The sequence below is a fragment of the Anastrepha obliqua genome, chromosome 1 (assembly GCF_027943255.1).
Source record: "Anastrepha obliqua isolate idAnaObli1 chromosome 1, idAnaObli1_1.0, whole genome shotgun sequence".
Classification (NCBI taxonomy): domain Eukaryota; kingdom Metazoa; phylum Arthropoda; class Insecta; order Diptera; family Tephritidae; genus Anastrepha; species Anastrepha obliqua.
Window position 1 is genome coordinate 23785259 of NC_072892.1, and position 144179 is coordinate 23929437.

General features: G+C 36.2%; 1 protein-coding gene and 1 non-coding gene across 2 annotated transcripts; one reads left to right on the forward strand and one right to left on the reverse strand.

Annotated features, from left to right (window-relative positions):
* Positions 1–24053: 24053 nt before the first annotated feature.
* LOC129236618 (U4 spliceosomal RNA) lies at positions 24054–24128 on the forward strand. Its single transcript, XR_008581679.1, has one exon. It is a non-coding gene; the product is annotated as a U4 spliceosomal RNA (small nuclear RNA).
* A 2707-nt stretch (positions 24129–26835) lies between these two features.
* Positions 26836–84906, reverse strand: LOC129244111 (uncharacterized). Its single transcript, XM_054881756.1, has 7 exons — positions 83845–84906; positions 80606–81038; positions 79235–79416; positions 31906–32033; positions 31527–31744; positions 31354–31462; positions 26836–26924 (listed from the first exon to the last, which is right to left on the reverse strand). The coding sequence occupies exons 3-7, from the start codon at positions 79303–79305 to the stop codon at positions 26836–26838; spliced, it is 615 nt and encodes a 204-aa protein (XP_054737731.1). The 5' UTR covers positions 79306–79416; positions 80606–81038; positions 83845–84906.
* Between the last annotated feature and the right edge of the window lie 59273 nt (positions 84907–144179).

Consider the following 144179-nt stretch of genomic DNA (forward strand, 5'->3'; position numbering starts at 1 on the left):
ATAATACTTTCTTGAAAAAATGAGAAAAATCATTAAAAATCGCTGATTTTAAAAATTTTCACTTTCGACTGAGATTAAGAAATATCGACATTAAATTTCATTAAATAACACATTTGTATATATATTTTATTTTCACTTCACTATATGTATGTACATTTATGGTTATGACTTTCCTTTCCATTTACAGGCATGCGCAGTATGCATTGGATACCGGCAAAAGCTCCGTTTGCCAAAATAAAACACAGAGTACAGCCTTTGAGCGAAAAAGTGGCTCCACTCACATGCACACAAAAAAAAAAACATAACACTGATTCCCAATGCAGTTGGCAACGTTTCAGTATTTCATGCAGTACAACCAGTTACCGGCATTTTACCTCTTAGCAAATATTTGGCGCGGGAAACCCAGTACTACTACAGTGAATCTGTGAGCAGCGCAAGTACTCTGCAAACACAGCGAAAGTTGCACTGCAAAACTGTGCTGCAAAAATTGCCGATTGCTACATCGTTGCAGTCGTGCCAACAATAACTACACTTTGCTGTTACTGTCGACCCAGTGAACCACTCAGTAACAGTGCAAAAACAGCGCAAACAGCGCTTGTAACATATCGTCCTCCAGACTGTTAAAGTAATTCGGGGCGTATGAGCAACATTTGGTTGAATTCAATTCGCCGCAACTGCGGTGCCGACGAAGGTGTTTCATATCGATTTTCGCGCTCCAGCTCTTGCACACTGAAAGTTCTGAGCCCTTGGATACGCCAATTGCATGCACGTGTAAGTGTGATTGCGTTACTGCAGGCCACACTTCCACTTCTGCCTCCATTGATGACCTTGAAAATCATTGCAACGACCCGTTGCCAGGCAGTAGTGTGGCAGGAATTTTTATGTTTGTATATGTGTGTGTCTGTGTATCTTGCCTTAGTAATGGGAGCTAAGTATTTAGTATAGTTAATCCTGGAAATTGCCATTAGTTGGTAATTCTGGTATATTTTGATTTTCCCAGAGTTCTAGTATATGCATTTCTTGCCCTTTCTTTGGTCTGCCGTTGTTTTTTCAGAATTTTGATGACATTTTATGGGCGTTACTAGCTTTGGTCATACTGCTTTGTTTATTACTTTCTTTTTCGGATTAATGAAGTAGCTCTCTCTTGGCTCTATGCAATAAAGAAGTACACTCTAACCCCCTACTTCAAATAGCGGTTTGTGTTTGTGTTTTTGGTTTTTGTGCGTTAGAGAGTGAAATTTTTCGCTCACATGGTTTGTCCGTTTGCTATGCTCGAGATGAGTTAGGTGTGCTTGGTTTGTTGCTTTTTTCTACTAAAAAATCTACTAATCACTGCTTGCTTGCAATACTAAACAACAGACAATTAATAATTCTACTACAATGACAACTTAGAGTGAATTAGGAGCCAACATTTCATTTTGATATGAAATTCTCGATTATAAGTGGCTATTTTTTTATGATATTTGGCTGTTTGGTTTTTCATTGAATTCACTGTTGGCATTTCGGCATTAATTGCATGTTTTATTCAAATTAATATTTGCATATTTTTGTTAGTGGGTGGCAATAACTCAGCCAACAAGTCAAATATAAAGATCGTCCGTCAGTTTGTCTGTATAATACTTGTGAAAGTAGAAAAGTATAATATTAGTTTGGGAAAAAGAAATCCAATTTTTACTCGGTAGATGGCTGTAGTGATCGATATCTCGTAAAGTATCGATTGAACAATTTAAAAATTATGTTCGTTGTCAAGGTGACATTTCACACTTAAAAAAATCGTTTGCTGTTTCTTGGGTATTGGACCAAATCAATTGTTTTAAGAGATTGTGTCATATGAAAAAAAGTTATTTCTCAGATTTTCGAATTTAGCCGCAAAAATCGAGATATGGGACTTCGAAGTTAGAAATTGTGGATTTAGTAAAAAATTATTTATAATTATTATAATATATGTAAATAACTAAAAAAGTAAAAATATGGTCGATATACGCATATTCTGCCAACTTAAATAGTAATAAATTTTTCGCAAAATTATATTACAGGTGCTATTAGGGCCAATTATTATATGTTCGAAAAATTTTGTACTTAGTATTTTAAAAAATTTATAAAAAATTGATGTTTTTGTTAAACAAATTAAACGCTATTTACTCTAATATACATACAGAACTGTATATTTTCTATGTAAAAAAATTAAAAAAAAAAATTTTTTAAGATAAAAAAATACTTATTTTGTTTGTTTGTTGTTTTTGTAAAACAAATTAAACCCTATATTTTTGATATTCATAACTACATATTTTCTATATAAAAAAATTAACAAAAAAACTTTAAGATTAAAAAATACTTATTTTTATAAAAAAAAAATTTACAAAAAAGAAATTTCTAATTAGTAATATTATTGAATACGTTTTTATATAAAACAGAAAACTACTTTTACTTAAATGAAGGACTTAAAATTAAAAACTACCTATTTTGTATGAAATATAAATTTAACAAAGAAAAAATACTAAGAGGTAATAAAATTTTATGCCTTACTTATAAAAAAAAGAAAATTACGTTTACATAAATATGATATATAACTTACTATGCAAAAAATCATAATACTTAGTCACTATTTTTTTTAAATATAAGAATTTTAATTTTTCGAAGTTGTGTCATAGACGAATCACGACCATGCCTTTACTTTTTAAGTTATTTACCCTTTATTTTAAACCCTTTTTGGGTGTTTGGCCGAGCTCTTCCTCCTATTTGTGGTGGACGTCTTGATGTTGTTCCACAAATGGAGGGACCTACAGTTTCAGACCGACTCCGAACGGCAGATATTTTTTATTGTATAAGGAGCTTTTTCATGGCAGAAATACACTCTGATGTTTGCCATTGCCTGCCGCTGGCGACCTCCATTACAAAAACCTGTTTCTATTATTTGATGTTCATGCACCAAGATTCGAACTTACGTTCTTTCCATACTCCGAATGATAGTCATGCACCAACCCATTCGGCTACGGCGGCCCCCAAGTTAAGTTTTTAAGTTATTTACATACGTTAACTTTAAATATTTTTTTTTACAAAATCCCTAATTTCGATCTTCGAAGGCCCGTTTTTCGATTTCGGCAGCTAACTTTGAAAATCGGACAAACACTTTTTTACTTATGAATCAATCTTTTAAAAAAATTGGTTTGGTCCGATACCCAAAAAAAAGTTGATTTTGCCGTATAGCTCAATAATATGAATAATAATAATAATAAACAGCCAACAAATTAATTTTTATTACCTTCAAACTACTATCAAACTGCATGCATTTTTTTACAATGGCACCCTAAGTGAAAACCTCGGAGCGACTCTATCAAATAATTAATCTTGTTTCACGAATTATACCAATTAATCTATTCCAAATAACTTAACCAGTAATGGGGTAATGGGGGAAAACTTTAATAACATATTTGTTATAATTATTTCCGTAAAATGATATAATTAAAACATTTTCCCTACAACGAATTAGAATTTTCAGCGGAATTGGCGTGCAACTACAAAGCAGCACCTATAACCACAACAACAACAACAACAACAACATTTCGAAAAATTCCCAGTTGTTCTTTTTTTAGCTTGCTTTGGTGAACAAATAAATATGTACGTACGTACGTATGTGTTTCGTCGTTGCCATAGAATTACGCAACACTCAGCGGAAAAGCACCCGTTCAGTCATTGATTCGACCGAGAGATTAATAGTAGATACGGGGTATGTTGGAATATCGCGCTAGCCAAGTTGATCATGACCAGAGCGGAACATTGTAATCATGGCCATGTCGTGCGGCGAGTTATTTGTTTACAATGCCGCTTGGTAGCTTACATCATTCGCAGAGAACGCGGCGAATGCCGGTTGATGGCCAGCGGCTAGCTGCGGTTAGTTAATTTGTTTACATACAAAATTAAAGTGGAATCAGTGGTCAAAAAATGGATAAGAAATACAGAAAAAAAAATTCAAAAAAAAAAGACGAAATTAGGAAAAACATCTCGCAAGCGCATAAACAATGCGAATGCTCGTTTGTCAGCGCCTTTAGACTTGCAAAACAGCATGCAAAGTGTTGTAATATTCAAATGTGAATACATTTATTTACATACGAACGTGTCAGGTGCAGTATGGTAAAATAGAAATTAAAGTTTTTTTTTGTTTTGTGATTGAATGCAGACACTCTCTAGTCGGTGGTTTAGCATGGCATATTTTCCTCTCAATTATGCCTTTGAATGAATATTGTTTTACTATTTATTTTGGCTTGATGTTCAATGGCGGTGCTGAAGGTGAATTTCAACATTATTGCATAGTCCCCTTCAGCGAATTACACGCATCGTTGAACGCTACCAAGGAAAGGGAAGTGTTGTGATATTCAATTCCACTTTACAAGGATGATAGATTACCAAGTTTGCTCGTTAGGTGTGGTGAAAAAAAAACAATTTTGAGGGGAACTTTGGATTCCACGTCACTTGACTTGGCATGTGTGTTGTTGATTTTTATCACTACCACAAGCGAAATTTTGTGAAACACAACCAAAAATCTTTTCGACATTCTTCTTTAGTAGTGGAGTGCATTGGAGTTGGCTATTGGACTTCCCCTCTGCACTAACGGCGACGACCATGGCAGTGATGGCGAAACGATGGTGCGTGTGTGTGTGTGCTGTGAGCGGTTCACACGCGAAAAGCCGTAGAATGAACTGGAAAAACCCGCACAGCAAATCAAAAAATAGAAAAATATTAGATTTGTTTAAAAAATACATTAGTTGGTAAATAGCGTTCGAGCCCATCGCTAAAATACTGCCTATGGCGCTTTTTAGAAAATGCTGCAATGCTTAGAAAAAATAAAGCTTTGCTGGCATTCTAACCCAGTGCTTGTGGCTTATTTGCTTTAGAACGCACTTGGCCGGGCCTGTTGTGACACTATTTTTGCGCAGTAATAGTCAAATCAAAAAACATCCGATACGTTTTTTTGCATTTCAACATCTTTAAACAGCAGCTTCTATTGACCGGAATGGACGTCTGAAAAGGCTGTGTCGAAGAACATAAAGATGCACAAAACAAATAGGAGGCAGAGCTTGAGCTAACACCTAACAGAAGCGTACGCGACAATTATTTATTCATTTTAATGAACGCTTCGGCCTTCAGCGTATTTGTAACGTAATATTATTTGGGCCTCATAAATATTTTGTGAGCTTCTCATAGAAAGCGAAGCGGTGAAAATGCAACGCAAGGTGGCACAAAATGAATCATCCAATCGTGGGCGCGTTCACATTTACAACTCGTATTAAATACCTTCTAGCTTTACCTCACGGGCAGATTCTGCTGCATTAATTGTACATATTGGTTGAATTTGTCATCCAAGGTGGCACAAAATTAATTACCCTAACGGAAGGTTTATTAGTTTTGCAAATGGCGCCGTGCGTAAATCATTTTGAACACATGTGAACTAGACTGCGGCAGCATGCAAATAGACAAGGAGTGGAGCGCGTAAATGTCAAAATAAAGATTTTCATCATTCAAAATTATAATTTCTTGTTTTTTTTTAGTAAAAAAGTTGTTCCAAAACAAAATAGATTATTAATTTTGCGCCACTGCATATGAATTTAACATCTCACACACACACACACACTTACAATTGTGTGACAGCCACACATACATATGTCTCATAATCGGTCCGTGCGTCAAAGTCAACGTCAACGGATTAATTTTTGCGTTTTATGCGTTCGGTGGCTGTACTTCCTGCTGAAACTAGTTTCACTTAAACTTGAGTTTGACATGCACTGCCTTGCTTGCCAATGCAAAACATATAAATTGAGTAATGGAAATGCATATGTATGTGTATGCTTGAATTCGCTTTGGGTTTTATGCAACCCTTTAATTTATAGACAAATGCCGGCGAGCTACCCTGGCACAGTAGAGAGCTTCCTTGAATGCAGGCAAACCATAAAAATAAACGAAATGAAAAAAAAATTACACTAACAAGAACAACAACATTGGGAGCAAAAGTGAAAAAATGCACCAACACATGCAGCTTGCTTTCATAAAACACACACCCACACACACACAAATTTACCCGGTTGCACGCGCATGCAAAACAAGCAACGAAGCGTTGCCGTACACGTGCCATCGATCCTCCCGCCCTTTAGCCCGCCATGCCGCAAATGTTGGGGACGTTAAGTTTGCAAAAAACCAAACAGAAACAAACAAATCTCCCGATTTGCGCTCTCACTTGCATGTTTGGTCATTCGGTCACTCGGTCGCTCATCACTCTCTCGCATTCGTTCAGCTACGCTCAGCTCGCATACTAGTTCTGGCGAGAATAGTTGGCGCCCAGAGATCTAGGCGAAAACGGTAGAAGTTCGCAGAGCTGCGGAGTGTTGGCGCAGCGCAGTTCCTGAATTGGCAATAGTTTTGCGCAACAAATTTTCGCCGGCCGGCCGGCAGTTAACTGGTACATAAATGCCGGCACTTGGTTGGTGTGCGTGTTGGTGTTGGTGCTGGTGCTTGTGCTGGTGTTTGTGTTGTGGACTATGACCCAATGAAAATCAAATACATGCACAATTCAAAAGAACAAAAAAAAAATAAAAATCACAGAAACAGGCAATGCAATGCAATAAAAGCTGTTGCAGTTGCATTTCCCACTTACACACACACACACAGACACAATAAAGCAAGTACACCAAAGCAGGGTAAGCATTACCCTTGAACACCACCTCGTGTTGTGACTGTGCCGCCGCCATTAATTTAAAGCAGCCACAGTTTTACCCAGAAAACCATCTCGCACGCACACCAACTTAAATAGTGTACATATACACGTATCGCTGCATGTGTTTGTGAGTGTTCTTTGCCTTGTTTAGTTCCGTAGTTTTGTGCTAGCGAATGTGTGCGAGTTGCACGCGTGCAATGAATTTAAGTTTATTTCTACTACGCTGCAATGCGCAACGCTCATTTCATTAAAGCTCAACCAGCTTGAATTATTTTGAGAGTCTTGCTTTTATTCGCTTGTTTGTTATTTGCACTTTTCAAAAGTAGTTGGTAATCTGTGCGAAAATACGTTTCTGCTAGAGGGGGATTTTTTATGTAGAAAAGAGATTCATCCATTCGTTGGTTGTAGAGAAAATTTATCGTCATAAAAACTCTACTAAGAAGGGGAAAGCTTGGATTTTCCCTTGAAGAAAAGTGTTTTGTTTTTGGGGGTTTTGTTTTAGAACAGGAGTTATTCGAGGCAATGCACTTATATATGTGCCCATATACTGTAGCTGTTTATTGTGCATGCAGTTAACTAAGTCGTTAGCATTTAAATAATTTGTTTATCTGCTTTTTATACCTCATTGAAAACAATTCCGCAACTAAGGCAAATGCACACTCGGCGCTTTGTATTTCATCTATCGACTGACCTTATTTCAATAAGTGGGTGTAATTAATTTACATATTTGCTTTATGAATAAAATTAAAATATTTAGTGAGAAGTAATTGGCAATAGTCAGCAGCTGTAGTTAATTAACACTTGCGGTATGTATTAATTCTATGTAATTAAGGAAAGACAAAGCCTATATAATATTGCTGAAGGGTATATTTTTGTCAATATCCCATTAGCTGCGCTCAAGCGGAAAGAAATAATACGCAGTGAATTGCATTAACGGGCATGGAGTCTCTTTTTTGTAGTCATATTTTATTAAAAGCAAAATGTTAAAAATGAACGATTTTGAACACACAAAAAGAAAATTTTTACTTTGACTCTATTTCGAATGCCGATTATACCCTTAGACCCTTTAGCTTGGGTACTAGACTGAGCTCCTTCTCCTATTTGCGTTGTGAATCTTGATGTTTTTTCACAAATGGTGCGACGTACATTTTTAAGCCGCCTCCAAATGGCAGATAGTTTTTTATGAGCAGCTTTTTCATGGCAGAAATGCAATCGGAGATTTGTTATTGTCTACCTAGGGGCGATCGCTATTAGAAAAACCTTTTTCGATCAATCGGTGTTTCGTGCACGCAGCGAGTTTCAATTCGATGCTACTACCGAATGGTAGTCACGCCCCAACCCATTTGGCTATGGCGGCGGTGAATGTCGATTGCATTGCTGACAATTATATGGCGCGCATGCATAAATAACACACAGCGACATAGTTTTTTCAAGGTGTTGTTTATTTTGTCTTCCATTGCCATTCTGTGTTTCCCAATCATCATCATCACAATCGTTTTGCGCTACAGCTTCTAGTGAGCTTTGACGTGCTGAACAGTACACCTCCACTGCTGCTCTATCCGTTGCCTCTTACTTCCAGTTCTTTAGGTTAAGCTGTTCGAGGTCTTCTTTCACTTCAGCTCTCCACCTCGATTTTAGTCTTCCGCTTGCTTTATTTGTGTATGCATTTGCCTCCAGAATTTTCCTGTGGGCTCTTGTACTGGCATTCCCGAATCATAGCTCTGCCATTTTCATTGATAAGAATTTTGAAAACTTTGCGATAAAGTTGCAGCGCGCGTGAAATTATGGAACCCAAATATTTTGACCGGTTTTGACAGTTTTTCTTTTTTGTTCAATATTTTTTATTATAAAAGTATAGCTCAAAGTCTGACCAAAACCATATAGATCTAAATTTTCAACTCTATACGAAATTTATAAAACTTCTCAAACTTTTCATCACAATTTCAAGGCGTTGCGCTTTTTCTCCCATACAACAAACGTACCTCATATTTGCTTTTTATGAAGGAAACGCACAGCAGCGTTAAGGAAAATATTTAAAAAAAGCAAAGGGGGTTTTTTGCAGCTACAAAGTAGCGCTTTTTAATACCATAATTTAATAAACTATGAAAGCGCATACCAAAAAAAAAAAAAAAAATTAAAAATTTAATATCCAATGGTCGTTTCACTGAGTAGCTTAAATCCAAATGAAACTTTAGACATTTATTTGGGCTTTTGTCTTACAATTTTCCCAAAACATAAGTAGTTTAAATGTTTGCAAGGGTATGCCGCCTATGTCATTACCTGTGTGTTTATCAGTTAGCTTGTTACCAAGCCTTGCTAGTTCAACGGCCCAGCTGTTCCACTAGACGTCACAATGGCCAGGCACTCATGTCCCCTTTGGGTAAAATGAGAAGCTATGAGATGTGCGACATTTCATGCCTGCCTCAGTGGCTGTCGACTAATTTGTGGAGGATTTTACCATTGCTAGGGTATTAGCAAAAATCTATATATCATCTTCAGGCATTTTACTGTTTTAGTGTCACGGCTTTAATTATTACCATCGGTTCCCACTGAAAAACATTGTCGTAGTCTGGGAGCCGAAATTTGAAGAAAATTTGCAGATGTTCGGTATATTCAGTCATCTCCGCCCAACCTACCCTCGAGTTATGAGCCATTTGTTTACTCATAGATGGACTCGTCCTGTCTTATATCATCCCGTTCTCACTCTTCTCTTGAGGGTAGGAGAATCGTGTTCGTTGTGACGGCAGTTATAGGCGGAAGTTGTAAGCAGGCGTGCAAAGTCTGCTAGTTCGAGCTGCAATTCAACTTGCTTCATTCACAAAAGATGGTGCACTGATCTGGTAGGTAGGTAGGTTAGATGGCAAGAGTAACACAGGTGCACTTTAAGTAGCACTTACGTGCCGTTTTGATACCATAATGTGGACCATTAACTGTGAAAAAATTTAGGGAAGAGAAAAAACAGCCATCCAGTGCTGTTGATGTAGTGGAGGAGAGAAAAGAGATCTAGGCTGGAGAAATTCCTCAAACCATCAAGGTACGATAAGGAATCTCAAGCGCCTAGCCGCCAGAGCCGGACATTTGCAGAGAAAGTGCTTAACAGTCACTGGATCCTCTCAGCTTCTGCAATAGTGGTTGTACGGAATTCCAGGCTTCACCGCATGAGTACCGATCACCCAGTGATCAGTGAACACCACAATGAGTTTGGCAATTGAATGGCGGAGGATTCCCATCACCTTACACGTTCTGTTTCTATCGTATTGAGGCCATAGTGTTTTTGAGATAGCACACGATGAGACATACCATCTGTCTTGCGCTTTTTTAAGAGAGAAATTGTGCAGTTTCCCCTTAACAACGGTCAAGGCGACACCGATGTTTGAGAAGGGGACAACTGAAATAGGTTCTGTCGACCCCTTTCTGGGAAGCTTATCGGCAATTTCATTTCCCTCTATATTCCTGACCTCAGGAACCCAGATAAGGGAAATGTTTCCTACACGTCCGAGAAGTTTGAGTTCCTCCTTACAGGAGTTAACCGGAAGAGAGCTGCAATACGGCGACGACAGGGCCTTGAACGCAGCTTGACCATCGGAAGAAAATATTAACGTCTCCCTTCCAACAGCGATTCCTAAACATTTTGCATGCTTGCAGGATCACGAAGACCTCTGCTTGAAAAACGCTGCTCGTTTCCGGCAGATTAAAGGAGGCCGAAATGCTGGCTGATTTAGAGAAAACCGCCGCTCGCACTTCAGATTCCATATTGGATCCGTCCGTGAAAACAGAGGTACCTGCGTGCCGACTCTCCCCTCTGTTTAATCTTGCCTGCTCTGTAAGATAGCCCTAGCACAACCCTCAAAACTCAGTTTACGTATGGAGAGATCAGTATGAAGTACAGAGAAGGATCTGATCATATTAGCTGATATGATTTTGATAATTACAGATAAAGCATACATTTTTATATATTTTTTTTTACTTACGTACAGCGTAAAAATATCTAAACTTTTTCGATATTTTCGTTTGTGATAGAGGTGGATTTACGCATGAGGCAAATCTGCTGACCACAGCACGGCTTGCTATAAACTTTTTGTGCGATAGATAGTGAAATAAAAGTTAAATTAGCTGCTATACAGGGTGGGCCATATAGCGTTTGTTTTTTGAACCACCTATTTTTTTGAGAATGGTAACACAAATGACATGTCAAATGTGTTCATAATTTACTTAAAGGTTTGACATTTACCAAATGGGACGCTATACGCTTGAACAAAATTGGGAAATATTGAAAACCTATGTATTTCCAAAGTGGTGAGTCTTCTTCTTCTTTTCTGATTTTCACATCGGTGGCTACGTCAATAAGCAAAATTGTCGGATTTGGGGATCAGAAAATCCACACGTTACTGTAGAGAAGCAAATGCATCCACAACGAGTCACTGTTTGGTGCGGTTTTTGGTCTGGCGGCATCATCGGGCCATTTTTTTTCGAAAATGAGCGAGGAGCTGCGGTTACAATAAATGGCGAGCGTTACCGTGACATGCTCAACGAGTTGTTTCCAAAAATTGAAGAGGATGACATGGACGACATTTGGTTTCAACAGGACGGTGCAACTTGTCACACTGCCAAAGTTACACTCGAACTTTTGGCTACCGTTTTTGAAAACCGAATAATCAGTCGAAATTCCGGTATCAATTGGCCGCCTCGGAGCTGTGATTTAAGCCCGTTGGACTATTTTTTGTGGGGAGCCGTTAAGTACAAGTGCTATGCGAACCATACAGAGACGATTGATGCTTTAAAACACGAAATCGAAGTTGCCATTCATGAAATTGGAGCCCAAACAATCGTAAATGTGCTTAAAAATTGGGTTGTTCGAATGGCCTACTGTACAGCCAGTCCTAGCAGTCATTTGAACGATATTATTTTTCATTCATAAATGACAATGTTCAATCTTCAAAATAAAAAAAAAAGTTTGATAAAATATTGATTAGTTTTTTTTTATAGCCGATTCTAAAAGCAAATTTTATATGGCCCACCCTATATTAACGATACTGCAAGCTCAATATGCGTGTAATCGTATTAAGATTCATAAAAGTGTATAATTTAACTCTAAAGGGAAGTTTTCATGCTAAGTGTAATTGCATCTAGTGTCAGGAATTCGGCTTGAATTAGGATTTCCTTTCAAAGAATTATCAGCGTGAAAATTTTTACGTAATACTGAAGAGAATATTTTGAAAATGTTTGCTGGAAGCAAAAGAAATAAGCCATAGATCAAAGAGCGAAAATTCGTAATATGTAAATATTTTCTATTGAAAATAATTGCGTTATAGTTTACAAAGCTCGTTTGATAATTCCACCGATTGCTTGTGAATTTTAATTTTAGTTTGCAAAATCGTTTGAAAATTCGCACACGTAAACGACGTGGAGTCATAAGTTTTATATAAGTGTGCACATATGTGCATACATCTATGTATGTAGATCAATTACCAAGTCGTTTAACATACTTGAAAAATCATGCTTGATTGCATTGGCAATTATCGATTTGTATTACAAAATCAAGACTTGTAGAGTCAGAACCAAAACTGGCGTACGTACATAAATTAATACACATTTATAGACAGTGCTTATAGATACATATTTACATACATATATTTGCATGTATATGTAAGAAATTTATCATGCAGCAGGCCCGCCCTCTGTTTACATCAACTATTACACAAACAATGTATTTCCTTTGACAGTGAAGTGAGTGTGCGCTGATGTGGGCAGCGCACAGCTTGAACGTTGGATTAGTCAAGTCAAAAGTGCACATACATACATACATACTTGCATATATTGTGTGCTTGTTTCTAACATCCATATGTATGTATGTATGCACATGGGCAGGTATTTTTACTATGAAATCGCCACACGCGCGAATAGCACTTCGTTTTTACAATTACCTCCGCAAATAAATCTAAATAAAATGAGCGAAAAAGATACATACTCGTGCATACATACCTACATTCATATGCACGTACAAGTGTGCGATAAAATGAATTTATAAGCGAGTAGGTATCATGCAGTTCATGCGGAAACTTTTAAGATCAGTACAAAAGATGAGCGGTCTTATTTACTGAGATGATCGGTCAGAGCATTGGACCCGCCAATTGTTTTGCGCTGTGAGCTCTTAAGTACCTGGATATAGTATGAGTCCTGATCATAGCAAGGCTTGGCCTCTAGTCAAATAAAAAAAAATTTCTAATAAGCGTTCGCCCCTCGACAGACAATGGCAAACCGCGGAGACGCACGCCACAAATAGGAACAGGAGCTCGGTCAGACAGCCACAAAAGGTGTCAAATACAGTATTGGCTAAATCATTTGCACCAGAGCAATTTTTTTCTAAAAATCTGATGATGGGACTGTAAGAGAGATGCAGAATTTCCACTTAAAAGTGCTCCACAGTTGGTAAAAGAGCTTGAGTTACCAATTTGTTCAAGAACTGCTGCTCGTCGCTTGGCCGAGGGTGATTTACGTAGCTACCGACCCGCAAAGAAGCCGCTGATTAGTAAACATAACCAACAAGAACGGTTGCAGTTCGCTAACGATCACATAAATTGGCCTGTATGCAAGTGGTCAACTGTGCTCTTCAGCGTCGAGTACAAACTTAATTTGCCAGAAAGTGTTGGCATATGCTACGTTCGACGCACCCGACGAAGCAAACGTCTTGAAAAATCATACTGTGTTGAGATAGTAAAACAAAGTGACAATTGTGTAGTAAAGTCCCCTATCGCCAAACAAAACTAACACTCTAACGTATAGGACTCATCTTGTCTGTTCTATCGTATGACCCTGAAGCTTTCACGATGATAATCTTCTTGAAGTGTTTGAGAGAAAAATTTTGCTGAATTTTTTTGGGCCTTTGCACGTTGGAACGCGATGAAATCATTTGGAGAAGGAATCAGGTGGAGAAGGATTTCGCTTCGCTTGGTGCGTCCAACTGACACTGAGAGGCACGAGAAGGAAACAACTGGCGCGCTTTGTTAAACTCGGCCAAAATCACCTAAACGGTTATCGTCGTGCCAATCAAGAAGATGTTGTGGTCTCGGTAGGCTTTTTCTGTTCCGGTTTGGGGCCGCTTCTTCGTACAATGGATCTGAATGTCTACGGAAACGTCATGGAATCCGCCATGCTGCCACATGTCGAGCGAAAAGTGCCACTAAAGCGGCTCTTCAACCAGGACAATGTCCCAAATCATGCAGCATAGCTGCTTAAACCTTCCTTAAACCAATCTTCAGACCTTAACCCTATAGAAAAGTTATGAGAAATTGTAAAAATTGGTCGCAGTAATGTGTCAAAGAGTGCTGGGAGTGAGGATAAATATGCCCTAAGCCATCGTCGACAATTTGAGAGCGTCAATGCTGAGGCGGTGCAAGGCAGTTATTGAGAGCCATGGATTTGCCAAGAGATATTCAGTTTTTATTTTTTTTATCAGTGAGCAGATTGTGACACTTCTCTATCTCAGCCATTTGATACTAGTTTAGAGTTGGTCATGAAGTGTTTAATATATAACTAGTACGTTTATGAGCTTGCGCCAATCTCCACTGCAGGTATATACATACATACATATGCATGTAATTCGAAAAAAAGCGCTTCATAGAAAATCGTGAGAACAAAACTGAAATACGTCGAAATACATATGTATGTATCTATGTTCAAATTGTACAAATAAATCGAACAGAAAGAATTACGACACGGAAAGTGAGCAATTCAGCCAGCACATCAGTGCCACACAACTACAAACACCTACAACTACGTACATACCCACATGCCCATGCACGTACATATGAGCGTATTAAGCGCGAACGTTAGCAATGAGCGCTGCCAAGAAATATGTATGCAACTCGTTAGAACAATTGCCAACTAATGCCAACAACGCAGCAACAATGACAAAAGAAACGACGATGACGGTGACTGACGATGTCAAAGCGCAGCTGATGGCTTGTGGATGCAGCGCGCGTTTCGGGCAGCCGAGCGGGTGGGATGAGCGCGCACACACATTCGTCGTGTTTACAGAATAGAAAAGCATCGCTTAGAAATACCGGCTGTGAAGTGCAGCTCGTGGCGAGCGGGTGTATGGGACAACAGGCGGTGTGCAACTACACGCGCTTCAGTGTCAAGCAGCTGTGTGTATGCATCTGTGTGCAGCGGATATAAGTGGACGGACGATCGACGACGATGCGGTTGCAATACATTTACTACAATAAATTTTTATTTAAACCAAACAACTGACAGGCAGCACGTCACCACACGTCTCCACACCGCTCTCTGCCGCGGGCGCAAAATACTCGCATTAGCGCAGGTTTTTTCTCTGTGTGCGGCTATTTTTTTCGATTTTGTTTTTACTTTGTTGTTTTTGTTTTTTGTTTTTAGTGTGCATGCTCAATGCACAAGCATACGTACGCATTTGCCTTGTTATTTCTTTGTGCTAAATTTTGTCACCTTGAACATGAAAATTGTACACTTGGCATAGATACGTTGAATATTTTATTTTCCGACTTTTCGAATGCGATTCAATAACAACAGAAAAAATGAGTACAACAACACACACACACTTATGTATAAGTGCATGCACTGTTGCCATGTATGCCCCAGTGTGGATGTGAAGGCATGCAGGCGTTCATAGCTGCTCATTTTTATACACACATACATATGCATGTATGTAGTATGTAAATAATTGTAGAAGAATTCGAATCCATTTGAACGATGTTTGACGGCGGCCGCGGCAGCCTTCGCAATGGCGGCCGTCACTTCAATGAAGCTTCACTTAATATGCCATGTAGGGCGATTAGACACTTTAAAGCCAATGCCTGCACTTGCACGCATAAAGTTGGCTATGCTGAATTAACTATTGAGCCGTACTGAATTGCATGGCGGACATGCGCAGCGAATTATTCACACTTGACATACATACACTTGTGCTCACATAATTAAGTCGCTTTATATTTTTATAATAATCGCAATATTTTTCATGCTACTAATATTTTTCCGTGAATTTTTTATCAAAATATAGTTTATTGTATACCAAAACAAAATTTACAAATCTCAAGGACCTGGCATGAAAAATTTTCAATTTATTAATTAGAATTTTTACAAAACTTCTGGGTATATAGTTTTTAGCCTATTCAATATTACTTAACAGAGTATGGGCTAAAAGCTACCTTATGATCAGAAAGTTCCGGAAATGTTTAAATAAAACAAAACAAAGTTAAATTTTAGGCAAATTTATTTTATCTCCTTGAAAATATGACCCGTCTGAAGCAAAACACATGTGTGAACGTCCTCCATCCACCCATGGTAGGCCGACGAACGGATGGCCTTCAGCACCTCCACGAAGTGGTAACTTCAACTTGGGAAACAAAAAGAAGTCGCACGGGGCCATATCAGGTGAATACGGTGCTTGCACGATGGTATTTACTTGGTGTTTGGTCAAATAATCCAGCACAATTTGGGCTCGGTGCGATGGCGCGTTACCATCATGCAAAAACCAAGAATTGTTGCCCACATTTCCGGCCGTTTGCGACGAACAGCATCTCTCAACTGCAACAAAAACGAAAAATAATATTCTGTCTGGCCCGAGGGAAGGTACTCCTGATGCACTACGCCTTGGCAATCGAGGAAGACAGTCAACCCGGTACTTTTTGATCATAGGGTATATGCCCAGAATTTTTATAAACATTTGCGTTGAAAAGTTGAAAATTTCTCATATATACATATATATGCCGCTTACATATTTTCTTGGATATATGCATGAGCTCCTCTTCCTCGTTTGCGCATCTTGATGTTTTGGAGAGACCTACAGTTTTATGCCGCCTCCGAACGGAAGATGGGTTTTTTTATGAGGAGTTTTTTCATAGCAGAAATACTTTTTGGAGCCTGGCATTGCCTGGCGAGGAGCTTTTTCATAGCAGAAATACACTTGGGAGCTTGGCATTGCCTCCTGAGGCGCTTTTTCATGGCAGACACTCACTTGGGAGTTTGCCATTGCCTGTTGAGAGACGATCGCTATCAGATTTTTTTTTTAAGATTTGTTGTTTCCTGCCTGCAGTTTTGCACCTTTCACTATCGAATGGTAGTCACGCACTAAAACTTTAAAAGAACATTTTTTGAAATTTTTGTGAATTTCGTAAAATTTTTCTTGTTATACAAAGAACTGCATTTTTAGAAAAAAAAATACGTAAAAAATTTAGCACGAAAAATATGAAGAAAATTCGTTGTGCTTGACAAAATCGTTGTGCAGGTTAAGTTGCTTGCATGACGAAAGTGGTTCTTAGCGAAAAATGCGGGATAATTGAAAAATAATTTTTTTATATTTTTTTCTAAATTAAAAAAAAAAATTTTGCTTGTTTTTTTAGTTTTTGCATTTGACATGACGGAAGTGGATTTTTAGCAAAAAGTGGGAGATAATTAAAAAAGATTTTTTTTATATTTTGTAAAATTTTTTTTTTCATAAATTGTTTGTTTGTTTAATTTTTTATTTGTTTTTGCATTTGGCGCGCCAAAGTGGTTTTTTAGCAAAAAATGGGAGATAATTAAAAAGATTTTTTTATATTTTTTCCAAAATTTTTTTTTAATTATTTGTTCTTATTAATATATATTTTTTTATTTATTTTTTAGTTTTTGCATTTGTCATGACGAAAGTGGTTTTTTACCAGAAAATGGGAGATAATTAAAAAACATTTTTTTTTATATTTCTTCAAAAATTTGTTTTTATATTTTTTCAAAAAATTTTTTTTAATTATTTCTTTTATTAATTTTTTTTTAATTTGGTTTTTAGTTTTTACATTTGGCATGACGAAATTGGTTTATTAGAAAAAAATGGAAAATCACTCTATTGTTGTTTTTTTTAAATATATTTTTTTTTCCATAAAACATTACACCTGGCGTGAGACAACAAGTAATTAGCTTACAAAGGTATGGAGTGAGAGTGCTATTTAAGTGCCAATGTCCAATGTCCATACAGAGTTGATGAAGTTTAGACAACTTTCTACCAGAAACTACGAATATACAAAACTGTCATAAGACCTACAGTCAGTTACGGGTGCGTAGTATGGGTGCTGAAATCCAATGAAACCGATCACTTGAATTGTTTTGAAAAAAAGATTCTACGAAAAATATATGGACCTGCACGACTAGAAAACGGTGTTTACCGCATTCGGTACAACGACGAGTTAGACACACTTGTCAGGGGCGCAAATGTAATGAGGTACATGAAAGCGCAAAATATTCTATGGTACGGTTACATTTTACGAATGAACAACGATAGAGCTATAAAAAAAAACGAAACAAATCCACAAGGCGACAGAAGACCAGGGCGGCCGAGAAAACGATGGAGGGATGACATTGAAGGCGACTCTGGTGCTATGGGCATATCTGATATCAAACGAAAAGCTGATGAGCGACTGACGTGGAGGCGAATTGTAACGGAAGCAATTGTTCACCACGAACTGTGATGCTATGATGATGCTGATGATACCTGTCATTTAAAACGAGTGACTAACAAGCAATGATAAATGCGCTTAGTTGGCAATTAACTGCATGGATTTTGCAAGATCTGTTAGTGCTGCACGGTTAAGCCGACTTTGGGAAGATTTCCCTTTATTTGTGAGTCTTCTCATCATAGGGTTTTTGTGCGTCTGCCTATGTGTCTTCTGCTAGCGCGCTGCTCGTCAATAGTTTCGATCTCAGGCGTTGAATATCTGCGTTGGATATGTGCCAAGGTGCATTAGTCATGGTCCCCGAGTTTTTTAGACTGGACTCGTTGTAGTATACTTAGATTACTTTTTGCAGCAGACTTCCTCTAAATCTGAATTCCATATTTCTAGATCTTTAGTACAGCAGTGCTTTGTTTTGCAATGATAATTTGGACTGAGCTCCAAGTAGTCAGTACAATTTCTTAAAATCATTTTTAACTTCACTTCATTTTTTTCTTCTACAATTAATCATTATAATAGTAATAAATTGCTATAGCGCCGACTGTTGTGCGCATAGTGCCTTATGGCAAATAATTGATCGGCATTTGTTGTAGAGATCACTTCATGAGTGAAACGTGAAAACAATGAAAAGTATTTTAATACCCCTGAAGTGCACTCTGATCAAATTTTTTTGTTTAATTTTATAGTTTTTGATTTTTTGTATTTCTCCCACCATATGCCTGCTGTTGTGTCACACATGTATGTGTGTATGTATGTAGTTTCAGCGGTATACGAGCGGGTGTGCTCGCTCGATTTCATGCCCACATGCTTCATCTCATTCCCATTGCAACTTATCTAATGAAAAATGCAATAGAGGAATTTATTTGCATAGACACACACATACATACATACGTATGTATGCGTACACGTGCACGCTCTGCCTTTGTTATTTGTATTTGTATTTTGCATTTTGCATTTAATTTCTGTTTACATGCGTCGTTTTTTATTATTTTCCCCCTCCTCATATGCCTATCTCTGACTTCATTGCAGTGTTTGTTGTTTGTTTGCGCCGTAATTGCGTCGTTTCATGGAGCGCATGAAAAGTATTGCACAGTATTGATTTCCTGCCTTATAGCAAAAGCAAACCTGCATAATCTTTGCGAATGCTGACTTGTCACAATGCGTTTGAGTTGCAAGCAAAGCTGAAGCGGTCCAACATAACTAAATATCTCAGTAATTATTTCTTATAAATGTTCACTAATGTGTGTATGTGTCTATGACATTCGTCACATTTGCCTTGTAAACGAATTAAAACACTTGTGTGTGTGTGTAGGCATTTGTAATTTATTTTTTGAAAGTTGATTAAATTCTTGGTCTATTCCGATGGTTGAAATTCACATTTTACACAAATTAATGAAATGCATCGTGGAAACTCACAAATATTTTTATAGAGTAAACGTCTAAAGAAAGTATGCACCATAAATTGACAAGTTTGGACTTTTTATTTTTGTTTAAATTAATCCTGATACTCTTAAAAGCACATTTCATACCACAACAAAGACCAGGAGGTTTCTAACTTTATATATAATTTGTAAGAATCCGGCGAATTTTTAACGAAATTTCAAACTTTTTACTCAGAATTTTTTGAAAAATTTCAGGTATGCAGTTTTATAGACCATTGAACTTTGGTACATATTTTGTAAAAATTCGGCATATTTTCATTAAAATTCAAACTTTTGTAGGAATTCGGCGAATTTTCAACGAAATTTCAAAATTTTTACTCAGAATATTTTGAAAAATTTCGGGTATTAAAATGTAAATTGCAAAAAGTCGGCATATTTTTATAAAAATTCAAACTTTTGTAGGAATTCGGCAAATTTTCAACGAAATTTTAAATTTTTTATTGAGAATTTTTAGAAAAATTTCGGGTATTAAAATGTAAATTGTAAAAATTCGGCATATTTTCATAAAAATTCAAATTTTTGTAAGAATTCGGCAAATTTTCAACGAAATTTAAAATTTTTTACTCAGAATTTTTAGAAAAAATTCAGGTATGCAGTTTTACAGATCATTGAATTTTGGTATATATTTTGTAAAAGTCGGCATATTTTCATAAAAATGCAAAGTTTTTACTTAGAATCTTAAAAAAAATGTAAGTATGCAATTTTATGGCTCATTGAATTTTGGTGTAATAAAGTGCAAGTTTCAAGTAGGTCCAAAATCACACTGATTTTTGAGAATTTTTTTCGGGCGCGATTTTCTGCATTTTCTCCATTCAACGCCTTCATTTCATTTCTTCATTCAACGCCTACTGCACATTTTTTATATATAAGAAAACGCCCATCGTAAGCAGAAAAAATTGGCAAAAGTCAACGGTATTCTGTAGTCATTTGAAACACGCATGCCCGAATTTTTTTAAAAAATTAGAGTAAAAATGTCGAACTCTCCAAAAAAAAAAAAACTGAAAGTTTTACAAACTTTTTACAACGTTCGAAATTTTGCTTTATATGGCTGTTGTTGTAGTATGCACTATATTTTTATAAAAAAAAAATAATAATTGAAAATACAAAATAAATTAATTAATAGTCAAAACTTGCCAATATATGGCGTATAGTTTTTTTCAAACCTACTGTGCTTGCAGATTTGCTGCACCTTTTTTCGCTTAATGCATTTGAATTTATCAGACGCAAGGAGGAGAATTTTGGTTTTTCTTTGAGCTTTAATAATTTTTGCTTTAATAAATCAATTAGTAATGCCAAAAGTTCGCTAGTCTGTGTGAAGAGCACCAACGGTATTTCATTAAACATTTTTTTTTGGCTATTTTCAGTTGTCACCTATGCACATAAATGCAATTTCACTTTTAATTGTGTGACCGAGCATTTGAGTTGTATCGCTTCACACATACATACAAGTACACTGCATATGTATATGTATAAGGTAATTTCAAAATTGCAATGCAATTAAAGTTTGCCAGAAATGCCATCACATAGAAATTAAGTTTAAAATTAGTTTGACTTTGATTTGCCAACAGCAGTTTTGCACATTTTTCCGGCAAACAACTTAGTTTTTTTGTTTTTGTCCCAAGATAATTGATATTTCTCTTGCAAAATGCTAAATGCAAAATGCACTTGTCAATGTTATTTTTCTATGCAGGTTTTGTTGTTTGCTGTGCGCCCCCCGTTCTTGATCGTTGTCGATCCTAAGCATACAGAAATAAGCTGTGTGGTTGCCTGTGTCTAACCTTGAAAATAACATTCACCATAGCGTACAAATACGCGCACATACATACATATGTATGTATACGTAGTGGATGCTGGTGGACAACCACGTCACATCTACACTTACATTCACTTGCTTACTTGTCTGTGTCAAATGTAATTACATTTTACCATATTTAAAAATAAAATAGTAATAGCGAAAAGGTGATCGTCCACAGAGTGAAAATTGACACGAGCTAAACAAAAAAAAGCACAAAAAATAAAAAATAAATTCAAAAAGAAGCTTTGAAATTATTCAGAAAATGAGTTGCTCTGCACAAGTTAACAATGACAAAACGTGCTGTCCATTATTCCACTTTTTGTTTTTGTTTGCGGCGATTGATGCAGAATTAGTTTGGCTTTGTGCTTTGAAGAAAATGGGTAGCTGCTGGCAGATGAGTTTAAGTGTTTCAGCACTGTTTAGGTAAAAATGTGACAGAGGCCAACGTTGAGTAATGCATGTTTTGAAGCATATGGTATTAAAAACGACAAGTAGGGTTGCCATGAGTAATTTTTTTGCTTATATACAAAAAAACTGCTATTTGATTTTAAATTACCAGCCACGGAGGAAAACTAGTTTACACAGGTTTTAAGAAAAATAATATATAAAAGTATATATTTTAGTATATATGTATATAAAAATAGCGGTTGAACTCTTTTTGGGCATTTGGCCGAGCTCCTCCTCCAAATTATGGCGTGCGTCTTGCTGTTTTCCACAAATGGAGGGACTTACAGTAGGCGATCGCTATTAGAAAAAACGTTTTCTGTCATTTTTGTGTTTCATGTTCGGAGATTCGAACTTGTGCATTACCGAATGGTAGTCCCGCACCCATCCATTCAGTTACGGCGCGGCGAAAAAAAAATAAAGGAAGAAAAAAAAATTAAATAATTTTCTAAATTATCATTTTCCAGGTTTATATAAAAAAATTAAAACTTTTTTTAATCTTAACAAAATGGTGCAAAATTAATCATCCATGTTGGGTTTTGAATAACGTTTTTATTAAACTTTTTTTGTGTGTAGGAAACCTTTCGTTTACCTTTACGCGCTCCATTACTTGACTGTTTGTTTACTAGGTGGCGCAAAATTAATCACCCATTTTTGTTTTTGAATAACGTTTTTATTAAAAGAATTTTGTTTGAGTGCTGGAAATCTTTATTTTGATCTTTACGAGCTTCATTACATGTCTGTTTGTACACAGGGTGGCGCAAAATTAATCAGGCATGCATTTTTGCTAAAAAAAAAAAATGATTTACGTACAATTGACTGTACAAAAATTATAAATTTTCCGATGGGCCGATTAATTTTGCGACACCTTGTATACATAAAAAAAAAACACGAAAATTACTAATTTTTATTTTATTTCATTTTTTTTATTTCTACCATTATTTGTTTTTTCGTGGCTATAAACAGCTTTAGTTTTAACTTCGTAATGTACGAATGGTTGTACAACATTCAATATTCTACTACTATACGCTCCTAAAAGAAAAAATCTAGTGCATTCGTTAAATGAAAAAAATTCGCAAATGAAAAATAATCACAAATCAAAGAAAATTTTTCGCTATTTTAAACTTTCATTTTGTTATACAAAAATTCAATGAGCTATAGAACTGCGAACCCAGGGATTTTTTCAAAAATTCAGACATATTTTGTTTTTAATTTTAATGAAAATGATTCGAAATTTTTATAAATTTTGTACTAAGGAAAAACTTGAATTATTATGGTCACTATTATAGAATGAACTACTTTATTTGCAATATTTTCGCAAAAGAATATAAATAAATAATAAATAACTAAAATAATTGCAATTGAAAAATAAATAGGTTAATAATCAAAATTTGTATACATAATTTTGAGGGCTGCATTTTTTCAGTGTATTTTTCCAATTTGATCAACGCCATAATGGCTGGGACTTAACGACAGAGCAATGCTGTGGTAGTCATTTAGTCGTTGAACTGCTCTAAGTTAAGAACGCACAAACATTCAACCAATATTTTACATACACAGACACACAAATATGTACAGATAAATTAAGTTGCATAACAAATGTGAATTTTCCCTTTGTGGTTTGGAGGGCAAAGCTGTGATAATTTGTGCTCGCTCAGAACACTTCAGATGTGAATTGCATTGCTAGTTAAGTGGGGAACTGTTTGTAATGATAAGCGCTAAATAATGGTAAACTGAGTAAACCTGCGAGCACAAGAATCAAAACGACCAAAGGCATGAGAAGAGAGTACATAAGAGACAGTTAACTGAAATTTGGACGAGATCAGTTTGGTTGGGTTGTTAAACTTTTTACAAAAAAGTAAGTTTTGGTTGTCCAAGTACTCAGAAAATTGATTGAATTCTAATTGGAAGAAACTATTTGTCTTAAACCAATAAAAATTTAATAGTTTTAGTTCGTGGCTAAGCTTCGAAGAACCGGTGGGTGCTAGAGTGTCGAGAATGCTGTGGTCGTCATATCATCGGTGTATGCTTCCAATTAAAGTGTTATCGAATGCCCATAGGTGGCACAACAATCAATATTACGTTGTTGTTGTTGTTATAGTAGCATAAACATTTCTCGTTCATATACGAGGAATGCTGCTGAAGTGATAGTCCTTGGCCGGATAACCGGGACGTTCCGGTTACGCAGAACCACCAACTGTCGTGGGAACAGCTTTCTGGAGAGGCGATATTGTAACCAATGAAGTTCTACTGAGGTGCGATTATTGCTAGTTGAAAATCGATATGACGTCTCGGCGGGTGCTGGAGGGCGGTACTACTGGTTCTACCGGTTCAAGAGCTCTACTCACAGACAAGTGATGAAGTTGTGCAATCGGACGAAGACAAAATAAAAAAATATCTTTTGAGGCTATTCCACGTATTGCCATCTGTGAGCATCCGCCCAGTTTTTTGCGCTACTGTACCGCTTTTCAAACACCTTTTCTACGTAATCCCTCAAAACAGAAAAAACACAGTTTTTTACAAGTGTCTTGCCTTTGATCCACATTTTATTCGATATTTTAGAATTTACAGTGTCAGTACTTTACTGATCAAAATATAACCGTATGATTTTTGAAATGTCATTTTTCGATTGGGCATCGAACAAAAAAGGTTTGAAGTTGCTAAAACCTCGCTGATTGTCGAATTTTTTCCACATAATTAAAAAATTTTAAATAGGCTTATTTTTAAAAAAAAATTTAATAGACTACAAAATTGCATTTAAATTTTTTTCAGACGTTTTAGGGTTTTAATGAATATTTTTTGACCTTATTTTTAATTTGTTTTTTTAATTTTGTTTTTTAATTTTTTTTCTTTAATTTTGTTTTTTAATTTTTTTTCTTTAATTGTTTTCTAAATAGTTTCAGAGTTTAATTGATGCCATTTTTGGTATATAGGGAGGTATATATAAAAAAATTAATAAACATTGCGCAAACAAAAACAAAAAATGGGCAAAATGGGGACGTGCTATTAGAGGGGCAATCGTTTTATCTTTTATTTTAAATTTTTTTATACGTATTTAAATGGCCTTTATAGAGGCAAACTACATATTTAAAAAATTGTCCTAGCCAAATTAGCCAAATAGGGACTTCGCCCTAGGGCTTAGTAATCGTCCCGAAAATCTTAAAATTAATATTTTTTATTTAATATTTAATGCCACGTAAATGGAACAAATTTAAACTTTTTAATAAGTGATTTGAAATAAAATAATTACAAAAAAAAAAAAGTATAAAATAATTACAGGCAAACGTCACACAGCACAACTGCAATTTCTATTCTTTCTATTGTTGTGGGGACTTTTTAATTTGTTTCTGCAGCTATATGCACTACTGCCCCCTTTCGCATGTTCTGTGCATATTTCTGACCATGATATTATTTTTATCATGCTTTTACACTCCACTCACTAAAATTTTATAGAATTGTAAGAAAAAGCCTTGAAAAAAAAAAAAAATAAAATGGAACAACAAAAAGCTCAACGATTTAGCGACTTCTTTGAAGTTGAGCTTTATCTTAATTACGCAATTAACTAGAAAACTCGCTTTCTATAATATATTCATATACAAGGGTTGCTATTTACATTTCTAACCTTGGGCATTTCTTATGGTGCAAGGCGCTATGTGACATTTCCATTGGAAAGTTTGACATATTTTCCGACAAACGCGCTCAGAACGTTTTGATTTGTGAGCCATATTTGTGTTGTTTACAATGGCCTTAAAAATTAACACGGCAAAAAACAAAAAATAATAATGAAACTGTGAATTCAATCGTCCGGCCATGTTTTCACAATTTTTGAAGAGGAAATGTTCTTATTTAGTTTTTAGAAACGGTGCACAGTGGCAACGAGCATAATCAGGAATGGAGTGATAGACCATAAAGCAGCGATGCACAAAAATGATTATAGAGCAAGGAAGCACCATCCATTAGAATCGTAAAAAATTGTTTGAATTTTTATTAATTTCCTCATGGAATTCTGGGAAAATCGCCTAAAGACAGTTGTTGTGCCAGAAAATATTGTTGCTGTGCGGCTGAAATTGAAGCATTCTTGGATATTTATACGACGAGCATCAATAAGATTTTGCATGTTCACTTTATGGTAAAAAGTTGTGATCTCACACAGTTAAAAAACACGCATGGGAACGTAACTTGTCAAAGTGCTTCGAAAATTGGTTCAAACGATAGGCAAAATTATGCTGATTATCATGGAGAATATTTTGAAAAACAAAAAAAAAAAAATAAAAAATAGAGAAATAAATAAAATTAAATAAAAACAAATTTAAATAAAAAAAAGTTTAAAAAATAAAAAAATAATAAAACCGTTTTTAACCAAATATAAATAGCTACTCTCATACTTATGCATATGAGATATATATATATAATTGGCGTTTACACCCTTTTTGGGTGTTTGGCCAAGCTCCTAGTCCTATTTGTGGTGTGCGTCTTGATGTTGTTCCCCAAATGGAGGGACCTACAGTTTCAAGCCGACTCCGAACGGCAGGTATTTTTTTCTGAGCAGCTTTTTCATGGTAGAAATCCACTATGAGGTTTGCCATTGACTGCCGAGGGGCGACCGCTATTAGAAAAAACTTTTTCTTCATTTTGGTCTTTCAGCGAGATTCGAACCTACGTTCTCTCTGTGAATTCCGAATGGTAGTCACGCACCAACCCATTCGGCTACGGCGGCCGCCCTCGTAAATATGCTAAGAATTTTTTTATGACTATAGTTCTAACTTTTTCTATGACTGCACGTCATCTATTTGTCAGCCATACAACTTTGGCGTTTTTTGCAAAAGCGATCCCACAAATTAAATTAAAATCAAATGGTGCATTGGACAATCGCGTTTTACCAGAAACTCACTTGCATGCCATATTAGTAGGCTAATTAGAGACAGCCCGCACTTTCATGACTACCAACACTAATGTTAGGAAATTAATTTCCGCGTTCACATTTTTGTGCGCTTAATTGTTGCGCCAATTTACGTCCAGCAAAATGTTGCGCATACGCCACGTGTGCCTTCGCGACCGCCATGACTTCATGGTGCGCACATCTGTTTAGAAAAAGAAGTTTAATGCCGTACATTGTAAAATGACGCGCAATAACTAAAGTGCACGAAACCTTCCTTTGTTCCCTGTCATAATGTCGTATTGCCATAATGTGGCTGCCGCCAGTCGGGCTTGTGCGGTTCGAGCGAGGGGCCATCACAGTCATCATTGCCAACGAAACGTGTCATTATGACAATTTAATGCAGTATAGCCGCAACAAAGTATTTTTATTGTTTTCTTACTACACGTGTGCACGAGCACATTATTTCTGCTTTTTGTTGTAATTTTTTTGGCGTCTGTTTTTAGTTAGTTTTGTTTCTGTTCTTCGAGAGCGTTAGATTTAGGTGCTTTACGGCAGACAGCAGACGTAGGTGAATATTTCAAAAAATATAGTAGCGCATATATACATAGGTATGCATGTATGTGTGCGCATTACAGTGGAGTGGTTGTGAAGTGCATTTTTGCGCTTTGACTCATCTGCATGCACTGCTCGAGATTTTGCCTCAGTTGCATTGCAATGCAACACCAGCTGCGCACTACAACATACGGATTCACATCGGAATTCAAGTACTTGGCTGGCATTTTTATATTTTCGCGTCTATTTGTTTGTTTTATGACTTTGTTAATTGCAAGTGACCCACTAGCGGACCAATATAACGTTTTCTACTTGTTGCCGTTGTGTGGTGTCCGCATTGGTCTCTTATTGTGCCAGGCGAAAAGTGCACCCGCGAAAACTTTAATGTGCCATTTGATGTTTGGCAATTTTTTCGTTATGGGGCCACTTGCAATTTGCAATTATAATAAATGAAAATGTAGTACGAAATTACAAGCAAAACAGCAATAATAATTACACGAAGACAAAACAAAACTGTGTCAAGCACTTGCTTTTGCACCACTTCGCATTTACGACCAGGCGCGAATGCGATACGTTAACACATTTGGATTTATGCAGTTGCTGCTGCTGTGGCAAAATTGTGTTGCAAGTGTGAAAAATCTAAAATCTGCTGTGCAGCACAATTGGTGATTGCATTGGGGTGTGCAGAGTTTTCAGCGTTGGAATTAATAGTAGGTAGTGATTTGAAGAAGGAATATCAATAACACGCTCACTAACTTAATTTGCCGATGAATAAATAAACTGCGCTATTTATATTTATTTTACACTTAAACAACTCGTGCCACTACAATGCGCTATTGGACAACCTCAGTGTAATTAGTGCAAGCAGCCAGAAATGGCTGCGGTGTAACTCATTGCCAAATATTTAAGCGCACGTGCAGGTCTTGCGCAAAAAACTTCCGCAAAGGGCGAGTCTATTGTATATAGTGAAGGCCCTTACATAGAAGCACGCGTACACGTACACACACACACCCAAGCAATAAATAAAAGAGAAACTTAGCACGGCAAGCTAAGCATTAAATTGAAAACCAGTATGAAAAGGCAAAGCCTCTCAGTGGCATTTGATCGCATACGGCGATAGTCGTCAATTTTATTATTTGTATGTACAAAAGCTCGAAAAATGTTGGAAATCAGACTGAGAGAACATAAATAAGCAACATAGCATATCCGTAATCATACAACAATAATAAACACTAATGCCTTAACTGCGCATATCACAAAAGAGATGCGGAAAAGAAAACTTGAAAAACTCACCACTTACAAAAATGGAGTATCAAAAAAAAAAAATTAAAAAAAAAGGAATTTTCAAGGCTGATTAATTCACATTCGTTAACGGCAATGAAATTGTTGTTTGTAATATATTGCTTTATTAAGTAAATACCCCAGCCAACACGCGTACAGCTACATAAACAAATCAAACGAAGCTACCCTGCAGGGAAAACCTGTAGTGGTGGTGGAACGTGTTTACGCGCAGAGCAAGTACGGCAAATTGAAAAGTAAACGAGAATATCATTGAAAATCATTGTTAAATATTTAAATTAATAAATTTACTAGCTGAACTACAACTAGTAAGGGAAAATATCCAAAAAAATTAAAAAAAAGAGATGCGAAAAAATTAAAAAATATTTTTTTTTGTTTTTACCAGGAATCGAATGCAGGGTCGCCTTAAGAACACGCCTATTGTTCTCCAATGGATGTTGGAGTTGTGTTTCCTATAGATATAATTTAGCTAATTCAGTACAAGTTCCAAATTGCCATGCAAGGGACACAACAGGTTATAATCGACACTTCTTGACACTCGCAGATAGCAGCAGAAGGTCAATTACTAAGAGAAACCAGTATAAATTTCAATTCCTCGGCAGTAGTATTGAAAGTTGTAGTGGCAGTCAAGCTGCATGGCGAGCCCTTGCTAACCCATGCTGCTCTTCGAAATTAGTCGGTGAATGTAAGACAAAACTGAACAGTGTTGCAAAACACAACAAAGTTTGTCATATTTGGGTGACTGGACATTGTGGTATTGCAGGGAACGAGTTGACTAACAAACTGGCTAATGAAGGCTCTGCAAGCATACCAATAGGCCCTGGCACCCTTTCTAGGTGTCAATACTGCATCGATTCTACTATGGATTGACCACTTCATGAGATCTACCCATAGCAGGCGTTGGTCTGAGTTGGACTCCTGCAGAGTAGCACAGTGCTCTGTGAAAGAACAAAACAGGAGATTAGCAATCTTTCTGCTAAAACTTAGTAGAAAGGACCTGAGAGTACTGGTAGGTGCAATACGTCTGTGGTAGGGCACAACGCCTGTGGTCAGCATATGGCTAGCATGGGAATCAGAGGCGACGCAATATGCCTATTTTCTCCTGAGACACTGCAGAGCATTTCCTCTGTTTCTAGAATCAGTCCGGCGTTTTCTACATAGAATCAGACTTAGGCTGTTTTCATACTCTTCCTTTTCCGGATTTCTTAAGATTCAACAATGAATCCAAAGGATTTGTGGAAGAGCGCCCTCAAAGCAATTTTTCCGTCTTACTATCCATAATGTATCTATACTGTCGCTCTTCTCCTTCCCCTGCAATCCATCCGGGTGAGTACAATGGTGTACAATCTGCACTATATTTCCTCAGAGGAAAAAATAGCATATAAAACGCTTCGAAACTCATCTAGTTGCTTAATACAAATTTAAAAAAAAAAACTAATTGTTTCTGTTAAACTTTTTCTATTATTTCCGTGAAAACAAAAAAGTGAGGAAGCCTCGTTCAATTGTTTTACTAAGAGCAAGCAATCAAATATGTATGTATGTTTGTATGTATGTATGTATGTATGTATGTATGTAAGAGCATATTTATGTTGGCATGCGTTACGTTTCAAAATCGGCGATATGCAAGTAAGTACATGCATACATGTATATGTGTGTTTTCTATTTTTTTTTTTTAGCTTTTTAAACGGTTTGTGGAAGTGCGTAAATTTTATTTACTTTTGACACCGCTTCTGCCACACTTCTTCATTCCTCATCGCCAGCTGTGCCATTTGAAAAATCATCTTTGGTTACTTGAAAATTGTGTTATATACATACATATGTATGTGGATAAACAAACCAAATTCTCCATTGTATTTGGCCTGTTTCGTCCAACATCAAATTAAAATAAATTTTGTGTTCAACTCTTTTTCTTGTAACTTTCACCTTCATTATTGCCACAGTGGTTTCGTTTTGTGTTTTTACACTAGGGAAACTGGTTGCTTTAATTTATCAATGTTGTAATGCGAATAGCGGATGTTGCATACATAAATAAAGTGCCTCTTTGAAGGGCGTCACAATCGCACGGCCACGCAGCTGGCATTGAGCGCCGCGACCAGCCTTACAACCAAATCAACTACAGCAGAACTCTAAGTAATTAGTTTCGGTTGCGTTAGCGTACTACAGCGTAAGTACATATGAACGTAAGTATGTAACGTATGTATGCATGTACGTCACGCTCTGCTGGCGCTGACACTGGCAGTATGGGCGTATACGCAACATACACATCGTCCATCTAAGTGTGTCGATTGCGCATACGCACTGGCGGCTTCAATTGATCATTTACATAAATACCTTTTTTAATTAGCTGCGTTGTTTTGTTGCTCATGCTTTAATTATGCAGATTGACGAAGGCAAGCATTTATTGAGTAGGCGATGGGGGGCGACTGTACGACAAAGGTTTTGGCCTCATGCTTGCACCAAAAACGATTTATTATCGCGTGCGCCATCAAAGATGATAAATCTATGCAGCAACCGTAACAATAACAACAACAAATAAGACGACTACAAACAAAATTGAGCACTAAACGCAATCAAATGTACGCCAAATTTTGCTGTTTCTACATATCTCTATATGTATGTCTGTATGCTTCCATTTCAGCCTCAAAATGCTCCACTTGAGGCACCTTAATGCAGTACATACATACATACATGCGATACAAGTTTGTCTGCCTGCGTGTGTATGTGTGTAGCCAACAATTGGCGCATGCAAAAATTTGGCATTCTAAATTGCGTTTTACTACTTCTACGCAACATAGCCAACTCAATCAAACACTGAGTTAAGTAGGTCAACAGACGGCAGACGGCAGCCGACAATGAAATTTTTGACACAATCACCATTAGACGCTGCTGCTGCGCGCAAATTGGAGCATAAAATAGCATTTATAAACTGTTGGCATCTGAGCCATTTACTCACCCTTTTTTTGCGTGGTGCCTCTTCCTTGAAGTCGACAACAATACCTTCGTCCGAGGTGGAGACCGATGTCGTGCGTATGCGGGCGCTCGCGTCGTTCAATATGGCGCTTGTGTTGAGACCCGCATGACCATCGTCGCTGAGCGGTGGCGATGAGGAACCCGAACTCCAGGAGCTGCCCGATGATGACGAGCTGCCCGGGCTGGAGCCGAACCATTTCTCTGAAAGTGAATAGAAGTCAAGAAGAAATCTTGAGAGTGATATGAGTATATTTCTAAAGATAAACCAGATCATTTTCAGGCAGTCATTATGATGAATTCAAAGTGAAGATTTAGAGAAAACGATTGATTTTCGTGATAATCGTAATAAAATTTTATCTGACCTGCATTTTTCGGTGAATGGGATAATTTCATTAGAATCATCGCTGCATGACATTCCTCCATTTCCTCTTTGTCACCACACTGGCCGCTAAAGCAATCGTGTGTATATGGCTGTGGACGTTTGCGTGAGCTGTAAGTAAAACAGAAAAAGAAATGGAATAAATTAAATTGGCTTCTCAAAAAGTGATGTCATATTGAGGGGGAAAACGAAATATTGATATTGCTTACACATAAAAAAACAACGAAAACTAGTAAAAAAGTAAGTTATGTAATAAAAAATCTATTTAGATTGTAAAAATAAATTGAGCAGTGAGACCAAATGATATTTATTGACTTATAATTAATGTAAAGGCAAGTTTCGGCTTAAAAAATTATTATCTTTATTTTTACTATCAAGTTAGATACAAAAGTAATTACAAGGTGGCACAAAATTAATGAACCTGTCATATCAATCATGTGTGGCACTTGCGAACTAGACAGCTGTAGTATACAAAGAGACAAGGAGTGGAGCACGCAAGGGCCAAAATAGAGACGCCTATAACTTATTTAGTAAAAAACAAATTATTCAAAAACAAAATCAGGTGACTAATTTTGCGCCACCTTGTACTTTTTCCAGTAAGGGTTTTTCAACAGATTATGCATAACTACTGCCAAATTAAATAAATTATTTTTACAGTATTCATTGACATTTCATCCTAGAAAAAATTACGCCACAACAACGTTTACAAATCCTACAATTTTATTGTACGAAAATTTACGCTCTGTGAAAAGTGATTATCGCGCGCTCAGGACAACTTATGATGTACAAAATCATACCATAGAACGCACTATTCGATCGACAAAACTGAGAATAACTTTACATTATTGGATGATACTCGACCGATTAGATCACGTACAGCCCGAAGTGAAGGGAGGGAGGATTGCGGCTGTAAACCAGAGTTTTGCCGAAGATCCGGAAGAATCGATTCGGCGCGATCTCAACAACTTGCCTCATTTTATGACACTGCTTGAGCGATTTTACGCAAAGATCTTGGTTTGAAAGCATATAAAATACAGCTAAGCTAGACGATCTTCCAAAGCGTAATAATTATGTCGTTGGGCACTTAAAAAACTCGCCGAAAATCCGTATTTTTGAGCCGAATTTTGTTTAGCGATGAGACCCGTTTTTGGCTTCATGACCACATCAATAAGCAAAATCGGCGTATTTGTGCTAAAGAACAACCCGAAGCCATTCAAGAAGAACCAGTACATCCATTGAAAATAACTGTTTGCTGCGCTCTATGAGCTGGAGGAATCATCAGCCCATTTTCTTTAAAGACGAGGCTGGCGTCAATGTAACAGTGGATGGCGAACGCTATCGCGGTGTGATAAACAACTTTTTGCTGCCGGGAATTGAAACCCGGATTTCCACAATATTTGGTTCCAATAAGACGGCGCTACCTCGCCATACAGCCCGTGATGCAATGGATTTATTGCGTCGTCGTTTCGGTGAGCAATCTATCTCTCGTCTTGGACCAGTGGATTAGCCACCAAGGCCGTGTGATATCACACCTTGGGACTTCTATTTGTGGGGGTGTGTAAAGCCTAAATACTTTGTGGATGAACCAGCTTCGATTGAGGCATTGGAAGCCAACATTACTAAAGTTATTCACGAGATATCGAGCGAAGTCCTTCAGTGAGGCATTCAAAAGTGGTGTTTAGGGATGAGCGAATTACATCGCAGTTGCGGTCGACATTTCAAAGGGGTATCCTTAAAAAATAAATGCCATGAATGGTTCTATACAAAAATAATAAAGATTGCCCAATCAATTTGAATTCTCATTGTTTTATTTCAATTGAAAGTCCGACACCTCTAAATTGATCACCCTTTATAATATGATAATAAACATAAAACATTTGTTTTACTTTTGATTAGCTGGTTTGCTAATGACTTATAAAATATGTATGTATATTAACATAATTTATGCACGATTAAAAATCACGTGATGTCACTAACTATTTTTCTGTAAGTATTTACGACACAACTTTTGCTTGATGAGCGTATACCTATATCAATTACATTTAAGGTAGTATATAAAAATTACCATATGTATGCGCATGATAAAATAGGTGCACACATACACACACACACACACATATTTATAGATTCACAAACTGGTACAAATGCGTTCAATCAGTGCCCTTACAAACAACCGGATATAATTTTACACACAAAGCAGCAACGTCTCTCTTCCATTAGTGTTATTATTTTAATGTTATTTTTGTAGCCAATAGGTGCCACTCATTATTGGTATAAATGAGTAATCAATCACTTAAACATTTCTTAACCTTCAATGTTTTTTTACGTATATTTTTTAATCCCATTGCAGAAGTTACAGTGAAGCAAATGCAGCCAATAAATGAGTGGCGCATAGAAACCACTTGCGGCACGTGTGACCTCTTCATTGCCACATATATAGCAATCAACTTTAATATACTTTCACCAAATTGCCGCTAGCGATATTTTTTGTGAATATAAATAAACTATACAAATTGCTGCTGCTACATGCACATACCTCAAGCCTCTATGTATATCTGTGTCTGTCTGTATTGACACAGCAAAAACGAAAAATCAATGTCACGCAAAACAAAATAAAAAATATGAAAAAACACTTCTGAGTAGCAGAAATTCCTAATTACTGCTGAAAGTGAAAAATCCGTATTAGCTGCTCACATTCGAATTCGTTGCTGCATCGCGCAGCTAACACCTACATGCGGGGCAGTAAATGACGTGGATGAACATCGAAAATAAAAATATGTTTAGTGTACGCACACAGCTGTATTTGTGTTGTTGCTGTGCACATGAAACACCAAATTATAGAAAACTATTTTTTTAATAGCGTTCGCCACTCCACAGGTAATGACAAATCACTGAGACTATTTTTACCTTGAAAAAGTGCCTGATAAAAATACCATCTGTCGCTCGGAGGTGGCATACAACTGTGGTCATTTCATATTTTTGGAAAAATGGAAAAATGTGATGACAAAGACACCACAAATAGGATGAGCAGCTCGGTCAAAAAAACAGATAAGTATGTAGTATAAATGGTGGTTAAATTTCAAGGGCTGATGTTGAATGTGAACCACACCTAAACGTCAACGACGCCGTTGGAGTTCTTTCTTTGGGGTTATTTGAAAGAAAAGGTATGCGTTGATAAGCCAGCAAGAATTCAAGAGCTAAAGGATGAGATAATTCGGCACATTAACGGCATAGAACCTCAATTATGCCTCAGCGTTATCGAAAATTTGGACCATCGGATGGAGGTGTGCCGTCGAGGCCACGACGGCTATTTGGCCGATATTTGGTTCTATGCGTAATTGAGCCATACCAATATTATCATAAAAAAGATAAATGATAATAATTTCTTAAAAAAAATGTATTTTATTTAAAATCAACACCGGCCCTTGAAACTTAACCACCCTTAATAATTTTCTAGCACACGGGCGACATGCATTTAATGTTGGGCATAACTGAATTTGTTTTTTATAAATTCACAAACTACTCGGCCGGCCTCTTGAACTTGAGACTTCAGTCTAAGCTGTGTTTTGAGAAATTAGTATTAAATCGAGCTGAAACACTTAAAAGATGAACTTTTTCGCCAAGATGAACTTCCCACAAAACAATATCAGACAGAGGTAATAATATTTACAACACCAAAATTACTATATTTCAAAGGCTCCACATATTGACAAACCTTGACTCTAGTATTTCCTTATTTGTTTCTTTATTTCATTTATTTTTTTTTTATAAAAATATTCATTCTGTAACAAATACCATAATTATGCGCGTTTTTAACTTTGTACAAGATTTATGAAAATTCTACAAATTTTCAATAAAATTTAAATTTTTAAAGGGGATGTTTTTTTTAATATTTTTGATAATTTGAGTAAGTCAAGGCTGGTCTGGGAATGTTTCAAAATCCTCAACACCCTAGCATCAAAAAACTTTGTTACCTTGATGTGGGTTCCGAGACATGAGGTGCACGAAGGGGGAATGAAATTGCGGACACTTTAGCGAAAAGGGGGGCAAACACTCCCTTCATAGGTTCTTAACCTTTCTGCGGGGTAAACAACAGCTTCAAAAGTGCCTTTCTACGAGATCAGGAACCACGAGGCCTAATCGATTACTGGAGAGCCCAAACGGGCATGCGGCAATCGAAAAGACTCATAGATCTGGAACGGATAAAGGCAGAAGCAATCCTTAACCTAAGTAGAAAGGACATAAAACTTTACACTGAACTACTAACAGGACAATGTAAGCCTGATTACTACATGAAAAAGATAGGTGTGATAGAAAACGATTCTTCTAGACTCTGCAAAGAGGCACAAGAAATAGCAAAACACGTTCTATGCGACTGCCCAGCAGTGGCACGACGCAGATTAAATTACCTGGGAAATGGGGCTATAATCCAAACTTCCTGGTAGAAATTAAGCCTACAGCAGTTTTAGCATTCATTAATAGCCGAAAACTATTCGGGTAGGCTACATGGCTGCACAATAGATCTATGATATTTAGGTCGCAGTGCACAAATAGCCAATCAATAATAATAAAATCAAATTTTGAGAATTTTTTTTCTTTTTAATTCTGATACACAGTTTTATACCTCAATAAATTTTTATCAAGGCGAATCTATTAAAGGTGGTGTTGATAAATCAGCTGATTTGCTTTTTTTTTCTTTCGCTGTGTTCATGTAGCTGTCAGCACAAAGTAAAACAAGGCGAATTAATTTCTGGTTCTCTACTTCGCCAATACCTTGCCGTGACAATCAGACGTACAAAAGATTGTTGTTGGTCTAGTGCCACCACCTTCAATATAAGCGCCTTGATTTTAAGACAACAAAGTGGCAGTTTGAAGTTACTCAAAATTTTCGTTGATTTTTAATAATTTTCGCATTTTGTCGATATGACAAAATAATGCCGTGCATTCGTTAAATGGACTGTAAAATGACACTAATAAATTAAATTGGTAATTAAAGTAGTTTGAAGCCAAAACAATCCAAGAAGCAGAACATACAGTTAATATAAATTTTTTTGGTCTGACATGCAAAGATATTCATTCAACTGAGCATCAAATTACTAATTTTTGCATTGACCATACTTAACCTTCCGTTGGGCACCTGGGTCTGGCCAGCCTGGCTTCTTCGACTTTGGACGTGAATTGAATATATTTCTATTATAGCTAACGACTTGAGCTTCCAGGTAGCTTCCTAAAATTTAATTTTCTATCGATTTATGGTTTATGATTTTGAAAAAGGATCACCAAGCAGAATAAAAAAAGGCCAGCCAACTGAAGGTTTTAAAAATGCTGTCCATCAGAGCGTTAAGTAAGGTTTAAAAACTGCGCAATTCAGGGTCATTACTATTTTTTTTGGAAATTTGAGTATTTTTTAAACCATCTCAATATCCACGAAATGCTTTATAGATTTACTGTACATTGCCTTACTGAGAATTTAAGACTTCAAAAATCTCTTAGTAGTAAACAGAAATATTTTGTTTTATAATTTCTCGCCCCAATAGCAACTATTTTTTCACATTCGTGCATGCAAGCCCTCTATTAGTATTTGTGTACCAAGAAATCGCGTGTTAAAAAAAGTTTCAATAGCCTGGGGAAGCCCCATTTCTGACCTTTTCAAATATTCCAGCATATTTCTTTCTGCTCAAACCAACAACTCTTTCCAATATCAACACAACTAGTCATCAGACAAAAATTGTGCCTGTTTGCAAACAACAAAAAAAAAAAAGAAATAAAAAATTAAAAATAAACCGAAAAAAAGAAAATAAATAAACGAAATATCGTGAATATTCTTTTAAGTTTTGTTTGTTGTGCTTCTTGCGAATTTCTTATTTTTAATTTTTTGCGAAAAGCAAAGCTATCTAAAAAACGTATGCACATAACAAAGCGTGCGAATGGCACAAAAAAAAAGGCAACCAAAAAGAAGTGAAGACCTCAAAGCACAAATATTTGAAACCAAAAAAAAAATGTTTCACTTTGTTGTTTGCTTCACAACAACTCATCGCCCCCACTCCCATTTGGCACTTCGACCGATTGCGCTCACTGACCTTGCGCAATAATTTCATTTTGAGTCATTTTAGGCACTAAAAATACATAATTATCGCGGCGGCATTCAATGGCCCCTTTTAAAACCGAGCAGCTGAGTGGAAAGTCATATGCGTTAAAGGAGTGAGTGTGTGAGTGGTGAGTGTTCGTTCAAACGGTTGTGTATGTGTGTGCATGATTACACTGCAGTATTGTTGCTGTGCGGCTGCTGGGTTGGGTTAGTGGGTTGCGCAAAATGTGTGACTGTGACTGTGTGCATGTTACTGTGACTGTGTGTCTACGGCTGGGCGATGGTAATGACAGTGACACAATACGTTCGCTTGCAAAGAATGGCAAACAAATGTTCGCGGTGGTTTGTGGTGTTGGTGTGCGACCGACGACGAGTGTGTATTACTGAATAATTTTGTGTGGCTTAGGTGACAGCGGTAGGTCATGCATGGCCATCTAGGGTGTGAGCGGTAGTACGTCATCACCATTGGCATCGAGAACGGTGACTTCACCGCAATTGTTACTTTGCTTTTTTTTGGCAGAAAGCTTATTAATTACTAGTAATTAATTTAGTCAGAGTTGATTTTGTGGAAGAACGGCGCGTAAAAAAAAACAAAAATTGTATTCTCTAAACAAAAAGGTGTGGTGGTAGATATAGGGTGTACCAGAGGAAAAAATTACCATGCCATTGTTTTACTACTTTACCATTTTCCTGGTTCTTCCTCAGCGCCTAACTGATTAGCGAGAGAAAAAATCCATTTTTGCTTCGTACCCATTTCTGAGTCGCCTTTAAAATTACAAATGATTGATTATTATGATCTCCACAATACTTTTTGTCATCAGAACTTTATCGGGAAGGTACCTTTAACGAAAATTGGATATTATTTGACCTCGATTCCAGTAAGCAAACTGTTAGTGCGCTAATAAAATGAAATTCTATTTTGCCGTTGAACTTTTGCAAACGGCTCAACTGACAATGAGAAGTGCGGGAAGAGAGTTTGAATCCGGCATCTGCAACTAAAAGCAGATAGCGCCACCACACACCTTACATTTAAAGCATCACACTTCACTACCAGAGTCATTTCACTTCCGCGGCTAATGTTTTTCATTTGTCGTTTTTTACTTTACAGTTAACCAACAGGCCACTAGCCGTCACTCAGGCAGTCAGTCGGTCAATTGCCAGATGCATCGCGGCATTTCAATAGAATGGCAAACTAACAGGCGATCCGACAAATAGGAATTCGTTTGGTATTGAAGCGCTTTGAAAGGCGCATGAGCAGCAGCCGTATATTGGCGTTGCGTATTTCAAGCTGCCTTGGCAACCTCAGCTTAGCTCAGCTCAGTAACATAGGAGTTTGTAGTACATTGAGTGATGGTAATAAAATTTAATGTTTCGCTTCCAACATTTACAGTTGTCTTTTCCACTACTTTCCTCACCCCTAATTTACGAGCGTGCCTTGTTGGTGTTGAAATTGCACGCCACAGCGTCCACATGCCACTTGAGCTTCGTTGCAAATATCTTCGTCATCGTTTGCGTCGTGTGTTGTTGCTGGTTAATAAAAAATGAAAGAAGTTTTTTGTAGAAGAGTATGTCCTCCCTCCTTAAGTAGCGGAAGAGTACGAATGCCATTGGCCACAGCCAATTTTACTACTGCAAACGTTGTTGCAATAGTTTTGTAGCTGGAAAATTTGGCGTTGGCATCAGGGATATTGGTTGCGGTATTGCGGCCACTAAGGTGCCGTTAGAGCTGCAGTTAGTTATGGCTTAATGCCCGCAATATTTTAATTTGTTTTATTCGGCTTTCTTAATGTTGGTGTTGTGCTACTTGAATGCCTCTACTCCACTGATTTTCTTTGAGTATTTTAATACGATGATAGTCTATACTTATTCACCCATACGTATGCACATACATATAGAGCTGCACACCCTCCTAAGTGAGCGCCGAGCAGTGAGCGCGATGAAGTGAGAATTTATGCTTATGTTGATTTCATCACTTCTTTGTGTGTGTTTTGGATGCACGTATTTTTGATACGTATGGGTTTGTGCTTGCAGTCTAAGCTTTTTCAATTTGTGCTTGAGTTTTGAGATTAGGCGGATTTTATTATTCAATTAAAAAGTTAATTATCACTATAAGAGCGCGGGTTGCACTCTCTGTCGGGATGTTTTGGTAGGTTTGACAACGCAGAATAATTGAGGTTATGGATATTATAAAACAACTCATGGGTGTATTATGCTAAAAAAAAAATTACTTATACCAAAATTACAAAAATAAAAAATAAAAAAATAAAAATTTTTTTTTTAAAACAAAAAATTAGATACTCCAAAACTGAATGCTTTTTATTTTCTTAATTTACAAAACGGTCCTAAAAATCGGAACAAATATATATAATTTATATTGAATAAACTAAAAATCTAATAAATACATTAAAAAATTTTCTTGACAAATTTACTATAAAATGGCTGCTATTTTGTTTGAAAATTTGTATTATATGTATATATAATTGTGTACGCGCTCCTTTTTGGCTGTTGGGCCGAGCTGTGCCTTTGGATATTGTTCCACAAATGGAGGGACCTACAGTTTTAAACCGACTCCGAAAGCAGATATTTTTTTTATGAGGAGCTTTTTCATGTCAGAAATACACTCGGTGGTTTGCTATTGCCTGCCGAGGAAATTTGTATTAGATGCGTGAAATTAAGAATACCTGCTGACACATAGACTGATCGGCAATGCGTTAACAGGACAACCAATTCATTTCTTTTTCCTTGTTCACTTTCGACAAGACTCTTCCCGCGTCTTGTGGCATTCTCGTGATGCTATCTGGTGGATGGGCTCTTCATTCGTTAATCCCCTTAATAGTGCGTCATTGCTGATGGTGTTCGAGCAGAATATTCTACAGATGACGAAATATTGTCTTGCCTCTGTATGATGTTATTAAATACCAGCCATGTTTCGCTTCACTACAACAATACAGATTTCATACATGAGCTGAATATATTCGCAGTTTAGATCGCCTGGAGATTTGTGAACTCACCCATACTGCAGGTATTAGCACGAGCTCCGCCCGTGCTTTGTTGAGCCTACACTTGACATTTTCATTTGCTCCGCCATCTGCCGTGATAGTGCAGTCGAAGTAGCAGAAGCTTTCGACAACTTCCGCCGGGCAACCGTCAACCACTATATGCCTTGCTTTATTGTGGTTGACTCTCATAGCATCAAATAGGAGCAGGAGCTCGTTTAAACACCCAACAAAAGATATAAGTGTCAACTCCAATTGCAAGAATTCGATAGCCAACGGTAAGGAGGTTGAGCTATTCAAAGCTCTTCTTCAGAGTTGGACGCACTATGCGCTCTACTGCATTCCTGCTGATTAAATGGAGCTTGGGTGAGCTCTATCTGATTCCTAAAAAGAGCAATACTACGAATATCACAAATCAGTCGATTATGTCGCCTAAAAAGTGTGGCGTCAGGGCTAGCAACTCCACCAGAGATCAGATATTCGCAGTACATAGAAAACCACAGAAAGTCTATAAAGGCAAATCTGACAAGCATACCTTTTTCCTTAACCTTAAAATCCCACTTAGTTAGATAGTCAGTGCTGCTTATCGTACGAACGTCACTATTGTAGGAAGTAGATCCCTTTCTCTATGACCAAATCAGACATTCAAATGGTCTATCACCAAGCTCGCCCCTTTATTTGGCTGATTTCGAGGAAAGATGGATAATTGGCGCAACCTCACAAAGATTGGCTCTAAGGTAATATATATAACTTCAACTTTAACTCTGTTTGGAGCGTAGAGCTTCCTTGAGGGTTGTCATCTTGTCATGATGAGGGGCGCAGTAAGTGCAATGATCCCTAAAGCGATGCCTCCCAACCCATGTGAGTCATCAAGTCGTTGCTTCAAATTGGTGCTAGTTTTTTTCGCGGTGTGCAATAAACTCATTTGAAAATGAATGAGCAATAAACGCAGAAGGCTTGAATTCATGGTGGCTTAACACTGCTCTTTTTTGTGCGATCGTAGCGTTTTTCAGTTTTTGTAACAGCTTCGCGTCGCTGTTGTTCCTTCTCGTCACTCGGATAGCTCAGAGTTTCAGTGAAAAATTCAAATGGGCTGTGCAGAATTAGTACTTCGGTTAACAGTTGATCTCCAACAATCTTGTATGAAAGAGTATTTTTTCTCTATTCGATGGAGTTGAATGTATTTTGAAGAATAGCGTAATGAGCACTTACTTCACGGATCGCGACGGTTCTTTCTACTGCTTTCAGCGTCCACAGAAAAAAGCTCACATTGTAGCAGTTACTTTCAAATTTTATGGCATCACAGGTGTATTTTTAGTATTTTGTCTTATTTTGGTCCACAGTTACTTGCAGTCATTAGTCACCAGTTCCACACACTCAGCTTCACACAGCTGAGGCTACACTTAAGCGTTTCCTTTAATGCGAGTGGAACCCAAACAGCTGTTGAGGATCACTTGAAGTTTTACATCTTTGTTGTTGTTCGCCATTGTTATTGTGGTTGTGGTTGGCTACAATAAATGCTGTTATTTCGGGACGGTAATACACAATTACAGTCTGTCTGTCCGCTTGCTGCATACCGCACGTTGATTTCCACATGCAACTGGCAGAAAACGATTCAAAAGCCAAATTGCAAGCGGTTGCTGTTGTTATTTGTAGTCGGTCGGTATTAAGTTGTTTTTGCTGTTGCTGTTGATGGCTAGAGCGCATGCGCCAACTACATTTTTTTCGCTTCGTTTTTTTTCTTTGGTTTACTTACATATAAAATTGGTACGCAGTAGCAACTACGTTGCAATTGGGAGCACAGAGTTTGGCTGACTGCGCGCGAGTGTTGTTATTGCGGTTGTTTATGGCGTACGCCGACTGCTGGTGGTGTGCCTACAATGGTGTGCCTGGTGGCTAGCGTTAGCATCGAAATGCGATATTTTCGTGCCAATTGTTTTGCTTTTTCATTTCGGGTTGTATCCATCTAATTTTTCCAGCTGAGTTTTGCTTATAGCTCTTTGCTCAAACAAACATATATACTTTGATTTCCTCAATTGCCGCACTGACAGTGCGCAATTCTCATACCGCTGCAGTGATTCCAATGATTGGCTGGGGTTACGGGTGCACACTCTGTTGTTGGGGCTACTACCATCATTTAGTTGTACGTTTCGTATTATTGTTATTATTGTTGTTGCAGCATTTGAAAATCGTTTGCCACACTGCGAGTGCAATCGCAGTATTCGCACTGCTTGTTGCACGTTGGCAAGCTTTTGATTGCATGCAATTATTGGCGGAACGGCGACGTTGCCGTTTCAAGCGTCACTGCCATCGCACTCAATGCGGGCATGCGGACATGGTGCCGACGCAAAATAAAATTTGCCACAAATTGCAGCCATTTTTTGTGCCGCCTTCCCACAATTTCTTATTACTTATTTTGTTAGTCTTTTTCTTGTTTTGAAGTGCCTGCATTTCAGCGGCTGTGGCAACCCACTGCGCCTGGTGTAGGCAATGGTGGACGTGTTGCCGCACTCAACTGCCGAGTAGCAGCTAATTGTGGCAGGACGTCATGCAGCGGGAGCGCGCGCGCGCGCCTACTCGACCGGCAACTGCACTCCACTATTTTACTCACCAAATATTTATTGCCCGCGTGCGGTAAGCCAACAGCCTTCGCGCGGTCAGTGGAATTAATCGCGCTAATAATTGTTGGCAACTTATAGCCAATTGTTGCTGCGTGATTGATTTTTGGTGGTTTTCTAGCTGCTTCTTGTTTTTGCTTTCTTTTTTGCCCAACAAACGTTAACGGATTTTCAGACCATACGACGCCGGCTGCCTGGCCCGAAAAGTGTTGGCAACACAAATACGTATGCGGCTCGTTGCTATTGCCGCGCACTTGCGCGTGTGTGTGTGTGCATGCGTTACAATTCCATAGACAATAATTCGATAACATCAAGTGCACTTGGCATTTTAATTGAATTCGGGTGAAGCGAATTGTTGCATGTGTGGAATGATGATTTCTTGCAATAACTAACGTGGAATTGGATTAACGCACACCACTGCAAGGCAAGCACTAGATGTGGCACCAGTAGATGTGGCTTTGGTAAGTGCAGAAACACTATTTTGCTTACGGGTGGCAGTGGAAGTGCAGATTAACATAAAAATATTTTTAAGAAATGCAGTAGTCAATTGTACAGTTAATGCGCGTTTTGTGGCAACAAACTATTTTGTTTTGGTAATTGTGTTTTGTGCCGCAAAAGACGACCCAGCCAGTTTGGATATCCTCAATGGAAAGTGCCGTGCTCGAGTGAAATTATAAATTGAGTCACTGCAAATAGTTCGCGAATAATAGCCAAATCACGAATTTTCAAATGCAAAAGTGTGTGCAGCAGCAGCACAGCAATTACGGACATTTTCCGAAGGCGCAACAAATGCTTAATGGAAAAATACGATTTGGCATGCGGCAATGCTTCCCAGGCAACGTGCTGCGCGCGGCGGGGCAAGCGCTGACGAAGTGTTTTGGCTTTTCTCATAGCCATTTTTTGTGGTTGTTTTCATGGGTTTTAGCACTTTAATGCATTTATGGCTTGATTTTACAAAAGCAATTTGCAAGCTACAAAATTAAAGTACCAAATTTATTTGCCATTCATAAAAAAACAAGCAAATAACAGTAAAGGTACTCCTAATTGTTGTTGGCCTAGTTGTCGGCGCCACTAAAAATGCGCAACAATAAGCGACAGCGTAAATTTCTAACGACACAAAAGGCAGCAACAACAATAAATGTGTATGTATGTAAGCAAGGGCCAGTTGAAAAAAAGCAGTGAAAACCTGAAAGAAATCAAAATGCGCAGCTATTGTGTAAAAAGAAAATAAAAACAAATTAAATTAAAGCGCGCGCACAAAAAACGAAAAGTAAACTTTCACTTTTGACGTAAAGAAGCGTCCGCCATAGCTCGCCGGCGCGCTAATTTGGCACCAAAACGCTTGAAGTTTTAGTTTCAGTTTCGCTTTTTCTTGAGCGCGTACTAATTTCTTGTATGTGGTAAATTAGTTGTATCGGGTGTTTTTGCAGAGCTCGATAATTTAAAATGATAATTCAGAAAAACAGAAATGTTGCTGGAATGCATTTTTTTACGATAATCTGGTAGATAATTTCATGGCATATATTTGCATCAAAGCCCAACAGATGAGCTGGATTGGGTACGTGCTGCGCATGCCGAAAGAACAAAATACTAGGACAGCATTAAATGTAAAAAAAAAAAATAAAAATAAAAAATATTAAAGAAGAAATTAAAATTTTTCAGCATACATTTTTTTAAATACTTTTTTTACTGTGTTTAAGCTTTTTTATTATTTTTTATTTAATTTTTATTTTACTTATTTTATTGAAGTTTTTTTTATTATTATTTTATTTAATTTTTAATTTTAACATCTTTCTTTATTAGAGGAAGAACAAGAGAGAGCCCACGAAAGAGATCTTTGGATGACGTCGAATCAGAACTTAAGGAAATGAACGTACAAAACTGGAGAGAAGAAGCCGTGAATGAAATAAATTCGAGAAAAATCGCTGATGAAGCTATGGTCCACCACGGATTGTGAAACTAAGAAGAAGAGAAAATGCCCGGCATATACCCGCCGCTGTTACGAGTTACTTGGCCCATGCGATCAATCTTATTTGACTACTTGACTACTTTATCCAATAAATATGCCCGTCTGGAGACAATGATGGCTTGAATATTTAATTGTTTCAATAATTCGTAACTTTGGCTAAGAGAGGACGGAAACTTATTCCTTACCCAATAAAATTTGCAAATTTTTATGTATGTATGTATGTATGTATTTTTTTATTTCAAATATTTGTTAAATTTTTATGAATTTCGCATAAAGTTTTCTGCTTTGAGTTTTGTTGGTAGGTGGGGTAGCTGTCACAATGACACACTTATACCTTTCATAGGACCATTGTGATACCACTGAAACTTATCCTTACCCTATGGGTTCCTTTTCAAACCATCCGGTAGCAAAGCTTCGTTAGTTTTAGATGCGCTATGTCCGCTACATCAATTAAAAATGCCATGTCAAGAGTGCGGAGCTGCCTTGTCGCACTCACACATAAAATGTGTCTAACTGTTTCCTCTTATTCTGTATAAAGACAGATTCTACAGAAATCGAAGTACGGGTGTGCTAACCTTCTAGCGTGGCTGCCTATTAGACAATGAATGACCAGTTAATACCTCTATAGTTTTTCTTATTGCTTCTCTGTTAAATCTTAAAAAGTTTTTTGATCGACCGCTGTTCCATTTCGGCCATATCTGTCAGCTTAGTTCGCATGTTGTGAGATTTTGCCAACTTGTATTTACCTTATTGATGGTTTCCCTATCTATAAGTAGTTTACAAGTAGCTATAGGCATAGGTCTTAGCGTCTTATCCACTTGAAGGTCGAGTGTTGTAGCGGTTCGAGCAAGTTCATCTGCCTTGCAGTTCTCTGCTATATTTCTGTCGCCTGACACCCAAATAAGGTGTTCCTTGTAGTATTTTGATACGTCATTTAGAAGTTTATAACATTCTAAGACTGTTTTTGGCGAGTGTGTTTTAGATTCTAGCTCTTTTATTGCCGCTTGACTGTCCGAGCATATGAAGACTTCATTTGTGGATAATACTCTCGTTTTTATTACCGTAAGTCCCTCTTTTATGGCAGTCACTTCCGCCTGAAATGCACTGCAATGATCCGGTAGTCGAAAATATTGGCTAACTCCGAGTTTATCGGAGTAAGCCCCTCCACCTACTCTGTTGTCTAGTTTTGAGCCATCTGTATAGATGTTTATATCATATTCCTTAACAATAAGCCCATTATCCCATTCCTCTGAGGAAGTAAATACTGTGACGAAGGATTTATCTAAGTTAAAGAAATTTGAATTTCGGATCATTCCCATGGCTTTTAAACGTTTGGAAATGGTTGATTGATCAACTCCCAAAGTTTTTGCAACCTCTTCTTGCGTTTGAGCCGGATCTTGGTCGAGCAATTCCTCCAATTCGGTATCCATGAACTTTGGCGGCGCGGCCAAAATCACCACTTTTAAAGCGTGCAAACCACTTCTGGCACGTTCGCTCAGCTAGAGCATGCTCACCATAAACTTCCACCAAGATACGATGACTTTCGGCTGCTTTTTTCTTCATATTAAAATAATGAAGAAGAATTCCCCGCAAAAACACATTATTTGGCACGAAATTCGACATTTTCAAGTGTGGTAAAAATATTGTTGTTTACGCTTCAAATAAAAAACTTATACTGACGTTTGTGCCTTACGACAGTAGCTCTCCAATGAATGTTTGGAAATGTGGATCGATGGAATAATAATCAAGTTACGCCATCTGTTGTAAAACCGCACGAACTTATCCATAGATCTATTAGTATCCTTGGTCTTATAGAAATCCATTGTGCAGGAATGCAGGGGAATTTTTCTAAAATTGAAGAGTGTCCTCTCTGGTTCGTTCTGAGTAGACCGATTTCTCTTAATCTGAGAGCTGCATTGGCAACTGTTTGCTTGCCGAAATGCTCTATTGGTAATAGGTTAACGTTTAGCGCCTCTGTGGGTGTGGTCCTCAGGGCCCCGCAGATGCCCTGGAACTATACTTTTATATAAAAAAAAATTAAATACAAAAAAATTAAAAAATAAATTATAAGCAAATTCAAAAAAAAAAAAAAAAAAATTGTTAAAACTTTCTAATTCAGCGCGCTAATCTTTTTTTTTAGAGCACAGGTGCATATAGGTATGTATACATGCGAGTACATATAACTATATACATATGTACATATGCAGTTATGTATGCACGAAACTATGTTCACATATTCACTAAATATTTTCGCTGCGCCCAACTAAGTACTTTGTGGTGTACGCTAATGCGTAATACAACGCACTCCACTCTTAATTTTCGTACAACAGAACCCTAAATGATAAGTTGGTTTAACTCGGCCACAGGAAATCGCACCCACCCCAACTTCCACACTTCAAGTGTGGCTCACAATTAGACAATTATGCACAAGTGTGCGTATATATTTACATGCAGATATACATATGTGTGTGTGTGTGTGCATGTAAATAAGCATATTTACGCAACTCACGCAACTTTGAAGAAAAATACACTAACAACAATAAAAGTAGCGGCAAACAACAACACAAATCAACAAGTAATACTAACCTCATTATAAGTACACAAACAAAAAGACAAAAAAAAAAAAACAACAACAAGAATAACACAAAAACACTCTTAGCAGTAACCAAATAAGCTGGAAATACACGTGACAACCCCAACTAAAGTAGCAATACATGCACGTCTATGTATCTACATACATATTTACATATGTTAGATACATGCAAAAGCACAAGCGTGCTTAGTTGGCTATGATCAACAAGAAGTGTAACAAAATTTTCTCATTTTACATATTAGGATGGGATACTTATACTTATTTGTACACACATACATACATACAAATGCTTAAAAGACCCCCCGTTGCAACGTCCCCGATGCACTTCATAATGCAGCGGCAAGCGACCAAAAGCAAATATTTTACGTGGATATGTTCGTAGGCATGTATGTATGCGTATACATATTTGCACTAAATCGCTGTCTGTTAATAAGTAAATTTGCAAAGTGGGTTAAATCAATATTTAGAATTTTAACACGCGCATGCCTGTGTCAGTCAAGCCAGGCGCCTTGCACAAGGAAATAAATTGGCACAAAGGCACCAACACCAAAAGTAAAATTAAATTAGGATGAGCGCGCGCAAAGTCACATGTTAAGAAACTGCAAATCTGCCAAAATAAGGTACTCAAAATGATGCTACGACTCCCATGGCATTTCTCCACCAGAAAGCTTCATGATGAATCAAAAACTAAGATTTTGTCAGATCAAATACAAAATTTGACTAAAAGATTCAAAATTCGTTCCAGTTTTTCGGACAATCTACTAATAACTGAACTTTCTTAATGTTCAATTAGGCCCTGGTACTTAAATGCGTACAGATTAACCCTAGCTTGTAAGATGTATAGCGGAGGTTTTTCATAGTAGTTTTTTCCTTCGAAAAAAAAAAAAGAAAAAATCGGTTAAAAAACCAAACCTGTGATAAATATACAAATATAATGATGTAGAATTAAGATATATATCATATTCTGTAAATTGTGCGATAACATAAATTTTGTAACGTTTTCTACTTAATAAACTCTTATCTCTATAATTGGGAAAAGCTGTTAAAACTCTTAGTTCATTGTTACACACACATACATACACACGTACCGGGCTGTTATAGCCAAATATTTTTTGTAAATTATCTACCAAGTAAGCAATAAAGTCACAAACTATTTGCAAAAACGTCACACGCCAGGCCACTATTTACCCTCACTTGTCTGTTATCAGCATTTGATAAAAGCCCAAAGCGCAATAAAAGGAAGCTTAAATTGAAAATAAAAAGTGTGAAATGAATAAATAAACGGAAATACGGCATTTGCGTGTTTATCTTAACAACTTTTGATGGCTCACGCCAGACAACTGAGTATTTTTTCAGTTTTCTTGACGCCAAATTTTAGTTTACCAATAAATTAAATGGCTGTGAATCAAATCCAAAAAAATATATACACAAAAAGGGAAATAGGTAATTGATTGATTGCAAAAAATGTTGTTACCAAGAAGCGCGATATATATACATATATATGTATAAATATATACTTCTGCTTTAAAAGCGTAATTTGAAAAAAATACTCAAAAAATTTGAAGGTTGAAGCATGCGGAAATATGACAGATTTTATGAGCAGCTAACGCTTTGACGCGATCAAGTCACGCTATGCGGAAGCGAAAGTTAGCTGAAGCTTATGAAAAGTGTGTATCATAAAAGATGGTCAAAAGACTAAAGCAAGAAATGGAAAACACAAAACCATAACTAAAGCTACTGCGAAACCTTTCCAATTAAGAAGAATTAATGCGGCGAAATGAAGGTCAAAACTTCACATTGCATTTTTTTTTTTTTTTCTTTGTCGGGACAACTAGCAAGTGCAGTACTCAGACATTAATTGAGTCCATTGTACTACACTTGGATTCCCTTTTAATTTTCTTTAAATCTACCCGATCTCCGAAGAAATCTGAGTAGATCTTGTGGTGCCAAGGAGCCAAGATGGTCGCTTCTTAACACATCAGTGCCAAAGACCTCAAACCTGATTCGAGCGAAGGCGGGGCAGACACACAGGAAGTGGTCCGCCGTCTCATCCTCCTCTTCACAAGCTGGGCAGAGTACACTGTCTGAGATGCCCAACCTTTCCATGTGCTTTGCCCACAGAAAGTGGCCAGTCATCAGTCCAACCAGCCGTCTGCACTCCCCTCTGCTTAATGACAGAAGGGTTTGCACATTGCATACTGGGCCTTTAAATGTATGGACTGCCCGCATGATGCTATTATGCATGAGTTGAGTGGTTTGCAGAAAAATAGTGAACGCACAAGGTGGCGCAAAATTAATCATGCTATTGGACGATTTCTAATTTTTGGCAAACGTCGTCGTACGTCAATCATATTTGGCACTTGTGAATTAGACAGATAATCAATGGAACGCGTAAATGTCAAAATAAATATTTCCATCACACAAAATCATTTTCTTATTTATTCGATAAAAAAGTAATTCAAAGAATAAATTGCTGCAGATGGGCAAAACTCATGTTACCTGCCATGTCCGACCGACTGTCGCAGATTCTCCTGCCAAAAAGCAGAAGCGACTGTAGGCAGCTGGTTGGACTGATGACGGGCCACTTTCTATGGGCGAAGCACATGAAAAAGGTGCAGTGCACATTCTGCCCACCATGCAGAGAGGAGGATGAGACGGCGGTCTTCTTTTTGCACATCTACCCGACCTTCGCTCGAATCAGGCTTGAGGTCTTTGGCACTTATGTGCTAAGAAGCGACCATCAAGAAGATCCACTCAGATTTCTTCGGAGGTCGGGTAGACTTAAAAAAAATTAAAAAGGGAACTCGAGTGCAGTACAATGGATTTAATGTTGACTGAGTGCTGTGCTCGCTAGTTTTCAGCCAAAAAAAAAAAATTGGAAACAAAAACTAAAAAATGAAAAGAAATGTTAGTTTTAATTTTCGGGATTCTAAGGTTTTTACCAGCTGCTTACAACTTATATAAGACCTGCTTCTGGTCTCTACGTTCTGCGCTGACTTGAAATGGTCTCCAACTGCCACTTTTATTATTACAGCATACAAGGAAGCGACAAATTTACGTCGACTGCCATGCTTTTCTAGTCTAAAGCTACAAAAAATATTTTGGGCATAAAAACAATGGAAAATGGAGAGAACACAAAAAAAAAGCAAACATAGGTATGTGTATTACCAATAAATAATAAAAAAGAAACCACATCGAATTTTTATGTTTTTCCAATTGCGGGAATTTTTGTGTACAAACCCGCTTCTACGTCTCATATGCCAAGGTAGCGTGAAAGAGATAGCTGGCAAAGTTAGCCACCAAATTGAGGCCTACAAGACAAAGACAATAATAAAAACGTTTTCGGGAACTCATCAACTTGTTTGATGGTGTAAAAAATAACTGTTTAGTAAGGCGGGAATAGCCAACACTACAAACACCGGCAACAGCAGCAAGAGCAGCGTCACGCGTGACACCGAAAATGCGTTGAGTGCCGGCAAAGCGAGGTGTATGTGTTGTTGCTGTTTGACGTGCTGACCGCGTGACACAATTTTTAGCTCAGCAGCGGTGCCGAAGGTATGAAAGCAACAACTAAGTGATAAAAAAATTTAAAACCAAGCCCCATAAAATACAAGGAACAACAAAAGAAAAAGTGAGACGAAGTACATATAAAAATATGTTGTTATTGTATTTTTTTTGCCAAATTGTCAATTGGATTTTTGTGAAGCTCCGGTTTTGAAGAATTAAGATGTTTTTGCAAGCTAATTAGCAAAATAAAATTGGCAATAAAAACTACTTACAAGCACATATTTTTATGTACTTATGTATGCATGTATACATGTATGTATGTATGTATGTATGTATGTATGTATGTCCGTATGTATGTATATGCTATAATGCGTAATAAACGTTTTAGTGCTGCTAGCGGCGGAGGCCAGTCTCTTTTGTGCTACCCAAACGTAAACAAATAAAGCAGTGGCATACGCATACTATATTTTTCACTATAGTATGATTACTGTTATTTTAGTTGTTATTGTTAATAAATTGTCCCACACTAAATATGGAAATATGGCGTACAGATATGTGTGTACGCACAAAAAGGCGGAAGTGCGAAAACGCAATCGTAAAAAAGGGGAATGAAAACAGCAACATAAAAATGTAACACGAGCGTGCTCTTGGCAATAACAAGAACCACAACAACAACAGCACTCGTATTCATGTACTTGTATATTTACCTATATACACACGCACGCAAGTGCGTACGAGTAGCATTGGCGATTTGCAGTGAACAGGTGAACGCGAAAGTGGTTTTCACCATTTTGTTTGTGTGCTACTCAAGTGGAATTTTTTTATACAGTTGTTTGCCTTGTTTTTGCCTTCACATACATATTTTAACAAAGCATTTTTTTTCGCTCTACTATGTTGATATTGCTTGTTGCTGTGTGTGCTTTTTTGCGTTTTTGCGAGGTTTTCGGCATTTGCTTATGATTAACAGTAAATGGTAACCAAAAGATCATAAGCGAGTGCGTGAGTTATCGTGAGAGCGAGATGACTAGAGTATAACGGTTGATAGACTTGCTGATATTCGTCGTGTGTTATTATTGCTCGCACCGCTGCCGGCTCGTTATACTCGTCTATGTATGCATGTATGTATGTATGAGTATCGATATAAAAACATACATACATACAAACTTATGTGCGTATTTAATTATCTAAGATTTTTTGAACTTTTTAACTTCAGCTTTGATTTTTCTTAGAAATAAGCTCATGAGCAAACCACTGTTGTTGTTGGCCCCCGTTGTTTTTTATATTAGGCTGAGATGTTTTTTGTTTTGTTCTCGTTAGCCTCGAAGGCTTACGAAATTATTCCAGCTGCTGTATGGTTTTCTATTTTAGCTGCTGAGGCTTCACACATCTTTGCTTTTTGTTTGGTTTTCTCCCTCGCTTTACTCATATTCTGTTACGCACTTTTTATTTTTCTTGAGTTTCACAAACACAAGTACATATGCATGTATGTATGTACATACGAATGGTGCTTTTGGCAGGTGCAAGAGTATGTGTGCATATTTGCGTTTTCGCCCACACGTGTCGGCTTTTTGATTGCGCTGTTAACTATTTTTGTTTAGTAGCCATATTTTGAGGCACTGCGTTTTTTAATAGATGCGTATTGTACGTGGCGATTAAGTATTTGTGTACGTATTTGCGTGTGTATCTATACAGTAAGGGACAAAACTGCCCATGAATATATGAAATTTTCTTGCGCGTTTTACACTGTGTAACAAAATCAAAAATTGTTCAAAACAACAAGGTGCGGCAATTTATTCTGATAGAGAGTACAATAACAAAAAAAAAAAAATATATAAAAAATAAAAAAAAAATCCTATATTTGTGTTTATCGGCGTAAGTAAGTTTAGGTGCAAAGTTTTTTTTAGGGAGGTAGGGGGACCAAAGTTCTAATTCTTGCATATTCAAATGGTACAGCGGCATAGAAAACCACGAGAATGAACAACGAGTTCTGGTAGCGGATAGTAAAAGAAATATACGTGCATCGGCGGTTTGAAAGTTTATGCCACAATTTTTGTTTAGGGGTAAATAATGCGTGAACCGGCAAGACGAAAAAAATCAGTTTCAACCCTCCGTTGGGTACCCGGCTTTTTCGACTTTGGAAGTGAATTTAACATATTTCTATTACAGCTAACGACTTGAGCTTCCAGGTAGCTTCCTAAAATTTAATTTTCTATCGATTTATGGCAAAGTTAGCCAACAAATTTAGGCCTACAAAACAAAGACAATAATAAAAACGTTTTCGGGAGCTCGTCAATTTGTTTGATGGTTTTAAAAAATAACTGTTTAGTAAGGCGGGAATAGCCAACACTACAAACACCGGCAACAGCAGTGTCTTAAAAAAGATCCACGAACAGAACAAAAAAGGGGCAGACCCGGGTACCGAACCGAAAGTTTTAAAAAATCAGTCCGAAGTTAAAAAAAATTTGCATCTCAAAGATTTTTTTGTACATTCGTGCACACTTTTGCCTTTTACTGTAAATATATGTCCTCCTTTTCTTCGGCCCCCTCACTTACCGGACGTTTTAAGATTAGTCTTTTATAAAATCGCGCGCTTTATGGACGTACATTCTGACCTATATATAAATATGTCTATGCACATATGTATGTACATATGTCGATCGGACCGACCTGTGCGCGCTTTTGCCAATATTTTTTTCGAAGTCTGCTTGTGTATGTATTTGTATTGGTATCTCTAACGATTTTTTGTACTTTTAATGAATAAAAATCGATAATTGCTCACTCATATTGAAGGAGTTATGAGTATATTTTTATAAATTCTATGAGGCATTATTGAATACATGAGAAGTACTTTTGGGTGGGTTTTTATGCATGCAGCTTAAACAAGCGTTCTCATCGAAATGCTTGCCGCACTCAACTGAATAGTAGGTTTCTTGAATATAATGAACAATGAACACTCACTACAATGAATATGTACCGGGAATATTTGAACGCCAGGCTAATGGTTTCTTTGAACATACAATACTTTAGTCTTTTGATAACAACAACGAGTTTGACCGTAACCCGTTTCCTCTCCCCCTTCTTGTGTAAGAAATTCCGCGCCGGAATCCCCACTATCGAGTGGTTCTCCCATAATCATTTTTGTTTTCACCTGCCATTTAATCTGCATCATCAACTGAATTATACTCATCACTATCATCTATTCCGAATTGCTTAAACCGAGTATTTTCCATATTTTATTCTTTTAATTTTTTTATATTTTTTTTATTTATACGCGAACTCAACTGCCGCATCAACGGCTAAGCCGCAACTAATAATAAGCAAGCAGAAATAACGTAAAAGAGAGTTACAGTGGATTAAGCATTATTTCCTTTACAGTGTGAATTTGGCAAAATAGAAATTCGAATTGATGAAGTTTTTTGTACAGCAGTAACGGGACTTTTCAAAATGTCATAAAAAATTTGCATACGATTTTAGCTAATAAGCCGAAATTTCAAGTAGATTTCTCTAAATTTTGGATGCATAACAATGAAATGATATCTAAAACAATGTCAAATTGATACTAAATCCGGATGAAGGCAAAAAAATACGAAAAAAAAATGAAAAAAAAAAAATTAAATTTACATATATTGTATATATAAAATCAAAAAAGCCACAATCTTACGTAACACTGACTAGTGACAATGCCAAATTTACAAAATTTTCAAATTTACAAAATTTTCAAATTTGCAAAATTTTTAAATTTACAAAATTTTCAAATTTGCAAAATTTTTAAATTTACAAAATTTTTAAATTTACAAATTTACAATATTTTCAAATTTATAAAATTTTCAAATTTACAAAATTTTCAAATTTACAAAATTTTCACATTTACAAAATTTTCAAATTTACAAAGTTTTCAAATTTACAAAATTTTCAAGTTTACAAAATTTTCAAAATTTTAAAATTTTCAAATTTACAACATTTTCAAATTTACAATATTTTCAAATTTACAAAATTCTCAAATTTACAAAATTTTCAAATTTACAAAATTTTCAAATATACAAAATTTTCAAATTTTCTACATTTAAAAATTTACCACATTCAAAGTTGTTGTCCTTAATACCATTTGTTGTTGTAAGTGTTGAGTTCAGTACTTAAATATGCAATAATGAAAATAAATATGGGAACTGTCGCATTTGGAGCCGATAGTTGCTAGTTGATTGGCGTAGTGCAAAAGAAATTCATAACCAAATGCTTGCCTTGTTCTAGCCTAGACTACTAACCGCAAGCAAAAATCACATACATACACACATCTCGTACATATTGGTTGTCATTTTCATATGTGATTACCTTCGTGTACATATCTACGCCCATGCGCCGTCCAGCAACTCGGACTTTGCCAAGAAAACACGGTCAGTGCAGAAATTCCGATACGGCCAATAGCAAAAAACAAAAAAAAAAAAAAAACTAAACAAAATACAATAATAAAAACAAATACTAATGAGCAGTGCTAGTGGTGAGCTCACCAAGGAAGAAAACAAAGTAGCGTCCAATCAGCTACTGGACTACACCGACCTTTCAACTAAAAATCTGCCGCCATAGAAATGCAACAACTATAAGAAAACATTGCTGCCGTGTTGTCGGCGTATTGCTGCAACTTGAACTTGAAGAAAGCCTCGTACTATCTGCAGCGGCGGTTTAAAGTATTGGCTATAAGTTGTTTGCAATCGTAGACGGAGAAGGGCAGTCAGCACAAAAGTATGTGTGTGTGTCTCATTTGGCTTGTGTGTGCCGCCACCACCATTTCACCTGTGTTGACAAAGGCTTTTCCATTATGTGTTTTTTTTCGGTTTTGGGCCACTTGCATAGAGTGGCATTGCCTCTCTTTTTCCTTATTTTCGCTGAATTAACTCTAGCAGTAATGGCAAATTGCCATTCGTCTTGTGGTTGGAAATCAAACAAATAAAAATATTCGCAAAGCAATGGCAAGAAAGTTGTGGCATACGAGCAGTAGGTGCAGGCGTTGTCCCTGCTGGCCAAGGTGGAAAGGTGGTGTGCCACATGCGGCAGCCCCGAGCGCATGCATAATTAAGTGACTGGTAATTGCTGGCACAGTTCAACTGCATCTACATTTTGACTGTTCGGCTGGGTGCGGCTACTTGCAACTTGCCACTCGCCACTTGAAATTAGCAGGCAATTAACCACATTTCCTTCTTTAGTGGGCAATAAACTGTAAAGCGTTTTTTTTTGTAATTTTTGTTTAGTATTTTTTTATTCCCAATAAGTCCATATTGAAGAAATGCCATTAAGCATTGCACTCATCTCTGATTCTGCGAGTTTGTTTGTATCCATGAAAAATAAGCAACAACGCGCTTATCCGAAATTTGATTACACAGCTTTCGCTGATTTCCGGTATGGGCAGTACAACCCACTTTACGACTTAACTGTCAAGAGCTACATAATTCACACATTTCGTCGCCTACGAAGATAAGCTTGTGCCTGCAAGTACCCATGCAAATCTGCCAACCTAGCCGCCCTAGTTAACGCCTCAGTTTTCCATTGGCCGCCGCGCCTTGCTGTTGCTCATTGCGTTTCCCCCATTTCCATACAACTGTTGTTCTTCTTACTCTCGTCGAACGAGTATTATTTCGTATGCAACACGCGCACAGCCTGAAAGTGTACCAACCTACAGTGCACCGTGCAACACATAACGGTACTATATGGCACACATACACGCATATACACAGACACACACAAAGGCGCACGCAATCAAAATAGTAATTAGAATCGAAATAGAAGAAGAAGAAAAAAAAACAACACAAAAAACAAAAACAAGCTATGAGAATCACGATTCATTTGCGGCTAATTCAGGGCTGCGACTATCAGTTAGCCACCACCTGCCTACCTGTACGCCACATTCGCCTCTCATTGCCAGTTACCGGTTGCTTGCTACGCTTGTTCGCTTGTTCGCTTATTGTACGCATGCGTATTGTGTTGGCCCACAACTTGGCTGGCTTGCTGGTTGGCACATACGCGCCGTTTTACAGTTAACTAGTCACGTTGACTGAGGCGGTAGCTGACGGCTCAACCGGCTCGCTTGGCGGTTGTCAGGTTTTTCCTTTACGAAACACACACGCAATTCATACAAAAACATGTTTCCACTCGACACGTATAGACGCACGTAATAGCCAGTGTGTAAGTGTGCGTGCCGATTTATGCAGTGTACATACATACATACATACATATATAAATAATAATAGATGTTTACTTTGGACTTGAATGGGCCTTATATGTATGGGGTGGGACTGGAAGTGGAGCGGTGGGCCTTTGCAGTGTATTGATTAAATAAATTGCAGCTGGAATGTTGGTGGAAAACAACGCTTGTGCAAATGCCGTGAGAAAATCGGCGTGTGTGTCCAGTAGTGAATGTGTAGCAATCGGGTAATGCTATAAATTTCGCGTGAACTGTGGTGGAAATGTTTAATTGTGCTTATGCAGGCTTTCAATTAAAGTTAACCTTGCTAAATTTCATTAAGTTTTCATTCATTTATATTAGATAATTTTTATTTTTTTTTTCAATTTATTTGTTTCGGCTTAATTTTTATATTTTTTATTTTATTTCCATTTACTTTACTTTTTTTAGTTTAATTTATTTGAATTTTTGTATTTAATTTTAATTTACGTTACTTTCTTAGTTTAATTTATTTCACTTTATTTTAGTTACTTTTATTTTCTACTTTGATTTTTAAATGAAATTAATTAATTTTTCATTAAATTAGATCAAATAACTTTTATAATTTTTTGTTTTTGTATTTTAAATTGTTTCATTAATATGTTTTCATATTTTTTATTTAAATTTAATGTAGCTTTCCTTTTTTGGCTTCATTTATTTTAATTTCTTTACTTTTTTTAGTTTTGTATTTTATTTTAATTTATTGCAGTTTATTTTAATTTCTTTTATTTTTTACTTCAATTTTTTAGTTACAAATTAAATTATTTTTGTATTAAATTATACCAAATAACTTTTATAATTTTTTGCTTTGTATTTTAATTTGTTTCATTTTATTTTTGTTTTTTATCTATTATTTTAATTTACTTTTCTTTTTTTAGCTTAATTTATTTTGATTTGGTACTTTATTCCAATTTATTTAACTTTAATTTAGTTCCTTTTATTTTTTATTTTAATTTTTAAATTAAATTTAACTAATTTTGTATTTAATTAGATAAAATAATTATAATTTTTTGTTTTTGTATTTTAATTTGTTTCCTTTTAACTTTTATACTTTTTATCTAAATTTATTTTACTTCTCCTTTTTTAGCTGAATTTATTTTAATTTACTTTGCTTTTTTGGTTGAATTTATTTTAATTTTTGTATTTTAATTTAATTTATTTCACTTCAATTTAGTTTCTTTTGCTTTTAACCTTAATTTTTAAATTAAATTAAATTAATTTTTTAATAAATTATATAATTATAATTTTTATATTTTTTATTTAAATTTAATTTACTTTTCCTTTTTAAGTTCAATTTGTTTTAGTTTTGTATTTTATTTTAATTTACTTTACTTATTCAGTTAAATTTACTTTAATATTTAAATTAAATTTTGTTTTAATTAAATTATTGTAGATCAAATAACTTTTATAATTTATTAAAATTTTTGTATTTTAGTTGACTTTATTTTAATTTCCTTATTTGTTTGCTCTAATTTATTTATTTAAATTCATTTTATCATTTTGTTTTTCCTATTTTAAATTCAATTGTTTATTTTTTATTTAATTTAAATTTTTATATTTTTTTTATATTTTGTATTTTATTATAATTTTTTTTATTTGGGCACTTTAATTTATGTTATTCGATTTTATTTTATGTCGTTATTTTATCCATTTCAATTTTAATTTTTATATTTTATATATTATTTAGTTAATATTTATATTTTATTTTAATTGAATTTATTTCCTCTTTACTTTTTTGTTAATTATTTAATATCTAGTTTACATAAATAGTTTAATTTATTTTAATGTTTTTTAGTTTGATTTATTCAAATTTAATTTTTATACTTCATTTAATACTTTTATTTTTTTTAATTTTGTTTTTTATTTATTATTTTAATTTATTTTGTTTTAACTCATTTTATTTTTCTCATTTAAATTTAATGTATTTTATTAAATTTGGCATTATTTTCACTCACTTTGATTTCTACTTCAGTTTTTATGTTGAATTAAATTAATTTTTAGTTAAAATAGAATAATTTGTATAATGTAAAATACTAAATAACAAAATACTAATTTTTATATTTTATGTAAATTTATTTTATTTCATTTTAATTTTTTTATAATTTATTTTAATTTTTTTATTCAAATTTTTTTAATTTCGTTAATTTTAAATTATTTTATTTTAACAAATTTATTTTTGTAATTTATTTATTTTTTATTTTATTTGATTTGTCTTAATTTTTATATTTTATTTTAGTCCATTTTATTTTCTTTCATTTAATTATTTGTTTTATTTCATTGTAATTTTTATATTTTATTTATTTTAATTTATTTTTTTGTTCTGTTTTAATTTATTTTATTCTACTTAACTTTATTTTAATCTATTTTATTGCTTTATTTTATTTTTCATTTCATTGTAATTTATTTTCTTTTGATTTTTTTTTATTTTTATTTTTTTTATTTCATTGAATTCTTAACAAGCAACTATTATTTATTTCATATACTCACACATTCACACATATACATATATTTATTTACGTATGCACGTATCGTTCTCGTCCCTGTCTTTCTACGCATAAATCATTCAGTTCAAACTTTAAAACTCAATTTGCTTTGCTGTCGAGAGTGGCGGCGGCGACACATTACTTGCAAGATGCCAGTCCCCTGTGGCAACTGGCAGATGAGATGCAAATCGCATGCGAGCGTCCATGAAATCGTTATTGGAAGCCATGTGCAGTTACAATTACCAGCTACATGGCTGCCGCTGCCTTTACACATTCGAACGCCCCTTCCGGGCGGCTTCAAATGGGCCAGCGAGGCATAGGCAGTGCAAAGTGTTGGCTCGTGATAAAAGTATTTCCTCGAGGGTTTTGAAAAAGCAACGGTCAAGCAGGTTCGCCTTTCTTTTTAGCCAATTCACATTAAGTCGCAACATTATGCATACATTCATATAATCTCAACACGCATGCTGCATGCAACAAATAAATTTCTATGTCAATTGTAATGCAATTGTAAAGATTTCACCAAATCAGCATAGCAAATTCTTGGAATTCGTCGATTGAATTATTGCAACTGCTTATTGTCAGCGTTAGCATGAGAGTCATCATCGTCTTCACTCTGCCAGCCACACGGGTTGGCCAGCCATAATTGAGACATGCAGCAGTCAACCGAAACGGCAATACCAGCAGCGCAACACTCAATCTTTTGTGATCAATTTTTGCCAACTTTTTTACAATATTTTTTTTTCTTGTTTTTTGTATTCCACAACTGTTTCTAAAAAAGGATTGTGTGACTGAGTTGAGCCGGCGGCAAACATTTCTATACAATAAATAATGTTCTGTGGTTAGAATTTGTTGGTGGAAAGTAGGAAATGGAAAATGTAGGAGAATTACGATAGTGGCAGCAATTCAACAGTTATTCGTAAGCCAGTTGAAGTTTCTCGAGACGAATTATTGTTATGCTGATCTAAGATGTACTTTGGAGTGAAATGCAAAGCAGCAGCGGCAGCACTCATTTTGTAGCCACACAAAGCTCTGTTGCATGCATAATCACATTTGTATCTACTTGTAAGTGCATTAGGGCGGGTCGAATTGTTTTCTACTTCGTTTCGGCGACTAACCTACTTTAGTGGCAATGCTGAATAAAGAAGTGCATGGCAGGAATAGCTCAAAAATGGATTTCGCGCTTCTTTATTTATATTTAATAACTAATGCCCAGTCAGTTCTATTTTTTCTTACATTTTTTTGTTTTCCAATTTGGTTTTTGAATAATTTTTTTACTGAAATAAAAGAAAATATTTGAGAGTGATGAAAATCTGTATTGTAAAGTGTCTAAGTCTGTATTGTAAGGTGTCAAGTGTCTAACATGATTGACGTTCGACGCCATTTCCAAAAATTAGAAATTTTCCCATAGGGTGATTAATTTTGCGCCACTTTGTATGTATATCGCAGAAACAAGAAATTTATTTTTGATGCTTATTTTGTTCCAAATACATATAAATTTATGTTCTTACAAAAAAATATAAAATTAATAAAAAAAAAATTATTAAGGGTAAATAACTAAAACTGAACCAAAAATAAGAAAGCTCGAAATCCACTTTTGAGCCATGCTTGCATGTTTTCATGCTCGAAATAACCTTTAGAATATTTCAGTCACCGTAACAAAGTCGTCCACATTTTTTAAGAACAATTTGGCCCACCCTAATGTGCATGCATAGATGTAATGATGCTGCAGAAGGTGGAAAGACGGTTGCATTCGTCTAAAATGAAACATCTGTGGAAATGGATGATGCTAACTTTGGCCTATTGAATGCATATAAATTAAATGACATCTATATACGCCTCTGTGTGTATACACACACATACATATATGAGTTTTTCTAACTTTTAAGTTCAAACTTTGCTTATTTGCTCAATTAATGTAAATCTTTTTGCTGTTATGGGCACCAGATTTTAATGCAACTTGGTTTTTACTATTTCCCTTTTTGCACTGAGTTGAGTGACGGCCAGCTAACGAACCACATTCCACATACAGCTGCCGCAGCCGACAACTCAACGCAAATGGCTGTGTCACGTTTGTGAATTTCGGTAATTTTCGATAAGAACAAAAATAAAACTGCAAAAAAAAAAAAAAAAAAACATTGACACATTGACACAATGGCAGCTCTGCGCCTATATCGAATGCGCTGAGTGTTTGCTGCGAAATGCGACGATGGCGCGACTCACTGCGGCTGTAAGCCTGTAATCATGTCGACGCTTACTCCTATAGGACCCTTAAGTTTGGCTTTCCAATTTTCTTGCTTTGCCTTATTTACTGTTATTATTATTTGTAATTTTTTGGCTACCCTTTTTTGTTTTTTGTTTTGTGTATGTTTTTGGGTTTTCTAAAGTACCTTTTTTAGGTTTATTTTTTTTTTGTTTTCATGCTTAATCAAATGCGATTTCGCAGCGAGTTTTGTGTTGGACTTTGCGTTTGTTGTCGTCCGCGAGTACGGGTATGCGTGTATGTGTGTATGGTATATTGTTGGAAGTAACTTTGTTGTGAAATACAGTCGAGATTGTTATGGTTGGTGTTGCTGCAATTTAGTCTTTCATTATTTTACCTTGAAGTTGATTTGAGTAAGTTTTGCGGTCGACACAACACACAAACAAAAATATATTTTTTGTGTACATGTATTCGTAAGTGCACGGGCATGTCTGTATGTATGTAGTGTACGTGAGTGTTTAAGCTGCACAATGTTCATTAAATGTAATGAGTGATTGTTTTTAATGTCGTTTGTGTTCGTCCCCCTGAGGTGCTTAAACATTTAAGAAACATTTCAAAAGCTGGCTGCTATTGGCATTAACAATTGATTTTGCATTAGTTGCTCAAAGGCTGCAAATTGCAGCATAAAACTAGCAGAGTGGCAAAAAATATCGAACAAGTGATATGGCACTTAAATTGTCGTAAAGGTATTTCATTTATAATTAAAAAAAAAACAAAATACGGTTGCATAAATGGTGTAGGTACTTAAACATGTAGGTCAGTTGCAAAACTTTAATTGAAAAATTAAAAAATCGAAAGTAAATATAAGTTATTGTAGAGGATTTGTAGCAAAGGTAAGCAGTAAAAAACTTGTTTGGATAATGACAAGAAATATTTTCTTCAAACTCGCTGGAGTGATAGAAATCTAAAGTCATATTTGGTGTCAGTTCATTACCTGCTCATTTACGAAAATCGAGTGTCCAGCTTAAAAGCCAGCTTGAAACTCACAGCAAGGCTAAATGAATGCTTTCAGCTGAAGCTCTGGCCGCACTGAGTTTCATTCAACTTTAACGCCTGGAAACTAATTTTGAAAACTTTTTATGAAAATCTACGCTTTAACTTGCTGTAATTGTTGCTAGTGGTGTACTTGCTGTGGAAGAAACACCGAGGCAAAGTCCTTAAAAGCCCGCTGTGAGGATTCGAAGCCAAATGAAAATGTCGACTAAATGTCTCAAAAAGAGGTTCGCCCAGTGGTGAAGGTTTAAAAGACTTCCTGCACTTGGGAGTCAGATGGTGACCATCAAAACTGCTAGCTCTGATAAGACAAGAACCACATCAAGATGCACGCTACAAATAGGAGGAGGAGCTCGGCTAAATACCAAAAAAAGGGGGGTGTAAACGTCATTTATTTATTATAAGGCAAGAATAAAGTAGTTAATTACTATGCTTCAGTTATTGCCTTTTTGAGAACTAAGGCGTGCTGAGAAATGGTTCCACAATTGAGTGCAAAAAACTCTATAGAAAAAAAATTGCAGAGCACCTGCAGAACAACTGCAGCTTAAGAACCCAGTATACCACATGTCGGTCCGAATTGCGATCTTGTTGCATCGGAAGCAACAGTGAGTTTACTAGAACAAGACTAATGTCGTCATGTCTGCGAAAGGAATTTTGTTTGTAATTTTTTGCCATTTATAGTATGAGTAGTATATTCCGCAGAGTAGCTAATTAACGTAAAACCCAGCCCTCATTGTACAACTTTGTATCGCTTTTGGACTAGTTCGAAGATAAACAGGAAATATTTAGTATGCACTTAGCTCCTTTGAAGAGGAGGTAGGGCCTGCCTGCCTATACAGTGTAAGAATAACCGGCATAAGTTTATTATAAGAAGAGCGTCTGGCATTCGACAATAAAAAATGTCTTTAATCCAAGTAAGAAAGTTTGTACAAGATCTATAAAAATTTAAAAAATTTTTAAACGGAATTAAAAAAAATAAAAAGTAAAATCGGTATGTCCATTAAATTTTGGTTCCACAAAGTGCTAATTCAAATAATTTTTTATGAAAAATAGTTCATTGTGCAATAAAAATCATATTATTCCAAGTTTGAAACTTTGTATAAGATTTACAAAAATTCGTAATAATGTTACGTAAATTTCAAAAAATGAAAAAAAAAAACACAAAAAATGAGTGCGTCCTTTAAATAATAGCCAATTCAATTTTAGTTCAAAAAAAAAGCAAATGCGAAATTTACCTAAAATAATTTTTAATTCACTTTTATTTTTATAAAAATTAAAAAAATTTCGAACAAAATTCTTACATTTTTAATCAGAATTAAAAAAATGGGTATGCACTTTTATGGCCCATCAAATTTTAGTAAAAGTAAATAAAAGTGCCACCCTGAAGTTGCTCATAATTTTCGTTGATTTTTGATAATTCTTTTCGCTGACGCTGTTGCCTATTTTCTCGATATCAAAGAAAATGTTTCGTGGATTTGCTATATGGAGAAAATGTGGAACACCGTCAAGGTGGAAAAATAATAAAGAATCAAAGAAATTTTCTAGTAACTTCAAATCTGCACCCCATTACACCCTACAAGGTGGCGCAAAATTAATCAGCATATGGGAAGATTTACATATAATATTTGCAAATGGGGTCATATGACAATCATTTTTAACACTTGTGAACTAGACAGCTTTAGTACAAACAGATAAGTAATGACGCGCTTAGAGGTCAAAATAAAGATGTCCACCACTCAGAATCATTTTTTAGTAAAAAAGTGTTTATTTGGTCAAAAATTTATTCAAACACAAGGATGATTAATTTTGCACCCCCAAACAGACAAAGAGTGGAACGCGTAAAGGTCAGATTCATGATTTCCACCACTCAAAATACTTTTTTTTAGTAAAAAAGTTGTATTTGGTAAAAAGGTTATTCAAAAACAAAATTGGATGATTCATTTTGCGCCACCTTGTATACAAATAGTATAGAAACAGACAGGCAATGGAGCGCGTGAAGGTCAACATAGAGATTTCCACTACTATTTTTGTTTTAGTAAAAAAGTTGTAGTTGGTAAAAAAGTGGTATTTGGTAATAAAGTTATTCAAAAACAAAATTGGATGATTAATTTTGGACCCCTAAAAAGAGAAGCAGTGCAGTGCGTAAAGGCCAGATTAAATATTTCCAGCACTCAAAATAAGTTTTTTTAGCAAAAAAGTTATTCAAACCCAAAATTGGATGATTTATTTTGCGCCACCTTATATTATATAAAATAGCCTTCCCAATGTTTTTTTTTAATAGTCATCAAAACTTTTGAAATTTTGATGAAAACTTTTCTATTTTTTCTAATTTTTGTATAAAATTTGATATTAGGATTTAAATGATTTTTGTGAATGTTACAAACAAAAAACAAAAAATTGTCGAAACTGTTGAAAATATTGAGGTGCTATAGTTTTTTTTCGCATACACACATACATACATACATACATATGCACGTACCTTCATACGAACAATTTAAAAATACTTATTCACTCAGCCAGCAACACATTTGACTTTGAGATCTATTATGTTTTAATGTTATTATGTGCCATTATGTTTTATTGCAACGACGAACACAACATTACACAAACATGTAATAGCAACAACATAAACTACGGCCTAAATTCAATTTACGATGCATGCAGGTCATAAAAAATATGATGCAATTTGTGGATTTATGTGCAGTGAGTGTGAAAGAGCTTGGTGACGTAGGAAACGAGGCAAATGTGTTGCCACATGACGTCAGAAGTAGTGTGAGCAGCAACAAAATTATCAAGAAGATTTTAAAATGCAAATGCAAATAATTTTTCAAATGACGTTTCGCGATGGCGTGTTGTTTACGCTCTTAAACACGTAAGCTGTTTTACTTTTTCCTTTTTCTACAATACAGACGAAGCTAAGGTGTCACCGCTTAAGCTGTGTGTGTATGTGTACAATTGAGTGTAAACTTGCAATTACAGCTTTGAGTTTATTGAAGTAAGCCATAACTTAGATACTAAATAAAATTCACTGGCAACTTTGAGGCGAATCTCAGGAAATGGGAAATCGGAAGAATGGAAAATTGTGTGTTTTATTGACACATTTCGGGGTAGAGATTTGACTGAATGTAGAGGCTGATAACAAATGAATTTTTCTGGCTTTGCGGGCGAAATTCGAATTTCCAGATCAGCATCATGAATCATTCAGCTCAGCTAAGAATTGCAATCAGACGAGCGATTGCCAGAGAAGAGCAGATTTGTGCGTGAAAATTTGACATTTGTGCGCATAAATTTTTAAAATGATTAATGAGCTTTATTTTCACGCACATATTTGTTGTTGCTAAAAATAAGCTATTATGTTTTCTTATTTAAGCTACTTTGTGATCAATTCGCTTTAAGTTTTCAGCTAAAATTTCCTTCAAAAAATTCAGCCAAGTTGATTAAATATATTTGAATTGCAATTTATTGCCTACACAAGTATATCTACAAGCTTTCGAGCTGTTGTTGTTTGTACATAATTTGTTATTGCGCTTCAATTTCAGCATCACAACAGTGCTTTCTCGATTTTTTCAGGTTCCTAGTGTTTTTGTTGCTGCTTTCGCTTTGTAAATAGTCAAATAGGTGCAGCAGCGCGCGAATTCCGACATCCTCATATATAATTCCTTTTTTATTTATTTAAACTTAGAATCCAATTTTTTTGTGGTTTGCATTGCTGTTTGTTAATTGCTGTGAAGGCAGTTGTTATTGTCATCGATCATTGAGAAGGCAATTACCGATATTTAGCTGGGGTGTGGTATGAGGAAAAATCATTGTCCGCACGACACTGTCGCGCCGACTATCAGTAGAAGGCGTGCGGCGGCGGGGTTGCACGTACATATAAATGAGGCGGTTGCATTATGGAGCGTCATCCCGGCTGATTGTTTACTGCCGGTTAATAGGTAGAACTTTGTAGGTATTAGTCTCCTGATTACGTTGGGCAACGTACAATTACGCTACTAAAAAACTCTTCTGATAATTACTCGATGCTACTACGATGCGAAAGTAGCCAAATTTTTAATCAGAATTAAAAAAAATAAATAAAAATAAAAGTATTGGGTACGCACCTTAAATTTTAGTTCAATAAACAGCAAATAATTCAAACAATTTTCGATTTCAATAATTTGCTTTTATAAAACTATAATTCACTCCTCAATAAGTCCAATTCTAGTCCAGGTTTCAAACTTTGTACAAGATTTAAAAAAATCAGAAAAAATTGCATCGAAACTCTAAAATTTTTATTCAGTATTAAAAATAGCCGCCATAGCCGAATGGGCTGGTGCGTGACTACCATTCGGAATTCACAGAGAGAATGTAGGTTCGAATCTCGGTGAAACACCAAAATTAAGAAAAACATTTTTCTAATAGCGGTCGCCCCTCGGCAGGCAATGGCAAACCTCCGATTGTATTTCTGCCATGAAAAAGCTCCTCATAAAAATATCTGCCGTTCGGAGCCGGCTTGAAACTGTAGGTCCCTCCATTTGTGGAACAACATCAAGACCCACACCACAAATAGGAAAAGGAGCTCGGCCAAAAACTCAAAAAGTGTTTACGCCCCAAGTATATATATATTTATATACCTATATACCTTAAGGAATCTCGGCTCGAAAATTTAGGGCATTTTCAGGAATTTTTTTGCAATAAAAAAATGAGAAACGATATTTAAATTTTTTTAGCTTTTTATTTAACTAATTTTACGTATAAAAAAAAAATTTAATTAAAAAAAAACATTGGAATTAAAGCAAAAATTTATTTTAGATTTTAAAATTTTTAAATTAAAAAAATAAAATTTATTTTATTTAACTTCTTTTACATGCAAAAATGAAAAAAAAAAATTGTAATTTTAAATTAAAGAAAGTTTTTATAGATTTTTAAATTTAAAAAAAAATTTTAAATTCTTTAATTTTTAAATAAAAAAAAATTCCTTTTTATTGAGCTTCTTTTACATACAAAAATTAAAAAAAAAAATTGGAATTAAAGAAAATTTTTTTTATATTTTTAAATTTTTAAATTAAAAAGAAAAATTTCTTTTTTATACAAAAATGAAAAAAAATATTACGTACAAAAATGAAAAAAAAAATTTTAGTTTGTAAATTAAAAAAAAAAAATTGGAATTAAAGAAAAAGATTTTTAAACTTTTACATTAAAAAAAAAAATTTCTTTTTTATTTAACTTCTTTTACATACAAAAATGAAAAAACAAAAATTAATTTTTAAATTAAAAAAAATCGGAATTAAGGAAAAAATTTTTAGATTTTTAAATTAAAAAAAAAGGTTTACTTCCCCATTTGCAGTAAAATATTTGAAGACGTTTATAAATAAACGAACGCAGTGGTAAAACCGAAGTTAACAACTTTTACAACTCACCCGGATGATCTCTTAAGCGGATACCTGAGGGACTAAAAAATTTATCCGCTTATGGAAGGTGTCCCATTATGAGAAAAGTGTAAAAAAAGTTAAAAATATGTTAAAGGAGGGTTGTCCGCTGAAGAGAAAAATTAAAAAAAAAATTTTAAGGATACAAATTCGAAGGCCTGCCGAAGGGCGACCGCTGTTAGCAAAAACTTTTTCTACAATATCATTTAGTGTTTCATGCCGAGGTGCACTATCGAATGGTAGTCATGCACCAATCCTTTCGACACACTTGCACTTTACCTGCCCTGTAGGAAAATAAACTGATTTTCAGTTTCATGAATTTCTATCAAGGTTTAAAGTCCAACTAGCTCATTTTCCATTTGAGTAGATTACACAGCGTTGGAGGAGTCGTCAAGTGACACAATTATGCAGCTAAACTAGAAAATGAAGTAGGTTTTTCTCAACTGCCGCATATGCGCAATGTAACACGAGTTTGTTTTAAGAGTTTGGTTTTGTGTGCGGGGCAATTTAAATTTATTCAGCGAAAATCAAGCATTGAAAGCTGATAATTACGGGTTCATGCCAAACGATTCAACGGACGCCGCCAGCTTTACTTTTTACCTACTCGCGCGTACACTTAAATACAAATAATTGTTGGAGATTTTGTGATTGCGCCTTTTCGCTGCTGCAATCTACTCTAACACTTTGTGCATGCGAGTGTATCCGTAACTGCCGAGTAGTTGGCCTTCGCACGAGCTACAAATGTGCAGATTGAAGTGAAGTGGATTTAGGTGGGTGTTTGAGCGAAGGTTACACATACGTACGTATGTATGTATGTATAAACACTTTTGCATTAGCATAACATTTAAGACTTTGACCGCAGAAAATTCGAAGCAAAAAATAAAAATAAAAATGTAAAGTAATAATAAATTATGATAAAAATTTAAGAGCAAGCAGCTGTAATCAACTTTTTGTTGTTGATTTAAGTCGAGTTACACAAGTTGAGCTGGTTGACGCAACATGCACTAGTATTTGCATTACAAAATCGGCTGTTTACTTTGCGCCGTAAACACAAAAAATAGGGGTAAAAAAAAGTTGCCAGCAAAAAAAAAAAAAAAACAAAGACTTCAACAGCAACAAAAATCTCGCATTTATTAATGCTTATAATTCAAATAATAAACAAGCGCATGAGCAGCGTCAATTAAGCGATAAAAAACAACGAAATAGAGCAACGTCAAACGGTGTAAATTTCTGCGAATTCTGATGATGTTACGTATTTATTTTCCGACGCAGTTTCTAAATGAATATACACACATATGCATGTAGCTATAAATGCACGTGTGTGCGCACTTATTTGTCGTTTGAGCTGCTATCAGTGTATACGTTTCCCATTGGAACTTTACTGTAAACGAAAATACGCGGGAATTCCATTTCTTTTTTTTTGATTGTTTTGTTTTTTGAAAACGAAAAAATCCCATAAAAATATTTACTTCACACTTTTTTCCAACGTGCGGGATAAATACGAAAAGCGGGGCAATAAAGAATCTGTGAGCGCTAATATTACTCATGCGCCCATGCCGTCACAACTACATAGCGGTCGAACTATGATACATTAGCATATACATGTGTGTGTGTGTGTGTATGGATGCATGAGTACCGATTCCTTTTTTGTTTTTTGCAGGCAAATGTTGCCGTTTTCGTTTTTGCGTTTTGTGTGCCCCCCTCCCGCTTGTGACGCCGCGATCAATGGAATTGAGCGTAACGATGAGCAACTGACAGATAAACGCGTATGGCATACATACCTACGTACGCACATACACACATGCCTATGGGAATGGGTTGGTTGTTGCGCATAAGTGCGTGTGTACGAAATCAAGTCAAAGTCAATTGGCAATCTAAAGTGTATTCTTACGTCGTCGTCATTGTTGTTGGCGTTGAAGGCGAGCGAATAAAAAAGATGTGCGCTCCTAACGTAGTGAATCTAGTGCTCTCTCATCAGGCTACGCTCAGAACACACACACATGCACACACTCATTCAACACATACATGTGTTTAAATTAATTTGCTATTTCCGCATTCGCTAGCAAACGTCAGCAAAATTAAAACAAAAACAAAAAAACAACATTTGCACAGCACAGAAATAGTAATAAAAGTGTCTTTCTCAATAAAGTTGTTGTTGTAGTTAGTTTGTTTTGGTATGTATGTATGTATGTATGCTTACATGTATATGTACTTGCACGCTTCATACTCATAAGTGCCCGAAGTGTTTCAGCAGTCATAACATTAATAAAGCACTATCAACAACACAAACAGCAACAAGTTATCTGAGGAAAAAACTAGCAACAATTATGAAAGAGCGAAAGAATGTAAATAACAACCAGAACGGCTGCAAATACTTATAAAATAGTATTTGTTTAAATAAAATAAAATAAAAATACAGCCACCTTTTGAAAAACTATATATGTATAAAAAAAAATGCAAAATACTTTTACAAAACCAAAAGCAAAAAACATCTTTAAATACAGCTTAGGATTTGTAACATACAAAAATAAATTAAAATAAATTTTTCAGAGCATAAATTCCAATAAGGCTAAGACCTCAAAAGGTCTTAGTGATAATGCAAAAGTGGAAATTACAAGTATTTTGTTTTTGCTTTGGGTAGTTGAATTGTCAAAGTCTGCTCATTTCTTCTAGGGCATATTTATTTATAATTAAGGAGTTAGGGGTAGTCGGAATTTTCAAAAAATTTGATTTTTTGCATTTTCTGAAAGTATAACATCTTAAAAAAATTGTGTGAGAAAGTGAAGTGAGTCCAACAAATACTTTTCGAGTTATTCAACAATTACCAAAGGGCGCTCCGGAGCGTTCGAGAGCAAGTAACTGGAAGCTGCACGTATGAAAGTGGCAGATAAGCGCTCTAACGATAACTCTCGAGAAGGTAGAATGCTACGTAGGCAACAGCAAATCAATATTTTGGAAGCTGCTATGTAGCTTACAGGACAATATCCTTTTCATGAAATTTTCCATAACCGAATTGCAAAGTGGCTGCCCTCTGTCTTCGATAGCCTTACGAATTCTATCTTTGAGGTTTTAAATCGACCCTAGGCTGTTGGCGTAGACCTTCTCTTTCACGCGGCCCCAAAGAAAAAAGTCACAAGGTGTTAAATCACAAGATCTCGGTGGCCAATTGTGATCACCTCTTCGAGAGATAATACGGTCCAGAAACTTTCCCGGTAAAAGATCAATGGGTTCGTTACTTGTGGGGCACGTAGCGCCGTCTTGTTGAAAATAAACGTTGTTCAGATCAATACCATCCAATTCCGGCCATAAAAAATTCTTAATCATCTCTCGATAGCGCAATCCATTCACCAATAAAACCTGTTATTGGAAAACCTTTTATAACTACTTTTAATTTTGTGTAGGCACACTTACGCTCATAGCACATTATTATGCTGTTCTTGTTGCTGTTGTTGTTGTTGTTGTAGCAGCATAAACATTACCCATATATGCACGGGGAATGCTGCTGAAGTGACAGTCCTTGATCGGATATAAATTCGGGTCGTTCTGGTAACGTTGAGCTGACTGCCGTGTCCACCTTACAACTCCTTAAAGAATTGCTTACCTAGAATGACGAATCTCTTTCTGGCTGGAGCAGGTGGGTAGCACAGAAGATGCAAAATAGTATTTTCATCTTCTTAATCTGGGCAGGTTCATCAATTCTGCTGGTTGGGCCGGCATCTTTCGTTCGTTCACTATTCTTATAAATTTCTCTCTTTGCATGCTTGTGTACGCCTTAGGAAGTTTGGAGCCACGCCTCGCTAGTCATCGACGCTACATTTCCTTCTAGTTGTTGCAATGCCCTAAAATCCCTGCTACCTTTGAGTGAAACTACTTAGTCGCCTCGTTAAGAGGTTTTCAGATTTCAAGTTCTCGACTGCTTTGAGCGGAGTTTCAGGTTTCAAGTTGTTGTGGCATAGAATGTGAAGACATTCCAAAAAATTATTTGAAAAAACAAAAAAACAAAAAACAAAATTTTATTGACTATTTTATTAGAAAAATTTAGCGCCAGCTGTCACTCACGCTATAATATGCGGAAATTTATGTTTTTTAATAGTTTTTTTGCTAAATAAAAAAAATTATTTTGCGTGATGTAAATCTATATTTAGACCTTTATCCTGCGCCATTGCTTGTCAGTTTGTGTACTGCACCTGTTTAGTTCTCAAGTGTCAAATATGATTGACGTATGACGCCATTTGCAAAAAGTTTAAGTCTTCCAAACTCAAACTCTGCGCCACCTTGCATAGCCAACTAATACTAATGTTAATCCAACTAATTGGAGCAGAAGATTGAAACGCAAAAAACCCAAGGACTTAATGGATTTAACAGAATCACCAGGATTATTTCAGTAGAAATACTCAACCACTTGAACAACAACAACAGAATCACACCTGAAGTGTTGTATGTACCGCATATTATAAATCGCAAAAAAAAAATTGATCGTTCGTTAAAGTTAAAAAAAACTAAAAAAAAATTTTAAATAAACAAAATTTTAATAAAAAAAAAAAATTTAATTAATTAAAAAAAATTTTTTTTGAAAAACAAAATTTTAACTAAAAAAAAACTTTGCATAACCAAAAAGTACATTTCACGTAAGCTCTATTTTTCATTAAAAATGGTAGTTGTGTTAAAAAAAAAACAGCAACAATTTATGATTTTGTTTTAATATATAAAAGCGAAAACTATTTTGAAATACTCTTTACTCCCTCCTTTAAGTCTAAGCATTTAATCTCTGCCTCATATTTTATAAGAAACTCGCGTCTAAATCCTCTTAATGAAATTAGTAATTTGGGAGTAATCTTTGATTCCACCTTTAGGTTAGGTTAGGTTAGGTTAGCCCGGTTGGCAATAAGCCACGAGAGACCTTTTGGTCCTTAGCGATACCAGATGGAGGCCGACCTCTATGAATACTGAAAGTAGACATCATTTAGGATGTCAGCGCTTTTGGCGAATCTAAGCAGAGCTGGGAGATCTGCTTTTGAGACGTGCTCCAGACCCTCAAACAATGGGGCATCCAGGCCTTTTAAATGCGTTTTAAATAATACCACCGTTCAGTTTCTTAAAAAATAAAATAATTGGCTTATACACTTCTGTTATGTATTTGGCTCAGTATCTCTTCTAGTTTGTGGTGGCGTCTTCATGTTTTTTTACAAATGGTTCAGTTTCTTAGTCATTTGAATTTTGTCATCGTCAACACGCATTTTACATCTGCCTTTATTCCGCGTTTGGCTTCCGATTTCAAGGACCCATACATTTTAAAGTCGCCATTTACTTCGCTCATACGGTCTGAGCTGGCCATAGCAGGCAAAAGGTCTAAGTATGCCGTCTTTATTTGAAGGCCATACTGTCAGTGCCACAGGAATAGACTTGAATGCTTTCAAATGAAATTTTTTCTTTTTGCACTCAGTTCTTTAGCCCTTTTGCGGCACCGCTCGAAATGCGCGATGAACTCAAAATACCTTGACAAAACTTTTACTGTTTGTGCAAACGAAAAAAAAAAATGTTACAGGATGACCAAAATTATTTATTTTCCACAAACTTTAACAAATAAAAATTATTTATTGCGGATTATTTTGTTCTTGGTGATACGAAAGAGTTTTTGTTCGGGCGGACTATTCCGCTCTTGGTGATACGAGAGTTTTTGTTCGGGCGGACTATTTCATCGAATGGTGCAAAAGTGTTAAGCTTCACTGTTCCGGTTCCTTCATGCAATGCAAGGTTTGCTTTACTAAATTGAAAATCGTTACAAGGTAGAAAAAGTATAGTTTCGCTCGGCTCTGTTTTCGATAATATAAATGGGACAGTTGACGCGCCTTTAGCCTTTACTCTTAAAGCGCAAACCTCAGAAAAAAAATCCGGAATATTGATTTATTTTTCCTAGACGGAGTTAGAACTCACTATGCGTCGAACGCACCTTTAGTTTGAATATTGAATGAGTGTAAACAGATTCCAAGTTCTTTGGATTTTGCTTGTTCGCTATTTAAATATAATTTCAAATTAGCACTCAATGCATTTTTTTGAATATTTGCAATATATTTTCATACAATTGTTGCTGTTAGATTTGTAGATATACTAAAAAAATAAATGAATGCCACATGCGCGATTTTGTGCTTGCAACAACGATTTGTACTTTAGGTATTCTTTAAAGTTTCCATTTCAAGTAACCGCATCAGAGAACATTCCGCCATTTATCGTGCTATTATTTAACTATTTCCCCTTTAACTGTGTCAAAAGGGCGAAGAACTGAATCCATGCAAAATTTACAGGCTGATCAACAGAAATTTTAGCTTGCCCACCACAGCGCTCACCACCGAATATGCCCCGCTTTATCTGCGGCTAATGGCTGCATACATTTGTGTTTATAACGGGTGTTTTTTTGAGAGCTTGTGAACTTGAAATGATAGTACAAAAGATGAATATTGTTGAAAGGGATTTTTTTTTGTATTACTAATCTGGTATGGCATATGGCCGTCACGCCTAGAGTTACATAGTGCATTCGGTCATTTCAATTTTTGACTAATTTTTCCAATAAATCCGGAAATCTGGCCGTGTGGCGTCAATGGTGGCTTGAATATTGCAATAAATCGATTGCTAAGCGCGCTGTGTGGCAAGTTGCGTCATCTTTTTGGAATCAAATGCCGTCGATGTTTAGCTAATTCTAATTTTTGGAATCACATTTTCAATCAGCAAGACTCGTTAGCATTCGCCATTCACCGTAACGGCAGCTCCTTCCGCATTTCGAAAGAAAGAAGGGCCAAAGATTAATTTTTTTTTTATTAGTTTATTTTTTTTTTTTAATAAATTTCCAAAATTTGGTGTTACACGATTCATGCTACCTTGCCAAAGTTTAGTGAACAGAACTGCCAACACAGTTTGCCATTCTCAGCTGTCAAACCGCAAGTTATCGATATCGATAGTTCTCATGTAGCTAAAAAAAAACACCCTATATGTGTTATAGTCATATGCCATTTCTGCTCCATTTGTATATTTATTTATGCGGCACGGCTGCGAGTTATCAATTTAGAACGTGGCCGGCATTCAAACAATGGCGTCACCCCTCGAGCTTCCTCCAAGCTCTTTCACACCAATCAAGTAGATCTATTAAGTGCATGTGCCTTTTAATGCAGCCAGGCATATATATTTACTTACATATATACATATATATTATCATATACATACATACATATGTATGTATGTATGCATGTAAGCTCGCTATTAATTTATTCACGCCGATATTATTTCCATTATTGTTGTTTGTTTAATTACGAAGCAGTTCACTTAATCAGTTTTCTAACACCATCATACAAGATGTATGTATGTACATATGTATGTATGCATGTATGTATGTATTCATACATAATTGAAATCAGAGTACGCACGTAAATATAAGTATTTGTTTTTGGGCTTCTAAAGTAGGTCCCAAAATATGCGCCTGCTTGTTTATCACACATACAAATGCACATAGAAGCCCACTGGCCCGCTGCTCGTTCTCTTGATTGACTGTCGCCGCCTAATCAGAATCGCACGCGTAATTTTTTTATATTTTTTTCACTATTAAAGTAAAAAATCATCGAATAGCGACGCCACGTCTACTTGAGACGCAGTAAAGAAGCTAATCGAGCGGAAGAAAAAAATACTAAAAAATTAAAACAAAAATGTAAGATGATGAAATAAATTCAGACTTTGCTACTTTACTACTTTGCTACTTAAAGTACACCGCTTCAAGAGCGCATCAACGCTTTATCAAAGCGGAGTGTGACTGCCATTTGACTCGAGAACACCTACATGTGTATTATACATACATATGTATGTATGTATGCATACACACTTCTGTATCTATAAAATATCTTACGCGTTATTCGCGCGTGGCTTTTCACCATTTGTCTGGGCAAATAAATTGAAACATTTTCACAAACAAACTCGCTACGCACGCCACTCGCATTCTCGCACACTCAGATTCTACACATGCACATGCATACGTCGCCGTCAGATTAGATAACAATTTGCGACGTTATAGAAATTTTATTATTATTATTGTAATTACCGAGTACTAGCATTTCTACATAAATATTTTTTACTAAATAGTTAGTTTACGTTGAGTCGAGCGTCTGCTTAGCTTGTGATTACTTTGTGATTGTCGCGGCAGAGCGTGCTTCGAAAACGAGAATGGGAAAAATATGTTAATACATATACAAGGTGGCGCAAAATTAATCATCCAATTTTGTTTTTGACTAACTTTTATTACTTAAAAAAATATGTATATATTTTGAATGATGGAAATCTTTGTTTTGAGCTTTACTCCGCGCCATTGCTTTTCTGTTTGCCACTGTACAAGGTGGCGTAAAATTAATCATCCAATTGTATTATTGAAGAACTTTTTTACTAAGTAAAAAAATTATTTTGAGTGTTGGAATTCCTTATTTTGACCATTACGCATTCCATGGGTTATCTGTTTGTATACAAGGTGGCGCAAATTTAATCATCCATTTTTCTAATAAGTTTTTTTACTAAATAAACAAAAATAATTTTGAATGGTGGACATCTCTATTCTGATCTTTGTGAACTCCATTGCTTGTCTGTTTGTCTGCAGTTTGTATACAAGGTGGCGCAAAATTAATCATCCTATTTTTTTGTTTTGCATATTTTGTTTTATTAATTTTAAGGGAAAACTGATTTTGAGTGACAAAAATCTTTATTTCGACCTTTACGCACTCCACTGGTAGTTTGTTTGTATATAAGGTGGCACAAAATTAATCATCCAAATATGTTTTCGAGTAACTGTTTTACAAGTAAAAACAAAAAAGTGACTTTGAGTGATAAACATCTTTATTTTGATTTTTACCCACTCCATTGGTAGTTTGTTTGTATTTAAGGTGGCGCAAATTTCATCATCTATTTTTTTTAATAAGTTTTTTTACTAAGTAAACAATAATAATTTCGAATAATTTCGGTGGATATCTCTATATTGACCTTTATAATTCAATGTAACTAGATTATCTACTTTTACAAGCTTAACTTTTAAGCCGTAATTAAAAAGCGAGACTACCCATACAAAATTTTCCTCCCGAAATCCGAAACAATAAAATAAACTTATATTTCCGTACAACTTTGTGTTTTCTGTGCTATCGATAATTATTATTACGAATGTTAGGAGAAACGGCAAAGTAAAAACTAAATAAAATGGACGCCGGCAAAGAAAAGCGGTTTCTAATAAAATCTGCTCTTTGCCTTTTCTTCATAATATTCAATAATAATTAGACAAAGCAAAAACTCTAAAATATTTCACTAAACCAATTTCTATGAAACCTTTTAGAGCAGTCTTGACAGCTGATTGCCGATCTTGCAGCGCATCTGCCATATCTTGCAGCGCATCTGCCTAATTTTTGTGGATTTTCTGCTAATCACTGCAAACGCGAACGTACTTTTAAGCGTTTCATTGCTTCTTTGTTGGTTCACAAGTGTCAAATATGACTGGCATACATTGCCAAAAAATTTAAGTTTTCCGACAAGGTGATTAATATTGCGCCACCTTGTATATACATAAGTAGGCATACATAAGTAAGTCTATACAAAATAAAAAGCTAATCGACGACAGCAACAGCAATACGAAGTGCGCATAGTTTGTGCTAATTCGTACGCCTGTATAATAAAGGAGGGGGTTGTAGTAGCTCGTTCAGCCCGTAGCTATGTATGACTGTTTGTATGTTCGCATATATGTATGTATGTACGCGTGTGACTTCATTAGCTCCCATTAAAGTTAGCGTTTGTCTGTACGTCGACTTATGTTTGGGTAACAAGCAAGTGCTTTGAAAATGGATGGAAGGGGCTGCATGTGACCCAATTTCGTTGGCAATGAAGCGCGTAGCATTGCGCCAAATTTTGTTTTTCGGTTTTTAGGTCATATTTTTTTTTGTAAATTTATGTTGAATGATTTTAAAGGCGGCCACTATGATAGGAAACAATTTCCCAAACTCACTTGTTTGCAGTGGAAACATTAATAAAAAATAGTAATAAAAAACAAAAAAAAATGTATTATTTATTTTAAGAAAAAAAATTATTTTATATTATTTATGTTAAATAAATACTTTTTTTCCACGAACTTATTTGCTTTATCTTGTTTTTTTTGTTTTTTTGGATATTTGATACTCACTTGTTTTGTGGCGTTAAGGAAAATGGCACCTCAATGCTGTGTGATGTTGTACGGCGGCGGTCACCACCCATATCGGCGAGACGTGCGAAATCCGTGTCTCGTTCTTGATCGGCCAGTCGAGCGGAGCGTCGTGATTCCAGCAGACGCACTTCTTCCAAACGTTTCTTTAGCTCAATGGGTTCCTGTTTAACGAGAAAAAAAATGTCAAAAATATTAAATTTCATTTAATTAATTTTTAATTTACATTTAATTTAAATTGAATTAATTTTTAATTTACATTTAATTAATAATTTATTAAATTTAAAAATGTACGAATTGCAAGTTTGAGTATTGGAGAGTAAATTTTGTATCTAAATTTTAGAATTGACACTAAATTTTAGAATTTTTCCATATGTGCGAATAATAGTAATACATAAAGTAGTGGCTCAAAATTAATCATCCTATCGGAAAATTTTTATAAATCTCAATTTTTTGCAAATGGCGTTGAACGCTCCAGCTGCGGAATACAAACATACAAGCTATGGATGGTTGGATGATTAATTTTGCGCCACCTTGTATATAAACATTCAAGCAATAGATCGCATAAAAGTCAATATAGAGATTTCCGTCACTCTAAATAATTTTTTTATTAGTGTATAGTAAAAAATTATAAAAAAAACATTGAATGACTAATTTTGCGCCTAGAGCATAACAAATTGCATTTGTATATGTGACCTCGAGGCTGCGAAACCGCAGGGCCAATTTTTATAGAATATAAAAATATTTATAGTAAAAAAACTGTGTTTGCAAAAAAAAAAGGCATTTGCTAGGCGCAGTCAAGATATTTTTAAAAATCGTACTTTGAAAAAATAATATACTAAAAAAATTATAATTTTATTTTGGCGGCAAAGCAAAGCAGGCTGGATTTTTGTTTTTATTGTTGTAGCAGCATAAAAGTTCCCCATACATGTACGGGGAATGTTGCTGAAGTGTTAGTCCCTGGCTGGATGCATAAAAAATCCGGGTCGTTACGTTAACGTAGAATCGACTGCCGTTGGAGTGATCGAACTTTTGCTGCTTAATAATAATTTTGAGATTTCAGCTAAAATTTTATTTATACTTCACATCAAATTCCATACGCCACAGTTACTTTCAACTAGAAATTCAGTTGCTTTCTCATAATTGCAGCCGGGGTATGCAAGTTTCGCTTTCGAAATTTTTTGCCGAAAAGTGGAAAGAAACTTTCTCAAACCACTTTTCGCGTTTGTAAAAATCTAAGACAGCAAATGAGTTAAAAAAGCACTTTAATTGCTATACTATAAATGACGGCACCTTTTTGCTCTTTTGATGGTCAAAGCAGTAATTTTGGCCTTGTAAACAAATTAGACTCACCTTTGAGGCCGACAGTTGACGCGCTGTTTTTATAAAATCACGCGTATATAATTTTGAATGATTCTCAAGTTTTGCGGTTTTGTAGTTGGTTTTTTTTTCGCTCCTTTTCGGAGGGTTTTGAAACGAATGATTTGTTTATTTTGCTTGCTTTAATTTTACTGAATTATAATGCACTTTTTCTTCTACGCTGCATTTAGATTTGGTGCGCGCAGGAGTAACTTTACATTTTCAATTTTTTTTAAGTAATTACAAACAAGTTTTTTCTCAAGGCTTGGAGACTTTTCCTATTGCACTGTTTAATGCACAGTAGCGGAATTTTTAAACACAATTTCACGTTTAGTATATTTTGCTGATTTCTTGCACTAATTTTTTACTTAAATCAATTATGCCGCAATCGTCTTGTTGTTGTTGTCGTTGTTGTAATTTAGCTGGCCTTAACAAAGAATTTATGCTCTACAATGTCGCCTCGCAAAATGTGGCGTAGAAGAATTTCGTTTCTGATCAAAATCAAAATCAGAATCAAAATTCTGTAAAGTATGTGTAAGTGTGCGCGCGTGTGTGTGTGTGTATGCCTGTGTAACCTCACAATTTGCACACATTCGCTCACTTGCAAGCTATTTTGCTAATTTTTGTCGAAAATTTGTGGGTTGTTGTCGCGAATATAGCTACAATTCTTTACATCAGTTTAATTTTAAATTATTTTCACAATTTCTGCTACTTTCTTTGTTTTTGTTTTCTGATTTTCCTTTTGCGTTTTTATAAATTGCGTGCAATTAAATACCATCACAACGCAACACTAACGCACAAATTTAAGTTATTTGCCTTATTTTATGTGAAATCTGCTGCTGTGACTGAGTGAAGCGCATGTAAATGGTGGTGTTGTTGTTGCTGTTGTATATTGCGTATAATTGCTGCACTTGCTGTAGTTGCTGTTGGTAGTGTTGGCTGGCTATTGGCAATGCCAGCCGAGTAGGCAAACGGAACCGTGTCAGCCGAGAAGTGGTACACAGGCGTGCATCAACAGCGCACACGCACACACACACACATGTGCGCACTCACGCATACAAAGAAACCACCACCACCAAAGCTCAGCCCCCAATGCGCATGAAACACCAAGCTGGCCAAGATGTTGCGAAAAAAGTTACTATCACTTGCCTCTAAGCGGCCAAACGGGCAGGCGAACTTAACACACACACACACATACATGCATATACAGGTACATACATACATGCGTATGGCTATGTGAAATTTGAATGTCGTTGCAACTGTTACGCCTGCTCTTGCAGAAATAGTTCATGTTGCTTTTGCCTGTCTGTCTGCCTGTTTGTCCGTCCGTTTGTCGCCTTAGCCTCACAGAATATTGTGTGACTTTTAATTGGCACAAAATGCCGGCCGGTAAATGACAGCGATAAATTGTGGTGCGTTTGCGTGTGTGTGTGTGTGGGCTGCAGGTTGAGCTGTTAGTTAGGTGCGTCAGTTCTGCGTTGAATTTTTTTTTTATATCTTGAATGTCGTGTATTTTTGGGTGTGCGCTAGCAATTTTGGGTGACACGGTCGTGTGTACTGTGTACTGTGCACTGCTTGCTGTTGCTATTGTTGTTGAGTTTTATTTTTATATTGCACTTGTAACCAAAAAATTAGGCTAAGCGGCGCCACCAAGCAATTTCAAGCAATTGGCTATTTCACTTGCATCAAAAATTTTTGGCGAAAAGTAGTTGGCACAGATTTCAGGCAATTTTTTAGGTATATTTTCGGTTGTTTGTGTCACAGCAGAGGATTTCAACAATTTATGTTTTAAAAATTGTGTTTTTGCCTTTTCAACTCAAACTAATTTCACTAGCTTGTTTATTTATTTATAGTATTTCTAGAGTTAATGGCACAGGCAGTAGGAAAAATTACAAAATAGAATTTTTTTGTTTTTGGTTTTTAGTATAATGCGCTTAAAGGTAAATTTCTATTCCGAAATTATAACCAAATACAAATATTTGAATTACTAAATTTTTGCTCAAGCTACTAAATAATTCGATTGTGGGGGTTTTTATGAACTAGGACTAGCTCTTTGTTTTTGTGTTTTTTGCCAGAGTCGTACTGCAAACTTTTTACCTATGCACAAAAAAATTTATTTAAAATTTAATTGCTAGAAATTTTGTACTTGCAACAATTTGCTGGCAATACTACAGGTGGTCGAGTGCAGTTTCAACAAATTTCTTAAGTGCCTTGCAGAATTTTGAAGTTGAAAATATAACAAACAAAAAACAAAAACGTTTTAAATTTATTTATATATTTTTTATTATTTCTATATTATTATTTTTTTATTTAATATTAGGTATAAAATCATTTTTCCAGTAGAAAAACCTCAGAAAAGTTCCAAATGAAAAGTCACTCAAAATAATTTTTTTTATTTAGTATTTATTTTAATTTATTCATTTGCGCCACCTTGTATACAAACAGACAAGCACAAAGTTTTCCTTCACTATTTTTTTATTAGTATATAGTAAAAAAGTTAAAAAAAAGCATGGATGATTAATTTTGCGTCACCTTGCATACAAACGTGCAGGCATAAAGTTTTCCTTCACTATTTTTATATATACTATATACTTCACTATATTAGTATACAGTAAAAAAGTAAAAAAAATGGATGAATAATTTTGCGCCACCTTGTATGCAAACAGACAAGCACAAAGTTTTCCCTCACTATTTTTTTATTAGTATATAGTAAAAAGGAAAAAAAAGAGTGGATGATTAATTTTGCGCCATCTCGTATACAATCTCCATCTTTCTCACTTTTTCCTATCCCACATTTTGAATTTTGCACAGTTATACTGTCTAATTCCCGCCTATAAAGCTTTCATGCTTCTGCAAATTTTACATTTGCCCAAATTTTTTTTTTCAAATTTTCCCCTTTGTGAGCGAATGCTGCCATAATCTCATAAATTTCCTTACTGTAAAGCACGAAAAGAAGATACTAAGCGCATTTATTTATGTACGCTATGTGTGTGTGTATGTGTGTAGGTGCATGCATATTTTAATTTTTAACTCGTTATTAATCTAATTATAGCCTCTGACGTTTTTAGTTTTGTCTTCAAATGGTGAGCACTAAAATATATTCAAAAATTCTTTTAAGTATAGGAAATCAGCTCAGTCGCAAGTTTTGCGTTTTTCGACCAATGAAAATCTCACTTTTGCTAAGAACTACCAAATTCTTGTATTTATGTATGTCACCATATACCTACACATACATACATACGCCTGCATATTTACAGGTCAAGTTTCATGTTCGAGCTGTTCACAACTATTTTCCGCTTTTAATTTTTAATACTTTGGATTTATTGCACATAAATATTAAACATTTTTTGCTCTTCCGTTAATTGATTTATTTTGGTTGCGCTTTGCATTTTTTTGAGTGTGTAATTTGAACTCATTTTTTCCACTTACAATTAATTTTTTCGTAAGTTCTTTACACTTTTGATTATCTTAGTCACAGCTAAGCGTGCATTAACTTTTTGAATTGCCGCAGCAGTTTTTTTAAAGTCTTTTATTTTCAATTTTTGCACATAATATATAATTTTTTAACACCACAAGTGAACTGGCTCAAGTTTGGTTGCACTCTTTTGCGTTAATTGCACTGAATATTTATATTTTTTCTGCACTTTTTGAAATTAGTTTTTCTTCAAGTTTCACCGATGAGTGTTTTGCTCAACAATTTTATTATTATTATTAATAATTTTTTTATATTGCTTTTCTGTTTCTCAAATAACTTTATATTTCTTGGTATTTTTACTATTTCGAAGCACACAAATTTTCAAAATTTGTTAACTGTTCTAATCTTATCGTACCACATTTTGCCTTTAGTCGCTTTAAAACTGATTGAATGTTCAGTGGCTGCGTTGTTGGTATTTTGCAAATGCAGCTGTCATACAAATGTCAATCTGTTCGCAAGATGTGTGACAACACCGAGTATTATAATATTTTGGAAAAAAAGTTATTATTTATTCAAATTTGCTTTGATTTTTTATTTTGAAGCGCTTCGATGCAGCTTTATGAACTCGATTTTTCACTTCGCTTTTTTTTCTAATTAGCGCACTTTGTTTACATTTATGGCTTTACTCGCGTACGGCCAAAGTACTACTACCACAAGTGTTTGCTCGCCAGCACCAAATAACCAGTCAGTCAGCTAGCAGCAGCTAGTCTGTCAGCGGACAAGTAGCCCGTACGAATCGTAAATAGCTTTAACGCTGTTCTTTGCAAAAACACAAAATACACAACGTACGATAGCTTTGAAAGCACACACATACACGTACGCACAACTCTCTCGCACTGAAGACATGTATGTATATATGCACTCACTAACACTTTGCTAAATACGCTCACCCACTTTGGGCTGATACAGAATACATAAATACGTATATATGTACATACTATATGCACTGTTATGTACGGATTGGGGCTATTATGAAAGTATGCTCCGGCCGAGTGTCAAAACGAAAATACACTTTATTGCTTATTTTATTATTTCAATTTTGATGCGTTCCGAGTTTGCTACGTTGTTGCTTTGACGTGTTAACGATTCGCGCGCGCATTTAAGAATGATTCTATGACTGCACAAAAGTCAACTATTAGCTGATGGCTGGTTTCGGGATTAGTTGCTATCGGTATTGGTATCGGCAAGCTGATTGCCGCTCACTCTCTGTGTGCCCAATAGCGGCGACGCTGCGCTCGAATGTTTCGTTTTAAGAGGTTCACTAGGCCGATGCGCTCTGAATCGGCATGTTTCGGCTCTAACCCAACCACATTTGTTAACGTTAATCATTGTCACTACCACCACCACTACCACACCACCGATGAAGCGACGGCATTTGGTGAAGTGAGCAGCTAAAACTACCACCGTCAACAACAGTGCGCGGTGCGCTCTCCGTTGCGTTTGATTGTAAAACACTGCTCGCGCCGACGTTGACGCTGAATGTAGAAACAAAACAGCAGTTGTTATATTGGTGAGAATGCGAGTGTATAGATATTTTCGCGGGTTTGTTTTTATTCCGTCATTTGCACAGCTCAAAGACCAAAGTCATCCTCCCGCTACGTATCGCAGAGCGATGTATCGCGCTCTTCTTCTGTTGCTCCCCATACGTTTTACTTTTTATGCTGTTTGTTTATCTCCTTCTTCGCTTTTCAGATATAAAAATTTGTATCTTCGTATTGTTTTCATGCGTTGATACGTTTGTACTTCATACATACATACAAACGTGTGTATGGTGGGATTTTCTTTGTTTTCACAATCTGAGCAGTTTTTCCTCGATAGCGTACTGTGTCTGCTGGCGTGGCTCTTGCTGCCAAGTGTGCAGACGTCGACGTCGAGACGACGTATTTTCGGTGTCGATGCATGTATGTATGTAATATATGTATGCATGTATTTTGATTTCGGAGTTAGCAATTGGTGCGGGAGCCCCAGGAGTCAATATGTTTGTTTCTGTTTTCGTACATTGCTCGCTCGTTTCCCGCTATGTGCGCACACTCATTAACAGCGGCAACAACATTATGTATATGGAAGACATTTAAGCATGCAAAGGATTCAGATGCATGTGAATGTGTGTGTATGAATTTGAGCTTTTCGTGTGTTTGCTACTTTTTCGCACAGGTAGTTGCGACCCACTGCCGCCCGACATCAACATCCGCTCTCCTTCGTGCCAGGCATTCGCTGTGTATCTGCCAACCAACCAGCAAACAAACACACTCTCTCATGCATTATACCAAAATCGGAAAGCAAACATAGTCGCGGCGGGACCACTTCGTTCATCTAGCACGCTAAGAGAATTTTTAGCTAAACTTTTAAGAGAAATTTTCAGCATACGAAAGTGAAATTTGAGCGTCGAAATAAATGTTGTTCAGCAGCAACAGCAACAACAACGATTGCTCATCCAAAACACTCGAACAACCGGCTAATTATGAAAGAAAATAAAAATAGAAACTCAAGCAAAGTAAATATTACTTAAAGCACAGCAAAATGCCGGGAATAACAAAAGGTGAAATGGCAACAAACCCACAAAGAAGCATTTAAAAATTCACTTGCACTCGCAGTATTGAGCGTTAGATGTTGTTTGTTCATTTGTGCCGAGATGCTGGTAAGGCTAATAAAATAATATAGCTGTATATACTTACACACACATACACACACACACACTCACATGCATATTGCGACGCATCTTCGTGCATATTTGCATGTGTGTATGTATGTATGTGCCTACGAGTGAGGCTTTTAATGTGGCAAAAATTTACGAGGCACTTTCCGCTTTTATTACCTTTTCAAGTCACTGACATAAATATTACATATGCCCGATACATACATACATACATGCATATATACATATGTACATACGTACATATATACGTATACATATGAATGCATATTGCTGCCCACTTAAACGCACACACTTATGTACACACAAATGTAAATGTATGTAGTTTTAGTTTTACAGCGCGCACATAAATTCAGGGTCACGCCCACCCACTCACTGACATTTTCACTTGTAATATTTGGCATGAGTTAAATCATTATTATTTTATGTTTCAAATGTGGGAGCAAACGATTTGTTTTCATTTTCACGTTTCCTTTCGATTTCATTTCTAGCCTATAAATTTAAATGAGTTAAAATTCTTTATGTACGTACGTATGTATGCACACATACGTATATACCTATATTTATGTACATTTCTACACAGTTATTTTTAGAAAAGGCGTGATTCAGTGGAAAGTTATGATTGGTAATATGTTTTATGGTTACCTGTTGCTCTTGCCAAACTCACGAGAATGACCACTTACAAGTGAAGTACCACAATAAGTTAATGAGAAAATCATATGTTATTCCTGGCCAATATAGGTATTTTGATTACAGCGGGAAATATAGAAGAAATATATAAAAAAAAAAGATTTTCAGAAATATTTCGACGCCAGCGCCCCTTGGAGAGTAATATCTTTAACCCTTATGCTGCACTCATAAAAAGAAACGTATTTGTCATTAATGGGTCAATATGACCCAATATATGAGAGAAAAAATATTTTGGTTATAATTCAAGTTTTATAAATTTTTTTTATATTAAAAAATAAAATAAATACATAAAAAAAAAATTATATTTAACACTTATATTTCTTTTATATTATATAATAAATATAAAAAAAATTATTGTATATGTATAAAAAAGTGCATGTATAAAATTTATATTGTTTTTATATTTATAATAAATATAATTATAAATTTATAAAAGTAAAAAAAGGGGTTTCTTATGCTTGTTTTATGTCTGAGCGTTGTCAGACATATTCCAGCTGACACATGTGTTGTTAAAAAGCGTGATCAATTTAGAGGTATCGGATTTTAAATTGTAATAAAACAACGAAAATTCAAACTGATTGGGTAATCTTTATTTTTATTTTATTTATCTTTATCTTTATTTCATTGATGACATTTATTTTTCAAAGGGAATTCTCTTCAAATGTTGACCACAACTGCACCGTAAGTTGGCCATCCGTAAACACCAATTTTAAATTTATCACTGGAGGACTTCGGTCGGTATTTCGTGAATAACTTTAGTAAAGTTGGCTTTCAATGCCTCAATCGAAACTGATTTATCCCCAAAGTATGATACTTAGACTTTATACCCCTCACAAATAAAAGTCCAAAGGTGTGATATCACACGATCTGGGTGGCCAATATGTACACTGCTCTGAGACGAGAGATAAATTGCTCACCGAAACGACGACGCAGTCAATCCATTGTATCACGGGCTGTGTGGCAAGTAGCATCGTCTTGCGGGAACCAAAAGTTGTGGAGATCACGGGCTTCAATTCCCGGCAGCAAAAAGCTGTTAATCACAGCGCGATAGCATTCGCCATTCATTGTTTCATTGGCGCCAGCCTCGTTTTTGAAGAAATATGGGTCGATGTTTCCTCCAGCACATAGGGCGCACCAAACAGTTGTTTTCAATGGATGTACTGTCTGGCTTGAAGGCTACGTCAATAAGCAAAATTTTTGTACCTGGGCTGAAGAGCAAACCGCCGCTAAAGAGCAAACCGCCCAGGTACAAAAATTTTGCTTATTGACGTAGCCTTCAAGCCAAAAACCGGCGCCATCGCGAAACACCATGAGTTGGCCTGAGCGCGCGATAAACACTTTTTCACACTTATGATTTATAAACTTTTTGAGGCGTAAGTAAGACTTTCCATGATGAAGTGTCAATAAATACTTAAAAGGATGAGATATTTATTTTGACGGTAGTCACGCATGATCTGTTAAAAAACCCCTATTGAAAAAAGTACCTTCAATCTGAAAACCCTTTATTTTGTGCCGTTGGATCGATTTGGACATGTTTTCAATTTGTAAGTTGTGAAATTGTTTCAGCAGTTTCTGCGGAATTGTCGTAGATTCTTACAGCGATTTCGATAGGACTGGCACGAGGGAGCTATCGAGCTCTGCACCTTATTTTCTTACACATTTTTCTTGCTAATTTCCGAGCTCTGCTAGACACATGCGACGTTTAAGTTTTTTAGAAATTGCTCCTGAAAACTATAAAACAATATTGTAAAACCAGACTGAAGCTATCGATTTGATATCCGCTTGCAAGTGTAAGCCCTGATAACCTGATCACGTATACTACTGTGGGCAAAAAGTAAGGTGAATTTGGTTGTAAAATGGAAAGTCTTTATTTATTCTTGTAAATCAATTTCATCCCCTTCAAAATAATCCCCTCTCGCTGAAATACACTTAGGCCAACGATTTTCCCAATCCCCGAAACATGCCAAATAGTCCATTTCCGGTATAGCCATCAGCACCTTCTTCGATTCAGCTTTTATCTCCGCAATCGACTCGAAACGCGTTCGCCGGAGTGGTCTCTTGAGTTTTGGGAATAGCCAGAAGTCACACGGAGCCAAATCAGGCGAATACGGTGGTTGCGGAACGATATGCGTGGAATTTTTGGCGAAATGGTCACGAAGAACGAGTGCAGTGTGAGACGGTGCATTGTCGTGATGCAAAATCCAAGAGTTGTTGGCCCATAATTCTGGTCGTTTTAGACGAATTGCTTCACGTAAACGACGCATAACGCTCATATAATATAATATTCCTTATTAACAGTTTGGCCAGGTGGAAGGAATTCATAGTGCACCACACCACGAAAATCGAAAATCGAATCTGGCCTCGCCTTTAGCACGATATTCGCTTGATTGGTCGGTTGTTTCAGGGTCGTAAGCATAAATCCAAGTCTCATCTCACGTAATGATGCATTTGAGCTTGTCCTGTTAGTCTGAAAGCATTGTTTCATACACATCAACGCGACGACTTTTTTCCAAGAAATTGAGAGTTTTCGGTACCAAACGAGATTTGACTTTTCGTAGGCCCAAATGGTCTTTCAAAATGGTTTTCACAGATCCTTCTGATATTCCGATCATATCAGTAAGATCTTTAACAGTCAACCGACGATTTTTGAGCACTAACTCCTTCACTTTATTGACGTGTTGGTCATCTGTTGACGTCGATGGCCGTCCGGAGCGCTCCAAGTCATCAACACGTTCTCGACCCTCTTTGAAGTCTTTGTACCACTTATAAACATTTTTCTGCGACATGGTCGAATCACCAAATGCCTTCTGCAACATGCTAAACGTTTCCGCAGCCGAAATTTCATTCCGCAAACAAAATTTGATGGCACCTCTCTGCTCAATCAAATCAGACATTGTAAAAATCGAAAAATGCACTCTGGGTCGTTTGGTAAACACAAGTGTAAATATATTACTGATAATGACATTCACATAAAAGTTGGCCCAGATGTTATTAACAGTGCTGCCAACTCATGAAAAAAATAACTAGAGCGAAATTTTAATCCCGCGAACTTTGACAAATAAATTCACCTTACTTTTTGCCCACAGTAGTAGGTTACTTTTTGGTTTTGTTATGAAAGTCATTAATTTCGGATTATTTGAGTCGCTTGATTATCAAAAACGAGGCGTACGTTATCTTCCCGTTTCTTAGTAGTTTTCACGCACAAGAATGTTTTGTGCTTTCGGACTGTACCGACGAGGCTGCTTTTACTTTCAATAAGTCAATACTCAAATCGTAAGATGAAAAAAAAATTAACGCATGTGACATTGCAGCGCTGTTTCTATCTTTTACTAGGTTGAGTACAAGACCGACGCTCCTGTTGTTCCTTTTCAGGCTTGCAATTTCACACAACGAGTATCCGCTTACTCGCAAACGCTCATTACCCGAAAAGTTTTGAGCACGAGCTCGGGTATATCGAGCTTTTTCGAGTACTTCGAGCGATACTCTTGATTATTATTTTGACTTTTTTGTCAGCATTTTTTTAAGGTCTTCAAATTATTTCTGCACAATGCAAACGGCGTTGGAAAATTCAAGAAATGCTGGTAAATTCAATTAAAAATTTTTCTTAAAAAAAAGTTTTGCTTACATTGTTCAAAAGCTCGAAAATTTCGATCAAGCATTTGAGGAGTTGCGCAATGAACGATTTTCCTTAGACTTATTGACCATTAAATCTATGGGTATTGTTAATGAATTAAATCATTTCAATTCCATTGGTTGCGCTCCACGTTTTGCATTTTGAATCGCATAAAATGCTTATATTAAAACAAAAAAAAAACAACAGAAAGAAAACTATGAAGACTAATCTATGAGTTTGGGAAAATTTATTTTCTACTTTGTAGCTCGCTTATAGAAACTTAGTATATTAAAAATTTTTTTTTTCTTTTATTTGATTTTTATGTGCAGTGAATCCAGCAATCGATGGCTCTTCCTTTAGCACCCCGTCTCAAATTATAGCACATCAAAGTTTTTACTGATTTTGACAAGTTTTTTGCGCTTATAAAGGGTGGTTAAATTTCCAGGGCCGATCTTGAATGTGAACTACACCTAAAAGTCAAGTTTTTCTCTGCATTTCATTTGACATTTTTCAATTTATGACTAACTCAATTTGAACCATGGAAAGATACACAATCGAGCAACGCGTTAAAGTTATTCAGGCTTATTATGAAAACGGGCGTTCAAATCAAAATGCATATTGCGCACTTCGTGAAGAAAATCATCTTCCGTGATGAGGCACATTTTCACCTCAGTGATTCGTCAATAAGCAGAATTGCCGCATTTGGGCGAATGATAATCCAAGAGTGATTGCCAAAAACCAATGCACCCACAAAGAGTGACTGTTTGGTGCGGTTTATGGGCCGGCGGCATCATTGGGCCAAAATGAGGCCGGTCAGGCAGTTACTGTGAATAGTGTTCGCTATCGTGAGATGATAACGAACTTTTTATGGCCCGAATAGGAAGATATGGATGTAAACGATATGTGGTTTCAACAGGACGGTGCCACTTGTTACACAGCTAACGAAACAATGGCTCTTTTGCGCGAAAAATTTGATGGCCGTCGCGGCGATGTCAATTAGCCGCCAAGGTCATGTGATTTGACACCGTTGGACTTCTTTCTTTGGGTTAATTTTAAAGAAAAGGTGTACGTCGATGAGCCAGCAACAATTCAAGAGCTATAGGGTGAGATAATTCGGCACATTAACGGTATAGAACTTCAATTATGCCTCAGTGTCATCGAAAATTTGGACCATCGGATGGAGGGGGGCCACCGAGCCCGCGGCGTCGATTTGGCCAATATTTTGTTCCATACGTAATTGAGTCATACAAATATTATCATAATAAAGAGAAATGACAATAATTTCCTAAAAAAATTGTATTTTCTTCAAAATCAACACCGGCCTTTGAAACTTAACCACCCTTTATATGAATGACTTAAAAAGTAAGGCCTGATGCCTGAAATATTTTTTTTAATTGAATTAAAAAATTAGGAAAATTCCTAAAATTTTTCATTGGATTTGTACAGCTTTTAATTTTAATTTCTGCAGAGGTTTTTGATATACAGTTTTATAGTTCATTAAATTTTAGTAGGTTTGAAATCGCTGAAAAATCATTTTGATTTTTTTTTTTAATTTTTTTCCTTATCATTTTTTCCATATTACGAGGTATCAAATATTTTTTTATATGGCATAAACGGTAAGCAAAAAAATTATAAAAAATCAAACTGAGTGAAGTGACTTTTTTCTTTATAATTTTTCCCATATTCAGAGGCATCACATATCTTTGTTTTATATGGGAGAAGTTTTGGGTAAAAAATTAAAGGAAAAAATTATAAAAAATCAAACTGAGTGAAGTGATTTTTTTCTTTATAATTTTTTTACATTACGAGGCATCACATATTTTTTGCATGTAGGATAAATTATAAGAAAAAAAAAATATATTAAAAGAATAATTTATCAAGGCCCGATATATTTTTTGTTGTTATATGGAATAATTTATACAGAAAAAAATTATAAAAAATTAAAGTGAGTGAAGTGATTTTTTTCGTTATAATTTTTTCCATATTACGAGGCATCACATTTTTTTGTATGGCATAAATTGTAGATAAATTGCAAGGACAAAAATTATAAAAAATCAAAGTCAGTGGAGTAATTTTTTTATATGGGAAAAATTATAAGAAAAAAAGTTGTAAAAATTCAAAGTGAGTGAAATGAGTTTTTTCGTTATAATTTTTTCCATATTACGAGGCCCCATATATATTTTGTTTTTCTATGGGGAAACATTTTAAGTGAAAAGTTACGAAAAACCGAAGTGAGTGAAGTAATTTTTTTTCCTCATATTTTTTCCATATTACGAGGCATCACATTGTTTTATAAAGGATAAATTATAAAAAAATAATAAAAAAAAAAATTAATCAAAAATAAATTTGATAATTCTGTATACTTTTATACAATAATAATGAACATTCATAAAAATAAAAACAAAATGTCAAAATTGCCCAAATGTTGATGAGGTACCATTTCGTCGCGCGGTGTTGATTATATTTTTAGCCTGTCATGATTATGTGTTAAATTACTTCAATTTATTTGTCAATAGCAATTATCTACATAGGCTTTATTCATATTAATTCGCTTCAATAGACAGTGAATATCATTCACTCAAATGAATTTACATAAATACTAATGAAATATTGTTATTGAAAATGATTTTCGAAAACCACTCCAAATGGAATAGCCAAGTAAAAATTTAGACGTTAGCTCATAGTGGTTTGATTTTTGTTTTTGGTTGGGGAAAACCTTAAAATATCAGTGAATTAAACAAGTATTTGTAGTTGTTTGTGTGTTGAACGTAAACACCTTTTGTATAACTTTCAATCCGCATAGTTTTCTTGAACGTGAATTTAAAGAAAATTACATCTAATTTACATCGAATCTACATAAACCGCAACATTAGCAACGTCGCTCATACTCGCACGTACATTTACGCAATTTTAGAGTGGCTTTCCGTACACACGTACCCACATACATATGTACATACATACGTACGCATGCGTTATGCTAATTTATGGGTCTCAGCGAGTTAACCTTGATTAATGGAATATTTGTATATAAGGATGTATGCATGTATGTATGTATGAATGTATGTGTGGATGTGTGTCTTTAAGTGTGCGCAATCAAATGTCTGCCCTGTAGCTGCTTTAGAATTATGAACGCGGCAGCATAAACGTCGCAAACGTCACTAACGTGTCAACGCAAAGTACCGGTTCGGGCGGGTATTTATTTTAATTAGCCGATGGCCAGTGGTTGGCATTGTGTGAATGTTGTTATTGCGCATAAGGTAATGAATATGAATAATAAATACCGATACACACACACACACAAGTTAAAGCATACTTATCTATGTATTTATGTATGTGTGTGTGTGCAAGCTTAAGTCAAAAAGTATTCCAAATTGTTTTCTTCTGAATGTCTGCAGCTGATTTGAGTCTACAACAGAGGCTACGAAACTATGTGTGTATGAACCACCTTGAAACAAAAGTTCTCGGAACAACAGCCAGGTGACGCTCTACGCCAACTGATTTGAGTTCATTATTTGGGCGTTATGAGACGTTTACGTGAATCTATTTGCCAAAAAAGAAAGGATTTGTGTGATACCAGCTCCTGGACTTTCCACCCTCATAGCGCACCGTCGCACAGTGCCATCACAATTTGTGAATATTTGACGAAGAACGAAACGAATACCATCCAAATACGGAACAGCCATCGAATCCATCTGATTTTTTGTCTGTTTGCTCGGGTGAAAAAACCACTATGGAGAACGCCTTTTCACAGCCGAAAGGAAGTAATGGAAAATTCGAAGACGTCTCTGATGGCTATACCGAAAATAGAAGATGCGAGTTCCAGAAATGATTCGAGAGCTGAACCAAACGCTGACATAAGTGCGTTGCAGTTGATGGGCAGTACTTTGACGGCGATAACATCGCTTTTGAGAAAAATACACTATATTCGCAGAACTTTTTGAACCAGCTCGGCATGCAGCTTTTCAAGTTTGATGTTTTCTTTTTGCTGTTTTGTGGTTGGCAGGTTTCTCAACGAAAAAACATAAATTTTATGTGAGTAAATTTAATTTTCAATAAGCAAATGGAATTCCACAACCAGTCAGCCACATTAACCACTGAGTAGATAAGACTTGCTATTTAGCTGCGCTGCCTGCAACGTGCACAAAAATGCCAAAACTCTTCCAGGCACGTCCGTCTGCAGATAAGAACAGCATTGACAATTGCGGAACAGCATTGACCACGCCAACGAAGCAGCGTTCGCACGCATCTGTCACCTTTACGCTTATGCTTATCAGCGTAAACCGCAAACAGTTTTCGGCGGTGATACAAAACACTGGGAATATTGGAAACAATGGTGAGCCTATGCCACAAAATTTTTTTCTCGTTATCGCAGCGACAACGACGTATCTGGGAATGTTTTATCACTGCTTCGAGCATAAAAAATATCAGACGTCTACCAACTAATCAGTTTTACCACCAAAGTTCAGTACAAACTCACGCGGTTGGAAATTGTAACAAGCGCGGTCGGAAACGAGCCGAAGGCTTGCAACAAATAGAAGGCAAGTGCAAATGAAAATATTTAGTGGTTAGAGCGCTTTCCCTTCTCGTGCGTCTCGTCGCCGCTTTCAACTAAGCACAGGGCAGGCCCTGACACAGTAATTTTCCAAATTCCAACTTCCAACTTCCGAGCTGTGATCATCATCATCATCGTTTCTTTTATCTCCCTTTGGAACGTATGGTATATGGATGTACGGATGGATGCTGCTGAGTGTTCAGCGACGGCGCACAGAGTCGGATGTAGGATACGCCTGGAGGTCAAACTGATGGGGCGATTAGTAACTAAAAGCTACCACAAGACCACTATTGAAGCCGATAGTAGAAGTGGTGGCGCTATTGGCGAGTATCTCATAGCTGAGCTATTCCATGTCGAGTGCTCTACATAAGAAGTAAGTTTTTTGGACATTGCAGTAATTTTTTCTGAAAATTCGTTTATTTGAGGGCTTGAGTATAAATTGAAGCGGAAAAAAATTTTGAAAAAAATAAATAATTTTGATTAATTTTATAATTCGGCAAAATTTTAGAATGGAGTTTTTTCAAGTCAAACATCTGTTCTAATTCTTTATTTTTTTATATTTTTATATTTAGTACATATAAAATAAGCTTAAAAAATTTTTTTTTTTTTAAATATTTATTTTTTTGCTCAACATTTTTTGTCCTTTTCGTTTATTTGTAGGCTTGAGTATAAAATGAAGCGGGAAAAAATTTTGAAAAAATTAATAATTTTGAGATTTATTCCATGCTGGAAATTTTGGTAATGAGTTTTTTTCAAGTCAAACATCTGTTCTCTTTTATTTTTATTTTTTTATTATATATTTTCATAATTTTTATTTTTATTTTTAGTAAATATAAAATAAGCTTAAACAATTTTTTTTTGTAATTTTTAAACTTTTTTTTGAAGAATTAAATTCTTTCGAAAATATTTTTTTTTTGAAAAAAATTTAAATTTTTTGCTCAACATTTTTTTGTCATTTTCGATCATTTGTTGGCTTGGGTATAAAAAGAAGCGGAGAAAATTAAAAAAAAAAATAATAATTTTGAGATTTATTCAAGCTGAAAATTTTGGCATGGAGTTTTTTCAGGTCAAACATCTGCTCTCTTTTTTTAACTTTTTTTTAGCAATTTTATAATTTTTTTTTTATATTTAGTACATATAAAATAAGCTTTAAAAAAAATTTTTATAATTTAATTTTTTTGCTCAGATTTTTTGTCATTTTCCTTTATTTGTAGGCTTGAGTATAAAATGAAGCGGAAAAAAATTTTGAAAAAAAGTATTAATTTTGAGATTTATTCAATGTTGAAAAATTTGGGATGGAGCTTTTTTCAAGTATGTTTTCTTTTCTTTATTTTTATTTTTTTGTTTTTTTACATTTTTTTAATGTTTTTTATTTGTAAAAAAAATAAATAATTTTGATTAATTTTATTATTCGGAAAAATTTTAGAATGGAGTTTTTCAATTCAAACATCTGTTCTCTTTTTGTTTTTTTTAACATTTTTATAATTTTTTTTATTTTTAGTACAAATAAAATAATATTTAAAAAATTTTGTTTTTTTATTTTGAAAAGAATTTAATTTTTTCGTTCAACATTTTTTGTCATTTTGGAAAGTGAATTTTCAGTATAACTTGCAACAATACTTGGATCACTTGAGATGTAATTGCTCAGCTACTTTCAAGTAGCCTCAGCACGGCCCATTTCATCAGATGCCTATCACAACACTTCACCGTTGCTAATTGGTAATACCTCAATTCAGCGCCTCCATATTTCCTAAATTAACCACCGCTTGGCCTTTGCACTCGATATTTATTTATTTATCTTTGGAGTACAATTTTATTCTTACTACTGCACACTACTGTACTTATGAATGAAACGTAAGAGTTTGTGTATGACTTGGGATACATTTTTTCAATGTCGCTCCAAGAAGTGAGAGGTCGATATCTTTCTACACTTTTGAGTTCACCCAAGGTTTGCGCTATATAAATTTTTGAAGAATCTGAAAAATGTGTGCAATAATGCCGCATTAAAGCTCTACGCATTCGGATGTTAGTCACCTCACACATGGGCTGAAAAGTCCCGGGTCTAACACATACATGGCAATAGTTTTATTGCATACACCTCTTAGAAGTGACCTTAAAAATACAGCTTAAAATTTCATGATATTCTATTCATTAGTTCGTGAGTTATTGGGCTGAGAGTGGTGGTACTTTTGTTATTTTCAAAACTATGGATCAAAAAGAAACTCGTGTTTTAATTTCATACTGCTTCTTGATGGGTGTTTGGGAAAAAATACCGTTCAAGCGAGGCAATAGTTTGGACTCCGTTTCTATCAGAAACAACCATAAAACGATGGTTTGCTGACTCCAAACGTGAGCAGAGAACCGATGATGCACAACGTAGTGGACGTCCAAATGAGGCGGTAACACCAGAAAACATCAAAAAATCCACAAAATCGTTTTGAATGATTGAAAAGTGAAGTTGTGTGAGTTAGCTGACATCGTAGAGATATCAAAAGAACACGTTGGCTTTATATTGCATGAGCATTTGACTATGATAAAGCTCCGTCGAAAGTGGGTGCCGCGTTTGCTCACTGTTGACCAAAAACAAGAACGTGTTGATGATTCTGAGCAGTGTTTGGCCGTGTTTAAACGTAATAAAACGGAATTTTCGCATCGATGTGTAACATTGGATGAAACATGGATCCATCACTTCATTCAGGAATCAAAACGATCGTTATCTGAGTGGACAGCTGGTGAACATCGTCCAAAGCGCGCAAAAGCACAACAATCTGATAGAAAAGTTATGGCCTCGGTATTTTGGGATGTGCGTGGTGTAATATTCATCGACTATCTTGAGAAGGGAAATACCATCAATAGTGAGTATTATATTGGGTTATTGAAGCGTTTGAAGATCGAAATTATACATAAAGAAACGTCCACATATGGCAAAGAAAACAATTGTGTTTCATCAAGGCAACGCACAAGGCAATGAAACCAATGGTAAAATTACATGAATTGAACTTCGAATTGCTTCCACATCCACCAGATTTGGCTCCCAGCGACTGCTGGCTGTTTGCAGACATAAAAAAAAATGCTAACGAATTTCACTCGAATGAAGAGGTTAACGCTGAAACTGAGACTTTTTTTGAGGCGAAAGATAAATCGTTCTACAAATGTTGATTAATAAAGCTAAAAAACGTGTTTTTTTTATTAGGCCCGGCACTTTTCAGCCCATGTGTTACATGCTTCTGATTGTGATTGAATATACATATGTATGATAGTTGGCATGGGCACTCCTATTATTCTGAATACAGCTGTATATATCGCCGGAGGGTATGACCCGACGCATGCGATTCAGAGCTTTTTAGTCCACCCAATATTTGCACACCCCTGTGCTTTGTCTTTTGCCTCTGTCTTTGCTGCTGACAGCTGAGCATTAGCGATCCTCCACCAAAAGGTTGCAACAATTGGATTCAGACCCAACTATAGAAACTCTTATGGATACTCGGACATAGAAAACGTGTGAGTTTCATTGAATTTAATGACGCATATTCACTTTATCTTACATTAGGGTTGCACATGTTCCTATTTTACACGTATGAGTGTGTGTGTGTGTACGTATATAAGTAGGTGTATTTTTTCGCTCATATATCCACCAGTAGTTTTTAATCGGCGCACCGCGATCGGGTTGCTAAGCCAAGGCGTGCGCCTTTGCACTTTGGCTCAACGTGCCCTGCTTATGACTCAGCGACTGTCAAATGCATAATGCACACATAACTGTGTGCTGTTTGTATGTACGGATGTAGGTATGAATGCGCTTTTATGCTCTTATTGTTCTATGCTACCAGCAGAATGGTTTTGTTGTCATTTCTTTTTGTTATTTTAATGCGTCACACATGAAAGCGAAAGCGCATGCAGCTGAACGAGCGGCGCACTCTACTTACTCCAATTGCCACTTGTCAGCATTTTTGACTTCTTGGTTGGACCTTGCTTTATAGCTCATTTGTTTGTATTTTGCTCATTTGTACTTTTTTTGTTTGTATTGCATTCGAATGAAATATAATTTTTTATATTAATTTTCCTTTTTTATTTTTTGGCGACTGTATTTCGATGCCATTCAATTGCTGTCTATTTTAAAGAAACAACAACAACAACCGTTTCGAGCTTATCTCATTCGGCTGCCGTGCTGGTCACGTTTCGGGCGCACATCGATCAACCGTTTCGGTGCATGTGCCGATCAGCTGTGTGTTGGACATGAGCTAGCGATCAGACATTCGCCCTGAGTGACGACTAAACATTTGATTGCGCGCTGCTTCACGGCTGCTTGGCTTAGGTGGCTAGGTGGTTAGGTGGAAAGGGCGGCTTATGTCTTGTCGTTAACTCAAAACAATTCGTTCTTGTTTTGCTTTTTATAGACTAATAAGCGTCGTAGATGAGTAATCAGTCCAGGAAGTGCCGCAAAGAAAAGTTGTAAAAATGTACATGCAAACATATGAACGATTATGTGCATGTGTGAGTAGACAAGAGGCACGGGTGGCAAAATCAAAACTCATTTTAAATGAGTGCGATAAAAAATTTATATCCCACATTTCTGAAGTCATGCGATGCAACGCAATAAAACTAAATTCATTTCATATTACCGGCGAACTACGAGCGCTTATGAGTCATAGAAACTTGCTTGCTGAGTAAAAAGTACTTTTATGTATCCGAACACTTTATTGCTGTGTGATGAGATTGTGTTGTTGTAATGCAATTAAAGGTGAAATTAATAAATGGAAAATTAATTATACATCTGCTGTGCAAAGTTCGATGGTAATTAGCTTTAGCTTTAATACAAAATTTACAACGCATGAAATCGACTAAAGACTGGGACCTAGAAATTTGTTGCTATTAAAGGGTCAGCATTTTTGACAATTTTAAGTATGAGCAAACAATTTTTCACTGCAATGCCTCATCAAAGTAAATAAAATAAAGCAGTTAATGGAAGATTATGTTATACATACATACATACACGTGTGGTGGCGCAAAATTAATCATCCAAATCGAATTTGGATAACTTTGATACTAAATAAAAAATAACAAAAAAAAAAATGATTTTGAGTGATGGAAATCTTTATTTTCACCTTTACGCGCCCCATTGATTGTCTGTTTATATATTGCAGCCGTCTTTTTCACAAGCGCCAAATATGATTGTCTTCCGGTAGGGTGATTAATTTTGCGCCACCTTGTTTGTATAGATAACATTAGTGTCAGAAATGCTAGAATATCAGATTTGGCCAACTAGTAAAACTGTGAGTGCAACTTCGACTCACAATGCGTAGAATCTAGAGGAGTGGCCAAGATCAGACCGCTAACCAACTCGCAGAGATTTTGAAGAAATGAGCTGATTTGCTGACGTAATCTCGCATCACTGACTTTGTTTGCTAGGCGACATCTCGACAATAAATTTTTGATTGTTTTCAATGGTAAATTTCAATGAAATTGCCAAGGGAGACAGCAAATGGGATGAATTTCGCAATGCATGTCATGAAATATTTTAAGTCATTATAAAGAAGTCTGTTATCTTATTTAAGACGTTTCGCATTGTCCGATTTGCGTCAAATATGCACCGTTTTGTTGTATAATTTGTTGCCATTTCAAAGATAGCTTCATAATGCCTCTCGCATAAAAGTCTTTGTCCTTATTGGCGAAAAACTCTAATAATCGATTTTCAGCATCTTCTCTTGATACTAATTTCTTATCACTCAGAAAGTTTTGCAATGTGAGAAAGAGGTGGTAATCGCTTAGTGCCAGGTCCGGACTGTATTTGGTGGATGCATTAAAACTGCCCAACCAAGCTCCTGCAGTTTTTAGCGAGTCCGTACAGACGTGTGTGGCCTTACATTGCCCTGGTGGAATACAATACCTCTTCTGTGGGCCAATTCTGGCTGTTTCTGGTCGATCGCTAGCTTCAAACGATCCAGTTGTTGACAGTAGAGATCTGACTTTAGTGCTTGCCCATGCGGAATCAACGCATAATAAATGATTTCTTTCAAGTCACACAAAATACACAGTAGAACCTTCCTGACGGTTAGTTCTGGTTTGGCCACCGTTTGAGCTGCTTCATCACGCTTTGACAACGATTGTGTTCCCACAATATGGACGTATGTGACCCATTTCTCATCCTCAGTCACTATCCGTTTAAGAAATAGATCGATTTCATTGCGTTTGGCCAAGTCTTCGCAGATGGAAATCCGAACCGTTATGTTTTTTTCGGTGTTAATTAGTTTGGCACCCAAACATCGAGCTTCTTTTCGAATCCAGCTTCGCGCAAATCTGGCTGAAACTTGGTATACGTTCTTCCAAGAGATGCTACTAACAAAACATATCTTCGATACGTCATCTTTCTGGCTTTGCATGGACTTTTTCAAATGACCCTCGTACTTAAGTGTCAGCATTCTGAGGAATTCTTCTTTGTATTCATTCATTCCTACCTCTTGGTTGTCCCGCACTTTGCAAACGAAACTACTTTGTAAAAGAAACTGTCTACCGAAATTTAATCTTTTCATACGAAAATTACGAGACACATATACATGTGTGTGTGCATATGTGCGTATATGTATCATACATATACAGAATTGTATAAATATTAAGCCAGCCTTAAGTCATCGACCGGTTAGCGGCAATCTGTCGGTGAGCGACTTCGAAATCCCATTCCATTCCACTTGGCTGCTTAATTAATCAAAGTTCTTTAACTTTTTGACAATTTGGTCAACATACGTACATACACAAACACACACAAACACAGCCAAGTATGCAATGCCACACAGATGCGTTCGAGAGTGACTTTCGAGGCATAATGAAATAGGCGCAGGTGCTGAGTGGCTGAGGCACTGTCACCTAAGCGTCAGCAGTCAATGCACTGCTGATCGATCAGAGCTGCAGAGTTAATCAAAAAGTCCAAACTATTTCTGAAATTGTGAAGTGCGAGCCTCTTTCGAAGTAGAAAACGATCTCAAGTTGATTGCTTTGGCAATTTGAGCTGTGTTTAAAAACGCTCAAAGGGCCGATTTGGGCATGCTGAATTTTTTATATTCACACATTTACTACTGTCTGTTGCTGCTCAACTTTACTACGCAAGACAAAGTGACACTCTAAAGAAAATCTAAGAAACTGACACCAGTAAAGATTCCACTGAAGCAAAAAGTTGGCATTTAAAGCTGACAAAGACAAAATGTGGAATTTCACAAGCAAATTAAATTTGTGTACTCTCTGTTACTACTTATGCTCTTCTTATTCCTTTTTCCACATAACTGTAGGTTATTCTTGACTCAATTCGTTGCCAGGTGGAATTAATATAAAAACTTTCATGTCGCTTTGAATTGCAATCAGCAACTCAGAAGGCGTACATTGAAGGCATTTAGAAACATTCAGAAAAAATAATTTAAACAACTCAGGAAACTAAATTTAGAAAAGTTCGGAAAAATAAGTTGAGAAAAATTGAGAAAAATAAATTTTAAAAATTCAGAAAAAAAATTTAGAAAAGTTTGGAGAAATAAGTTTAGAAAAATTCAGAAAAATAAAATTTAAAAATTGAGACAAATAAATTTATATTAGAAAAATTCGGAAAAATATTAAAAACAAATTCGGAAAAAAAATTTAGAAAAATTCAGTAAAAATTTAGGAAAATTCTGAAAAAAAATTTAGAAAAATTGAGAAAATTCGGGAAAGTAAATTTAGAAAAATGCACAAAAATTAGTTAAGAAAAATTCAGAAAAAAAGTTTAGAAAAATTCAGAAAAAAATAGATTTAGAAAATTTCGGAAAAATAAAATTAGAAAAATTCAGAAAAATAAATTTGGGAAAGTTCGGAAAAATAAAATTAGGAAAATTTGGAAAACTGAATTAAAAAAATTCAAGAAAAGAAATTTGGAAAAATAAGTTTAGAAAAATTAATTTTTTCGATAAAACAAATTTAGAAAAAATCAGAAAAATAAATTTAGAAAAATTCAGGAAAATAAATTTAGGACGACTTGGAAAAATACATTTAATATAGAAAAATTCAGAAAAATAAATTTAGAAAATTCCGAAAAATTAATAATTTAGAGAAATTCTGAAAAAAGGATAAGAAAATCCAAAAAATGAATTAAAAAAAATTCGGGGAAAAAATAAAAAAAATTCCAAAAAAATAAATTTAGAAAAATTTGGAAAAATAAATTTAGAAAAATTCAGAAAAGTAAGTTTAGGAAAATTCGAAAAAAATTCAAAAAAGTAAATTTAGAAAAGTTCGGAAAAATAAATTTAGGAAAATTCGGAAAAATGAATTTAAAAATATCAAGAAAAAAATTTAGAAAAATTTGGAAAAATAAGTTTAGAAAAAAAGGTTAAGAAAATTCGGAAAAATAAATTTAAAAACAATCGGAAAAATAAATTAAAAAAAATTTAAAAAAATTAAATTAGAAAAATTCGGAAAAATAAGATTAGAAAAATTCAGAAAAATAAGTTTAGGAAAATTCAAAAAAATTCAGAAAAATAGATTTAGAAAAATTCAAAAAAATAAGCTTAGAAAAACTCGGAAAAATAAATTTAAGAAAATTCAGTAAATAAATTTAGAAAGATTCGGAAAAATAAGTTTAGAAAAAACAGAAAAATAAATTTAGAAAAATTCTTAAAAATAAATTTAGGAAAATTCTGAAAAATAAAATTAGAAAAATAAATTTAGAAAATTTCCGGAAAAATAAGTTTAGAAAAATAAATTTATAAAATTTCAGAAAAATAAATTTAGGAAAATTCCGAAAGTAAATTTAAAAAAATTCAGAAAAAAATTAGGAAAATTCCAAAAAAAAAATGTAGAAAACTTCAGAAGAGAAGTTTAGGAACATTCGGAAAAAATTAGAAAAATTCAATTTGAATTAAAATTTAATTAAATGTGAATGAAAAAAAAGTTTTATTTAAATTTAAAAATCAAGTCGCAAACACAAGGAGATCAAGGATTTGATCTGTTATTGACTTGCACTTGTTATATGGAGGAAATGCGCAACCCTTGCAGTGGGAAAAATTCTTAAAAATTACCGAGAATGTTTAGCTATGCATTTGAAACTTGCACTTTATGACACTAAAATTTAATGGGCTATAAAACTGCGAACCTGAATTTTTTTGTTTTAAATTCTGAACCAAAATTTTGAAATTTGATGAAAACTTGTTGAAATTCTATAAATTTTGTGGAAAATTTTAAACATTGATTTATGGAAATTTGCAGTAGAATGGACTCTATTTTTATGAAAAATTTAATAAAAAATCGAAGAAAACTATTAATACCGTTTATTATTTTGATCATGAGTGTACATACATATATGTATTTACATACAAACTATATGTATATGTATTTATATAAAGGCATAGAAGCTAAAAAAATTCTGAGTTATTGTCAGTTTATTTACCGCCATTGAGGGAAGTTTAGCCGCGATAGAAACCGACAACGTTATGGCTTAAATACACGCAAATATGCATTTACATCAATACATTAAACACATAAATTAAATACATACACACACGCACACCCAGTCACACAAACACGATACCCACGCAAACTCTTGCGCATGAGACTTCATAGAATGCTCGCGTAATAGGCTCGATTCATACACTCTTCACGTTAGCTTGGAGTCAGGTCCAGAGTGCCGGCCTTTAATTCACGCTGACAAGTGCATTAGCAAGCGAAAAATAAATAGAGAACCAAACGCAAAAAAAAAAAATAATAATAATAAATAAAAGAGGAAAAGCATTGTTATAGAGAAAATCCAAACTTTCCTCTTAACGGTACTTAATGGACACCTTGCCAACTCGTATAACCAACCAACCAACCAACCAACCTACTCGTACCTACCTGCCAATCTGTGTATATATGCATGAGAGTATGTACATATACTTGGCTGTGAAGCTTCCAACCAACCCACCGAATAACGGACCTAAATACACATGCATACGGCAAACATATACATATGTAGGCATCTATTATGTGCACATACATACATACGTATGTATGTATATATGCTTATGCCTGACAGTGATTTTGTATGAGAAGTTTGCTTTCCATTAATGCTGGTCGAGTAAATTTGGGCTTGAGGCTTGCACACACGCACCTGCGCATAGCACATGTATGTATGTATGTACAACTAGTTAAGTTAGCTTGGCCGCAATGATGGAGTAAATGTTTGTAGATGTTTGTGTACATATGTATGTGTGTGTGTGGTTGAACAGCAGATAGAAAAGCAACAGTAATTGTGTATACTTCTATTTTGCAAGGGTGATGGGCCTGATTATTTAAAACCGGTTTTTCATCCAGTGTTCTATGCTGCATACTCTCTACGTTTCCTAATATCAAATAAGCAGTGCTTTAGTAGTTCGTAGTGTAGAAGTTCGGCCTAAATAAGAAAATACCTAAATCAATAAAAAATCACACAAGCTTGTATCGGGTGTTTTTTCAAGAGCTTAAAATGATAATAAAGGGTTTTTCAATAACAGAGGTTATTTGGAATAGCCCGCTATTTCAGAAGATGCCACTTTCGAAGCTGCCATTTTTTAATATCTGACAAGTAGAAACTACGCCTATCATTAAAATGGAACGATACACGCTTAAACAATGCATTCAAATTATTAAAATTCATTATAAAAATGGTGCAAATTTAGCATCGTAAAACTCGAACATTTTTGGGACATCGTGAAGCACCTTATCGGACCGCAATACAGAAATTGGTTTGGACAAGTTGGTGATGTGAAGAATAAAACCCGTGCACGCCGCTCAAGAACAGCCGAAAATATTGCTGTTGTAGCCGAAAGTGTTGAAGAAAACCCAGGCTGTCCATTCCTCGTCAATCTTTGGAATTAGGCATTCCACAAACGTCATTACACCGTATTTTGCATAAAGATTTGGGTCTCAAGGCTTATAAAGTCCAGTTAACACAAGAACTCAAGCCGGCCGATCATCAACAACGTCGTGTCTTTACTGATTGGGTCGTTGAAATGCATGAAAATGATCCGGAATTCCATCGAAAAATCATCTTGATTGATGAGGCCCATTTCCACAACGGTTTATGGTCCGGCGGAGTCATTGGACCTTCTGCTTCTTAAATGGCACGATAACCGCTTACGCGATTTTGGCCGAGTTTAACAAAGCGCGCCAGTCGTTTCTTTCTCGTGCTAACCGGTGCCAATTGGACACACCAAGTGAAGCCAACCGCTTCTCCACTTGATCTTTCCAACGCAGAGGAGGCCTTCCTCTTCCTCTGTTACCACCAGCTGGTACCGCATCGAATACTTTCAAAGCCGGACCGTTTGTATCCATTCGGACGACATTACCCAACCAATGTAGCCGCTGGATCTTTATTCGCTGCGCTATGTCTATGTAGTCGTAAAGCTCATACAGCTCATCGTCTGCGATATTCGCGTTGCCAAAGTGCAAAGTTCCAAAAATCTTCCGCAGATTCTAGTCACTGGACCTTACTTTTTCGAAAATGAAACTGGGGCAACAGTTACGATGAATGGATTGCGCTATCGAGAGATGATTACCGCTTTTTAATGGCCGGAATTGGATGGTATTGATCTGAGCAACATTTATTTTCAACAAGACGGCGCTACGTGCCACACAAGCAACGAAACCATTGATCTTTTATCACAATAACAGCTCTTATTGGAAAACCCTTTACAATATTGTTGGAATGATTTTTGTTTTTATTATATTCTGGTAGATAATTTCATGGCACTTATCCGGCGTCTGCCAAGCGATCAACCGAATCGGCTGGTGAGGGAAAATGATCGTCGGACCTTCCCCTTCCACTAGAAACCGGTCCCAGTTCGCTGGCAACAGCGGTGCAGTCAACATTGCTCCGCGCGTGAAAACTGTTTTAAAAGTGTGTTAGGATTTTGCAGTAGCGAAAATGCAGCTGATCATCTTTTTGGGCTCCTTGGGCTGAACAACCGCGTCGCCCGGGTTCGGCCCGACCTCGTCAACAATTCTACCCTTCATCACGACAATGCGCCGGCGCACACCGCCTTCCTCTGCACCGCTGCATTGGCCAAGATGGGGGTTCCGGTGCTTCACCACGCTCCCTACAGCCCAGACCTGTCCCCTCCGGACTTCTTCTTGTTCCCGCGCCTGAAAAGAAAGCTGAAGGGGAGGCATTTCGACTCCATCGAGGCGATCCAAAAAACTGTGACAGCCGAATTGAACGCGATTCCGGCGGATGAGTTTAAAAAATGTTTCCTGCAGTGGAAGGACCGCTACCAGCGGTGTATTGACGCTCAAGGGTCCTATTTTGAAGGGTATTAGTTGTATAAGCCAAAAGGTTTAATAAAACTGTTTAAAAACAAGGCTTATTACTTTTCAGTCAAACCCTGTATGGCCGCCGCTGCTACGAGTTGTATGTTCCACTCGATCAGTCCAATTTTTGACTACCTTTTCTAATACATCTGGTCGTTGGCGTCAATGCTGGCTTGAATATTGTAATAAATCGATTGTTAGGCGTGCTGTATGGCAAGTTGCAGCTTCCTGTTGGAGCTAAATGTCGTCGATGTTTAGCTGGTTATTTTTTAGAAACAAGGCTCAATAGCGCTCGAAGGACCAATGATGCCCGTCAGTGCTCTGAACTCTGCGAACAGATTTTTTTTTTTTTTCAAAGTAAATTTGCGTAATTTGGAAGCGTTGTTCTGGCAATTCAGCAGCGATTAATGATGAATTGCCAAGCCTTACTGAGCAGGAATATTAAAAATCAAAACATGGCGATTTTACAGTTGGGTTCGCTACGCCATCGTTCACGCGCTTTTCTTAAGGGGTTAGGGGTAGTCAGAGACCCGGAAAATGATGATTTTTAATAATTTTTTTTATAAGTCAGTTGATTTATGTTACAAAAATAAAAACAATTCAAAAAAAAAAATTACAAAAATTAGTTTAGAAAAATTCAGACAAAAAGTTTAGGAAAACTCGGAAAAATAAGTTTAGAAAAATTCCGCAAAATAAGTTTAGAAAAATTCGGAAAAATTAAATTAAAAATTTCAAAAAAATAAATTTAGGAAAATTCGGAACAATAAAATTAGAAAAATTCAGAAAAACAAATTTAGAAAATTTAGAAAAATTCGGAAAAATAAATTTAGAAACATTCAGAAAAATAAGTTCAGAAAAATAAGTTTAGAAAAATCCGGAAAAATAAATTTAGAAACATAAGATTGGAAAATTCGGAAAAATAAATTTAAAAAAACTCAGAAAAATAAATTTTGAAAAGTTGGGAAGAATAAATTTAGGAAAATTCGGAAAAATAAATTTAGGAAAATTCGCAAAAATAAATTTAGAAAAATTCAGAAAAAATTTAGCAAAATTCTGAAAAAAAATTAGAAAAATTCAGAAAATAAAATTTAGGAAAATTCGGAAAAATAAATAATAATTGTAAAAGTTATCGCTGTTTGTGTGGAGCCCGTTTCTCCAGAAGTCCCTTGCGGTGATCATCACAAGTCCTTGGAGATTCATCTAAAATCAATCGGATAAAAGAATTTAGTTTTATTAATAGACAATCTTGTGCCTGATGGATGCTTTTTTTTCAAAATTATCAATACGATAGCCTCAGGAAGTATTTTTCAGATATTTGAGAAAAAACCGACATTTAATTGGTTAAAAAAATCGAAATTTAAAAAAAATCCTTGGATCAGGCACGAGTTTTTTATGTTTTTCAAAAGCAGTATAAATTTTATTGAAATTTACCAAGTGGTTTTTAAGTTAAAGTGATCACCAGTTCAAAAAACATAGTTTTGAGAAAAACGCATTTAAAATTTTGCTATCGAGCTCCGGAGCGACCGAGCGTCCTTTCTTAATTGTTGCATAACTCGAAAAGTATTTGTCGGATTCACTTCAAACTTTCACACAATATTTTAAAGATATTATGCTTTAAAAAAATGTGCAAAAATATGCAATGTTTTGAAAATTCTGACTGCTTCTAACCCCTTAATAATTACATAAAAAAATACAAAATTATCCGTCTCTGACTACTCATTTGAAATTTTGCTGTTTCAGAGTTTTATGGGGTAAAAAAATAAACATTATTTTTAGTTTACCAAGATGTGTTCCAGGTATGGACGACCGATTTTTTGGTATACATATATCGACACCAGTGCAAGCTAGCAGGTCGCGTCTATTTTTGCCAAAAACTTTTCTTTTTTAAATAACTCAGGGTTCATTTATCCAAAAATATTACTTTTAGCTAGTTGACAAATCTTCCGTTAATATTACGATCAAGCGATTTCAAGCTCAAAATATTTGCAACACTTTGTGGCGCATCCAATACTGAACCACAACTTTTGGGAGACTAACAGATATGACTAAGAAAATGTTGAAAATATGTTTAAATGTAAATAATTAACAAATAAAAATATTAAATATGTATTTCTAAATAAAAAAGCAGTTTCTCGTATCAAATATGCACATAAAAGCGACTCTTGTAGAAATTGCCAAAAACTGTAACGGCGAGATATGCATATCTGCAGGTCCAAAAAAAAAAAAAAAAATGTTTGCAAACAATTTATGCCAAAATCTTGTCACGAGTACACAAGTAAATTTGCCTATTAATCACCAAATTTGCCAAGTGGAATTTTTACTCTCGAAATCTGATTTCTTTAAAAGTATTTAAGTTATTTCGCGCACGCACTAAACGAATAATTTCGGACAAAAAAGCAGAGCAAATACTGCCAAACTTACTGACAGCCATGCGCATGCGCACCGAATTTTAAGTAAACAAACAAACGAAAGTGAATAGTTCGCAAATAAATTACTCAAATAAACTGGTGCTGCTGCTGCCGAAAATCAGTGCAAACAAAACAAGTGAATTCGGCAAACGAGAAGGCAAACAGTTGCTGTTATGAAAGCCACCAATTTGAGGCATTGAGACGAATTTCGATAGGTACACACATACATGTACATATGTAGGACACGTGTTTGTACATACGCGCATATTTATTATAACAATCTGTATATACATACATACACGCATACATACATATCTACATACATACATACATACATTCATACCACTTATGTACTTATGCTTTTATATGCTAGTGCGCGCACAATTTTAATTGTTGGCAAAATAGAGTGAAAAAATAGAAATAAAAACAAAACTAGTAAATGCGTTGAAACGCATTTGCATAATATAGCATAAAACAACAATTTTAACGCTATGCGCCAGTGCTGCATACCTGTGCGTGCATTCCAACATCACCGCCCTGCAGGAAAATCCACTGAATCTGCACCGAAGTAGCACCGAAGATATATATGGGATAATGGGCCGGATTTTTGTGACTTTTTCAAAAGTTTATGAAACTTAAGACAAATTAGACATTTTTAACTTTATCGTAACCTCTTCAAAATCATATGAAGATTTTCCTGTTTCAACCAACGATGCCTTCCCGGCAACTTCAGAACTGAATAACAGCCCATCCACCTATCATGATGGTTGCTGCTCCATATTTTTTAAACTCGTCTCCACTTCAATGACGAAACCCATTGAAATTTTCTTAAACAAATGTCCAGACAAATCCATCTTTTGCATCAGATGCTGGGGAAATATGCTCAATCACGCTAATCTACATGTAAATCAGGAGGCCGAAATGCCGCATGCAACTATCGCCCAATAGTTTAACAAAGCACTTTTTCGAAATAATTTTATTCTATCCAAAAAAAAAATAAAAAAAACTGGGTGTAGCGTAGTACACATAACAGAAGTGAAACTTTCAAGGCATACTAAGAAAGAGGGAGAGACCCGAGAGAGAAATAGAGAGAGAGAGAAAGAGAGAGAGGGAGAGAGAGAGAGAGGGAGAGACCCGAGAGAGAGAAAACGAGAGAGAGAGGGAGAGAGAGAGATAGAATATATATCTAAATAAATTCACAATATTTGCAGAGAATAAAAATATACAAAATTTACAAAAAACGGAGAACGCCGGACGCCGTGGCAACAACGCGCACTACTCCGAGCGTTTATCACCCACACAAACGCAGCGCTCCAGGACCGCAGCAACGGCACAAATTACCGCAAGGCAATACCAATAAACCGACGCCGGAATGGACAAGCACTAGCCAGGAAACGGCAAAAACAAAAAAACCAAAAAAATTGGGTCCAAACAACGCTCTAAACAGTAGGCACCAAGGACATATAACGCCAAAAAGTAGGCACCAAAAATATATTTCCTACAAGTTTTCACCAACAAACAAGCACCAAAAATTAGGCAGTGTTATTTCTTACTAGAAATTAGCAACCACAAGGAAAAATAGCCTAAGGTGTATCTAAGATTTATATAAGGTATAGCTCTCTCTCTCTCTCTCTCTTTTTCCTCTACGTTATATCTTTTTTCTCTCTCGCGGAACGAAAATGCCCAAAACGTTGCATAGCCTCGAAATTTTACTCTCCATTCTCGCTCGTCCATTGACGCTTAAGAAGTTTCACTTCAAAAAATATTTGTAACAATGACACAATCTAAATCTTCATTAGTGAATAAAGCTTGATCTGGAATACGTCAAGGGACTCACTGTTGGCCCCTTCTTTTCTTAATTTTCATAAGTGACTTATCGAAAATATTTCCATTTGTAAAATTTCATTTGTAATATTTGCAGATGTCGTTGTTAAGTTTCGCTGTATTGATGATTGTACCAGTCTGCAAAAGAATGTTAAACATTTTCATGAATGGTGTACCTTGAACCACCTGCACTTGAATACCGAGAAATGCTGTGTGGTTTCATACAGGAAAAAACTTAATCCATTTGATTGTGATTATATTTTGCACCATATCAAACGTAGTTGGTAATATTCAGGGCTAATGTTAACGAAAAATATCGATTACATTGTCTCCAATGTTTTTTTTAGAATGGGGTTTATACGGCGTAATAGGGAAGACTGTTCAGATCCCCTGACCTTAAAAGCACTCTATGCCTTCTTAGTTTGCCAATAAAGCCAATCTTGTTATATGGAGTCGTTGTCTGGTGGAACTCACTGGAGAGGATGGTATCAGTTAAAAACCTAGAGAGAGTTCAAAGGTCTGCACTCATTGGCATCAGTGGGGCACTTTGAACTACTCTTACTCTAGCGCTTAATGTAATATTAAATGTGGTACCTGTGGATATCGCAGGCAGAATTGCCGCTGCACGTATCGCAATCAGACTGACGGGTTTGGGCTAAAGGCTCAATCTCACATATGGGCACTCAAGCATCCTTAGAAACTTTGAGTTCATTCCCCTGTCAACGGATCAGTGTGTACCCTCGCTTAGTCCAAGCGGAACTTTCTCCACCCATATTCCCTTAAGGCAGGAGTGGACCGGGGGCAACACCTGGGGACTGGGGCCTGGTTAACCTGTTCACGAATAGCTCGAAGTTGGACGGTAGGGTTGGAGGAGGAGTATTCTGCAAAGAGGTCCCATCAAACGCAAATTCAAGTTATCGGATCACTGCAGTGTGTTCCAAACAATCAAAGAAGCAGCTGACTGGCTACTTACTTTCGTAAAAACTGTTAAGAAGGTAAATATTTACTCCGATAGCCAAGCGGCAATTAGGGCCCTAGGCTCTATTATAGTACACTCGAAACTGGTCTCACTTTCGATTGCAATAGAATTCTGCGACATAAGGATAATCTGGGTACCTGGCCATAGTGACATGGACGGAAACTGCGAAGCCAACGAGCTGGCTAGACAAGGGACCTGTGAGGTAGTGTGCCCGCGAAAGGAGACGATCGGGATCCCCTTGACAACCTGCGGTCTACTCCTGGAAGGATGGGTTTTGCACTAACTCAGCGAGTGCTGGGCAGGAACACGAACGTGTGAGGTCGCGAAATCCTTCTGGCCACGTGCGAGGGATATTCTGAGGATGACAAAATCTCAGCTCTAAAATTTTGTTGCCATCCACACGGGGCACTATCCGCAGGGCATACATGCCGTGAGACTCGGAATTACTTCGAGTCCTTTTTGCGTCAGCGGTATGGAGGATGAGTTGGAATCATCTCAGCACCTGCTTCTTAGCTGCTCCGCTCTCGTGGGACTAAGATTTAAGCATCTTGGTTCTCACTTCTTTTCTGCGCCTGCTGACATAGCAGGTCTTGATATCAAAAATCTGATGAACTTCATCAGTAGCAAAAAACGGCTAACATAGCCGCGAATAAGTCACCGTTCATAGTTCACAAATAGTCAACCCCCCACCCCTCTTCTTTTCGTCCTATCGTTTTCCTTCACCTCTTTTTCCCACTTGCAATGGTATCACAAAGGCTGAATCAAACTTCTTTTGTCCAAGTGGGCTCACTTTCTGGGCTACCATTACAACCTAACCTAACCTTAGTTTGAAGCCAACTAGATTATTGTTCATTAATATGGAACCCATTCTACTAATGGAACAACATCAAGACGCACACGAAAAATATGAGGAAGAGCGAATTCATTAGACTGCAAATCTTTTAGGATAGACGAATCTACTTTTCGATTCTCTTGGTGTATAATTTAAGTTGAATTCAATTTGATGTTTTACAGGTTTGATATCTGACAGGTTACAGGCACAACCAAATTTATCAAAACAACAAAAAAAAAAAAATTACAAATAAAACAAATTACGATGAAAAATCATGAAAAAAAAGAAAAATATGCAATAACAAATTCATATTATTAGTGTTTTCTAAGAATTGTATTCATATGGCAATCTCTCATCTTCGGCTTAGTCAATTGTACTCGTACAATCACGATAAAGCGCGATAAACAGAAAATGTGATCAATTGTACACCACCAAAAATTATCTATTCTCCATGTGCGAACCGAAACCAGAAATGGTTTCTGCTATCTCACTGAACAATAATCATAATCTTTTGTAAAGTTCGATATCAACTGAAACGTTAAAACAATATCTATGCATGTGACCTGCAAATTTTAAAAACATGAAATAGCTGATAACTGTGAAACGAGATAAGAGGTAATCTACAAAAATGCCATCTGCCCGGGCTTTAGCTGCAACTAGTGGTGCCGTACCTTAGTCATAACCGTAACCATAGCAATCAGCTGTTCTGATCAAACATACAGGCATCACTGTAAACGCTTCCCATAGCGCCGTAGCCAAATCCGTAGCCGCATGTATCTTTTGAATTTTGGCCCATAACCATAAACAGTTGTGAAATACCTGACATATGCTCAGATTTTTGCTATAAAAATTTGGACGTTATTAGAAATGCACGACGAAAAATTAATTGACTTAGTGGAAAATTATCCGTGTTTTTATGACAAAATGCAATGTTTATTAATTCTACTTCAATATCAGCTGTTTATGATTACGGCATGACTAATCGACAAATGTTGTAAAGCTGTAATGCTGCGGCTATAGTTATAGTTACGGCTATGGCGTTATGGCTACGGTACCACTAATTGTAGCTTTACTAGTGATACTATAAAAACCAGCATTGGCATTACATATAAAGGATCTTTTAAAAGTGACGCCAAGATGGAGGTAGTGAATAATTCTTAGACGGTACCCTTTTTTGTGTCATCTTTTATATTTGCCTAGTAAAATAGATGCAAAATTTGACACGATAAAACAACGCGTTAAAATTATTGAAACTTAAGAAAGTAGTCGATCTTTAAGAACAACATAACACAAAATTCGTGATTTTTTTCGTGGAAATAATCGTCCGAATAAGTCGACAAGTCAAAAGTTGGTGAAAAAATTTCAAGGACAGAAAAAGAACAGGTAGACCAGTTGGAGGGATTTTGAAAAGTAAAGTCAATGTAAAAAAGCCAAAAACGATTCCAGAGCTGAAAACATACATTCGGAGCGAGATTGCTAACTCAATGCGATAATGTGTGGGGGTCCTTAAAAATTTAACTGTCGTATGACAACCTGTAGATCTGCTAATGATAAACATTTAAATGATGTTACTTTTCACATATATAGTAATTGCTAAGAGTCGTATTTAAGAAAAAAAAATTGTGAAATCTGAAGAAATCGAAATTTTTACAACTTTTATTTTAATACACCATCCAGGCGCGTCTTTCGAAAGGCCGATTATATGTGAGATTTTTCAAAGACTGACATATTTGTTTAAAAATTGTCGCTCTTTGGTGCAACCTCTTAAGCTAATTTTTAACAAATCTTTGGCTGAAGGAATATTTATCGACGATTGGAAGTTGACTTCAGTCACTCCTATTTTCAAAAGCGGTAATAAAAGCGATATTGCTAATTATAGACCAATTTCCAAATTATCTGCTGCATCTAAACTTTTTGAATGTGTTGTCAAATAAAAGTTAGCGTTAAATGTGTAATTAGTCCTAGACAGCATGGTTTTGTAGTTGCAAGATCTACGCTATCTAACTTATCCGTTTTTTCTTCTTTTTTTTGTACTGCACGTAGGCTTCCAGGAGAGTTTCCAAGCTAACGCGATATAAACGTATTTCTCTAAAGCCTTTGATAAAATCTCCTATACGATTTTAGTTACTAAATTGGCTTGTCTCGGTGATAGGATTCGGTCCTATTTAATAAAGAGATGCAGTACTGTAGTTATCGATGGAGTTTCTTCGAAACTGTACACTGCCACCTCTGGTGTACCTCAGGGTAGTATTTTAGGACCTTTGTTATTTGTTTTGTTTATTAATGATATTTGTTCGTATTTTTCCTTCACTAATTTTCTTCTCTATGCCGATGATCTAAAAGTGTGCGCTGAAATAAGAAATTCTAGTGATTCAGCCGCCCTACAGTCCGAGTTGAATAATTTATTTTCCTGGTGCTATATGAATCGTATATTTCTTAATATTGAAAAATGTCATAAAATCTCATTTTCTAAGTTTCAAAACTCCCTTTATACCTCTTATCATATCAACTATACATACTCGTCAATCACATCAGACGAAGCAAAATCGTCTGATGTGATAAAAGATTTAGGGGCTTTCTTCGATTCAAAGCGTAATTTTATCGCGCACCTAAATTGTTAGACGTCACTCATCGCACTTCACTGACCCATATACTCTTAAGATTTTACACTCTGCATTTTTTCGGTCCAAATTAGATTATGTCTCTTTTATTTAGAGACCTTATCATGCAGTCCATATAAATCGAGTGCAGAGGGTTCAAAAAATTTTTGTGCGTTTCGCACTACATTCACTCAATTTCTCAGATCCAAAACCATCATACGACCCACGCTGTCGTTTGATTAGTCTCTTTCCATTAAGTGTCAGAGGTAATTTGCAGGCAGTATCATTTATCTGTGATCTCATTAATGGACAAATTGACTGCCCGGTTCTTCTAGAATGAATACAGTTTAATGTTCCTTGCAGAAATTTTCGTCGTTGCAAAATTTTTCGCGTTGGCTTTAGTAGGTATACGAGTATATTGCCAATGCGTCTCTCGTTAGAACGCTGTCTGACCTTAATTATCTCGCCTAACTTTTGGATTTAGACTTCCCTAGGGCCAAACATGTATTTCAAACACAATTAAAAAATTACTTTCAATGTAAGAAATCTAAATAATACCTAGTAAAGGGTCCGCCATATACCTTTTATACCTTTTATACCTCAATATTTTTCCAAACTGTTTGTTTTATTTTGAAGTACAATCCTTCCGGTTAATAGTGGAACACAACTGGACCAATTTGGACTTTGTACGGCGTCATACCAAGGTCTTTACGCAAAATTCGTCTCAATGATGTCTCCGAAATGTCCAATTGTTGAGAACGACGGTGAACTGATGTTCCTGGTGATTCACGAACACTCTCCACCAGAGCAGCAATATTTTCGGGTGTACGCACGGTTTTTGGTCGGTCACGCGTTGGTTTGTCAATAAGCAACCCAGTCTCTCTTACTTTTTTCGCAAAGTAACGCACATACGCTTCAATCGGTGCTTTTCTTCTTCCCATTGTCGTACTTAATTTTCGTACACATTCTGCAACATTACCATGATTTTCAAAGTAATGTCGCAATATTTCCCAGCGTTCTTTGAGCGCATACACAACCATTTTCGTTCAGCGCAAGAATAAAACTAATTTTCTGTCAAATCAGATGACAGCTAAGTGTTACCATTCTTCAAATAATACCTAGTTCAAATCCGTAACGATAGGTGGCGGGCCCTGTATATATTTGTTATTTTAGTTTCCTAAGTATTAATTAATCTAAGTTTACACCGTTTAATATTAAATATTGTAAATTTGTACAATATTTTAGTTCTGAAATTTATATCTTAAATGTCTGTTCCGAATTTTTGTTTGACATTAAATAAATAAATTAAATTAAATTAAATTAAATTAAATTAAATATTTCCAAAGTACTAAGCATTTTTCTTATTCGTCAAGCCAACAATTTAGTGGCTTTTAGTGAAATATTTACCCTTCCGTTGGGCACCCGTTGGTCTGGCCAGACTGACTTTTTCGACTTTGGACATGAATTGAATATATTTCTACATATTACAGCTAATGACTTGAGCTTCCAGGTAGCTTCTTTAAATTTAATTTCCATCGATCTATAATCCTTTTAAAAAGGATCCTCGAACAGAACGAAGAAAGGCCACACCCGGTTGTCCGCACGCAGGTTTTAAAAAAGGTGTCCAACGGAGGATTAAAGTATTAGACATACACAGTTGTAGGTTAAGAACTTATCTATAACAAATTAGGCAACATTTGAGCTAAAAGTAAAACCCGTTTAAGTCAAATAAGCTGTCGAAAGCCACTAGACATTCGAAATAGTACTAAGTAAGTCCTAAATTAAAAACCTTATTGATGATGAAAATGTAATAAGTTTTATTAAAGCCCAGCAGATTAGATGGATGGGCCACATCATAAGAATGCCCAACGAAAGAATCCAAAAAGGGGTGTTTACTTTGCATCCAATTGGAGGAAGAAAGAGAGACCGACGAAGAAAGAGATGGATTTATGAAATAGAAGCAGACTTAAAAGCGATGAACGTTCGTAATTGGAGAAATGAGGCAAGAGAGAGACTGAATTGGAGGTGGATTATCGATGAAGCTATGGTGCACCACAGACTGTGAAGCTAAGAGAGAGAGAGAGAGAGAGAGGTAGGCAGCAGTGGCAGTCGGTCTTGAAACCAACACACTGACATACACCGTTGCCGATTCATTGTGATCTCACAGAAATAGTGCTAACTGTGTACTAAAATTGCTTTCACCAACTTTGGTTGTTTTTTTCCTACAGGGTTTGTATTTCGCATGTGTTTGTTTGTCAATATCTCTTGATAATGTCGTCGCGTCCGTCGCAGACGAATGTTTGCCAACAATTTATTTACTTTTCAATGTCATTTTATAGTTTGTGTGTCGACGACGTCTATATGCCAATCCTATTGTTATACATTCTATTTTTGTTGTATTGTGTTTTTTTTCGGTTCGCAATTTTCAACTATTATCATCGTTCTTGCTTCACAGCTGAACCACCTTGTTATTTTGTTTTCGCCGTTTGCCTTCCGTGTAGCTATTTTTATACACCTTTATCTTCAATGTTTCATACATCTTTTCCTAATACTCATACTTTTGTATTATATATTTTAGTTTTTTATTACTAATGGTATAAAACTATATTATGAATTCTATAAAGTTTACTAATTTCGTGGTTTTATTTTAATATATACATTTTTTTTAATTAGATTTTTTATTTGCTCCATATTTTTGTTGTTTGAAATAATAGCAATGGTAACCGCAACATAAATTAGCCACGATAATTGTGAACAGGTGAGCCTGGGCCGGAATGACTTCGATTTGGATTGTAAATAAAACATTCCTATGTACAAGGTGGCACAAAAGTATAAATCTTCCGATAGGGTGATTATTTTTGCGCCACCTTGTATATCTAATTAAGCTGCCTTCATGATATCGCATTTCAAGTATCTTCCTAAAATGTTATTGGCTAAACATCTGTAAGTACGAGGGTCGTTTGAGAAGTCCGTGCAAAAATAAAAACTGCTTAATTCTTTGGGGTAAGCCTTTTTTATTTTTGAACATAGTTTCTTTTTAGTGTTATACACTTCGTTCAGCGCTCTTCTAGTTTGTTAATCTCCTCCGACTAATATTATTTGCCCAAGTCTGAAAATTCGTTTCTGCAAACACCTCCTCGCTTAAATGAAATCGTTTTTCAGCCAGCCATTTCTTCAAATTAGGGAACAAGGATCTGTGGAAGCTAAGTCTGGAGAATGGGAGGGATGTAAAGCAACAGGGTGCGCAATATTTTATGTCGGTATGTAAACGCTGAATAACTTTGTCATTTACCAACCGATCGACTTCAACATATGTACATGTTTTCGATACGTCAATTCCGTACAATTTCAATCATGAATCGCTTTACACCGAACAACGCGCTGAAATAGTGACGCTATACATCGAAAATAGTCGTTCTATTGTTCTAACTCTACGCGCATACCGCAAAAAGTATCGCGTCAAACAGGCACTGTCTGACAATACTATTCGCCGTTTGGTGTCGAATTTTTTTGAGCACAGGATCAGTAGGAGATCGTCAACATGTCGCTCATCAACGACCCAGACGTACCAGTGAACTTGTTGAAGCAGTAAAGGAGAGCGTTGCCCAGGAGCCAACAGTGTCGTATCGTCGTCGCGCTCAGCATTTTGGCGTTAGTGAAACTGCAATGCGGCGCATTTCAAAGGATGATTTAAATTTGTTTCCGTATAAAGTGCAATTGACACAAAGAATATTGCCTACAAACCATTCATGTCGCTTGGAAAAGGGCCAAACAGTCGCTCGAATGGTTGATACTGAACCCAATTTTTGGAAGCAAATTTTAATGACTGACGAGACACATTTTAACCTCTCTGGCAGTGTGAATAAACAAACTTGGCTCAGAATCCACACGTAAACCACGAAACGCCATTGCATGACCGGAAAGTAACTGTTTGGGCCGGTATTTGCGCCAAATCATATTTTTACCGAGAAAACGAAACGGTCGTTGGAAACCGATATCGATGGATGTTGGCACATTAAGTCTGCCCGCAAATGCGTGAGAAAGGTTTAGACGGTTACTGGTCACGGTTACAAGACGGTGCGCCATGTCACACTGTAAATGCAACAATTGAATTTCTGCAACGAAAATTCCCGGGAAGTCTAGTGTCAAAAAGAGGCGACATCAACTGGCCCTCCAGATCACCTGACTTTACCTCCCTGGACTTCTTTTTGTGGGGGTTTTTGAAAAATTCAGATTTTTCAAGCGACTCTCGTAGCTCGAGCTACATTCTCTTCCAAGCGAAATGTGGGCATGTAAGTAAGGGTAGACTCGTTAACGCTAAAAATTTAAGTATTCAGGTTTTAGTCGCCAATTATTGAATGAAGGAATTTGTATAAAGAAGGAATTGCGATCTGTCCCAAACACAATGCCTGCTGAAGAGCTGGATCTACTTGCGTATTTAATCGGTAAAAATATAATGTGTTGGAAGTTGAACTGCCGCTTAGAAGTTAATAGAAATAAAAAAAAGACAGCTGACAATAATGAACACAATGAACAAATGTCAACAGGAATCGTTCTATTATTTAACTGACGGAACTATTGTTTAAACAAAGAGACAAATGTATAAAAAATATTGGGATTGGTAATTAAAAATGATGAATACTCTTAAATAAAGGTTCATTGTATTATGAAAATTCTATAAAAGTTGTTCCGCCATGGAAATTACAGGCAACAGATCATGCGGAGTAATGGCACACAGCAGACTGCGCCATTGGAAATCGCCTATGTAAGCGAAAAGGTAAATATTTATTAGAATATAATTTAGATGCTTGAATGACAGAACTAATAAGTTATATTTAATTAAGTAAATGTTTTTCATATGATAATATTTATATAAAACTTGTTTCCGGCGTGGAATCAGTTGTATAAAAAAATATTCAAAGATTAATATCGCTTAATTTCCAAGTCATTACAAGTTTTTTTTGTTCTTTTTGCTGTTGAAATTTGGGCAGTTCCACAACGCGTTCATCATTATGGACTTTGTTAAATAAAACCAGTATTTTTGTAAACTTCAGTTTCACAAAAGACGCACACAACTCATTAAACGAAAATGTAAACAAAAGCTCAATGACACGAATGACGTCACAATCGATCAGCCATTCTTGTTTAATATGACGGATATTGCGTTGAGCCATGTAATTGTGGTAAAACCTTGAACTTTTGGAAAACAAATTTTTTGCGACAAAGACGAAGCACATATTTTATTGTCAGTATGGAAGCCATGCCCCATGCTCTTTATAGTGATTTTTGCTTACAAAAAGCAATGGCTTATAGCCTCCATGTTTGGTGCTCAATTGAAGACAATCAGCGTTCACAACTACCCATTGAGGCGATGCCCTCAAACATTGTTTAACATATCCAAAGACTTGTTCTGGGGAATAAGCGTTGGAAAAAGAATTAAATATAATAAAGCTTAAAAGTATCATCTTCGTTAATTTTGACATTCTCCATGATCATTAAGATGTGTTTATGGTCTGCGCAAGATGGAGCAAGTGATGGGAGCATACTTTAACAGAAATTGCACCTCGAGTATTCGCATTAGTTTTTAAATAATAAGGAGAACAGGGATAAATTTACAAACCTCATTGTAGTGGTAATTTGAGCTCATCACTATAACCACGAATAGCAACGAAAATCTTTGCAATAAAGCAAGAATGAACTTCTTTTTTCGGGATGCTGGAAGGATGATGGATTTGATTTTTTGGAATTAAAAATATATCTTATCAGTCGATTATAGAAAAAAGTATCCGTAAGTATTCGAAAAGAGATTACGCTATACTTAAACAAAAAACATTCAAAAAGTTACGAAGGAAAATATAAGAGGAAATTATGTTCGAGATGTGCATTGCAAGCGGCCGTGCGAAACGGTGAAGTTGGCTGTCGTATATAACTTGGACTTCAAAAAACTTAATCAGCCTCTTTATTGTGCAGATATTGCGGCTAAAGCTTAGTTCCGGGAAAAGAATTTACAGATTTACAGCTATTTCTGCCTATTCCGAGAACCTAAATAAATGATTTTTTTTTCATTGTATTTATAACCCTTAATTGACTTCATGAAAGATCTGAGAAACGTATTATGCTTAAAGGGGAATATATCAAAGAGAAGCTCTGTAGAAGCTCTACGAATATCAGGTCAGTCCATAAGTTCGTGCGTATTTTACCCATAATTTCACTTTTGCATACAAAAAATTATTCGCGGAATATAAAGGAACTATTTATATTTTCTTTGATATATTGTGCATTCAACAAGTAATTTTAATCGCAGATAGAAGCACGTGTTACTAAAAAATAAAATGGAATCTTCGAACGAGTATAAGAGGCATATTTTGTATTTTTTTATAAAAGTGGTAAAAATGCAACTACTGCTGCTGCAGAAATAAACACTGTTCACGGAGAGGATGCTGTGAGTGTAAGGACTGCGCAAAAGTGGTTTTCAAAATTCCGAAGTGGTAATTGCGACGTGGAGGATGCCCGCGCGCTGGTCGTCCTGAAGTCTTCAACTCTGACGCCTTGCTCGAACTCGTGGAAGGTGAGCCAAATTTGACAGTCGATATGATAGCTCAGAGGTTAAATTCATCGCATGGAATAGTTAACAGGCACCTGGTTCAGTTGGGAAAGGTTTCAAAGCTGGGAAATTGGGTTCCGCATAGACTTTCCGTCGCCACCCTTCAGCAGAGAATGAATGTGTGTTCTCAGCTGCTGCAACGGCTTGAAAATGAAAGTTTTTTGAACCGTATCGTTACTGGTGATGAAAAATGGGTCCTTTACAATAATCCTGTTCGCAAACGCCACTGGTTAGATAAAGATGAAACACCAGAACCTTCACCCCAAGAAGATTCTCCTGTCTATTTGGTGGGGTATGGCCGGTAATGTTTATTATGAACTTCTGGAACCAAACCAGACGATAACTGTTGATTACTATTCCCATCAGCTATCAAACCTGAATGAGATACTTAAAAAAAAATCGACCGTCTTTAGTGAATAGACGCAAAGTTTTGTTTCACCACGACAACGCAAAACCTCATACCACAGGAGCTAATGCCGCATCCACCATACTCTTCGGATATTGCACCTTGTGATTATCACCTTTTCCGTGGACTTCAATTCCATATGAGTAACAAGAACTACTCATCAAAAGAAACTATAAAATGGGATATCGAAGCGTTTGTTGGCTCCAAGGACAAAAAAGGAAATACAGAAAGAGACAAATATTCGATTGTGCTTTTAATTAAAGATACCATCAGAAGGATAAAACTATTTACGTATATACTGCAATTTTACAAGAATCTACACATCTTCCCAAAAAGTAGTATTTTTTTTTCAGGAGCAGAAAGACTTCTCCTTTTCAAAAAAAGTATTTATTTTAAATAAAACATTCACATGGCACATCAAATAGAATGACGCATTTAAAGAAAACATGCCTTATACTCACCAAAGTAGTACCAGGTGGCGCAAAAGTAATCATCCTATCAGAATATCTATAATCTTTGCAAAGCAATGAAGTGCGTAAAGCTCAATATAGAGATTTTCAGCACACAAAATAATTTTTTGCATTTAGTAAAAAGTTATTGAAAAACAAAATTGGATATTTAACTTGTATATATACTATAGTCACTATACATACTTATACTTATGTGCAATACTCATGCTGCGTTGGGCACATTGGAAGCAATTAATGTAATACTTATCGTGGAATTCCATAAGGTACGTACCTGTAACGAAAAAAGAAGAAACATTAAATTAATTATTTGCTGGGAGTTAAGTATTCGTAAATTTTAATAAAATAACAAGTTTTCTAACTAATAATTTTTCCCTATATTTTCTTCAATTGAAAAGTGAGTCGCCAAGTGGTTTACTTCTTCTTGCAACCCGAATTTTCTACAGTTTTTAAAATCGCAAAATCGTTTTTTTCAATTTCAAACGTTTGTTAACAAAAAATGGTTACAAATTTAATCAAAATAATAGCCATCGCTAGCGACACATTTTTCCCATCTCTCAGGCAATTTGTGGATGCCGCGCCAAAACAATTGGCCGTCTTTGACCAATCATCGAGCCATTTTTTGGCTTCTTCGTGAGAATTGAAGCGCTGCTCGGAAAGTGCGTGGCCCATCGATGCAAACAAATGATAATCGGAAGGCGCCAAGTCTGGTGAGTAAGCGGTTCCCAATCGTACATCTCCGCCAATTCCCGGGTCGCTCTTGTTCGATGTGGCGGTGCATTGTCATCAAGACAGTTCATGCGACACTCATCTTCCGACCTTTAAAATCATCACCTGAAGCACTGTGCTCTACTTAGACCATGTCCATCATAAGCTTCTATAAGCATTTGATGAGCTTGAGAAGCGTTTTTCTTCAATTGATAACAGAAAATCAACGATGTCCGCAAAACGTAGTTTGAAGCCACGAAATTCGACATTTTTAAGAGCGACAAAAATGCATTGTTGTATGAAACGTAATAAACAATGAACTGAATATTGTTGATAGATGACAGACGAAAAAAACAAGACATTTGGGAAGGTTTAAAAATACTCCTAGCGACATCTATGGACTAATAGCTGAAAGTCTCATTTCATATATAGCTGGTAAAATATAGTCCCAAAATATTTAGTTATGTCTGCACGAAATTGAAAAAACCATTGGACTGGCTGTTAAGTTTTGGAATCAAATAGTCCCATAAAGACCAACCAAGTAAAGTTTTCCTATAAAAAGTTAGGTTCCGACCGGTTCGCAATTATTTACTCGGAGCTTATGGAGCTTAGCATACAGCGAAAATATACAGAAGCACCAATTTTTTGAATTTGCTTTATTTGTTTTACAAATTGTAATACTCGTAGTGATATGAAATAGTTGATAAATTTGATTAACGCAGAGTAATAGTAATCATTTCAAAGTTTTATAAAAAAAAGAAGAAAGATATAAAAAAGCAATGATTTATCGGTTGCGTACTTTTCGATTCCTTGAGGTTCAAAATTAATGTTACGATTTTTAACACATTTTGGCTTGTAGACACACCTCTTTTAAAAATTTTGAGAATTTATGTTGAATTAAAACCTTCCAGGAGAGCACAGCAACTTCAAAATACAAAAAAACCCAGTCCAAATTACATTTTACTAAAATGGTTGGTTTTGCCAAAATTTACATAATTTTCAACCTCATATAAGTGTATTTTGCAAAAATACTTTATTCTTTTTTAAATTTTTATGAGAGGTGGACGTTGTTGTTGACCGACTTCGTCAATTGTAACTAAAGACTTTTCTCCTCCCGAGTTATAGTTTGTAGCAGCTGATTAACAGAAGGCAATTTAGTCTCAACATTAAAAAGGGACTCACTGTGGGCCAATTCTTTTCTTAATATTCATAAACGACTTACCTAAAATATTTCAATATGTAAAATGCTTAATGTTTGCAGATGATGTAAAGCTATTTTTACAAATCAGCTGTATTGAAGATTGTTCCAATCTTCAAAAGGATCTCAAACATCTTCAAGATTGGTGTACCATGAACCACCTACACTTGAATACCGACAAATGCTGCGTGGTTTCATACAGGAAGAAACCCAATCCATTCATCTTTAATTACTTTTTGAACAATATTATACTTAGTAGGAAAGAGGAAATCAAAGACTTGGGCATAATCTTCGATTCAGGACTTACGTTCTCGAAACATATTGATTACATTATCTCTAAAGCTTTTTCTATGATTGGATTTTTACGTCGTAATACGGAAGACTTTTCAGATCCCTTGACTTTGAAAGCACTCTACGTCTCCTTAATTCGAAGCCGACTAGATTATTGTTCTCTAATATGGAACCCATTCTACCAATGTCATATAAATAAGATTGAAAGAGTCCAAAAAGTCTTTACCAAATATGCGTTGTGTAAGCTGCGCTGGCCTAAAGGTCTCCCTAATTATATAGGCAGACGCAAATTGATTGGACTGCAAAGCCTTGAGGACAGACGAATCTACTTTTCGATTCTCTTCGTGTATAATCTTTTAAATTTCAATATAAATTGTCGTGAGTTACAGAGTCTAATTACATTTCAAACAAAGCACCATGATTTAAGGCAGGTTCGTTTATTTTTAGACCAACGGTATTGAACTAACTATGCCCTCAATGAACCAATGGTGAGATGCATTCGATTCTGCAATAATTATCCTAGCCTCGACTTTAGACTAAGTTTATATAATTCTAGGCAACAATTGTTTATAATCTTTAATTAATAATTAAAAATTTGTGTAATATAGTCTGTAAAAATTATTTGTAGACTGAATAAACGAATAAACGAATATTTTTGGAAAAAAGTTGAGCAGCATAATTTTGACTTTTTTGTTTTATAATTTTTGCTAAAAATAAATTTGGAAATTTTTTATTTTTATTTTTTTTTTTAAGTTTAGGATAAAAAATACTTTAAACAGACCTTTCGGAAAAAATTTACCTGCATAACTTGGTAACAGTTTTTTTTAATGTTTGTTAAAAATTAATTTGTAATTTTTTTGTTTTTAGGATAAAAAATACTTTAAAGCAAAATTTTTGAAGAAAAAAATTTACCAGCATATTTGGAAAAAAAAATATTTTTTTGGTAATTACAAAAAAAAAAATACCTTTAGATTTTTTTCTTATTTTTCATTAGTACCTGAGACTATGCTCAGTAACCCCTGAAGTTTTTACAGTGTGATTCCATTAACTTTTTAGATGAAAGATGTCGGTATGTGGTTTCTCAAATTATATATCTTAAGTTCCTTTTATGCCTTCTATTTTTGTTCTTTTTATATTTACTTTCCCCTTGACTTAAAAAAATTTATTTTGTTTTTTATTTTTTCATAATTTTTGCCAAAAAAATACTTTTTTTTGAAAAATATTTTTTTTTATTTTTTTTTTGTTAGTAGTTGAGGCTATGCTGAATAATCCCTGAAAGTTTCATAGTGGAGTTCTATTGACTTTTCGAGTTATATTCAAATACGTATAGCGAACTAGAGAAAAATCAGAGCAAAATACTGCTTCAGCGCAGCGCAAGTCGATCGAGGCGTCGCTACGTACATTAGTAAGTAAGATAAGAGCGCGATCTAGCATTTATGGAGGAGAAAACGCTGAAGAATGTTGGATCACATGCGTTTTTTCTCTCTCTCTCTCTCATTTTTTTTCAAGTTCCCCTAATTTGGTCTAAAGTTTATTTAAATTTTTTCAAAAAACTTTTATAGAACTACATTTACCATTAAAATTGCCAATATGATTCTGTAATAAAATTTGATGGCGTATATTTTTGTGGAACAATTTAGCCCAATACTTTTTACGCAAGTGAGTCATTTTGAACTTTATTAAAATAAACTGGGAAATATTAAATTTGTAGGACCGATGGAGGTTTAAAATGTTCCACGAAAATATTCCCTAAACATTTTCAGTGACCTTCAGTTGAAAACAGTGTGCGATCACGGATAAAAGTATACAAATAATTTGCTTCTCAGTAGGCTTGGAACGTACGAAAGGTTGCTGTTATAGCTAAATGCTAATATTAAAATCAGGTGGACAAGGTTCTTAAGAAGGTACGAAATATTGTCCTTTAACCTGCTTAGAGTGCCACATTTTAAGAAAGAAAACGCTCCCCTAGAAAAATGCTGAGAAAAGAACTTCAAAATGTGGCAGCCGTTACAGCGAAGAGCAGAATAAGTGCAATATTTTTACTCGCAAAATAACTATTAGATAATTCCCAGTTAAAGTGTAAATAAATCGAAATATATGTACGTGTCTTTGTGTGTGTGCTCACAGGCTTAAGCTGTTTTATAGCAATCGCCATGTTGAAACGAGTTTCCGCATTGTGCGCCTTCCGAGGCGGAGCTGCATTATTCGGCATGCCGCGCATACCAAATGCAAACTCGCACCGAAACGCACACAATTTCATATATCAAAGCTTTGCTGTGGGGCGGGTTGATTGGAGGACGGCATAAAGCGACTATTCAATATGTTGCAATGTGGCAAAAAGCGAAGGTGTCGAACGTAAATCTGCAAAATAGCAAACGAGCCATGCTATTGCATACGCGAATGCTTTTAACAACACCAAAGAGTGTTCATCAGGCCAGAAGAATGCGTGTGTACATACGGACATATGTATGATAGTAAGTAATGAATAAGTAAACAAACATGCAAGCTTCCAACCGCTTCACCGGCCACACGCGCGCTCGCTCGTCCATCTGAGTTTTTCGCCCGCGTTTAATACGAAAGTGAAAGTCACTAAAGCTTTGGCCATTGGTAAGCGGCGAATGCCATTAAGAGTACGTACATTAGGGGTGTCAATACTGGTATTTCTTAAGTTATGAAAATCTCGGGATGAATACCGCGAACTTCGGGTTTTGTAATTTCTTACGAGCCAAATGGCTTGGAGATAAAAATCCTCTCTTATAGTAAAAAAGCAACATCGAAGAGCACTTTGCGTTTACAACAGCTTTGTTGCAGGTAGGCAGGTAGATAGGTGACATGGTTGAAGTACCACTCTGGCATTTCCAAGCAGCACTAAAGCGCCAAGCAGTATGCCATTATGAGACCTCCAACGGGCAGATATCTACAGCCAGGCAGAGCTGTTGATGAAATGGAGAAGCTTGATGGGATTGCTTGCCCCAGGCCGTGGAAGAAAGGAGCACCCAGTGACCTTAATCGCCTGGCTGCCAAACCCGGACGTTTACAGAGAAAGTGCTCAACAGTCTCCTTCTCCGAAATGTCCTTACAGTTTTTGCACTTAAATTGTAAACTAGCTATTCTGCGTGTCTTCATCTTGTGTATACTTCATCTGGTGTATACTTTCCTAAGAAATAAGTTGTGCAATTCCCCTTTAACAACACTCAGGGGGATGCCGATGACCGAGTAGGAGACCTCTGAGATCAATTCAGTCGACCTGAAAAGCTCATCAGCAATTTCCCTCTATCTATGTCGTGAAATCCAGATCGGAGAAATCTTACCTGCACACCCAAGAGATTTGATCTCCTACTTTCCTTACAGGAGTTTACTAGTTTCGTTCTGCACCATGGCGTCGTCAGAGCCTTGATCGCGGAGAAAATGTTTATATCTCCCTCGCTCCCGCGTTCCCTAAGTATTTTGCATGTACGGACGATCGCAAAGATGTCTGCCTGAAAAACACTAGCAGTATTCGGCAGTTTAAAGGAGATAGATAAATTTGCTGATTTAGAGAAAACCCGGCTCTGACTCCCGATTCCGTCAGTGAATATAGAGATAGCAGCATCGGTACAGATTTTCGCCTCGTTCTAATTCTGCCTGGCACGTCTCTCAAACTCTATTTTGCGGATAAAGAGATCGGTACGAAATTAAAGAAATACGTTTTTAACTGCCTGAAAATGCTACCATGTCCCTTGAGCGATTGCGCAAGAGGGCAACCTCCTTTAACCGGATTGCACTTTGGGCAGCGATGGAAATAACGTGAAAGACAATGTGAAGTACATAAGTGTAAGGCGACATTAAGGGAAGCACTGTAATGAGCTCTACATACTCCGGTGATGCCAAACCAAGCAATCCTTTGCGCCTACCTAGTCGAGTGATAATTATAGCCCTGCCGAAAATCTTCCTACCAAACCTGGCATCCGTACATTAAAATTGACAGAACCTCTACTTTGTGCATCCAAAGAACGACCTGTGTCTTGAGCTCCCATCTTTTGCCAAACGCAGATTTGCAGTAGTAGAAACATGCTGGTCTTCTTTAGCCGATTTTCAATGGATAGATTTCAGTGGAATTTGGAGTCAAGTATCACTCCAAGATGCCCAACTTTGGATGAAAGCAGGGTAGCGTGGTTATTTCTTGTGGGAAGTCTAAAGTGTGGAGGTTTATGTTTTTTGTTAAATAGCACCAGCTCCGTTTTATCAAAGTTGACTCTGAGTCCGCAGCTGGCGGCCCAGTGCATTAAAATTAAGTTCTTACTTTATCATTTGAAGTTCAAACCATATTTTCGTTTGTTTTTGGTTTTCAAGTTCATGCAAGACTTGTGAGACTTTGATATAAAACCTATTTGTTTATTATTTATTATCAATATGATAACATTTTTTTGAGTTAAGTTGTTGGAAAATAGTGAGTATCTAAATGACAGGACTGTCCTGCCTTTGCTAGAGCAAGGCTACAAGTTTTGGCTTCCGATGTCGTGAGAATGAATAATATTTGTTCTCTGAAACTGGAGGATATTTACAGATTTCCCAAAGAATCTGGAAAATTCTCACATGACTAAGTACCTTTGTCTCTGCCTCTATTCTTTCCTATCTCTTTCTCGGATACTTTTCCCCTTTCCTCCTTGACTATCTACCCTCTATCCAGAGCTCTAAATGCAATGGGCTTTTTAGCCTGAGTGTTTTAGGAGCAACCAAATCTCTTGTTGCTCCTTGGCTCTACCTATTCAAATTTAAATTTCAATGACGGGAGGAATCCGGGCACCGCACGATTATAACAACGAAATCCCGAGTTTTTCCGGATCATAAAAAGCGCACAAATTTGACATCCCTAATGCAGTTTTTATTTCGAGTGCGCTGTTTGTATGCATGTTGCGGTATTTATTGTGTGCGATTCGCTGCTTTTCAATGTTGTATTTGCTTCTAATATTTGAGTTTCTTTTTAAGGCGATTTTGATTCAATGTGGCTTTTATTGACAATTTTATGCCTTTTCTTTCAGGTGTTGTTTTGGGAGAAAAGGCGAACAGCAGCATTAAAGCGCACGCGCATGCGCAACTGTGCGATTTTATCGATTTCGGTGATTCAGCGAGTGCGGCTGTGCGCATAAATAACACTGACACGCGAAAAGAATGTGATCAATTACTATTTAAGGACGAAAATATGCACGAAACGTACAACAACTAGAAAGCATAAGTCATTTGGGAAGCTAAGAAATAATTGCAAATCGGCAAAAGGGGCATGCAGCGGAAAATCGCCAATACGGCAAAGAAAAGGAATAGGCGCCTAGATATTTATTATTGCCTTTCAGCATAATTTTACATTTGCTCGCTTGTTTTGCATATTGTTATTGTACAGCCAAAGTTGCTGACCTTTTGCCACGTTTGTTGCATGCTACAGTAACATTTATCGTCACAGTGGGAGTTGTTTATTTGTTTGTTGTTTTTTGTGCATTTATCTTTATTTACACGTTTTTGCTGCGGTACATTTTGTTTACAATTTTGTTGCAGCTACTGTGGCGGTTGCCGTTGTTAGTATTTGTTTTGCTTTTATTTACGGCGTATTTGTTTTCCTTTTCGTGTGCACCTGCAACATCTTTCCGTATCGCATTACAATTGCCGCAACAACTAATATGCATATAATACACAAAACTACAATGGAGAAATGAGCGGCGAACGCAATAAGCAATAACAACCGTGTCAAGGAAATAATAAAAATTTTACCACTGCAGTCGGGAGTAACATTTTTTACGGATGTGCACAAATAAAAAATTATGATTGTTTAGGTTATACTATGTTTTTTTCGTGTTTTTGCTTTTTCAAATATATAAATAATATACATGCACTGAGTCTTGCAATAGAAATGACAAATATCGTCTACCTGAACGCCTTGAAGCCTCTAGTGTAGATCGAGCGCTTTGGAAACTCCTATATCAGAGGTGTGGTATGCGAATGGACCAAAGCTTGGCGATGAAAAAACTGACGTTGGCATATTTGTGGTGGCACAGAACCACTTTGAAAATGCATACTGTCGAAGTTTATCTCTTTTATCTCGGACTGTACGCAGGCCCACGAGTTCTGCATTGTATTAATAACCGCAAGAGTATTTGATAATTATCTTATTGATTGGCGCAATAACCGCTTATGCGATTTTGGGCGAGTTTAACAAAGCGCGCCAGTCATTTCTTTCTCGAGCTAACCGGCGCCAGTTGGTTACACCAAGTGGACCCAACCGCTTCTTCACTTGATTTTTCCTAATCAGAAGCGGCTTTCTTCTTCCTCTGCTACCACCAGCTGGTACCGCATCGAATACTTTCAGAACCGGAGCGTTTGTATCCATACGGACAACATAGACGTCGCTTCATCAGATGTTGTCATCGTCCAAGCTTCTGCGCCATACGTTAGGACGGGCATGATGAGAGCCTTGTAGAGTGTAAGTTTTGTTCGTGGAAAGAAATCTTTACTACTCAATTGCTTTCTTAGTCCAAAGTAGCCTCGAAGAGACTGGCACAACACGAGATGCTGCCAGGCGTGGCAGACCCCGGAGTAGCCGTTCTGCAGAGAATATTGCTGCTGTAGCCGAGGATGTCATGGAAGCGCCGTCGACATCGACCAGACGACGGGCCACGCAAATGGGTATCAGTCGACGGTCTTTACAGCGAATTTTGGTAACAGATTTGAAGATGTTTCCGTACAAAGTCCAGACGGTGCATCAGCTGTTAGCTGCTGACCACCAATCGCGTCTAACATACGCTCAAGCCATCCTTAATCAACACCAAGAGGAAGATGATTTTTCATCAAAAATAATCATGAGTGACGAGGCCCATTTCCATCTTAGCGGGTACGTAAATAAGCAAAATTTACGCTTCTGGGGCACTGAAAATCCACGTGCATCCCACGAAGAGCCATTACACCCGCTCAAAGTCACTGTATGGTGTGCTGTTTTCGCTGGAGGAGTCATCGGACCTTTTTCCTTGGAAGACGTCGCGGGCCAAACGGTTACTGTGAATGGTGAGAGCTACAGAGCAATGATGAACGAGTTCTTTTTGCCGCAACTTGATGAATTGGGATTGGAAAACATGTGGTTCCAATAGGACGGTGCAACGGCACACACTGCACGTGCCACAACCGATATGCTGAAGGATGCATTTCCCGGGCGCCTAATCTTTCGTTTTGGCGATTTGCACTGGCCAGAGAGATCGCCTGATTTGACCGCTCCAGACTTCTTTTTGTGGGGCTTTTTGAAGTCGCGGGTTTATGTCAACAAGCCTCAGACTCTTGCAGCTCTTAAAGACAATATCCGTCAAGAATGTGAGGACCTATCGCCGGAAGTTTTGGCCAAAGTGATGGAAAATGCCATAAAAAGGGCTCAAATGGCAATCAACTGTGGCGGCGGCCATTTACATGACTTCATATTCTCGACTTGATGTAAAAAAAATGAAAAGGCCAAATAAAAATAATCCACAAGAAGAATCAAAGTTTTTCATTTCTATTTTTAAATTACAGCCAAAAAACACCACAAGGTTACTTTTGCGCCACCTTGTATGTTTCTAAAATTACCACACCGTTTATAACTTCTTAGTCTGACAGGCTCACAACAAGGAGTGCGTTGCTTTCGCAGCGGCAACGAGTTCGACTAAGAGCCAAATTGATTTTTCAAAGAGTGCAACATACAACAAAGAACAGCCGATTTATTTGTAAACGGCAATACTTTTATTCTCCCATCCCTTGCGACATCCTTGTGTGACATCGCAGTCGAACTCGTTGCCGCAACGGACTCAATCTGGTGGGCCTATAAGCATCACAAAGGCAACGCGGGTAACCGGTTTCAAAAAATTCTGAGAAATGTCGGATATTATATTGTCATCTACATCAATAGTTACCCCAACTATTCCACTAGAGTCGTTATTGTTCCCGTATTTGGAAGAGTGGGCTGTGATTTTATGTAGCTGAACATACCTGAAGACTGGTATTTTTAACGAAATTGGTAATTTTAATTTCCATTCTCTACATTTCCACTAATATTTGTTACTTTGAGTTACTTGTCAGCAAGGAATCTCTGCATCTGCTATTAGGTACTCACTTTCCCGGCAGTACAGGCATGCTTACCGGATCTGCCAACCCAGCGTTGGAGGAGTACATTAACAAACTTTATAATATTGCAGAAACTATGAATAAATCGTGCTCCCAACCCAAGACTTGATGGTCGGTTTAGTTTCAGACCTAATAAATCATCTGGCATCGGCGGTATCGCTCCAGTAGAGCTTCAGCGAATGTTTGCTCCGGTGGTACTACGGCTCCTGGTCGTTTTTAAAAGTTTCTTCAGGCTGTCATATATCCCCGATAAGTGGAGAGAAACCAATGTGGTTTTTATTCCCGAAGCAGTGAAGATTTCGCATGTTCTTCCGCAGTACTATAGACCAATAAGCTTGTCATCGCTCTTTCGAAAAACTCTGAAACGTTTGATCGATTTTCACATAAAAGGTTGCTTGTACAGTGGAAACTTCTCCGCAGCTCAACATGCCTACACTAAGGGTAGATCGACCGATACTGCCCTGCACTCACTTGTGGGTACTATTGAGAAATCTTTCTCGGTTTCTAGTCGGAAAATAATTTCCAAATGAGGTGGTTCTCAGCACAGTTACAGAACAGTTACAGCACATGTGATTCGATGAATTTAAGCCAGTTCTAAAAGTTGTGTGTAAAAAATATCGATATTGGGTAACAAAATTATCGATTTGGTATCGTATTGCGATAGATTTCGTGTCACTACTGGTGGCACAACTGACTAAAATTTTGATTGGGACAGGAAATCGCGTATTCTTATTGACTACTGACATTTTTTTCTATTTAAATTTTAACTTTGTGCTTTTGTGTGTGGGTTTTTTTCGAATCTAAAATAGCGCGTCAGCTGTTTCTATCCTGGCGCTTGCTGGTGCCAGTTAGAAATCTCGAGGGCTAACAGGTTCTACAGCACTTGGTCCTTCTAACAGAGATGCAGTCTTCTTCTTTCTCGTCTGCCTTTTTGGGGTACCATGCCGTGGAAGCCACTGTATTTTTAAACGCTCAACAATCTCCAAGTCCCTATATAGCTCATACAGCTTGCTGTTGCACCGTACATGATACTCCTCACTAACGCGGACCGGACTAAAAGATCTTACGGAGCATTTTTTCTTTCAAAGGCTCCCAAAATTTTCTCAACTGTTGCTGACATCGTTCATACTTCTGCGCCATAGCAGGACGGGAATGATGAGCGTTTTGTAGAGATCCAGAGTTCTACTTTCCAATTACCTACTAAGTCCATCTCTGTAACACCTGTTGGTAAGAGTTATTCTTCGTTAGGTCTCCAAGCTGACTTCATTTTTGTTGCTGATGTCGGTCCCAAGCTATCTTCGAATTGTTGGCTGGCAGCACTGACATATTGTTCAAGACGCGAAACTCCTTGTATGTTGAAAGCAGGTACTTTGTTTTGCCGTCATCCACCACAAGACCCACATTGCTCGCCTCTTTCTCTCTAAACCGGAATATGCCAAGCATACAGCGTCGTTGGTGTGGCCGACAATGTCGATGCCTTCGGCATATGCGAGTAGCATAGCATTCTTGTGGAAGATAGTACCAGTTGGGTTTAGCTCGGCAGCGCGAAAGATTTTTTTTAGCAAGAGGTGGCAAAAGTCACAAGATAATTACCTTCTCTGAAACCTGGTTTGGTATCGAACGGCTCGCAGAGGTTACTTCCAATTCTGACGGAGCTTGTGGTAGCGCTCAACGCCATCTCACACAGCGGGGTTACAAAACTCAGACATAGCAGCACTGAGCTGATTTCTATCTGGACTATCAAAGGCGGCTTTAAAATCGACGAACAGGTGGTTGGTGTCGAGTTGTTTACTGTGTGTATTCTCCAGGACACGAAGTATTGCAAAGAACTTCTCTATGATGGTCACAAAAGGTCGGAAGCCGAACTGATAAGGCCAAATTAGTTTGTTGACGATAGGCTTTATTCTCTCACACAATACGCTCCAGAGGATCTTCTATGTGCTATTAGGCAAACTTATCACGCGGTAGTTTGCAGGATCACCCTTCGTATGTGTTCGGTAATGCACGCTCAAGTTTCAGTCGCTTGGCCTGTTACCATTCGCTCATCACTTTGCGCTTCATGGCAAAAATAGTTGGTGCACTTATTTGATTGCCCACCACTGTAAACCTCTACCATCCTCATGGCGGGAAAATGCAAAACGCTAATCTACGAATTGTTATATCGGCAAGCGAATGGAGGGCATCTCAGTTGCACTTGCAAACAACAAATCGTGCGTGCTGCAACCGAGCCTAATGAAGACATACAGTATGCAACTACACAGCCACGGCAGCCATAACTTGCCAAATGTTGTTGAATAACGGCAGCGTATCATGCCACATAATGCACTTGTAATTCGTATAGTTCGCCACATGCGACTGCCGTGGTTGCAACGTCACTCTTGTTTGCTGTGTGTGTGTATGTGTGTGCTGCGTGTGGGTGCAATGCGCCCGAACGATGTGACGCCACAGTTGATGGCACACTCATTGCTGATTGTTCGTCGCGGCTTTGATAAATTATGCCGTCGATGATAAACTTTTGTGGCAAAGTCAAATAGTAGAAGCAGCAACGACCGCACGGGCAACAGCTGCAACAAGCGTAACCGCAACAACAAGAATGCCGCCCACCTCTGCTTGTATGTGCATATATACATATGTGTGTGTTTGTGGGCGAGTGCGTTTGTTGTCGCCCTATTGGCTGCACTTTATGACGTTATTAGCATTACTTAAACACTTGGTGCTATTGCTGCTGTTGCTGTTGCCATTTTCGGATTGTATACATAGATTGCCACAATACTGCAGCAGTGCTGACGTGCGCGCTTTGTTGCTCCTTTGTTAGCTGTTAGCTGTAGCAGTTTATGGCACTGATGATGACGTTGCGGATGATGGCGTCCGCCTGTTGCTGGTGCCTCGTTTAAGCCCCCGCGTTTTTCTCGCGCACGGATCTACAATTTGTTTTCGCTGTTATTGGTTTATGGTTTACTCTGACCCGATTACGACGGCTTGTGGCGTCTTCATGTGCATCCACAATAAACTCTTCGCTGGTGCAGCTGTCATTGTTATCGTCGTTTTTGTTGGTATTTTTATTGCTTTTTCCACAGGCAACTGCATTAGTGGTTGCAATTGAACGTACTTGATTCCGTATTTGTTGTAAGATTATTTGAGCCGGCTTTGCTTCGAACTTGCATTGTAAAAGGAAAGTTCAGATTCTTTTGCTGTGATAAGTTTTCGTCATAATTTCCCAAAAATTATTGCCTCAACTCGTAAAATTACTGCAGCGTATTGGCATTTTATGATTTCATTATTGTATTGTTGATGTTCGTGAGGCTTTTCTACTCGTCGAAAATGAGAAAGCAAATTACTTGATTGGATTTAAAGCCACTTGTCAGCCTGCAATGAGCTGTTGAGCTACTCTGATTGTTGTTGTACTGGCACTTCATTGCTTCCATCACATTTGTGTGTATTTCGTAATTCATAAACATTACACAGAAGTTGGGGAGGGAGAGAGATAACCCTCTCTATCTGCGGTGGAAATTTATGCGAACAAGCTGTTAAAACTTGTGGTACGGATATGACAATCTTAGGGCCAATGTGGAGTTCTGGCTTGTGTTGTCTGCTATGCTTCTTAATTTATTTCTTTTTACTGCACTAAATTCATTAAAAGCAAATGAGTGAAGATTTTGGTTATTTACTGATTGAATGAGTTTACATTTTCTAGAAATAAATGCACTTAATTTGATTTAAAGAGAAGTTAAAGCTTTCAGTACATGCATGCATATACCAGGTGGGGCAAAATTAATCATCCAGCTTTGTTTTGGAGTATTAGAAGGCTATTACGCACTGCGACCAGAGATGATCTATTGTAAAATTGTTTTGGAGTAACTTTTTTACTTATAAAAAAATATATATATAATATTTCGATTTGCAAAAATTAGAAATCTTTCCATAGAGTGATTAATTTTGCGCCACCTTGTGGCTACACTAGCCGACACTGGAATGCATAGAGTGAGTTTTTTGGAAACTCCTATTTATTTCTTAAATTCGTTTTCAAATTTTTTAAAAGTCATCAATCAGCTGCTTCCAAGTTGAAATTAGTTTGAGGAAAAATTATAACCTAACTTAATCCAAATTTAGCGCTAATTGTGCAAGGGGTGTTGCTTCACCAACGTAGATTTAAAATTTTATCTTTACTATTATATTCGGTTAAAAGGAGTCAACATCAGACAAACTCAAAATTGCTGATTTTTCTTTCGAAATCGTGGAGTGCTTTACCTACTTAGGCCTCAAACTGATTGGAGACAATTCAACAAGCCTCACCATTGATGAGATAATTCATGCAGCGAAACTAACGAAATTCTTCAAATCGAAACTACTAAACAGACATGCAAATTGATTCCGTACAAAACCATCATTAAACCAAAAATTGAGTTGAATCCTGGACGCTAATCGAACCAAATAAAGTAAAATTGCAAATCGCAAGTTGCAAAAATCGCACGAAAAATACTCAAAACCATTTTTGGCGCAACTAAAGATCACGGCGAGTGGCGAATAATGTCGAACGTCAAGCTGGACCAGTCTATAAATGGCGAAAATGTTATACGTTTCATCAAAGCTCACCGCCTAAGATGGCTGGGTCATATAACAAGAATGGACGGTGCGAGGGCGCAGAAGAAAATTGTAGAAGCCAGAACATTCAATACTAGAGCAAGAGGAAGACCGAAAACAAGATGGGCCGCCAAACTAAAGTAAAACATCAACAAAGTTGGGATAGACAATTGGAAAAAAACGATCGAGATGTATGGAGGTCCCACGTACAAAAGAGCTGTAGTGACAAAAGATGATGATGATTATATTCGGCCATGTTTTGTGTTTTTCCCTTTATTGGATCCATTCACTTTTCTTACGACTTACCAAACGCACTCTCAAATAATAACAAAAACGAACGAAAAAAATTTTAAGCTTACTAAGTTCCATTGAAAATGAATTTTTTATAATCTTTCCACTTCAGCTTAGAAGTGTAGAATATGACTTAGAAATTATATTGGGTTGGCAAATAAGTAATTGCGTATTTTTTTTAGAAAATCAAAGACAATTTTTTCATGGAACTAAATAACTTTATTCTGTAATGTATTGCCCATTTTGATCAATGACCTTTTGCCATCTTTCAGGCAGCATCATAACCCCACGCTCATAAAACTTCTGGCTTTTATTAACATAAAACTGAATCAGGTACGATTTGACATCGTCATTATTATTGAAATTTTTACCATTCAAGGAGTTTTGTAAAATCGAAACAAAAAGTAAGCAGATGGTGCAAGGTCAGGACTATATGGTGGATGTGGCAAAACATCCCAACCAACCATCTCCAATAATTTTTGCCGAGTGACCAAAGTTGTGTGTGGCCTTGCATTGTCATCATGGAATACAATAATTTTTCGATTTGTCAATTCAGGCCGCTTTTCTTCAACTGCATTGTTTAATTTCGTTAGTTGTTCAATGCAGACATCAGAATTGATCGTTCGGTTGGGTGGTAAGAGTTCAAAGTAGACAATTCCTTTGTAATCCCACCAAACTGATAACAAAACCTTCTTTTGATGAATATCAGCTATTGATGTTGTTTGAGTTGGTTCAGCTGGCCTGCTCCGTTGCGTTAAACGCGTTTCTTTCAGTTCGTGAGGAACCCATTAGCAGTAGCTGATTAGCTGGAAATATGTTTTTACTTTCAATTGAAAACTGTTATGCCGATTTTATCAACATTTTGGTTTTGGGGATTTGAGACTCTCGCAGTAAATGAACGATATGTACTTTACAAAAGTGCTAGCCACTGAGTGCACGATCGAGTTAGAGTTCAGTTAGAGTTCATTATTTGTTTTAAATATTGCTCATTCTTTAACTAATAAATATAAATTAATGCTGCACAAAATTAAGTAAAATTCAACAAATTTTCACGAGAATTTTGAACATTGTAATCTGAATCTTTAGCAAATTTTCGGGCTCATGAAAGTTTCAAGCTAATGAAAAATAGTTTGGATTTTTAATGCTATTTTTGCTGACAACTGTTTGGACATCATTTATGTAAAATAAGAAAAAGTCGCCACCAACTATTTTTTTTTTTAATCAAAGTGTTTCTATAGGTTAGGCAGCCGCATTGCACATAGAGACAGCGATGCTACTTAGACCCCGAAATGGATCCGTTGTGAGCCGCAGGGGCTGGGCTACATTTCTCTTTCCATATTGAACCATCCTGAGCTTTTGACAAAGCGTAAAAGGTGGTTGATACCCAAAGTGTATAGATTATCTATATTCGTTAAGAAGTAGGATCTTAAATATCGGTTCCTGCTTCGGGCTAGAGCCTGGTATGTGCAAAAAAGGTGCTGAATTGTTTCCAACTCCTCTTCATTCCTGCAGCTACGACAGATATCTTGCGTGTAAACGCCTAATCTCATTGCATGATTTCGTATGAGACAATATCCTGTGAGAGCCCCTACTAAGGTTCTAATTTGAAGTCTACTCAATTTTATAATATTCTTGCTCAGGCGTAGATTTTGCCTTGGCCATGTTTGCCTAGCAATTTCACAGGCATTGACACTAATCCCTATTTGATTTACAGAACTGATTAGTGCGTCCTTAATACGAAGTTTACAAGTTGCGAGAGGTACCTCCATAAAATTACTTATGTTTGGTACCTTCTCTTGCAAGTTGGTCAGCCCTACAGTTTCCAAGTATATCTCTGTGGTTTGGAACGCAGCATAAGATGATACGATATTGTTCGGCCATCTCATTATGAGATTGACGACAACGCAAGACACTCCTTGATGTTGTTTGGAATGCATCCAGGGCCCGTCGGGCAGCTTGGCTGTCTGATAGAACGCAGATATCTGTTGATGATATTCTGTTTATCTCTAATCATTTTAAGGCTTCACGAATAGCGTTTATTTCCGCTTGAAAAACACTATAGTGATGCGGTAGTTCAAAGGGTTCACTAATGAAAGCTCTTCGCAATATAACCCTGATCCTACACCGGTGTCCATTTTAGATCCGTCCGTGTAGATCTTAACGGGTGTGTTGGGTGATGGATCTTCTTCAAGCCATTCCTCCAGAAGGGGGTTTCATTAAGAAATTCCTTTCGAAGCAGAGAATGGGAGGATGATAATCGCAAGAGCTTCTTCCCCCTTAAGCATAATTTGACTTAGCTGAGGGATTCTGTGTTTCCTAGTGAACAATTTGAGTTGTGAGTGATTCTTTAGTCCCTTAAAGCTTTCACAGTTCAAAATTTTAGATGAACCGTAGTTGCCCTCAGTAGTTATTAGCAAAGCAGCCTCGTAGTGCAACAGATGTACAAAATGCCACCTAAAGAAGATTGTGTGTATGCCAATGATCTAGTTCGTCAAAGGTTTTCGAAATCTAAATCGTATTTTTCAGTCTAGAAACACTAAGTGCTTGATTGCCACGATCGATAAGCTTTGCCTGGCAATGCATTGCAAAACTATCAGATGTAAATTCACTTAATTGAATTAGTAAAATTAATTTATTAGCAAAATCCAATGCAATGCGGCCCAACGGCCAAAGTGATAAGACAATGCAAATGCGTTGTCGCGACAATGGAACGCAGGCCGCCGCTGCCGTAGTCGACATTCGATGTCTGTTGGCCGGCGCGAAATGCGCAGTGCGAAATTGCATAAGCAACAGCTGGACAGGCAGATAGGCAGATCGACAGACGCGGGTGCAAAGTGCCAGCGCTGAATTATTGATATGCCAAAAGGCAAAATAAAGAACGCAATTTTGAATAGAACAAAAAAAAAACACTATTTCAGTATTTAGAAAAAGCGCGCTTGGATAGACATTATTGAGCATACGGGAGTGCGTAGAATGATAAGGTCGAATGCATACGCGTACATAAATACATATATACATATATTTGTACTTACTCACAATTGCAATACGGGACAACGCAACCTCACGCAGTCACTTAAGCAGAGTTCGCGGTAGTCGCTATGTGAAGCAGATACTAAGCATGCAACTAAGTAATTTCAAGTGTGATTGATATCCAAACTGTTTTATTTTTATTTTTTTATTCATAAAAGTCAAACGCAGTTCGAAAATTATTTTTTAAATCTGAGGGGTATGAAATTACTGGTGGAAAAACAGGATAAACCTTAAACAAAAATATATATTTTTTTTTCAAATCCCCCAGTTAATTTCAAGTCACAAGAAACTAATTATTTCCCTCGTAGAAACTGTGCTTTTGCTGGCAGCTGTTGCTACCTCACTCACACGTGTCATTTCAGCGTTAAGTTACAATCATTGCGGTAATGAATTGATAACGGTTTCCGTTGTTACTTGATTACACTCGTAATCTAGTCGCGATAACCGCCGCTCTGCGATTACTCAAGCACACTGTCACTTACCTCTGCCGCGATTCACAAGTGTGCTGCAAACGGGCAAGTGTTGTGAATTGCACGGAATGGAGGCCTGTTTCACGGACAAAAGTCGCAGTAACATATTGCGCGAGCAGCAAATGTATTACATACGCTCTTGTTTTCTTATCAAATGACTTATTTATTTTTGCTTTCGTAATTATGATGTAATTTTGGTGTCGGCCATAACTCTTTAAACAAAGGATTTGACCGGTGTTGGAGGCAACGTTCTATTTTTCTTTTTCAAGTAGCTCATAGATTTATATACACTCATACATATACAGAAATTAGTGTTTACGCTCTCGACAAATGAGCAATAAACTGTGTTTCTGATTTTTGTAGCTCATTGTCAAGGGCAAAGATAAGAAGCTTTCAAAGTTTTTCTCAGCGTTTCAAAGGTATCGATTTTTAAATGAAATAAAATGCATTCAAACCAGATAAGCGACAATGAAAATGGGTTTTATTTAAAATATTACAAGCCACTAATGCTTGATTTTTATTTCGGGTATATACAATGGCGAGCATTGCGAGTGCATGATGATTTTTTTTTAATATCTACAATGCGTTTTGTGTTAACATGTTTTTCTAATTTCTTTTTATTTTTTTTTATTTTCTGTTTTTTTTTTTGTAAATACAATATTTTTCATTATATAACAAAAACTATTTTTTTATTTTTTGTTCTTCAGCTAAAACTAGTTAATAAAACTTTAAAAAATTTGGAAAAATTCAAAGATATTTCATCTACGTTTTGAAATGATTGTTAATTAAAAATTTGTTTTTTCGGAGGTGAGTTGTCCGACTAAAGATAATTTTTTTTTTATATTTACAATGTGTTTTTTGTTAACATGTTTTTTTTTTGTAAATAATTTTTTATTATAACGGGCGCTTTTTAGCTATTATCTTTTTAAACAGTTGGTTTAAATAGCTGACGCACGTTTCGTGTTTTGTTTCACTGACATCTTCAGTTTGATCTATAATTTAACCGTGACTCGTCTTACAAACGAACAACGCTTGCAAATCATTGAATTTTATTATGGACCATTTGCAGTGCAGTTGCGGTCAACATTTGCATGAAATAATCTTCAAACATTAAATTATACTGTGCGACAGCGATATTATACTTTTATGGAGACCTAGTACAACTTGTAGGTATAGTAAAACTAAGAAAAATGGTATAGGAGATATTTCCAATACACCCCCAAAATCTCATTTTATGGCCATAAAACCGTTTTTCAGTAGGTTGATGTGAAGAATCACTCTTAACTTCGCCAATTTCCATCCGATTTCGAATTTGTTTTTTAAGTTCGAAAGAACAAAAACAAGCCTTTTTGACAGTTTGTTGACAATTTTTCTGAAATGACAACTGACGAGACTGTAGACGGAAGTATTTGGATTTTTGTTATTTTTTCCCTATTTTTTCGACTTTGACATAATTTTTACGATATTATCCGATATTGAGGATTTCTTTTAGTACACTACTGGTATAGTAA

Bases quoted from the DNA above. Each gene is read 5' to 3' on its own strand.
- LOC129244111 (XM_054881756.1), bottom strand. From the start codon at position 79,305: ATGGGTGGTGACCGCCGCCGTACAACATCACACAGCATTGAGGTGCCA. The intron at 32,034-79,234 runs GTGAGTATCAAA...TTTTACTTACAG, and splicing joins TCCTTAACGCCACAAAACAA to CTCACGCAAACGTCCACAGC. The intron at 26,925-31,353 runs GTAGTAAAACGC...TTTTCTAAACAG, and splicing joins GTTGGCTATGTTGCGTAGAA to ATGTGCGCACCATGAAGTCA.